At 47.3% G+C, this 124,891-nt stretch overlaps 7 protein-coding genes and 1 non-coding gene across 12 annotated transcripts; 6 read left to right on the forward strand and 2 right to left on the reverse strand.

Annotated features, from left to right (window-relative positions):
* Positions 1-8,942: 8,942 nt before the first annotated feature.
* On the forward strand, positions 8,943-10,109 carry LOC107034756 (olfactory receptor 4D1). The gene has a single exon (XM_072939984.1). It carries the CDS (start codon positions 8,943-8,945, stop codon positions 9,876-9,878), a length of 936 nt encoding a protein of 311 aa, XP_072796085.1. The 3' UTR covers positions 9,879-10,109.
* A 5,347-nt stretch (positions 10,110-15,456) lies between these two features.
* Positions 15,457-16,392, forward strand: LOC102545871 (olfactory receptor 4D2). The gene has a single exon (XM_031685114.1). The coding sequence runs from the start codon at positions 15,457-15,459 to the stop codon at positions 16,390-16,392; it is 936 nt and encodes a 311-aa protein (XP_031540974.1).
* Positions 16,393-27,007: 10,615 nt separating this feature from the next.
* On the forward strand, positions 27,008-27,943 carry LOC107034755 (olfactory receptor 4D1-like). The gene has a single exon (XM_072939985.1). It carries the CDS (start codon positions 27,008-27,010, stop codon positions 27,941-27,943), a length of 936 nt encoding a protein of 311 aa, XP_072796086.1.
* A 9,121-nt stretch (positions 27,944-37,064) lies between these two features.
* Positions 37,065-37,169, forward strand: LOC116283599 (U6 spliceosomal RNA). Its single transcript, XR_004193226.2, has one exon. It is a non-coding gene; the product is annotated as a U6 spliceosomal RNA (small nuclear RNA).
* A 3,484-nt stretch (positions 37,170-40,653) lies between these two features.
* EPX (eosinophil peroxidase) lies at positions 40,654-50,728 on the forward strand. Its single transcript, XM_072940182.1, has 12 exons — positions 40,654-40,729; positions 40,837-40,930; positions 41,201-41,376; positions 41,565-41,682; positions 41,774-41,903; positions 42,765-42,971; positions 44,116-44,434; positions 45,984-46,144; positions 46,496-46,751; positions 47,174-47,344; positions 49,561-49,798; positions 50,447-50,728. Exons 1-12 carry the CDS (start codon positions 40,654-40,656, stop codon positions 50,646-50,648), a joined length of 2,148 nt encoding a protein of 715 aa, XP_072796283.1. The 3' UTR covers positions 50,649-50,728.
* A 904-nt stretch (positions 50,729-51,632) lies between these two features.
* Positions 51,633-63,608, reverse strand: MKS1 (MKS transition zone complex subunit 1). 5 transcript variants are annotated; one of them, XM_072940177.1, is made up of 18 exons: positions 63,477-63,591; positions 62,969-63,078; positions 61,635-61,705; positions 61,018-61,173; positions 59,480-59,577; positions 59,167-59,295; positions 58,802-58,906; positions 58,260-58,368; positions 57,663-57,719; positions 56,545-56,587; positions 56,226-56,291; positions 54,663-54,733; positions 54,244-54,313; positions 54,038-54,145; positions 53,213-53,346; positions 52,612-52,694; positions 52,429-52,526; positions 51,633-52,333 (listed from the first exon to the last, which is right to left on the reverse strand). In XM_072940177.1, exons 1-18 carry the CDS (start codon positions 63,554-63,556, stop codon positions 52,242-52,244), a joined length of 1,680 nt encoding a protein of 559 aa, XP_072796278.1. In that variant the 5' UTR covers positions 63,557-63,591; the 3' UTR covers positions 51,633-52,241. The 5 variants fall into 5 exon arrangements, 4 of the variants coding, with proteins under 4 accessions (XP_072796278.1, XP_072796282.1, XP_072796281.1 ...); XR_012060149.1 differs by having other exon boundaries at positions 52,317-52,333; positions 52,612-52,795; XM_072940181.1 differs by lacking the exon at positions 62,969-63,078 and having other exon boundaries at positions 63,477-63,608.
* Positions 63,609-63,994: 386 nt separating this feature from the next.
* LPO (lactoperoxidase) lies at positions 63,995-102,043 on the forward strand. Its single transcript, XM_072940183.1, has 15 exons — positions 63,995-64,594; positions 64,975-65,066; positions 67,731-67,820; positions 80,286-80,363; positions 81,585-81,669; positions 85,463-85,623; positions 86,646-86,763; positions 87,214-87,343; positions 88,073-88,279; positions 89,488-89,812; positions 91,348-91,508; positions 99,419-99,671; positions 100,532-100,705; positions 101,369-101,606; positions 101,793-102,043. Exons 4-15 carry the CDS (start codon positions 80,288-80,290, stop codon positions 101,995-101,997), a joined length of 2,133 nt encoding a protein of 710 aa, XP_072796284.1. The 5' UTR covers positions 63,995-64,594; positions 64,975-65,066; positions 67,731-67,820; positions 80,286-80,287; the 3' UTR covers positions 101,998-102,043.
* Positions 102,044-104,685: 2,642 nt separating this feature from the next.
* On the reverse strand, positions 104,686-114,038 carry MPO (myeloperoxidase). The gene is made up of 12 exons (XM_072939986.1): positions 113,945-114,038; positions 113,719-113,812; positions 113,216-113,391; positions 112,868-112,991; positions 112,645-112,774; positions 112,351-112,557; positions 111,189-111,507; positions 109,155-109,315; positions 107,267-107,522; positions 106,638-106,808; positions 105,625-105,862; positions 104,686-104,893 (listed from the first exon to the last, which is right to left on the reverse strand). The coding sequence occupies exons 1-12, from the start codon at positions 114,018-114,020 to the stop codon at positions 104,686-104,688; spliced, it is 2,160 nt and encodes a 719-aa protein (XP_072796087.1). The 5' UTR covers positions 114,021-114,038.
* Between the last annotated feature and the right edge of the window lie 10,853 nt (positions 114,039-124,891).

Consider the following 124,891-nt stretch of genomic DNA (forward strand, 5'->3'; position numbering starts at 1 on the left):
GGTAATATGTATAAAGTGCTGAAAGAAAAAACCCTGTCCACCGAGAATCTCACTTTTCACAACTGAAGAAATAATTAAGACATTATCAGGTCAACAGAAGTGGAGGGAGTTCATTGCTAGTGGACCTGCCCTAAAAGAAATGCTAAAGGGAGCTGAAACAGAAGGTCCCAAGGTAACTTAAAGCCATATGAAGAAAGAAAGAGCGATGGTAAAGGTAACTACACAAGTAAATATGAAAGTTAGTATTATATTTTGGTATGTAAATTCTCTTTTTGTTTCCTATATGGTTTAGAAGACAAATGCATAAAATGATAAATATGAATCTATGTTAACAGGCACACATGCATAAAGAAGTAAGTGGCGAAACTAGCAACATAAAGGCGGTGGGGGAAGGAGTGGGGTAGGAGCAGTGTCAGTGTGTGCTGTTCACGCTAAGCTGGTCATTAAACTAGATTCAAGCTAGATTGTTATAAATATAGGATGTTAACTATAATCCTCATGGTGACCATTACGAAGATAAATATACACGGAAAAGGAAATAAAGAAGGAATAAAAATGATACACTTGAAGGAAAAACATCCGACCAAACACAGAAGAAAGCAGTATTGGAAAAACTGAGGAACAAAACCAATGTAAGACGTGGAGAAAACAAATAGCACAAGGGCAGAAATAAGTATTTCATTATCAATAACCCCTTTAAACATAAAAGGATTGAACTCACCTATTGAAAGTCCCTATTACAAACAGAGATTAAAAGAATGGATAAAACAACATGATCCAACTATAGGCTATGTCTTAGTCTGTTTGGGCTGCTATAGCCAAATACCATAAACTGAGTAGCTTAATGGCAACAAACATTTATTTCTGGAGGCTGGGAAGTTCACGATCAAGATGCTGGCAGATTAGGTGTCTGGTCCCACCTCCTGGTTTGTAGGGGATAAATTAGGAGTTTGGGATGAGCGGATGCAAACACTGTATAGCACAGGGAACTATATTCAGTATCTTGTCATAACCTATAATGATAAAGAATATGAAAAAGAATATATATGTGTGTAACTGAATCACTTTGCTGTACACCAGAAACTAAGACAACATTGTAAATCAACTATGCTTCAATAAAAAAAAATTCTTTTTGAGAATGCATGGTTTAGTTTCCACCTGTTCGCAAAACTTCTAGTTTTTCCTGTTATTTATTTCTAGCCTCATTCCCTTGAGGGCAGAGAAGATCAATCTTTTTACATTTATTGGGAATTGTTCTGTGGCCTAACATATGAATTCTCCATGTGCACTTGAGAAAAATGTGTATTTTGCTCTTCTTAGGTATTCTGTATGTCTTTTAAGTTTAGCTGGCTTATAATATTGTCTTCTATTTCCTTATTGATCACACCCTAGCTCTCTTTTGGTTACTATTTGCATAGAATATCTTTTTCCATCCTTTCACTTTCAACCTATATTTTGTCTTTGGATCTAAAATGGGACTATTGTAAGCAACATGCTATGGTTTGTGTCATTCCTCCATTCATATGTTGAAACCTAACCCCTATGGTGATAGTATTAGGATGTGAGGCCTTTGAGAGGTGATTGAGTAGTGTGTGTGTATATACATACTTACATACACACACACATACATGCATACATACATACATACATACAGTATTCATATATATATAGTATTCATATATATATTCATATGTATAATAATAAACACATTTTCTTTATCTATTCATCTACTGATGGACATTTAGGTTGCTTCCATGTCTTGGTTATTGTAAATGGTGCTGCTGTGAACCCTGGGGTACATGTATCTTTTCAAATCAGAGTTTTCTTTGGATAAATGCCCAGGAGTGGGATTGCTTAAACCACAAACTCTTAACAAATGAATCGAAGAAGAAATCACTTGGGGAATTAGAAAATACTATGAGAAAGCCAAAACACAACAACCAAAACTTACAGGATGCAGTGAAAGCAGTACTTAGAGGTAAGTTTATAGTTACCAGTGTCTACATTAAAAAAGAAGGCAGCAATCTCAAGTCAACAATCTGACTTTGCACTGCAAGGAGCTAGACAAGAAGGGCAAACTAAATCCAAAGCCAGCAGAAAAAGGAAATAATAAAGATAAACGTAGAAATAAATGAAATAGAGAAAAGAAAAACAATGGAAAGAATCAATGAAAACAAAAAAGTTGATCCTTTAAAAAGATGAACAAAATTTACAAACCTTTAGCTAAACTAAGAAAAAAGAGAGAACACACAAACAAAATCAGGAATGAAAGTGGGAAAGTTACTACCAACCTTATAGAAATGAAAAGGGTTATAATGGACCACTATAAGCAATTAAATACCAACAAATTGGATAATCTAGATTAAATGGGCAAATTTCTAGAAACACACGAATTATCAAAGACGTTACTCAAGAAGTAATAGAAAATCTCAACAGACTACAGAAATTGTATTTAAAAACCTCCCAACAAGGGAAGATCCAGGACTTGGTGGCTTCACTGGTGAATTCTACCAAACATTTAAAGAAGTAACACCAATACTACTCAAGCGCTCCCAAGAATTAGAAGCAAAGGGAACACTTCCTAACACAAGCCCAGCATTACCCCAATACCAAAGTCAAAGATACCATAAAGAAAGAAAACTGCAGACCAATATTCCTTATAAATATAGAAGCAAAAATTAATAAAATACTAGCAAACAGACACTATAGATGCAGAAGAAGCGTTTGAAAAAACTCAACACTCTTTCATGATAAAAACACTCAGCAAATCTGGAACAGAAGGGGGACATTTATGAAGAACCCACAGCTAACATCATACTCAATGGTGAAACACTGAAAGCTTTCTCCACTAAGATCTAGAACAAGAAAAAGATGACCACTCTTGCTAATCCTACTCAATATTATATTGGAAGTTCTGGCCATAGCATTTGGGCAAGAAAAAGAAATAAAAGGCATCTATATTAGAAAGGGTGAAGTAAAACTATCTTCAGTTGACATGATTCTATATATATAGAAAATCCTGTAGAATCCACAAAAACCTATTAGAGCTAATAAACAATGCCAGCAAAGCAGGGTCTGAGATCAACATACAAATATCAGTTGTCCTACAAACTGATGAACAACAACAACAAAAAAGTTAAGAAATGAATTCCATTTATAATAGCACCAAAAGAATAAAATGCCTAGGAAAAATTTAACCAAAAAAGTGAAAGACTTGTAAACTGAAAACTACAAAACATTGCTGAAAAAAATTAATGAAGACCTAAATAAATGAAAGACATCCTGTGTTCGCAGGTTGGAAGGCTTAATGCTGTTAAGATGGCAATACCCCCCAAAGTGATTTACAGGTTCAGTGCAACCCCTATCAAAGTTCCAATGGCCTTTTTTGCAAAAATGGAATATCTAATCCTCAAATTCATATGCAATTACAAAGGGCCCCTAAAAGTCAAAACAACTTTGAAAAAGAAAAACAAAGTAGGTGGACTCACACTTCCTAATTTCAAAACTTACTATAAAGCTACAGTTATTCAAAACAATGTGGTACCAGAATAATGATAAACTTATAGACCAATGGAATTGAACTGTTGTCCAAAGTAGACCAGAACATCTATAGTTAATTGATTTGTTTTACCATGGTAACAAGGCCATTCAATGGAGAAATAATCATCTCTTCAAGAAACGATTGGGACAACTGGGTAACCACATGTGAAACAATAAAGTCGGGCCCTACTTTACTCTCTCTATAAAAATTAACTCAACATGAATCAACTGCCTAAGTATAAGAGCTAAAACACTGTAAAAACTCTTAGAAGAAGTAAATTTTCATGATCTCAAATTTGGCAACAGATTTTAAAATTTGATACCAAAAACATGAGCAAAAAATGAAAAAATAAATAGATTAGACTTCATAGAAGTAAAAAAACTTCTGTGCATCGAAGTATATTGTCAAGAATGTGAAAAGATAACCTACAGAATGGGAGAATATTTGTAAATCACACAACATATGAGTTTAATACCTAGAATATGAAAAGAATCCTTAAAACTCAACAACAAAACGACAACTCAAGTTAAAAATGGACAAAGGTCTTGAACAGACATTTCTCCCAAGGAGATGTGCAAGTGGCCAAAAAGCACATGAAAAGATACCACTGATCGTTAAGGAAATGCAAAGCAAAACCGCCATCATGCAAAGTGAGCTACCATTTTACTCCCACTAAGGCGGTTGTAATTAAAAAAGAGAGATAATAAGTGTTGGCAATGATGTTGAGATATTATCACTGCTCATATGCTGCTGGTAGAAATATAAAATGGTGCAGCCACCGGAAAACAGACTGGCAGGTCTTTAAAAGGTTAAACCTAGAATTACCATTTGATCTGGTACTTCCACACCTAGGTATATACCCAAGATAAGTGAAAAAATAAGTCCACACAAAAACTTGTGTACAAACGTTATGGCAGCATTATTCATAATAGTCAAAAAGGAGAAACAACTCAAAAGTCCAAGAACTGATTAATGGCTAAACAAAAGTGGTATATATCCATACAATAGAATATTATCTGTTCATAGAAAGGAGTGAAGTACTGATACATGCTACAATATGGATGAACCTTGGAGACATTATGCTTACTGAAAGAAGCAAGACGTAGAAGACAGCGTATCATGTGATTTCATTTATATGGAATATCCAGGATAGGTAAATCCATAGGAACAAAAATTAGATTAGTGGTTGCCTGGGACTGAAGAGAGAACAGAATGTACAGTGACTGCTGAAGCATAGGAGATTTCTTTTTGGAGTGATGAAAATGTCCTGGAGTTAGATAGTGGGGATGGTTACTCAAGTTTGTGAATAAGCTAAAACCCACTGAACTGTGCACTTTAAAATGGTGAATTTTATGGTATGTGAGGTCTATCTTGAGAGTAAATTTAGTCGATTTATATTGAGAAGTTCACTCTGGATGAAAGGACAGCAGATCACAGGCTGGGGTGACAGATCCCTACACAGTTGTACATTGAAAAAGGCTTTGGAGTTTACTCTATAAAGGGCGTGACCTGGACCATGTCCTAGGACATAGCTCACTTGTTCAATGATGGTGTTGGTAGGAGAGGGTAGAGGACTTGCGCTGCCCATGGTGCTGACCTCAAGAGATTTGGTTCTTATAAAACTCCCTGGGAATTTATTTCCTTTAAGCGCCCTTAACCTTCTTCATCGTGGTCCTATGATCAGTGCCTCTGAAGTGTTTTGCCCCAGACAGTTTCCCAATGCTCATGTGCATCTGATGCAATAGCTCACATACTTTTTAATAACTCCCATTGCTCTTGCTCTCAGCAGCCTGAACCCAGCTTCATTTCATGAATTGAGCCTAAGTTTTATTCCCCGAGGAATGTCCCTCCCCTTAAGGCCAATCCTATATGTGTTCCTGGTCTGAGAAGGCCAGGAGAGGAATGGAGCTGCAGGAGCAGGGTGGCCTGGATGATGGGGAGCTCTAAGTCCCATTGGCCTCTTTGGGCTAGAGGTAGGTGATGCCCCAGTGTCCTTCCCATGAACAAGTCAGCACTGAGAGAGAAGGCTCCTGCCAAAGCCTATTGTAAGACAAGCATGGGGTGGAGGGACGGTATGGGGAAGTCTTTGGGCAAGAATGCTGGGGAATGGGATTTGGGAGACCATTGACTTTATCTGTATCTAAGATTTTTGTCAGTGCTGGCTTATGTGTTCGGTGGAATTTAGGTCAGAGTGGCAGGGAGAGCAGTATATAGATGCAAATGGTTTTCCCCCCACCTCCCACACACGCATTACGGCTTCTTCCCACAACTAAGAGAAAAAAAACCAGGCCCCTCTCTCTCCCTTCCTACCTTCCAATGTTCCCCTTTTAATCCTCTTTTCTTCCTCCTCCTCCTGCTTGCTGCCTCTCCCCCTCATTTCAGGATTTTATTTCTTCTCTATTGTTGCACCGCCATTCTTCCTTCCTCTTAAATCTTGTGTTTAATAAAAACTCTTAATGTTTGCAAGATGACCACAGGTTAGAATCACCCCCATTCTTGGAACTACTTATTTCTCCTCCCCTCCTCTCTCTTAGTCCTGTGTGGACTAATGTCTTAAGAGCAAGACAGATGGGAGACAAGATTGAGTAACAATGGAAAAGCATCCGGAATCCTTCCCTTACCCGACACGCGCCTATGCCCTGCCCGTATGTCTCTTGATTGTCTTTCCCATCTAGAATCCCTCTAAATCTATTCTCTATGCATGCAGGTAGGAGAATCACTTCCAAAGATTGCTTATGAGTTTGTAGGAAGAATTCTGGCCATGCTAAGATGATGCTTCTAGGTTTGTAAGCCTGGTAATTCTGGGAATTAGGATTCTTGGATTCCCTTCAAGGTCCCTTAAACTAAACTCCTTTGTTCAGTGGCTACTCTGTCTCTTCTCACCTCTCACAGAGGTCTCCCAGTCCAGGCACTCCATCCACTGATAGCATGCTTTTGGGGACCATCTATGAGAAAGGTTTTATGTACCTAAGATCTTACTGTGTAACACTCAACATTTCAAACTCACACTGAAATCACATGTGAAGTGACGGAACTGTCCTTTTGGAAAAATACCAATACATGGCAACGAATGGAAAAGCAAACTCCTGTTTGGAATTGAAGGATGGCTAAAATTCAGAGGGCTGGACAGGATGGGAAGGCAATCCAGGTCATCAGGCATTACTAGCCTGATGAAAGGCACTGAGACCCGAGGAACCGAGGAGGAGATCAGTTTCCCTGAAGCCCAGGATTCTTAGAGGGGAGCAAGCCAGAAAAGGGTAAAAGTTCAGAGTGCAAATTCTGGGGCTAATCAGACCCAGTTCAGAGTCCCAGCTCTGCCACTTATTCTCTGTGACCTGGGGCAAGGTATTTAACCTCTTTAAGGCTCACTTATCTGTAACCTGGGGATAATTAATAGTACTTACTATACTTTATAAGCATGAGAATAATATATGAGAATTAAACAGGATAACACTTGTAAAATGCTTAGCATAGTGCCTAGGGCATAGAAAACATGCAGTAAGTGTTTACTATTATGACAACAATCATTACCACTACAGTCACTTTGAACGTTTGCAACTTCCACTACTGCTAAGTGGCAGGTGAGTCTGAAAAGAAAGGAGGAGGCAGTTTGTACGGAAGCCCCTGAAACCTCATCTGAAAACCCTGAATTTTTTCCTGTAGACAAAGTTTTTTTAAAAAAAAATTTTTGAGGAGAGGGAAAATGTCTTTTAGGAATCAACTTACTTACAACGTTGTATAGGGCACATCTCTGACTGATAAAAGCATACAAAAGTGTATGACAGTTGTCAGCTAAATGGGGATAAAGACAAAAATAGAGATAATAAGGCTATGCTGTTGGCATTTTAGAAACCAGTGATCAGGTGGGAGGGTTGAAGGTGAAGGGTTAGGGGTCAAGGGCTTTCTCAGAGGAGCCAAACTTTGCCATTTAAGCTGCTGCCCCCCCCCCAAGTCTAACCTTGACTCCACATGATGGAGGAAGGAAATAAAGCCAGCCTGAAATCTATTGCCCTTTGTTGGGGTTGCTCTGGCAATGCCCCAGGAAGTGCTGTTCGGCTCTGGCCTGTCTCAGGGCTTCCTGCCTTGCTGTGCTGGGTTACGCCCATTTTAACCCTGTTTCCTCCCATCACGTCCCACCAAACAGCTTGCAAGGGTCTCAGTGGCTCATGGGGATGCTTTACCAATGGTCCTATCCTGAGAGCTGGTGAAGCTGCAGAATAAAGAGAGTGCATCTTCCTGGAACAGCATTTTTACACAAATATTTGAGAATAAATCATGAGTTTTAGAAGAGATAAACCTGGCAATATTTTGAGCATTGTACTACCTCACAGATAATTTCAGAGACAATTCTGTTGTATGTTTGTCTACAGAAGTTGATGGAAATCTTCCTACATGTACTCATCCAATTCGCTCGTGAACAGAACATCGTGCGTTGCTGCTGCCCCTCCCATGTGTCAGGTGGGGACCAGGGGCAGAGATCGTTCTATGCTCTGTTATCTCCACACGGTGGGGCCTCAGGGCAGAATTTTCTGAATGATTAGAGAAGACAATTCTGGAAAAGTATGATCCAAGGGAATGGATATTAACACCAAAGGACTCAATTTACTTTTCAAGTGGATGTCTTCTGGAACTTTCAGTTCTGAACTAAAGAAAGATGTTTCTTCCCTTTTCTATATTTTCTAGAGCACCTTGGTCTTTTGAAAGATTATTTATTTATCTTTAATTTTTCTGAGGAGGGAGATAGTTCGATTTACCATCTGTTTGTTTTTAGAGGAGGTGCTGGGGATTGAACCCAGGACCTTGTGTCTGCTAAGCATGTGCTGTATCATTTGCGCTATATCCTTCCATCTTAGAGCAACTTGGTCTTAAAACGTTTTACAAGCCACAATACTTAAGTGTTAAGCCTTCTAAAGATTGTCTAGAGATATGATCAATAGAAAATTTACATAGATATTAAAATAAAAAACATGAGAGTTCGAGGAGTTTTGCATTTGTCCTGGGCTGCTTGGAGTTACCCCTGCAGATGGCCCCATGGCAACAAATGCCACTAGAAAGTATTTAGGTGGAAAAGCTTGAGAAGCTCTAAGCATCCCACCTTCACTACAGCCAAAATCATCTCCTTGTTTTTCTTCACATTTGCGTCTGAATTTGTATATGACAATTTCTTCTAATACACATCTCTCTTCCTTCAGCAAGGAGTTATACCTCCACCAGGAAGAAGCATCTATCTGATTAACTGAAATCATGTGAAAATGTATTTATCTCCGTGGGACGCTCCATTTTGGAATGGTACTCAATAAGGATTTTGATCAACTCCATCCTGATTCTCCAAAGGAGAATGATTGAGTTATTATGATTTTTGTTTCATATGGTTTCTCTCTAGTCATGTGGAGAAGGTTCCATGGAACCACAGAACATCACAAAAGTGTCAGAGTTTGTCCTCTTGGGGTTCTCACAGAACCAGGAGTTTGAGAAATTCCTGTTCACACTATTCCTATTTGTCTATGTCACCACCATTGTGGGAAACCTCCTTATCATGGTCACAGTGACTTTTGACTCTCAGCTCGACACACCCATGTATTTTCTGCTCCGAAATCTGGCTGTCATAGACCTCAGCTACTCTACAGTCACTTCCCCAAAGATGCTGGTGGACTTCTTCCAAGAGACTAAGACCATCTCCTACCAGGGCTGCATGGCCCAGATCTTCTTCTTCCACCTCTTGGGAGGTGCAACTGTCTTCTTCCTCTCCGTGATGGCCTATGACCGGTACATAGCCATCTCCCGGCCTCTCCACTATGTCACCATCATGAACACTCGAGTGTGTGTGGGTCTGGTGGTGGCTACCTGGGTAGGAGGCTTTGTCCACTCCATCGTCCAGCTGGTTCTGATGCTCCCATTGCCTTTTTGTGGTCCCAACATCCTGGATAACTTCTTTTGTGACGTTCCTCAAGTGCTCAGACTTGCCTGCACTGACACCTCCCTCCTGGAGTTCCTTATGATCTCCAACAGTGGGATGCTGGTCCTCATCTGGTTCCTCCTCCTTCTGGTCTCTTACACTGCCATCCTGATGATGCTCAGGTCCCACTCAGGCCAGGCGAGGAGGAAGGCAGCTTCCACCTGCACCACCCACATCATCGTCGTGTCTATGATCTTCGTTCCCTGTATCTATGTCTACTCCCGGCCCTTCACTCCCTTCCCCATGGACAAGGCTGTGTCCATCAGCTACACGGTCTTGACCCCCATGCTCAACCCCATGATCTACACCCTGAGGAACCAGGAGGTGCAGGCAGCCATGAAGAGATTAAGCAAGCGCCTAGTGATTTGCAGCAGGGAGTGAACTTAAAATGGATTGACTTTCCATGACAAATCTCTCTGAACTTCTGTTTTCCCACGTGAGAGTTAGAAGAAAGCCTTAATGGAGTGTGGCAATTGAGATTAAGGTAGTATTTCTATGGACCTAGTCCTGTGTCAGGTATTGTGTTAGACACTTTCACACATCTATTTCATTCTTAAGAAGATGACAGTGTGTATGTTATTATTACATTAAACAGTTTTACAAATAAGAAAACTCAGAGAGAAGTGACTTGCTCAGTGATGAACAGCGAGTGGCAGAGCGTGGCCAAGAGCTTGGTTCCTCCGTCTCCGAGTGAAGGCAGGAGAAATGGGTGGGTTTTGAAGTTCAGGGTCTCCCACAACCACTAGGGAAAACTTGAGAGAGTTCCTCATCTGTGGATGAGTATCTGTGATGAATGGTCAACACTTTCATCTTCACTCTGGAGCAATCACATTCTTTTCTGCTCCCTGCCCCTCTGCCTCGTTCCCCATTATGATATTCTGGAAGTGGCCTCACTTTTAACATTGTCTAAATATTTCTGATTTTCTAAGTATTTGCCCTTTGGATTTCTTTCTTTTCTACCAAAACTCCTTAGATAATCTGAAAGACATTCTACTTTCTTAACACAATCTTTGCATCACTTGGATGGTATGGCTGAGAGGTGGATGCTGTAGAATGGCCAGGGGACCGAGGCCAGAGAGGGCAGGGCCACATCTATTAATGTTCACATTTGAGGTATGGATTTGGTTCAAGGCTGCCACTTCCTGGGTTTTGTCTTTCTCTTTGGCTTCCTGCACTGGAATGAGGGCTCCTTGAGGGCAGGGGCCTTGCTCTGTTCATCTTCAGATCCTCTCAGCACCTTGAACAGTTTCTTATACAGAGAGGCATTGCTACTTTCTCTTGCACTCTGCTCTTTCTCTGTCAATTTCAGAATGCACTTTTTATTTCTCTCTCTGTACCGTATATTCATTTCCTCATCTCCTTTGACGTATGCCTCACTTTGTAAAAGTCTTGGGCAATGTCTAATATTGACCCAAAGTTAAGAAGATATTGCAGAAGCTTTTTGTTCCATCGTCCCTCCCAGCAACCATCCCATCCAAGAAATAAAAGTTATAGGCTCTCTAAGCCATCATGGCAGCTCTGAGTTCATCCTTTCTCCCCTTCCACCTGCCTACTCCCATTTCACACATGTCTCCCTATTCACAGTGGGGCTTCCACAATGAGGGGAGAGAAAATGGACTTAGTGTCATGTCTGATCTGAGTGGTCCCTCAGAAGAGTGTCAACTCCTTTCACACTAAAGTCCTATAAATATCTGATGATACTTTTCTTACCTGCTAATTTGTCTTTTCTCCAGATGCAGCATCCACCTTCCTCCAATTGTTCCCATTGTGACAAGTTTCCTGATTCTGCCATCCTGGCCATCTCTCCTGTCTTTACTCTCATATGACAACATCCGTCTTAAAATGGGATGCTCACCATCTGACACACAGCTGCCCTGGGGTGTGAGCTCTTTCGAAAACAATGATGATCCTCTTTCAAATATATATATCAATAAGGATGCTTTTGGCTGCAAGTAGCAGCACCACCGAATCACAGTGGCTTAAATAATGAGGAAATTATATCACTTACAAAGACTAGGTGATAGGAAATTCCAGAGTTGGTTGATTCAGCAGCTCCAACATTTTAGGACTCTGGATTGGCTGCTCCAAAATTCCTTATAATGAATGCTAAGTGGAATGAGCCAGACAGAGGAAGACAAATACTGTATGATACTGCTTGTATGCGGAATCTAAAAATACAACAAACTAGTGAATGTAACAAAAAAGAAGCAGACTCACAGAAATAGAGAATAAACTGGTGGTTACTGGGGCGGGGAAGGGGAATATAGTGGTGGGGGTGTGGGAGGTACAAACTATTGGGTGAAAAGTAAGTTCAAGGGTGTATGGTACAACACAAGGAATGTAGCCAATATTTTATAACAAGTATATATGGAGTTTAACCTTTAAAAGTTGTGAATCACTATAATATAAACCTGTAAATTATATAACATTGTACAGCAACTATATTTAGAAAAATAACTGTTTTTTTAAATCCAGTCTCTTGTATGTGGAAGATCTTCACATTTTATTCTTACCTGCCAGAGACAGACAAGTTATTTTACCAAGAATAAACCTTTACAGTAAAAAAAAATTAGACCTACCTAAAATCCTATGCAGATCAGAGAGCTCTGTCTAGTCTTGACAGGACATTAAGGTTACAATGTCAGTTAATTCCAGTGTTGATCAATTCCTCTTAATTAGAAATATATAGGGTTGCTGTACCAGTCCTTCTGTTAGAGGTAGTAATAATTTACATGTGAAAAAGGCTAGCATTTTATAGATGATGTGATAGACTTGGGTATGAATGGTGAATCAGTATGGGAAGTTCTGGCAAAATGAAGTGCAAGAATTACAAGACAATGTTTCCTTTACAGTCTACAAATATTTTCCCACCTGTGACTTTTCCCTAAGTAAAGATCAATTAAGCTTAAAAGGGGAAGGAAAAGGACAAAGAGAAGAAGGAGGAGAAGAAGAAGGAAAGAAATGAAACCAGTCGCCTCAAAGATTTGCAGAAGAAAGAGAACAGTCCTTTGGGCTGATGAGCAAGTCTGTGGTTCTTAGAGGGTGCTCCCTGGAACAGGAGAGCCAGCATCATTTGAAAACTTGCCACAAATGCAAATTCTTGGCCTCACCATGGACCAACTGATTGGCAAAGTCTGAGGCTGGGCCACAATAATCTGTCTTTCAACAAGCTCTCCAGGTGATTGTCTCAAGGGCAAGAATCACTAGTCTAGGAAACGGGTTCTTCTAAAACTCTGAGAGAGCCTGTTTCCTTTGAAGAGGCCCTTGTCCTTCTGAATCTTGGCCTGACAATCCTACATTCCAAAGGTCTATAAAATTGTATTGTCCTTGGTCCTTTTGGCCCCTAAGGAATAGCTCTAAAAGAATATGTGTTTTTGATACAATTCAAAACTTTTTAACAACTCCCATTGCTCCCCAGACCGAGAGGTAATCAGCACAGCCCTGCTTCCTGAGCCCAGTCCAGTCATTTTTCCCCAAGGATGTTCCCTCTTCCCCTAGGGTCACACTCATTACTGTAGATGTGATGTAACAGCAGTGACTGGGAAACTGATGCTGCAGGGAAAGGATCTCCAAGAAGATGTAAGACCTGAAGTCTGTCTCCCATTCTAGACTGAAGGAGGGTGGGCTAGCAGACTTTACTCACCTGGAGATAGAGTAGCTGTAAGAAGGATTGAGAAGCACTTGCTGGAGGGTGGTGAGATTGAGTAAGTGACACAGACTTGATGGTAGTAAGTCTAAAGTGTGAGCAGAGCATCAGAAAGGAATTGCAGGGGAAACGTGGTGTGGGAAACAGATTCCTGGAGTTGCATGTGCAAAACCAGGCTTTCAACAACCAAGTGAAAAATCGGCCCTGAGATTTAGTGGGAGAATGCTGAGAGCAAAAGATAAGGAATTGCACCCTCAAATTCTCCACATGTTGACATTGAACAAGACCCTGTAATTAGAACTAATATACAATGTTAGCAAACTTTTCTTGAACAACTGCTAAATCAGAGTTGCTATTGTAGGTCCGGGGGCTACTAGTTATTGAATTTATAATCTAGTTAAGAGAGACCACAGAATAACATGAAAAGTCCTGTTGTGGAGGTGTTTATAAAACATTATTGGATCTCAGAGAAATGAGGGACTAGTTTCACATGGCAGAAATGGAGGAGTGATATAGAAGGGGATGTGTGAGGACTTCGGGTTGAGAAGGTCGTAGAAGGTATTTCAGGAAACAGGTTTCATTTCCAAACCTACAGTAATAACCAAGCATATGGCAAATGTGAGAGACTACGAATTCCTTGAACAGCAATCAGTTCCTGGGTAACACGGGTACTGATTAACTGGCAGATGGAGGCTATATTTGATAGTTTGCTGTTTGACATTCTGAGAGGGAGCTGCACACACACGTGTAAGTATGTTTTTCAACCCTGAATTAGTCAACAAAGCATGTGAGGGAGCTTCTGAGGATTTGAGTTTTAAGCCGTGGGCACTAGATGGTCATTAAAAGATTGTAGTGAGGGAGGAAGAGGATCAGATATGAGTTTAGAAACATCTCCCTGACAGTGACGTTGAAGATGGACTGGTTGGGAAAGTAGAGCTCAGTAGTAGAGCATGTGCTTAGCATCCACAAGGTGCTGGGTTCAATTCCCAGTACCTTCATCTAAGTAAATAAATAAATAAAAAATAAGTAAATACCTTATTATCTCCCCCACACACAAGAAAAAAAAAAAAGAAGAAAGAAGAAGATGGACTGAAGTGGAAGGTGGAAGCAAATGGAAGCAGAAGTATGAGACTAAAATGACCTTCCATAGACCACAGATTGCAGGAGGCAGGTGAGGGGGTGAGAAAAGGCTGGGCGAGTGTGGGGGTCACATAACCTTCACTCGTCCCCTCTGTCTCTCACACTCCATGTCCTTCTTCACCTTTGTTCCCATCCTCTCTCGCGCGCCCCACACCTTTCCATTCCCCTTCCTCCCTCTCTCTTACTCTTAATTAGCCCTCTTTTTTCCCTTGTCTATTCTGTGTGTCTTATTTCACACTCTTCCTTTGTCTTCTGTCTTTATACTCAATAACATCTTTTAAATCCTTGTTCCTTCAGAAGCGCTCTTCCAGTCCCCTTCATACAATACCCACCACCCATTTCTTAACTCAGAAAATCTCTCTTCCCCTTCTCTTGTCTCAGCACACATAACATATACATCCTGTTATGTCACCCAGTACGGGGCCCGTACATCAGTGAGGGGAGGCACTCTTACAGCCGTTCACCCACCCAGCAGTCAACACACGTGCTTTTACTATCAGCAAGGATGGGCACTGCAGGGCACGAATAAATGAAAAGATCCATATTTATACTGATGGAGCTTGGAGCTAAATGGTGAAGGGAAACACAGACACACGGAAAGTTCATTAACATTATTATGACATGTTAGATGGTCCCTGAAAAATGCCTGGTACAAAGCTGTATGAGAGACTGGAAGAAGGGAGGATGTCTTTAGAGTAGGGGATACACAGAGGAGAGTGATTACCATTGGTTATTCCAGGCACTCTTCTAGAAACCTTAAGTGTTATTTTATTGAATCCCCTAGACAACTTCTATAAAGAAAACATTTTCTTTTAGATGTGACAACTGAGACTCAGAGAGATGAAGTCACTTGTTCAGGGTCAAATCTTAAGGAAATAGAAGCTCTGAAATTTGACTCTGGTTGTTGGATTCTGTGTCTTCCCAACATTAGATCACACTGAATCTTTGAGAAGCAGTTGTGCGCGTCTCTGGACAGCTGTAAGATATCTCATGAATGTCTATTCCAGCACCAACTAATGAACTCTCCAGAGACAAGGCCATTGAATCAGCACCTGGCATTAGAACTGCACATGAATGTCCATCGCCTAGACCTGGATAACTCAGTAGGAGTCCCTGAGCACTAATGCATGCCTGTCTGTGGTTTGTTTTCTTTAGGTGTGTGGAGAAGACACGATGGAACCAGGCAACCTCACATGGGTATCAGAATTTGTCCTCCTGGGGCTCTCACAGACTCGGGAGCTCCAGCTTTTCTTGTTTCTGGTGTTCCTGTTTATCTACACCACCACTGTCATGGGAAATCTCCTCATCATGGTCACGGTGACCTCTGATTCCCGGCTCCACACACCCATGTATTTTCTTCTCCGAAACCTAGCTATCTTAGACCTCTGTTTCTCCTCTGTCACTGCCCCGAAGATGCTGGTGGACTTCTTCTCTGAGAAGAAGACCATCTCCTACCAGGGCTGCATGGCCCAGGTCTTCTTCTTCCACTTTCTGGGAGGTGCCATGGTCTTCTTCCTCTCGGTGATGGCTTATGACCGCCTTGTTGCCATCTCCCGGCCCCTCCACTATGTCACCATCATGAACACTCAGCTCTGCGTGGGGCTGGTGGTGACAGCCTGGATGGGGGGTTTCGTTCACTCCATTTCCCAAGTGGCTCTGATGCTCCCTCTGCCTTTCTGCGGCCCCAATGTCCTAGACAACTTCTACTGTGACGTTCCTCAAGTGCTGAGACTTGCCTGCACAGACACTTTGGTTTTAGAGTTCCTCATGATCTGCAACAGTGGGATGCTGGACGTCATCTGGTTCCTCCTTCTCCTGATCTCCTACTCCATCATCCTGGTGATGCTGAGGTCCCACTCAGGGCAGGCGAGGAGGAAGGCAGCTTCCACCTGCACCACCCACATCATCGTCGTGTCTATGGTCTTCATGCCAAGCATTTACCTCTATGCTCGGCCCTTCACCTCCTTCTCCATGGACAAGGCTGTGTCCGTCAGCCACACGGTCATGACCCCCATGCTCAACCCCATGATCTACACGCTGAGGAACCATGAGGTACAGGCAGCAGTGAAGAGATTAGGGAGACGCTGGCTGGTTTGTAAAGGGAAGTGACAGGGGCATGTCACTTCTCTTTGTCTGTTTTCCATCTGTAAAGTGGAGAGGGGGCTGCTGTATCTGCCCACTTTATAGCTTGTGGATGTGTCATTGCAGAAGTGAATGCACACTGAAACTGAGCAAATGACTCTGATTTTTAGGGAAATAAGTAATATCTTTATTTTTGTTCGTAATGGTTGATTTGAACACTCTTATGACAATAGGATAGGTTCTCATGGAAACATTTGGAAAGCCACCCCCTCCTTTCTGCCTCCCAGGGGACAGGTTCCTCCTAGGATGACAGGATTTCCCCAGGAGAGCAGTACTGTATTCTGTATTTTGACTTCTTTTCCCAGTACCCCATTTTGCTGTGATTCTAGATTGCTGGAAACTGCCTAGGATTCAGTGTCTTAAGCCTTACATTAGAGGCTCTAACTGATCTCTTACCAGACTGATGACCATGGCTGAGCCACCTGGCCCTTCTGACACAGACCTCCAGGTTTATTATAAGAATCAAATCCAAAAAATTGTGAGGCCCAGAGATATAGAGGACAAACTAGTGGTTACCGGTGGGGAGAGGGAATAGGACAGGTGCAAGAAAGGGGCAGGGGATTAAGAGGTACAAACGGCCATGTATAAAAGAAGTAAACTATAAGGATATATTGTGCAGCACAAGAAATATTTTTCTAAAAGTCCAAAAAACTGTGAGAAAACACTGAGTGAACCATGTAAGTATATTTATTTTGTTTTCAAGTTTGAAATTATCATGACAATTCAGATTTGTTGGCTATGTAGTTTAACATGGTATAATACTTATTACAAGCAAAAGATTATGTGTAAAATGCATGGAAGTTATACAGCACTATATTATCTTCCATGAACACTCATGGACACCCTACTCAGTTCAAGAACCAGAAGTTACCAAAAACTTAAAGCTTCCTACAGGTTTTCTCCATCACGTCACGTCTCAGATGAAACCACTTTCTTGAATGTTGTGTTTGTCATTCCATTGCTTATCAAAATAGTTCCACCACATCTTAACGTAATCAGTATATTGCTTTGTTTTGCTTTTTTTGAGCTTCATGCAAATCTCAGATTGTACATAACACTCTGGGGTTTGCTATTTTCTCGCTCAACATTATGTTACTCAACTCCACACGTTGTTCTGTTTGGCTGTAGCTCACTCATTTGCACGATTCCATTGTGAGAATAAGCTTATTGGGGTTGTTCCGAAGCTGACTGGGGATGTTCCCAGTTTTTGCTATTGCAAGCAGTGCTCCTTGGCATGTTCTCTGACTTGTCTCCAGTTGTCCAGCTGAGGAGCTCTGGGGTATAGTGCTTGGGTGGAATTGCTGAGTCACGAGATCCTCAGAGGTTTACCTTTCCCCAATAGTGCCAGATTCTTCTGCAAAATTGTTGAACCAAATTATATATTAACCAGCAGCGCTTACGTGTTCCCATCAATTCACATCCTCCTAACAGTTGATATTGTCAGACTTAATTTTTGCCAATTAAGTTGATTAAAAAAGTAGTATTCCATTATCATCTTGATTTCAATTTCCCTAACATTTCTTTCCATATTGTTATTGCATTCAGGTTTCCCATGAATGCCTTTGGTTCTCTTTTCTATTGACTTTTTCTAGTTAATGTAGGGTTCATATATAAGTTGGTCACTGACCTTTGTTAGCTCTATTTATTACAATATCTTCTTCGAATTTGTGGTTTATCTTCTTTTGGTGTTAGTTTTTGGTGTTAGTTTTAATGTAGTCAGGCATATTGTTGTTTGATTTTAATATTAAATCTTATTGAGTTCTAATAACAAAAATTTTTTCTTACCCAAAGGACAGAAAAATACATAGTTCTTTTATTTTAACCTTTAAAAATTTTTAATATTTAAACTATTTTAGAAATCTCAAAACTTACAGAAAATTTGCATGTATAGTAGTACAAAGGTCTTTTTCACTCCTGAAGTTTGAAGGTAAGTTGCCAACCTGATGACTGTTTGTGTGCCTTTTCTACAAAGTCATTTTCCTCCAATACTGTCATGCAGACATTAAAATGGATACAGTTACAATTGCCTGAATCTGATCTTTCTCCTCTACTCAAGATTTGCCAAGTGTCCCAACAAAGTCTCATACAAGGAGAATCTGGTTCAAAATCATGAGCTAAATCTACTTGTCATGTCTCTTTAGACTCCTTTGATCTGCAAGATTTTCTCTGTGATTTTTGTTATCCTGGAACTTTCAAACATTATAGGCCAATTAGTTTGTAGAATATCCTTCAGTTTAGATTTGTCTGATGCTTCATGATGATTAGACTCAGGTGATGCACCTTTGTCACTTTGCCAGGAATATCCCGGGAGTCACACTGTGTTCGTATTGCAGCCTGTGAGGTGGGATTTTGCTTTGTCCCATTACCTGTGTCCCGTCAGTTTGATCACTTGACCAAGGACGTGTTTGTTCGGCTTCTCACCTACGCTACTCATTTCCTTTTGGAAATTAGCAAATATTTTGTGGGCAGGTACTTTGAGACTATGTCAATATCTGGTTTCTTATCAAACTTCCCGTTACTCATTTATTTATTTCTATCTGTGTGAACTTGTATTTTCCTTTTTTCATTCATTGAATTATAACCCATTGATATGATTACTTATTTTGATGCTCAGTTTGCCCCCAGATTAGGCCAAAGTCTCTTCAGGCTGGCTTCTGTGATCTTTTTGTTCTTTCAGCACCTCCTGCATTCCTGGCCCGGAGAAATGGCCCAGGCTTACCCTGTACTGTCTCTGCTCCAGCTCTGGAATCAACTATTTCAGTTAACAGGCCTGCTTCTTTCGAGTGGAGACAGTCCAGATATAGAAGTCAATATCTGGGTGCTAGTTCTGCTTTTATATATAACACATTCACATTCAATCTATATCCATCCGTCTGTCTGTCTGTCTCTGTCATCTTTCTAATGAAAATCATATGTTTGCACAGCTATTTCCATTCCCAAGGGAATATCACAGAATTAGTTCTGTTTTTCCCTTTCCGCAGTATGACTGCTTTCTCTGGTGGGGATCCTGGCTCTTATAACCATGTATTTATAATCATACCCATACACAAATATGAAAACCACATGGCACAAGATTAATATACCTAATAGAAAGTTTCACATATATATATGAAATTCACATGGCATAAAATTAACCACATTCAAGTGGACAATTCAGTGGCGTGTAGAACTTTCACAGTGTGGTGCAGCCACCACCTCTATCTTGTGCCTAAATAATATCATCACTGAGAAGGGAAACACATACCCACCACGCATTCACTCCGCCTTCCCTCCCCTCTCCTTAGCCCTTGGAAACCACTCATCTGTTTACTGTGTATATGGACTTACCTATTCCGGACATTTCATATAAGTAGAATGGTAAAATATTTTGTGTCTGACTTCCATCACTTAGCATAATGTTTAATAGGGTTAAGCCACATTGTGGTATGTATTAGTGCCCCATTCTTTTTATGGCTGAATCATATTCCACTGTCAGGATAGAGCACATTTTGTTTATCCCTTCATCTGTTGAAAGACAGTGTGGTTGTTGCCATCTCTACCTTTTGTGCGCAGTGCTGCTGGAAGCATTTGTGTACAAGTATTTGTTTGAGTACCTGTTTTCAGCACTTTTGAATACACACCTATGTGTAGACTTTCTGGGTCATGTCATTGATTCTATGTGTAACTTGTTGACGAACTGCCACAGTGTTTTCCACAGCACCACCATTTTTTATTCCCACCAGCAATTCTGAAGCTGCTGATTTCTTCACATCCTCACTAACACTTGTTATTTAGTAGTAGTAGAATTGTTATTACCATCCTATTATGACGTGGTATCTCGTGGCTTGATTTTCATTTCCCTAAGTATGAATGATACTGAGCACCTTTTCATGTTGAGCATCTTTTCTTTTTGAGCATTGGCATGTCTTCTTTTAAGAAATGTATATTCAAGTCCATTGCCTCTTTTAAAAATCATGTTGTTTGTCTTTTTCTTCCTGAGTTGTACAAGTTCGTTCTATATTCTGGATACTAGACCCTTGACAAATTTTGATTTGCAAATACTTTTTCCTATTCTTAGGGGAAATCTTTTTACTTTCTTCATACTGTCTTTTGATGCACAAAAGTTTTTAATTAGGATGAAGTCCAATTTATCATTTTGTCGTTGTTGCTCGTATCTTGGTATCATCACTAAGTATGCACTGCCAAGTCCAAGTTCATGAAGATTTATTTCTATGTTTTCTTCTAAGTGTTTTACTGGTTTGGCTCTTACATTTAGGTCTTGGATCCATTTTGAGGTAATTTATGTATATGGTATGAGATAGTGATCTGTCTTTACTCTTTTGTATGTGGATATCCGATTGTCTCAGCACAATTACCGAAGAGACTTTTCTTTACCTGTTGAATATTCTTGACACCTTGTTGAAAATCCATTAAACATAATGTATGATTTATTTCTGGACAGTCAATTCTATTACTTTGTTTTGTATATTGCTTTATTAAATCCCATAGATCAGTAAATCACTCTATTAAAGTATTCATTTCTGTCAACATATTTTAATTTCCAAAAACCCTTTTTTGTTCTGTGATTTTTTTCATACCATCTTGTTCTTATTTATGGATATTAAATATCTTGCTTCTCTCAAAGGATATTAATTGTATAAACTTCTCTTTCCTATTAATTTCTGTTTGCTTCTCATTCACTTTTCTATTTCTTTTGTTTTTCCCTTTTGTGTTAGTGGACCTTGTTAAACTCCTGGTGATCCTCGGGTGTCTACACTTAAGAGCAAGGCAATAAAATAGTAATTGGTACCTCTATGTATTGAAGCTTTTAGACTTTACCTTAGGAGTTCTGGTGGAAATCAGCTATTTACTGGAGGACCCCCACGTTCCAACACATGGAGGGTTTTTCTGGAGTTGTTTCTGCAAAGAAAACACTTGATTTCCTGTATTTGGTTTAGATGCTCAAATTTTGTGCTGGGATGAGGAGAGTGATGAGCCTCCTTACCTCTTTAGTTAGAGAAACTCTTACCTGACATTTTTTCTCATTTGAGTCTGTGACCTCCGAAGTTATAAGACTTTTCCCGTGTAGGCAGACTTGCATCACTGTCAACATTCTCTTGCCTCTGGTCCATCATGTTTATTCCTGTTTCCCTGGGCTTTATAAGCAGATAGCCTTGTTCTTGGGTGTTTACCCAAAGCCATTACCAACCACTTCTCCCTTGCTTGTCCTCTGGCGCAAGTGTTCATTTTTCCAGAACACTTGGAAGTTGGCATACTCATGTGTGCATGGCATCCAGGAATGAAAATTACCACAAAACATGTGTTAAGCAGGGAACTTCTGGAAAAGATTTCTCCTCCATGAGTAGAGGCAAGAGATGCAGGAGGAGAAAGAAATTCTCCACTCCTGGGCCAGATTGCTCAGCTCCAGCCTTTGAATGAGACTGTGTGAGGACATACACCATAATGAAGCATGGAAGCCATCTGGGCTCATGAGGGAGAGACCACAGCATCACTGACTCACTGAACCAGTGTCTTGAGATTATTGGGACATGGATGACTTTTGGCTCATTGGCTTTGTTTCCCTGATTTCTCTTCATTACCTATTTCTCCTCCTCCTCCTTTTCTCAGCTCTCATCTCCTTTTCTCTTTCTCCTGTCTTCTGTTCACCCTCCTCACGTCTTTGATGATTGTGAAGCTGGGTGGACTGAGTCATGGACACAGGAAAAGCCTGAGCTGCCCTCATCAAGTCTCCTCTGAGACAAGATGGGATATGAGAAACAAAGGAGCTGCACCCACTATGTCCATCCTCTCAACTCCCCTGTCTCCTCCTCCTCACTGCCATAGAGACCTCCATCTGCAGGTCACTCTTCAGCATGACATCCTGCATGGAGATCTCTCCTCCCTCAAGGTAAAATCGAATTGTATTAGCCTGGTAATTAGCCTGTTAAAACCTCCTAACACTAGTCAGAGTGATCCCTGCCTCCTCTCCACCCTGATGCCCCGCCGCTTCCCCTGCGCTGCAGCCGTGCTGAGGCATCCAGGGTTCATGAGGGTATGCTGTGCCGTGTCCCCTCGGGACCTTGTTCTTCCTGCCAGAAACACACTTTCCCTCCTTTGTTTGCCAAACACACTTGAACTTCACCTTTGTTTAAGCGTCATCTTCTCTGGGAAGTCTTCCTCTCCCATTCATGGTTATTTGCTCAGCCTTTTAACCTTTGAGCATTCCCCTACGTAGAGCACCTGTCTGAAGTGCATTGATGTGTTTCTGGGTCTGTTTCCCTATCAACCTGTGAGTTCCTGAGAGGAGAATGTATGTCTTATTTTTGTAACCTCAGCATTGAGCATTGAGATGTACCCAGACCTGCCTCTCACTGCTCTGCCCGTCTTACAAAACAATAACTTTCCCTTGTGCTAACAAATGTTGACCTAAAAGAAATGTTGACTGCCAAATATTTCTCTAGGGGAGATAGATTTTTTTCAGGTTCAGCAGAGAATTGCAGTTCAGGGTCTGCACCCATGGTGAGCCATTTGCAAGTCCTTCAGTGAATGACAAGAAGAACACTTTTACAGAAAAGAAAGGCAGGGTGGGAAGGTTACTGTAAACAAATAGTCCAGGGCTTTTCATTGGGTGAGTTCTTGCCAGGAAAGAAGAGGAGTCTTTCTTCTACCTTTGGGCTCTGCTCTCTTCACAGGATGTGACAGCTCCTCCTTCTGGTCTCCCAACTCCACTTAATAGAAATTTCTGGTGTTTTTTTACACAAACATTTCTTGAACTTTCACAATGTACCAAGTACAATAACTCCAAAACAACAAGCCACATTGGAATCTTTTCATAAAAGAGATAAATCATCAACAATCGTGCTCTTGAGGAGTCAACTTTAGGGTTGAGATATGGTTTAGTAGACACCTTACAGTCACTTTTGTGCCTTGAGAGGAGAAATATATAAACTAGAAGTTACAAGGGCTTTCTTGTTAGGGACTAAAACAGAATCTTAAGGAATTTACCCATGTAAGTTAATTAGTTACTGTTAATAATGTTACACTCAGTGATATCTGACGGTCAAGGAGATGGATAAGACCTACTGACTCCTCTAACATCAACCCAGGCTATTTTAACAAGAGGCTGGGTTTTAAAATGAACTGAAGCTCTAAATATAGGGGAAAATGAATGTGTTTAGAATTTTTTGTATGTAGGAAAAAGCAGAGCTTCACAAAGATTTTTTAAAATAAATGAGATGGATATTTTATTTAGCTAAATATAAGTATCTGGTTACAAAAGAATTCAGACCAGCCTGGAAATTTCATGTAAAACAGAAAATTCTATCTAGGAAATTATATCTTTTATGGTACATCAAGATTATAAAGCCAGTTAATTCCAGTTCTGGCCAGTTCATCATACTAAGATAATATATGCATTTCCTGTACTAGTCCTTGTATGGAAGGAAGGATCTTATTGAGGAATAAATCACATATAAGGAATAGTAGAATTTTATAGATGGTGCAATAGAATTGAATATAAATGGAAAATCAACCTGGGGATCTGGTTGACAAAGGAAAAGACAGAATTTACAGGATTTGCTTTCAGTGTGGTATACAAACATTTTCCCACTTATAACATTGTCCAAGTTAAGACCAATTAATTATTTTTTTAAGTAAGTTATCAAACCAGTTGTCTACATGATGCTGGGAGAAAGACCTGTCCGTTGTCCTGAGAGAGAACAGTCAAACTCAAAGTCAGTGGTTCTTAACCTGTGGCCTCAGATAAGCATCACGGGAAAAATTGCTAGAAATGTGACTTCTCTGACACAACATTTTATATTGACTATACTTCTATATATATTAAATATATATATATATATAAAAGAAATGTCACTTCTCAGGCTCCACCAAAGACCTACTAAGTCAAAAATTCTGTGTGGAGGTTTCTAAGTTTTAACCTCACCTCCAGATGATTCTAATGGATGCTCAAGTGTGTGAACCACTGGTCTATGAATTGGGTCTTTCCAAAACCCCAGTAATTTTGAAGGAATCTGTCCTTTCTGATATTGGTATCCTGATCCCACATGGATGAATCTCTACAATTTTTGTCCTTGGTGGGTATTTGTTTTGTTTTATTTTGTTTTGTTGTGGGGTTTTTTTTTTGATTTTTGTTTTGTCTGTTTGATTTTTGCTCTCAAGGTGACCTTTCAAATAGTGTTTTTGAGAGACTTAGAAACTTTTTAACAACTCCCATTGTTGTTTTGCCCCAGCGGGGACCATTCCAACTCTTCCTCCTGAGCCCAGTCCAATTTTCCCTGAGGATATCCCCTCTTCCCCAGGGTCATCCCATGAGTTGTGTGTGTGAGGTATGAGCAAAGACCAGAAACCTGTGAAGCTACATGGAGAGGATGCCCCAGAAAGATGTAACACCTGAACTCTCTTCTCCAATTCGGGTCTGAAGGAAGGTGAGAGACTAGGGTTTCCATGCTGGCTGTTAAGTCAATGGTAATCGGATTCTTGAAAACCCCTGTTGGAGGGTGGGGAGACTAAACAAGGGATATAGACTTGATTGTAGTGAGTCTAATGTTAGAGGAGAGCCTTGGGAAGTAATTTGAGGGGGATATGCTATTAAAATAGTTGCTTCATGTTGCATATAAAACCCATCAACCAAGCATAGAACTGGTCTTATGAGATAGGGAACAGAGGAAAAGTAAAATCACTTTTAAAATCTCCATATAATCAGTTACCTACTTAATACATGAATTTGACAGCATTTACTGAACATGTGCTACAACAGTGTTGCTGTTCCAAGTTCTGGGGTTACCACGATATTGACATTGCAATGGAGTTGGTTGAGGGGAGATTCTGGAAATAAAAGAATGATGATAAACCTGTAAGTGAGGTATGTATTAAATATTTAAAGAACCCTGAGAAATGGGAAATTTGTTCTGCTTGGAAGAAATGGTGGCAGGAGAGGCAGGGAGGGTGACATTTGAGGTTGAGAAAGTAGGGAACAAAATTCCAGGAAAGAAACATGGAAATAAATAAATATGTGGCATATTTAAGACTATGACCATTAAAGATCCAGAGGTTCATTAAAGGAAGAGATACTGATGAGAAAGGCAGATGGAGTTTACATTCTACAGCCCTGTATGACTGCTGAGTTGCATGCATATGGGTAAACAGGTATTTCTACCCTGACTTGATCCACAAAGTATTTGATGTGGCTCCTAAGGGGCTCTAGTGAGAATCACTGCAAGAATAGAAGTGACAGAGGAACGTGTTCAGATCAGCGTTTAGAAAGGTCGCTTGGATAGCTGTGTAGAAGGTAGACTGGAGTGAAAGCAAATTGAATAATAAGAAGGGTTTGATCTCTGATAGATAATGGGGACCCGTAGGTCAGGTGAGGGGGTGGGAGGTGAGACAAGGTAGGGAGAGTGGGGAGGCCACTTAACGCTCACCTCTCACCCTCTATCTCTCACCAGCCATGCCTTCTTCACCTTTGGTTCCATCCCTCCACTGCCCCACCTCGTTTCCTTTTCCCTTCCTTCACTCACTCTAACCCTCCATTTCCTTCCTATAATTTCCTTCCTCTCTTTAATTCTTCATCTATTTCCATTTCTTCTTCAACATTTTTGTTTCTCTTCTACCCATGGATTCAATATCATCCTCTGATATTGCTGTCCTTTCAGAAGAGCTCTGTCTCCTTCAAACAAGATGTTCATCATCTATTTCTTCATACATGGAACAGTTACACCTCTGCCACTTGTCTCCACATGTGACCTGGGGTGCTTCACCCAGAAAGGTATCACCTACACTTGGTAAAGGGAGAAATGAAATGTCCCAGCTGTCCAGCTGTGTCCAGAGGCTCCCCTACATGGACGTGCACACCCAATAGCTTTTCACTGACCCAACAGTTCACAGCATGTTCTTACAAGCACTGACTATGGGCAAGGATGCCCACCTCAGGGCACAAATATATTGTGAAATGAAGACCTATGTCTCTAGCACATTGTGGCTGAATTGTGGAAGGAAAACACAGACATATGAAAAGTTCATTAACATTATGATGTGGTGACTGTTGCAGGGAAAATGATTGGTACAAATGTATTAGAGACTGGAAGAAGGGTGTTGTCTTTAGAGTCGGGGATCCACAGAGAAGGTGATTACCATTTATTAGTCCAGGCATTACTCTTGGAAGTTTATGTGTTATTTTTTTTATCCCTTAGGCAATTTCTATAAAGAACACACTGTTTTCTTACAGATGTGGAAACTGATTAAGTAACTTGCTCAAAGTCAAATCCCAAGGAAATAAAAGTTCTGAAATTTGACTCTGGTTCTGTTGGATTCCAACTATCTTCCCACCACTACATCACAGTGAAGCTTTGAAAGTCAGGTTGCATGTGTGTCTGGATGGCTTTAAGATATCTCATGAATTTGTGTTCCAGCACCAACTAGTGAACCCTCCAGAGACAAGGCTGTGTAGCCAGCTGTTTGTATAATGATCTGTACATAAGAATGTCCATCATCTCGATGTAGACAACTGAACTGAGCCCTTGAGGACTAAGAGCTTCATGCATGTCTGTCTGTGGTTTGTTTTCTTTAGGTGTGTGGAGAAGACACGATGGAACCAGGCAACCTCACGTGGGTATCAGAATTTGTCCTCCTGGGGCTCTCACAGACTCGGGAGCTCCAGCTTTTCTTGTTTCTGGTGTTCCTGTTTGTCTACACCACCACTGTCATGGGAAATCTCCTTATCATGGTCACGGTGACCTCTGATTCCCGGCTCCACACACCCATGTATTTTCTTCTCCGAAATCTGGCTGCCATAGACCTGTGTTTCTCTTCAGTCACTGCCCCAAAGATGCTGGTGGACTTCTTCCAAGAGACTAAGACCATCTCCTACCAGGGCTGCATGGCCCAGATCTTCTTCTTCCACCTCTTGGGAGGTGCAACTGTCTTCTTCCTCTCCGTGATGGCCTATGACCGGTACATAGCCATCTCCCGGCCTCTCCACTATGTCACCATCATGAACACTCGAGTGTGTGTGGGTCTGGTGGTGGCTACCTGGGTAGGAGGCTTTGTCCACTCCATCGTCCAGCTGGTTCTGATGCTCCCATTGCCTTTTTGTGGTCCCAACATCCTGGATAACTTCTTTTGTGACGTTCCTCAAGTGCTCAGACTTGCCTGCACTGACACCTCCCTCCTGGAGTTCCTTATGATCTCCAACAGTGGGATGCTGGTCCTCATCTGGTTCCTCCTCCTTCTGGTCTCTTACACTGTCATCCTGATGATGCTCAGGTCCCACTCAGGCCAGGCGAGGAGGAAGGCAGCTTCCACCTGCACCACCCACATCATCGTCGTGTCTATGATCTTCGTTCCCTGTATCTATGTCTACTCCCGGCCCTTCACTCCCTTCCCCATGGACAAGGCTGTGTCCATCAGCTACACGGTCTTGACCCCCATGCTCAACCCCATGATCTACACCCTGAGGAACCAGGAGGTGCAGGCAGCCATGAAGAGATTAAGCAAGCGCCTAGTGATTTGCAGCAGGAAGTGAACTTAAAATAGTTTGACTTTCCATGACAAATCTCTCTGAACTTCTGTTTTCCCACCTGACAGTTGGAGGAAAGCCTTAATGGGGTGTGGCAATTGAGATTAAGGTAGCATTTCTATGGACCTAGTCCTGTGTCGGGTATTGTGCTAAGCACTTTCACACTTTTATCTCATTCTTACAAAACTGACAGTTATATTATTACATTAAACAGTTTTACAAATGAGAAAACTGAGAGAGAAGTGACTTGCTCAATGATGAACAGCAAGTGAGTAGCAGAGCGTGGCCAGGAGCTTGGTTCCTCTGACTCCAAGTCAAGGCAGGAGAAATGGAAGGGATTTGAAACTCAGCGTCTCCCACAACCACAAGGGAAAACTTAGAGCGTCCCCCAACTATGGATGAATATCTGTGATGAATGGTCAACACTATAATCTTAACTCTGGAACAATCACATTCTTCTCTGCTCCCTGCCTCTCTGTCTGTTTCCTCACAGTGTATCTTGGAAGAGGTCTCCCTTTTAACATTGTCAAATATTTTCAGTAAAAGTCCTTGCCCTTTGGATTTTTTCTTTTTCCACCAAATACTCCTTGGTCGTCCGCAAATATTCTGCTTTCCTAACCAGGTTTTTACATCTGAAGAGGATACTGTAATATGTTTGGGGAACCAAGGCCAGAAGACAGGGACCCTAGTCCCAGTGGCAATCAGCCCAGCCCTGCTTCCTGAGCCCAGTCCAGTCATTTTTCCCCAAGGATATTCCCTCTACCCCTAGGGTTACATTTGATGTATAGACCTTCTTATAGACATGACATACGAGCAGTGACTGGGAAACTGATGCTGCAGGGAAAGGATCTCCAAGAAGATGTAAGACCTGAAGTCTCTCTCCCATTCTGGGCTGAAGGAAGGTGGGCGAGCGGACTTTACTCACCTGGAGATAGAGTAGCTGTAAGAAGGATTGAGAAGCACTTGCTGGAGGGTGGTGAGATTGAGTAAGTGACACAGACTTGATGGTAGTAAGCCTAAAGTGTGAGCAGAGCGTCAGAAAGGAATTGCAGGGGAAATGTGTTGGAAACAGACTCCTGGAGTTGCATGTGCAAAACCAGGCTTTCAACAACCAAGTGAAAAATTGGCCCTGAGATTTAGAGGGAAAATGCTGAGAGCAAAGGATAAGGAATTGCACCCCCAAATTCTCCACATGGTCACATTGAACAAGACCATGTAATTAGTACTAATGTACTGTTAGCAAACTTTTCTTGAACAACTGCTAAATCAGAGTTGCTATTGTAGGTCCTGAGGCTACTAGTTATTGAATTTACAATCTAGTTAAGAGAGACAACAGAAAAACATGATAAATGTATAAAGGAGGTATTTATAAAATGTTATTGGAACCCAGAGAAATGAGGATGAGGGATTAATTCTCCATGGGAGAAATGGACAAGAATTCACAGAGGTGATATTTCAGGACTTCTGGGTTGAGAAGGTCATGGACAGCATTTCAGGAAACAGGTTTCATTTCCAAAGCTCCAGTAGCAGCCAAGCACACGGCCCATGTGAGAGACTGTGAATTCCTTGAACAGCACTCAGTTCCTGGGCACGAGGGATACTGATTAGATGGGCAGGTGGAGGCTACGTTTGATAGCTTGGTATGACATTCTGAGAGGGAGCTGCACGCACACGTGTAAGTATGTTTTTCAACCCTGAATTAGTCCAAGAAGCATGTGAGGGAGCTTCTGAGGATTTGAGTTTTAAGCCGTGGGCACTAGATGGTCATTGAAAGGTTGTAGTGAGGGAGGAAGAGGATCAGATATGAGTTTAGAAACGTCTCCCTGACAGTGACGTTGAAGATGGACTGGAGTGAAAGGAAAGCAGAACGATGATATTAAAATGACCTCCAACAGACCAGCGGTCAGGCAGGTCAGGCAGGTGAGACAAGGCTGGACGCGGAGGGTGGCCACTTAACCCTTACTTGTCACGTCTATCTCTCACCCTCCGCGTCCTTCTTCACCTTGGTCCCTGTTCCTGGCCCCCTACCTTTGCATTCCCCTTCCTTTCCCTCTCTTACTCTTAATTACCCCTATTTTCCCCCTTGTCTATTCTATTTCTCTTTTTTCACACTCTTCCTTTGTCTTCTATACTTATAGTCAGTAACTTCTTCTAAAATCCTTGTTCCCTTCGTAAGAGCTCTTTCAGTCCCCTTCATACAATACCCATCACCCATTTCTTAACCCAGAGAATCTCTCTCCCCCTTTTCTTGTCTCAGCACACACACCATATACGTCCTGTTACGTCACCCAGTACGGGACCCCTACATCGGTGAGGGGAGGCACTCTTACAGCCGTTCATCCACCCAGCAGTCAACACACGTGCTTTTACTGACTATCAGCGAGGATGGGCCCTGCAGAGCACGAATAAGTGAAAAGATCCATATTTATACTGATGGAGCTTAGAGCTGAATGATGAAGGGAAAACACAGACACATGTAAAGTTCATTAACATTATGATGTGTTAGCTGTTGCCTGAAAAATGCCTGGTACAAAGCTGTATTAGAGACTGGAAGAAGGGAGGATGTCTTTAGAGTAGGGGATACACAGAGGAGAGCGATTACCATTGGTTATTGAAGGCACTGTTCTAGAAACCTTATGTGTTACCTTATTGAGTCCCCTACACAATTTCTATTAGGAAAACACCTTTATTCCCACCTTACAGTTGTGGAAAGTGAGATAGAGAGATTAAATAATTTACTCTGGGTCAAATCTCAAGGAAACAGAAGCCCTGAAATTTGACTGTTGCTCTATTGAATTCTAAGTGTCTTCCCAACATTAGATCACACTGAATCTTTGAAAGGCAGGTTGTACGTGTCTCTGGACAGCTGTAAGATATCTCATGAATGTATATTCCAGCACCAACTAGTGAACTCTCCAGAGACAAGGCCATTGAATCATCACCTGGCATTATGACCTGCAGATGAACGTCCATCGCCTAGACCTGGGTAACTCAAGTTGAGCCCCTGAGCACTAAGCATCTCTATCTATAATTTTGACCTCCTTCTATTTTGACATCCTTTCCCAATAACTCTTTTGTTCTTTGTCCAGAGGGATAGAGAAGGCAGAACCTTGAGACTTAGCCTTAAATTGGGAGTATGTTATCAAGGGTAAAACCAAGACTGGAAATTGACAGAAATTCAGGGCCACATCTTCAAGACTCTAATCATTTACTGCTATCCCTCCTACCCACCGCCATTTGTAGGCTCAATACTTCTTGCAAATGGTAACGGGAAGACCCACTCATTTGCTCATTCATTCATTCATATTTGCAAATATGCATTTGGGTTCTAACATCCATAGAAAGTGCTCTGTAATGGTTTGTTAACTATGTACGTCTGTCTATACCTCTGTTCCCATTTCTCTTTCCCTCTCTCCCTCCCTACATTAATTTCTGCTAGTTTAGTCTTCCTCACAGCCATCTGGGCCTTTTCCCCCCAATTCACTGCGGCGCCTTGCTTCCTCTCTGCCAGGACCTCCATGCCACACACCCATCGTATCTTTCCTCCACTATCAAACTGGGGCTTTGGGGTCAGGTTGTTAGGTAGAGTTGGAAAGAAGAAATAGGTTATGGTTAGAGTTGTAAGGGTTGTGAACCCCACACGTTTCAATAAAAAGACGGTGTTTATTTTTAGGAAGTAAAGCTCTCCCTGAAATGAGGTGAAGTTGAATATTATGGAAATAAGAAACTGTTAGGACGACACAGCTGGTCCCTCCTCCTCCCTCCCTCCATTCATCATTTCCTGCTTATGAAGTCACTATGTACATGGCCCTAATGGGAGCCTTAGCCCCAAGACCAACCTGACCTTTTCATTCTGCCTTCCATAGCCAGCTTGCTCAGTCTCTCAGGATTCCAATCCCAAAACCTATGAGAATAATCTGACTGGCTGAGGTTGGACCCCAAATCCCACATGGCTGAGGGATGTGCAGGTCCTGGGCCATAAGTGTGGCCATCCAGGTCCACTCCTTTAACAAGGACTGTGGGTGAGGATTGTCCCCAGAGAATATACATGTAGGTGAACAGACTCTCCACACCCCAAACATATCTGCTGTGAAAGGAGCAAGCAATGCACCTCTTAAATGGCACCATCCAAGAAACTTGTCATGAATTATGTCTAGATATTCATGGTTTTATTCATTCATTAAATAAGTATTTCTTGAGTGTCTACAATTCATCCTTCTGTTCTCCTTTGCTCTCTTTACCCCGAGGTTCTTGGGGAAAGTTCCTGACTTCATTTTGGCTGAACCAAGGAAAGAAAGGACAGGAGGGCATTCCTAGGAGACACACGTGGCTGCAGCAGTGGTTGACCCAATAGGAGCCATCAGCAATTTCTGAAGGATCTGGATGGAGAGAGAGCTGAAAACAGGAAAGGAGGCAGCCTGGGCACCCAAGGACAATGATGCCTGCTTGCATCTTTACCTACAGCCCTGTCTCCTGCACCTCATGGGCACAGGGGCAGACCCAGGACAGGGCAGAGGGTGCCTATACAGGCCATGAGGGTTTCCTTGTCTAAACTCTGTAGAATTTAAAAACAACAACAAAACTGACTGCTCCTTGCCACAACCATCTCAGAATATGCACTGGGCGGTAGGACAGGACGAGTGGAGAGAGAGCAGCCCTCACTTAGCGCAAAGGGCCCGGGCTAGTGGATTTTCTGCCCCTGACACTGGATGCTGGCTCCAGCCACCTTCAGCGCTGCCCAGGGGCTGGGACCACTGACCCCCACACTCATCACCGAAAAACTTACACAGTCTTTCAAGTCATCATTTGCAGTTATGAATCTTCTATGTTGTCAGGGCCCCAGGCAAGAGGCTATTGCATTAATGGGGTATCTAAATTCTTAGAGGCCTCGGGCATTTGTTCTTTCTAGAAGTACTGGGAAGCCAGGAGGCAAAAATGGATGCGGGCCCTTTCTGGTGAGAGACTGTGTGGGCTGAGGGGGCTGAGGGAGGGTGCAGCCGTCCCTCTCAGGCTCTGGGACCCCGCCCCTGCCCTCTTCTGTGCTCCTTCTGCACCCCCTGCTCCAGACTGGCTGCCACTCTGGGGGTTTGGGGGGACAATCAGAGCAGCCGAGGTGGCCCATCAGCCTCTCCTCCAGGTCCATCCATGGGGTGGCTTTCTAAGGCCTGAGGCACCTTCCCAGCCTGTGTGAGGAGGCATCTGTCTGTCCAGGTCACACCCATGCCCTTGGGAGCCTGGGGGATAAGGAAGCAGATTTCAGAGTCAGGCCCAGGTTGAGATCCCTTCCTGGCTGAGCCGCATTATGGACCCTGAACCTCAGCAACACAACTGAGGTTCCAGGCGGCAGGACCTGCCTCATGGGGTTTTGCAAGGACTCAGGCAAGTCTAGTAAAGCACAGAGTGTGGCGGCAAATGCTAGGGTGGTGATCCTGCCCCCCGCTCCCTCTACAGCCAGCACAACCCTCCTACTGGAACCTCCAGGCCTCCATTACCTGACAAGTGGGGCAGGACGGAGGGGAAGGATGGGTTGCTGGCCTTCAGGCTGGAACCGCACACCTCTCAAGTGCCTCCAGAACATTCCTGCCCTTTGCTGATTTTACTAGCCAATCAGATGAGAGAGGTCAAGCAGCCACGGAGGCGCTGGGCTTCCAGGCCAGCTCGCCAAGGGCCCACTGTGAGTTCTTCCTGGATTGGCTAAAAGCAGAACACTCAGAGCTGCCTCTCTCAAGAGAGTCCTCAGCCCTGGAGCACACACGTACACACACTCACACACACGTACCCACACCCACACACATGTGCACACACTCCTGGCCTGCCCCGGCCTCTGGCACAGGGTGCAGCCCCTGCACCTTGAGCCAAGCTCCGTCCCCTTATAGACCTCAGTTATGAGATTAGAGCCAAGTACGCAATTTCTAGGAACTCCTGGGAACAGGAGTAGCCCACCCCCGCTTCCCCAGGCCCTGAGCCCTGCTCCACCGCTGCTATCTCCACGGGGGCCGTTGTAGCTGGGCAGATAAAGAGATCCAATCAGGTCTGTGGCCAGCAGCTCCACCATGGCTGGTGGACGGTTCTTATGAAAGTGGTTGCAGAATCTTGAGGTTGCAAGATGGCCAGGGGAGGGCAGGAAGGAAGGTTCTTGGGTATGATAGTTGAAAGATGCCAGGGTCTGGGCCTCAGCCTGGCAGGGCCAGGCCTGCAACAGCATCCCCTAACCCAGGGCTGGCCTGGCCCGGGGACAGCAACACCCTTGACTGGAGGGGCCAGTTCCTAATAGATACACAGACACAAGTCCACCCTCTGACCTGGTAGCTGTGACTGGCAAGGTCACAGATGCTCCTGTTCCGCAAATAAGTATGAAGGCCCTGCCAGGTGGTGGGTTAGGCGCTGGGGCTCCAGTGAGCAACAGAACAGGCACCTGTCTTCTCTATGTGGCTCTCACAGGCCCGCGAGGTGCTGGAGCCTAATCAGACTCAACCACAGAAGTACACGGATAATTACAATGACGCGAAGCTCTGTGGAAAGAGCCATATGAGTGAGGAACAGGAAGACCTGGCCACCCAAGTCATGACCAGTGGGGCTGGGGCAGGAAAGGCTCCCTGTGGATGAGGCCCGGAGGGTCAGCAGAAGTCACCAGGCACAAAGAAAGAAGGGCCTTTGTGGTTGAGACCCGCAGCAGGTGGCAGGAGGCCTGTCTCAGGAGCCAAAAGCCAGTGGGCTTAGAGGGCAGAGGAATAGAGAGAGGAGGCAGGGCTCTGGAGAGAGGAGGTGGCAGGAGCCAGGGACTCCTGTCCTTAGGAGAAGCTGCAGGGAGGGCCAAGATGAGTCCTGGAGGGGACGGCATGCTGTGGGGCCAGTGGGGCCAAGCCCCCCAGGGCCTCATACTCCCATGGTCACCAGGGAGGGACGGAGGGGGAGCAGATGAGGAGCTGACTGGTCAGGGCCCCAATCCCCAAGGATGTTCCCAGCCCTTCCTCTGGCCCCTCTCCCCGGACTCCGGAGTGTCCAAGTGGCCTCACCTCCTGTCACATTTTTAAAAAAATTTATTATTTTTTAAATTGAAGTATAGTCAGTTTACAATGCTGTGTCAATTTCTGGTGTACAGCATTACATCATTACACTGGTTTTCAGTCTTACAAATACATATATATATCTCATGTATTTCATATTCTTTGTCGTTATAGGTTACTGTAAAATATTGAATATAGTTCCCTGTGCTAAACAGGAGAAACTTATTGTTTATCTATTTTATAAACAATAGTACCTGCAAATTTCTAACTCCCAATTTATCCCTTCCCACCCTCTTCCCCCACCTGGTATCCTGGCACTTTTGATGAGTCCTGTGTGGCATCCACCTTGGACCCTTATTTCCCCTACTTCCCTTTCAGAGGAAGTGCTTCCCTGCAGGACTCCCCAGCCTCTGAGGTCCAGCCAGGCCCCCAGCCTGGAGGGAGCCTGGCTCATCCGCAGCAGTGGGTTCTGGACTCCACATCCACAGGGAACAGCTCACACGGGCCTCGCAGGGAGTCGAGCTTCCCAGGCACCTGGGCCATCCCACTCTGACGTCCCAGCCCCTGGCTGCCACGCTCAGAGGGCTGTCGATTCTCACATCCCTCGACCAGCACCCACTCTAACTGAGACAGGAGGGAAGGGAAGGGGGCAGGGTACAGCCACTAAAATAAAGACACAGCAGTTAGCACCAAGATGGTGAACGATTCAACTCCCAATAAAACTTGAGCTTCAATATATGCTCATTGAAACACAATTGCGTGCCAAATGGTACTGTCACAGGTGCCAGGACAGTTTTAAGGCTGACCATAAAAGGTCAAAGGGTGGGCAGTGGCCCAATTCCTGGGAATCCCACCCCCTTCCCCAAAGTAGTTGGAATAATCCACTTGTTAGCAAATGAAGTCACTGAGCCTATAAAATCTAGCAACAGCGTACATCGCTGCCTCTGGCTCCCTCGCCTTCTGACATGGCCCGCACTCTGTCTGTGGATTATGCATCTCTCAGAATAAATCTACTTTCTTTTTAAATTTTTTTATTTATTTTTAATCTTGGAGGGGGAGGTAATTAGACTTATTTACTTATTTTCTTAATAGAGGGACTGGGAATTGAACCCAGGACCCAGTGCATGCTAGGCATGTGCTCTGCCACTGAGGTCTACCCTCTTCCCAGAATAAATCCACTTGCACTCAACTGTGGCTCGCTCTTGAAATCTTTCCTGCATGAAGCTAAGGACCCACACTTGGTGGGGTACGTCCCAGGGACTCAACTGAGACCTGGGACATGGCCATCCTCTCGCCCCACATTCTTTTGCCTGTATCACTCGCAGCTCCGGCTCCGGCCCTCGGCCTGGCACCAGGAGAGTCACGGGTCCCACCTAGTGCCCACACGAAGGCTCCAGGTCACCATCATGGGGGCTCCCAATCCGTGCCCCACTTCACCTGTGTGGACTTTCTGGGTCAAGACCCTGGGAGCTCCAAATTGTCACCTGGAGAAAGAAGAGGAAATCTCATGTGGTGGGGGAAAGGACAGTTCTCCTGTCCAGGATGAAAGAGGGTGTGTGGATTCATGGAGTTAAGCCAGAACACGGTGCAGTTCATTCATGTTCCACAAACGTTCCCGAGCACCGGCCAGGCCCACAGTGCTGGGTCCACAGCTGCAAACAAGATCGGGCCTGGGGCCCCCAAAGGGCTCTGTGGCCAGTCCAGGAGGTGGACTGAGTGGCAGCGTGCCTTCAGCACAGACCAGTGTGTGCGGAGAGAAGTGTCAGCACAGGGTGCTCTGCGGACAGAACACAAATCAGGTTGAGAGGTGAACAGGAAAGGAATGAAGGAAGGCTTCCTGGAGGAAGTGAGGTCTCAGCTGGGTTGTGAAGATGAGTAAAGTTAGTCAGGCAAAGGGAACATGTACAAGGACCCAGAGGCGTTCCACCACTGAGCTACACCCCAGCCCCCCTGGAATTATACTTTGTGTTCAAGGTTTAAAACAGTGAAACGGTGCAAATGGTGAAATGCACTATTTTTAAAGTGCAAAATTTAATTACTATATAAATATTTTAGTGAATTCGAGTATCTTTAACACTGAGATTTAGTCTTCCGAATGTTTGTTAACTTTAACACTAAAAAAATGAATCAAATGCTTGCTTATTAAATTGGGAGCAATACAGAGAAGATTAGCATGGCCCATGGTCAAGGAAGACACGCCAATTCATGAAGTGTTCCCATTAAAAACAAGCAAACAGGGGAGGGGATAGCTCAGGTGGTAGAGCACATGCTTAGCACGCATGAGGTCCTGGGTTCAATTCCCAGTACTTCCTCTAAGAATAAATAAGTAAATCTAATGATCTCCCCCCACCAAAAAAAAAAAGTAGTAACAAAATCAAACAAAGAGAAAGAATCAAGAAACAGAAACTGTACTGATATTATATTAAAACTCACCAATATGTGGGTTTTTCCTTTTATTTAAAACACATTCATGTAGTTAAGAAGGATTCATCCACTACTCCCCTACTCTTTTCCTTTTCATGTTGTGGTATTTTATTGTTATTTCTTTACTGGCATGATTGAGTCCAAATTTAATAAAAGAGAACTTCCGCGCATTTCCTTCCTAGCCATTATTATTACTTGTACCATTTAATGAGCATTCCTGGAAATAATTTTGTTCTGTAGAGGATCAGGTATCAGAAACGAATCTGCTCCTATATCAAACACTCCAGGTCACTGCTGGGCAACGCTTAGGACAGTCTCTCCAGCGAGGTCTCAGTGGGTGTGATGCAAAAGCCCTTGCCCGCACCCCTCTTCTGGTCTCTGGGTGTGGTTGACCCCGAGCACAGAGAAAAAGCAGCTGTCAACTGCTCACCTCACCCAGTGAGGGCCACATGTATCCAGTCCTGTCCCCCAGTGATGGTCACAGCCGGAGATGGGGCAGGTGCCCAAACTGGAGGGTCCCAAGAGGGTTTCTCTTTCCATCACTGTCGCCCCGCTCAGTTTCCGACAGCCTCGGCACAGGCAAAGGCATGTCCACTCCGCCTTGACAGCGCTCGGAGACCAGGGTCTAAACGACCCTGACCCTGGAGGCCTCCCTTCCTGTCTTCCTGCCCTCCTTCCTCCCAGGCACCTGAGGCTGGATGGTCTGCAAAGCTGACCATCAACCTGATGGTGATTGCTGGAGTCAGCTCAGTAAAGGAGCAACAATCAAAGCTTGTCACACAAACACCGTCCAGTGCCTGCTGTGTGTGCCAGGCCCTGGTAGCGTTTCACATTTATTCCCATAAACGCTCTGTGAAGTAAACAGAGCAAGGACCTCCATTCAATGGTGAGGAGGCAGGCTCCGAGGCTGAGAAGCTTGCCCAGACGGATGACGGCACTGGGCCTGGGACGCAGGCCAGCTCTCAGTCACCCTTGTAGACTGCTCTCAACAAGCTCCTGGGTGCTGAGTGCTGTGGCTCCCGAGGGAGCCTTCCTGCATCATCAGCAGAGGCCTTGGAGCAGACAAGGGGGAGGACACGTTGTCCGTGGAGGGTCGAGGTGGTTAGGGCGTAGGGGCAGGGTCCCGCGGGCAGGCAGGAGAGCCAGGCGGCAGACCCAGCTTCTCCCTTGCCTGATCCTTGCCTGATCCTTGCCTGTCCGCCCAGCCCTGCTGCCCTGGGAACCTGCCCTCCATAGACTGGTTGTGCAGGGCCCCATAGCGGCCACTTCCTTTCTGCTTTCCTCTCATCACCACCTTGAGCAGTCAATGAACCAACCTCCGCTTCCTTAAGAGATCAGTCAACTTGGCAGGGCTGGGTCTAGAGCCCAGGTTCTATCTCAAGATTGTCCCACAGCTGTGGCAAAACCCTGGCACACCTCACTACTGCCGAAGAACTGGGGGGAGAGCCGGGCTCAGTCTAAGTCCTCTCTGGGGGGACCCTGGAAGGAGAGTGACCTGGGTTACATACACCCCACCCTGGCTTACCCCACCGTCCAACGTTTGGGGGCATCTGGCTTCCCGAGGGCAGGGGAGGCCAGCACATTTGAGGAGCGCCCTACAACTGTTACAACCTCTCTCCTCATGAGGCCACTGTCCCCATCTCACTGGTCTGGAAACAGATCCAGGGAGTGGTGTGATCTCCCCAGGCCATGCAGGGGGTCAGCAGCAAGGAACTCAGTGGGCTTTCAGCGACTGCACGGTGACTGTCCATCCCCATCCGGGCACAGGAGAGGGGCGCCTGCTGGAGATAGGGAGATAAGATCGGCAGGCCCTCAGCTGGAGCTTGTGAAAGGGATTGCTGAAGGGGCTGTTACAAGAGCAACCGCCGGGCGGTGGTGGAGGTGTGGGAGGAGGCTGTGGAGGGCGTTGGGACTGGGTTTGGTCGGGCACGGGGGACAGAGGGTGGGAGACAAAGACACTCAGCAAGTACGGGGTCTGCACTGGGGAAGGGATGGGCACATCCACCTGAAGAAGGGGTGAGGACCACAGGGCGCAGCGGGGCGACTCTGGGGCCGAGTGCAGAGACATGAGTGAGTGTCCTCCAAGCAGAGCAGGATGGGGTTGGGGCAAAGGACGAGCAGGGCTCACCCAGGGGAGGAGACCAGGAGGAAAGGCCAGGGGTGTGAAGGCCTGGGCCCCGGGGGGAGGACCGGCTGGGGGCGTGCTACCCTTCAGATGTGGAAACAGAGATGAGCCAAGGCAGTGCAGGCGGGGGCAGAGCCAAGTCCAAGCCCAGGTGGGCTGAGCCCACTGCCGCAGCCTCTCCTGCTGACCAAGGGAGCTACTGGTGACCAAGCCCAGAGCACGTCAGAATTTACGCCCACCACTCGTGTTGCGCTACTGACACGCACTGAAGAATCACATGGAGAAGCACTAAGCCCGAGACAGGCCCTCGGTTTGGATGGAGGCCTGCTGCCACCCCTCTGCTGGGTGCTCCCCCGTGACATCTCACTGTACCCCCCAAATGGCCTATGAGATACCCCCTTGATTTTCACTGCCAGGCCCTCCCTCTGCCATCACCTCTCCTTCGCCTGCATCTTGGAGAGAGCCAAGAGGACAGAGAGAAAGGAAGAGAGACCCAATCAATCATTGATCCTACATCATTCATTCCCTTAACCAATTTATTGAGCACCTGCTGAGTCCCAGGCCTTATTCTGGGGGTATGGGAGGTACAACAAGAAGGCAGCCCCAGCTTCCTGTTGGGGAGGAGAGGAGCCTTGCCAATCATCTAGCCCAAGCCCCATTTTAGGGATGTGAAAGCTGAGGCCTGGAGAGGGGAAGTGACTTGCCCAAGACCATATACAACTAGTTAGTGACAGGACCAGGCACAGTCTTCAGAGGCTCACATGACTCCTCAATCATCCAGCTAAGATTCATTGAATGACCCTCTGTTCCAGGTGCTGCTCTGCGCCCTGGGACAAATACATCAGTGAACCTGACAGCAAAGAGGAGTGAGCAGGTGAGGGGAAAGAACATCCCCACGCTGGTGGAGGGGGTATGTGTTTCAGTCCCATGACTCCCCCCAGAATGAGAGGGAAGTCCCAGAGCCCCACCTCAAGAGGCTGGGCTTCTGACGCCCAGGGCTCCTCTCCCTCCCTCAGAACAGGCTATAAAAGTCCCCTCCCAGCTCCTTCCAGAGAAGAGCAGGAGGAGGTGAGAGGTCAGCTCAGAGGCCACGGGAAGGGAGCAGGGGACCCCCACCAGGTGATCGCTTACCCCACTGCGGCTGGGGTCTCACTGCAGAGATGAAGCTGCTCCCGGCCCTGGCGGGGGTCCTAGCCACACTCATCCTGGCCCAGCCCTGTGAGGGCACAGCCCCAGGTAGTAGCCCCTCGGACGGCCAAGGAGAGGGGCAATGGAGCGGGGAGGACTTGGGTCTGAGGGGCCTGTGGCTGCCCTGGAGCCTGAGTCCCCTTCCCCCTGAACAGCCTTCCCTGGGGCGGTGGACACCTCAGTCCTTCAGAGCTGCATAACAAAGGCCAAGCTGCTGGTGGATTCTGCCTACAATCAGACTGAGAGGAGGTGGGCCTGGGCCTGGGTCTGGGGCCTGCGTGGGTCTGGGGCCTGCGTGGGCCTGGGAGGGTCACTGATGGGGGGTGGACTCCAGCCCAGGGCCTCTCACCCATCAGCTGCCCCTGGGCACCTTGGGGCAGTGCCATGTCAGCGCAGAGCCTCCCTTCCGTCCAGCCTTCTGTCTATTTCCCCTGTGCTGACTGCCCACTGCCCACGGTGGGGGCCCTGCTGGGTGGGTCTGCTTCTTCTCCTGGCCCTCACTCCTCCTCTTCTGGGCAGCATCAAGCAGCGCCTTCGCAGTGGCTTGGCCAGCCCCATGGACCTCCTGTCCTACTTCAAACAGCCAGTAGCGGCCACCAGGATAGCTGTGAGGGCTGCTGATTATATGCACGTGGCCTTGGGGCTGCTGGAGGAGAAGCTGCAATTCCAGGAGTCCAGATCCTTCAATGTCACTGGTACTGTGCACCCCACTGAGCTCCCCCCCCCAGGCCTGCCCCAGCCTGGGAGTGGAAGGGAGACAGGCGGGAGTGCAGGGCATGTGGCCTTGGGGCATTGGGAGGAGAGAGGAGAAAGGGGTGGGAGGTACAGAACAGACTAGGTCAAGAAGGAGCTAGAACCCTGCCCGCTGCCCCTCCCCCTCCAGACGTGCTAACGAAACCCCAGCTGCGGCTGCTGTCCCAGGCCAGTGGCTGCGCTGTCCAGGATGAGGCTGAGCAGTGCAGTGACAAGTACCGCACCATCACTGGGAGATGCAACAACAGGTGGGTGCCTGGGGCGGCACCTGGCCTGGGGTTGCCCCGTTCCCTCCCCTCCTTCCCAGCCCTGCTGACCCCAGCCCACCCACCGCCGCAGGAGGAGACCCTTGCTGGGGGCCGCCAACCAGGCCCTGGCTCGCTGGCTGCCAGCCCAGTATGAGGACGGGGTGTCGCTCCCCTTCGGCTGGACCCCCGGCAAGAGGCGCAACGGCTTCCTCCTCCCTCTTGTGAGTCAGGGCTGAGGGTCTAGAGGATGCCCCATCTCTTCTAAACGCAGGGAGTCAAAGCACAGCCCACAGTCAGCCTGCCAGGGCTCCCATCTGGGCTGTATGGCTGGCAGGCTGGGTGACTCCAGCTGAGTCTCAGTTTCCTCAGCTGTAAAATGGCAGTAAAACCTACTTCCTATTGCTGTCGTGACTATTTAATAAAGTCCTTGGTATAAACATCCATATAAGATGTGATAAAGTAACGCCAGCCATTACAGTATCGTTTTTTTCCGGAAAAATTAGTATCAAAGTACCTTGCTAAACTAAAGAGCAATGCACCTTAATGTAGCTCTAGCTATTGACCTAAACTGTTTCACATTTAACAATTTATCCATTTTTTATTCATATGGTAACAGAACGATCTATCATCAACCCATCTATCAACAACTATCTACTATTTTTTCTTCCATTGATCTTTCCATCTATCCAATTCTCTCCATATTTATTACCCATCACCTAGCAACCAGTCCTTGCATCTGTCGATCAATTCTACCATCTAATTATCCACGAGTCTATAACTTGTTCTATCAATTTGATCTATCTGCCACTCTGGAGGAGCAGGTGGGGTCTGAGCCAGCCAACCTGGCCCCTCCCCCTCCTTTTACTCCTGGAATCATCAGGAGCCAGGCCAGAGATCATTCTTGTAGGAATGACAGCAACACAGGAGGTAGGGCTGAGCAGGATAGGAGAGAAGAGGGCTGGAGAGGACACAAAAATACGCTAACTCCAGCAGGGGTGACCTGCCATCCCGAGTCCTGGGTTGGCTCTGACACCCCAAGGGGTCAGGAGCCTACGCCCCACACTGACTTACCTCCCCGCCAGGTCCGGGCCGTCTCCAACCAGATCGTGCGCTTCCCCAGCGAGAGGCTGACCTCCGACCGGGGCCGGTCCCTCATGTTCATGCAGTGGGGCCAGTTCATTGACCACGACTTGGACTTCACCCCCGAGTCCCCAGCCAGGGTGGCCTTCACTGCAGGCGTTGACTGTGAGAGGACCTGTGCCCAGCTGCCTCCCTGCTTCCCCATCAAGGTACCCTCCCCTAATCTCCCGGGCCCCTGGTGTGGCCTCCACCCCCAGGTGATGGTGTCATAGGCTTAAGGTTTAAGTTTAAGTTTAAGAGCTGGGACTGGGGATCTGGAGCATTAAGGAACTGCCTGTGATGCTGGGATATCACACAGAGACAAGAAGACTCCTGGTTCTGTGTGTGTTTGAGGGGTGGGGGTGGCGCAACCTGCCAGGAGGTTCAGTGCAGGCTTCACAGAAGGGAAGCAGTTGAGACTGGCCTTGACCCATGGGTCTGCTTCCAGCAGGGGAAGCCTCTGGGCTGCTGCCTTTTTTTTGAAGCCTTTAGAGTCTCTTAGCTCTTGCCCTTCTCTCCCTCCTGGGGCGGCCCGAGGTCCTGCAGTTCTTGCCAGTTCCTGGGATCTGGTTGTGAGCACCGTGCATGCTGAGAGGCAATGATAGTGTGGAGCACTGGGGAAGAGAGATGGACTCCTGGGAGCAGAGCCTCTGTTGGGGATGGAGGGGAGGTCCGTGCACACACTCACACACTCACTCGCCCTTATTAGTGTGGGATGCGATGTGTGGGGGCCCTGGCTGGCTCCTTCCTCTAGGTCCTCAGGGGAGCCTTCCCCAGCATCCTATTACACCTTTAGCTTTTGACTTAGACCAAGCACAGCAAATGCTGCCTCAATTCACAGTTACATTACTCTACGTGGGTGTCTGTTTTGACTGAATTACCAGCTTCCCGCAACCTGTCCTGAGTTTTGGTGGCTTTCCCAGTCTCCGAAGCACCCAGCACAGAACGGTGCTTAGGAAACACCTGTCGAACTAAATGGAATGAACGGAGCACAGGCTCATGTGCTGGGAGAACTAGTTCTCACCCCTCCTCTCCTGCTGACAAGTTGTGACTTCCCCTCTCTGAGCCTCAGTTTCCCCATCCTTAAGATGAGGCTCTAAGGCCTCATGCATTTCTAACCTTTCATGACTCTATGACACAAAGTGCTAAGGATGCTCAGATGGCCTGGTGAGCACCGTGAGTCTGGGTGAGTCAAGGAGGGCTTCCTGAAAGAAGGGAGTTTTGAGCAAGGTTTTGAAGCAGGTGGGGGATGACCAGGAGGAGGGAGCTTGCTCGTGAGAAGCCCCAGTGTCACAGATTCCTCTTCCACCTCAGATCCCGCCCAACGACCCCCGCATCAGCAACCAGCGTGACTGCATTCCCTTCTTCCGCTCGGCACCCGCCTGCCCCCGAAACAGGAACAAAGTCCGAAACCAGATCAACGCGCTCACCTCCTTCGTGGACGCCAGCATGGTGTACGGCAGCGAGGTCTCCCTTGCCCTGCGGCTGCGCAACCGGACCAACTATCTGGGGCTGCTGGCCGTCAACCAGCGCTTCCAGGACAACGGGCGGGCCCTGCTGCCCTTCGACAACCTGCACGATGACCCCTGCCTCCTCACCAACCGCTCTGCGCGCATCCCCTGCTTCCTGGCAGGTCTGACACAGTGGGCGGGGGGTCACCCCAGGAAGCAGCCAGTCCCTGGGTTCCAGGTTGGGAAGCCACAGTGGGATAGGATAGGATATATGGCTCCATAACTCAGTGTTCGGCACACCACAGCGCAGATCTGTGCACAGTAATCACAGAATCAGTACGCTGGAAGGAGTCCCTTTGCAAGTGACCCAAGTGTGGCCAGAGATCACGGCTTGACTCTCTCCAGTGATAACGGGCTCACCCACTAGAAGTCTATCTGGAGCAGTGCTGTCGGAAAGGTCCCCCTCATTTTGATCTGCTGTCTATCTGCTGCTCTTCATCATGCTTCTGGGACCTCAGAGAAAACGCTCTCTCTCTCTTTCACACAGCAGTAGCCTCTTTAATTCCCTGAAAGTAGTTTTTACTTTCACCTGGTTTTTTTTTCCTTCTTGGGGCTAACTTCCCTTACGCTCTTTAGTTTCCCTTCCACTGCTGCTAGTCACTGTCACCTGCCGCCTTCTTCTGGATGCATAATTTGAACTCTTCTGAGGGTTTTCCCCCACACCGTCCTGGTCATAATAATGATGGTCATCGCTTCTGGTTGTTTCAGATATTTAAATGTGCCATCTCTAATCCTGACAGCAGTCCTGAAAGGAGGGCACTATTATCACCCTCGTTTTGCAGATGAGAAACTCAGGGACGGTAACTGATGTGCTCCAGAGCAGAGGGTCAGGTGGCAGAGCCCACGGTGGGAATCAAGTCAGTGCAGTGGCCAGGTCTGGGCTCTTTCCACTCTGCTCCACCACTTCCCTCGCAGGGAGTCATCTCGAGCCCCTTTTTTAAGGATCATATGTTTCTTTGTTGCTGGCAAGAGCAGCGTGCACCTTTGTGAGATGTCTACTGAAACTGAGTAGTTTGAATAGGACCACGTGCAAAAGAGCTTAGTTCAAGGCCAGCAAGTGACTGTGTGTAAGGCCACCTTTGGGAACGTACTTTCCTTCCCGGCCAATGGAAGGAAGTCTGCTGACAGGAACAGGCTCTGCCCAGCCCTCCTCCTTTCTCCCTCCCTGGGGCTCCTTGGGGAGAGCAGCATGACACCAAGCCCAAAGCTGGGGAAAGGTCTAGCCCCTGGGACAGACCGTGCAGAGGGATGCAACCCGTGGGGCAGGGGGACCCACAGTCCCAAAGGCAAGGCCCCTTAGTCACTGTGTCCCTTCACTGGCTGCAGATCTGGTCATCTTGCAGAGCAGAATCATTAGGCAAAGGTTTTCCCGCCCAAGCCCAGCAGCTGCCCTGTGCTTCCCCCCCCCCCCCGCCCCAAACCCGTTCCAGGGACTTCGGGACCCAGGACTCCACAGTCCTCCCCGTCCTGGCCCGCTGTGTTGGGAAGGAGGGTGGTCATTGGTGGAGCCCCACCACACAGCTGAGGAGATGGAGGTCCAGTGAGGCCAAGAATTTGGCCCAGGTCACAAAGTCCCACCACCTCTTTCTAGTCCCCAGAGCTCTGTCTGCCTTAGCAGAAAGACATTTCTGTGGGAAGAGCTCTATTCACTCTGATCTTGGGATTTTCAAGGTGATACCCGGTCAACGGAAACCCCCAAACTGGCAGCCATGCACACCCTCTTTGTGCGAGAGCACAACCGGCTGGCTACTGAGCTGAGACGCCTGAACCCCCGGTGGACTGGAGACAAGCTGTACCAGGAGGCCCGCAAGATCTTGGGGGCCATGGTCCAGGTAGGGAGCCTGGGTCCCAGCATCCCCTAGAAGGCAATCTGGCCAGAGAAGCCATCTGAGGGAGTGACTCCCACCTTCCTCAACACATCCTCAGGGATGTGCCCCAAGTCAGCCAGGTCTGATTGGGGATGTTCCTGAGATCCGACCTGTAACCCTGACCATGTCACGCACCCTCTCTGGGCTTCAGTATCTCCATCAGACAATGGGAAATCAACATGGCCACATTTGACACCATGCCAATAAAGAATTAGTATGTCTGAGCAGGCTTCGAAAAGCAAAAGGTTTGCCCTAAGGCAAGCACGTGGGGTGGGGGCCACTAAGGTAATGATCTTCTGACATCTTTTCTTCCAGATCATCACCTACCGGGACTTTCTGCCTCTGGTTCTGGGCCGGGCCAGGGCCAGCAGAACCTTGGGCCCCTACCGGGGGTACTGCTCCAATGTAGACCCCCGGGTGGCCAACGTCTTCACCCTGGCCTTCCGCTTCGGCCACACCATGCTCCAGCCGTTCATGTTCCGCCTGGACAGCCAGTACCGGGCCTCGGCGCCCAGCTCACAGGTCCCACTCAGCTCTGCCTTCTTCGCCAGCTGGCGAATCGTGCACGAAGGTGCCTGGGTTTTCCAGAGGCAGCCAGGAGTCAGGGTGGGGCCCAGCTTAGTGCAAGGAGGTTAGGCTGCTGCTCAGGTCACGGGCAGTGAAAACAGGGCGGGTGTCACCAAGACCCTTCGTCACGTGCCCCCATCCCCTCCAGGATTAGAGGATTTCTAAAAGAGGAGGAGACTGATGTCAGACTGGTGGCTGTGGTCCTGAAAGAAAGGAGCTTCCTTCCACTCCTTCTAGAAGAAGTGAGGGTGCTTTTCCCTGCCAGCTCCAGCTCCCTTCCTGTCCACCTGGGTCACTGCTTCCTGATACAAACATCATAGAATTTAAGTGACTGGCTTGTCCAGCTCTGAGCTAGTTTAGCATCATGTGATTCAGGGGCTTCCAAGAGGCTGGTCCAATCTGTGCTGCTCATATTCCCACCACCAGGTGGCATTGACCCCATCCTCCGAGGCCTCATGGCCACCCCTGCCAAGCTGAACCGTCAAGATTCCATGTTAGTGGATGAGCTCCGGGACCGGCTTTTTCGGCAAGTCAGAAGGATTGGGCTGGACCTGGCGGCCCTCAACATGCAACGCAGCCGCGACCACGGCCTCCCAGGTGAGGGGGCTGCCTCCCCTCCTCTCAGGCTTTGCCTGACCAGGGTTCCTTTCTGACTGGGACTGTCACCGGGATGTGCTGTGGTTCAGAGGCACACAAGCCTAAGGCTGAGGACCTCCTTTTCAGTATCTTCTTCATCCACCGTGGGGTTTCTAGCTTTAGGGTCGCCACAGGACCAGGACTTGGACAGAGGAGCTGAATGAAGGAGATTAGGACTTTCCAAGTAGAAAAAAACAGTAGGTTTCAAAGGCAGGGGAGAGCTACCCCATTCCCCAGTACCCTGGCAAGTTCCAAGGAGGAAGTTGCAAGGATATAGAAGCTGGCTCCTGGCTCTGAGAGGCAGGGAACAGGTGGAGTAAAATTAAAACTGTCTTGGCTGTTCTACCCCAGGAAAGAAGAAAAATTAGGCATTTTGCTAGGAACTTTGATAGATTTCTTTTAGTCCTCCCGATGACCTTGAGAAGTAGCTGTTATAGCCATTTTTATAGCTGAGGAAATAAATCTAGTAATTTGGCCCAAGGCCACAGAACTAAGAAGTAGTGAAATTCCAGTCAAGTTAAAAATTCCTCCTTTCTTTCCCCTGTTCAATCCACGATGTTACGGAAAGACTGGCCCCCGCTTTGCTGGTCTCTCCCCCTCCCCATCGCCTACTTCTCTGTCTCGGTACAACCTGAGGCCCCATCTGTCTCGGCTTCTCTGTGGCCGATGATAATGAAGTGCGGGCAATTCCTCCTGCACCTAACACAGCAGCTGGCGGGCACATAGCCGGCACTCAAGAACTTGAGTTTCCTTCCTTCCCTACGCCTGGGTGCCCGGGACGGCTAAAGCGCTGTGGGCGCCCCCTGCTGGAGATGTGAGATTGCTAGCCAGCCAAATTGGCACACTGTTTTTGATCCCGCCAAGCTGTCCCAGAAATATTTTCTTGATCCTAGCTCTTGCAGTCTCCTCCAATCCTGTCCCAATTCCAACACCAAATTTGGAATTGGAAACTGTGATCTGAACTCCACTGCAAAGAGGGGGTGACCTTGGAAAAGTCACAGCTGCTCAAGCTCAGCAAATATCCACTGGTAACACGGAGATTACAAAGTACCTCACAGAAGCGGGAGGGTCCTGAGAGAGATTCACACAGCAGGGCTTAGTAATGGTGGAACATCATACGGTTTTCCTTTGTTCAGCCGGGGGATGGTATTTGTGAGCTGTAGTTCGGTGGACGACTTTGGACTCCTGTTTCTTTAGGCTATGAAGAAGTTATCGCCTATCTTGACGGTCCCCACCATATTATGACTTGGTCTTGGTGTGGGATCCTGATAGCTGACAAATCAGTATGGCTGGTCTTTGTAAGTTTCTGAGTAGGTGGGAAAAAATTTTTAACAGCTTATTGAGAGAGAATTAACAAATCATAAAATTCACCCATATAAGGTATATAATTCAGTGGTTTTTGTGTATTTAGAGTTGTGCCTCATATTTAATATCAGAACATTTCCATCACTCACAAAAGAAACCTGGTCATAACAGGCACTCCCCTGATGGAAATGTTAGCTACCTTGATTGTGGTGGTGGTTTCATTGGTGTGTACATCTATCAAAAGTCATCAAACTGTACATCTGAAATATGTGTAATTTACTATACAGGAATCATACTACAATAAAATGTTTAAAAAAAAACCAAAAAAACAGGCACTTCCCATCCTCACTCCAGCCCCTGAAAATTACTAATCTTCTTTCTCTACGTATTTGCCTATTCTGGACCTTTTATATAAATGGATTCATTTATATAAAAAGAAGACCATGTGGTCCTCTTCTGAGCAGATACATTGTATCTATGCTGTTCATTTCTCTGTTTGTTCACTTATGTATTCATTTATTCATTCATTCTACAAATCTGAGAGTCTTTCATGTTCTGGATACTGTCTTCTTTGTGTCTAATTAATGCCATGAGCCCAATAATAATATCATTGTGGTTGTGAATGCTGGTTACAACAGTGTTTTACGTTAGTATACACCTCTGTTTGATAGAAAGCGTGGTTGTCTGCTCACATTGAAAATTAGAGGGGAGTGATTTGGTCTTTGAAAAGCTCAAGGCCTCTTCTGCCAGCAGGGATTTTGTTCTGCCCAATACTGCCTGACCACAGAGCTCTCTTGGGAGGAATCGTGGAGAGAAGCTAATGGGAACCAGCAGAGGGAAGACTAAACGGCTTCTGCCCCCTCTCCCTACAGGGTACAACGCGTGGAGGCGCTTCTGCAGACTCTCCCAGCCCCGGAATCTGGCGCAGCTTAGCCAGGTGCTGAATAACCGGGATCTGGCACGGAAGTTCCTGAGTCTGTACGGGACACCTGACAACATTGACATCTGGATTGGGGCCATCGCCGAGCCTCTTCTGCCAGGGGCCCGAGTGGGGCCTCTTCTGGCCTGTCTTTTTGAGAACCAGTTTACAAGAGCCCGAAATGGAGACAGGTAAGTGACCCTACCCTAAAGGGACCAGCCCCAGATGCAGGGCAGAAAGCACTAGAATTCCAAGACTCAACAATGAAACAAAGTTTATATATATATATATCTGAATCACTAAGCTGTACACCAGAAACTAACAGAACACTGTAGATCAACTATGCTTCAACTTTTTGAAAAACAGTGAAAGTACTCTTTTTAGGTTCATCTCTTCCAAGATCTGAGACCAGGAGGCTCCTCCCTGGAGAGCTTGGTCAGAGGGAGAGAGACTACTTGCCTGAGGTACAGGCACCTTTAACCCAGGAGACAGACTTCTCAGCTTCACTGTTCCAGGCTGGTTGATCCCAAAAACACGCAGAAAGGGCTAAATCTGGTTTTCCTCCAATAAGCTTGAGGTTTAAGACCTGACTCCTTATTTGGATTTGGCATTTACCTGGGTTCAAATCCAGCCCTGGCCACGTATATTACTGTGCATTTAATCCTGGGCAATTTACTTGACCGCTGAACCTGAGTCTTCCTCTATGAGAATCACACCTCTCCTGCAGGGATTTTGGACAGGCAAATGAAATCATGTATGTAAAGTACCCAGCACACAGCGGGTGCGCCTTCCTATTCATTCCCCCCGAACTTCATCCACCTCTCTCCCCCGTCTTGTAGGTTCTGGTGGCAGAAACGGGGTGTTTTCACCAAGCGCCAGCGCCAGGCCCTTCGCCAGATTTCCTTGTCTCGAATTGTGTGTGACAATACCGGTATCACCACTGTTCCAAGGGACATCTTCAAGGCCAACACCTACCCCCTGGGCTTTGTGAACTGTAACTCCATCCCCAGACTGAACCTGTCAGCCTGGAGAGGCACATGAGGCTTGTGCAGGTAAAGGGAGGGCCCCCTCCAACAGCCCTGTGCTAGGTCAGGCCCGCACATCCTTCCTTGGACAGGATGGCTGAGTCCTCTCAGGCCTCTAAGCAGAACAACAGATCTTGTCTCTAGAGATTTTTTCCCGGTGGACACTAGCTTCTGGGCTGACAAGTTAATTCCAGGGCCCTGGGACTTTGGGGAGCAATCAGGAAGGATCCAACACCCTAAAAGCAGCTCCATGTCTGGATATCCAGCAAGTTCCTTACCTGCCCACCTGTGCCACTTCCGCAGGAGTCCATCAGAGCCTCTGGCCTTGGAGACGGGGGAACCTGGGGAAGACCACAAGGCTACCTTCTCCCCCGGGGCCACCGTTTCCTGCTGATGCTTTTGCTGGCTATCGCTCAGAGCTGGTTCTTTGGGAGTGACAGCCGGGCTCCCAGCAGCACTGAACCCTCCTCCTAACGGAGCCTCTTACCTATTAGGTTGCACATCGGCTCCAGGTGCAAGGCCTTGCGAACCAAACAAGGGGCCTTCAGGACCTGGCAAGAAGAGTCATCTGGAAGGTTTCCAGCCACTTTCTTCTATTTCCCAGCCTGTCCCTGACCCCTGCCTATGACGGGGGCCACAGAGTCCCAGCCTCTAGCCACTCCACCCATGGTCTTTCCCTGGAGCCTGCAGGTGGGCAGCACACTCTGCTTCTACCAATAAAGCATCGCTGAGGGCAGAAGCTGGTTTCTGCGTTGGGCTGGGGAGGGCATGACCTCAGTCCCATGCTTTGCTCCAGATGTTTAAAAGGAGTGCTGCCAAGACACAGTTGGCACTAGCCTCTGAGCCTCTCCCGGGGGCTGAGTTTAGCGAATCAAAAGAAACACTCCGGAATACAAAAAGGCAGGGACTGGGAAAGGCAGCAGCATGGGGGCCTCGGCATTAAGGAGGAGAATACCTCAGCCACGCCAGCGACCTGAACAGAAAATCAGGGGACAGAATATCAGTCAGTATAAAAAGTCTTTATGTAAAAAAAAACACAATAAAAGATACCAGCCAGCTAGCAGAAAGGACTGGGCACTGCCTTCAGCCTTCATTTACTCCAGAAATAAGTTCTATCGCAAATGTAGCTAGCTCCCGGTAGTAGGGGAGGCTACCCTGGGAAGAGGAGCTGGACTCGGGCCGGGACTGTGAGATCTCTCTCGCCTGCCTTCCTTCTCGAGCCTCCGTTCATAAAGCAGGTGTGGAGCGGAAGGCACTGCAGCTCTGCCACTGAGGCTGTGAGACAGGCCGGGAGGAGGCTGAGGCGAGGACAGAATTAACTCTGGGCCCACCCCCAAACTGCCCTCAAACCAAAAAGCCTGCCTTGTGATGCCCACTTGCAGTGTCTGACATATGGAGAAGGGGACCACATGAGGGCCACAGGGTCTTCAGCTTTGAAGATGAGGCAGCTGGAGACGAGGCAGGGGGGGCCGGCCTGGGATTCTCTCAGTGATGCCAGCTTTCAGCAGGGCATTGTGATCTCTAATCAGAAAGATGAAGAGGCGGGAGGGCATGGCCTTGGCTACCAGTCGTCTTGTTGTTCTATGTGGAAGGCCAGGGCTGCAGCGAGCTAGCGGACCATGGCTCCCGAGGGGCTCACTAGGTCCTGGGGAAGGCTTTCTCGGGCCTCCTGCATGCGGCGCCGGGCTCGACGGAAGGCCTCTGTGAGGGAAGCAGACACAGGAGTCAGCTGCCATGGTGGCGGGAAATGGGCCCATGTGGATGCTGGGTGGCTGGCTGGGGGAGGGGGAGCCTACCCAGCACATTGTGAATGGAACTCTGCTGGCTGAAACCCTCCAGACGGTCCAACACACTCCGCATCCTCTTCCGCAGGGAACTTGACTCCATGAAGGCCCTGCAGGGGAGCCCGCCACATGGCCACGGCTGCTCTCCAGCCCTTGGGATGAAGAGCCCCAAGGCAGAGGGCCAGGGCCACTCACCTGGACTGCTGCAGACAGTGTAGGCGGAAGGTGACACTGCCCGTGGTCTCCGTGCGGAGTCCAAAGCGGCTCAGACGCTCCCCCTGCGGCATCCAGTTAGCGTCAGGTTTCTGTTGGCTTCTAGACCCCAGGCACCATGCTGGCCTCACTCCCATTCTTATTCCCATTCTTGGGGAGAACAGTTCTGTTGGGGAAACTTCACTCCAACACCCAGACTCCATCACCTCAAGGCTAACATTGGGCTCCCAACTGTAAATCAGGGCACATTCCAACCTCCGTTGAGTACCAGCAGTCTTGTAAGCTGCCTGCCAACCCTTTGATTCTGGAAGCCTCAAGGATGGGCTGGAAGGAGGCGCTGGTTATTCTGACAGGGACCAGGGGAGATCTCTAAGTGCACTGTTTTCCACAGCTCTCCTAGGACAGCGTGTGGATGTCTGTACCTAGTTTAAGATACGGTCAAGACTTCCAGCTGAAGACACAGGAAGGAAGGGACCAAGCAATAATGAAGCAATGGGCAAGAGGCCTTAACCCCGGTTCCACCTTTTCCAGAAGAAACAGGGACAAGTTCCCAGCATGAAGTCTCCCCAGAGACAAAAGTCACCTTGAAGGTTCCTGGTATCCGCACGTAGGAAAGGTCCTCCAGCTCCAGAGAGCCGCCAATGAAAAACCTCCTCAGCTCAGCCACGGTGCCGAGCTCCAGGGGCCTCCACGTGGAGACTCTCAGGGTGTGTGCGCCTGTGCGGGAAGAGGAGAATGGGGCCGCGGCGGGGACGGGCACGTGGCCCCTTGCTGACTCCCCAGCAACGACACGGGCCTCGCCACCAGTAAAACATCTGGCCTGGTGACGACCTGGCCTCTGGTGAAGGTCATCATGGTGGTTTAGGCTCCCCATTTGGAAATCAATCAGAATTCCAGTTTCTGCTCTGCCAGCTATTGCCTGTGCACCAGGACAAGTTTCTCGACCTCTCTGAACCCGTCTCCTCATCTAGCAAAATGGAAATAATAGCAACACCGACGCCTCACCAAGTGGTGGGGAGAATGAAACGAGAAGCACTTAGCACAGTGCCTGGCGCACAACAGATGGCAGGGCTGTTACTTCAGAAAGGCTTCCGATCTACTCAATACACACCCACCAGTAGCCCACTTCCCATGCAGTGCCCCCCTCAAGGCCAGGAGTCAAATCAAGAGTTGCTGGGAGCGGAGACCAGAGCTGCTCAACTTCTCAGGTAGCTGTCCCTTCAGCCGGCTGTCTCTAATGGAGAAGGGGAATCTGCCCCAAAGGAGCAAGGAGTTGTGCAAGTTAAGTGCTTCCAATTCCCAATCATCCCCACTTCTCACGAGAAGCGGCCAAATCTTCTGAAGTGCTAGTCTTGTCTCTGGGAGCGAGAGCACATAGGCCACATGGAGGGCAGGGACAAGAGGTCACCTGGGGTGGCAGGCAGCACCACAGCCCCGTAGCCTTCCACGCGATACCTCTGCCAGAAGTCGAGTGAGCGGACCTCACAGTAGAGCACAGGCCACTCCGGGAGGGCACCTGCATGAGTAGGAGCAGCAGCCAGGTCACAGGAGGCCTCCCCGGGAGACGGCCTGGCCTGCGGAGACCCACGGCCAGGGACCTGCCAGGCCACTCACCAGCAGATTCATCCTCGTGGAGGAAGGAGGCCTCAAATGTGAATGGGTAGGAGAAGTAAGCCACCTTATCCTAAAAGAGAGGAGCACTATTTCATACTCAGTGTCGTGGGGTGCACAGGCCCTCACTGGGAATTTGTTTCCCCTGTGGCCAATGACAAGGTCACCCCCACAAGGGGAAAAGATAAACTATCACCCCAGGTAGGAAGCAAGAGGCTGAGAAGTGAAAGGACACCCAAATCCAAGCTGTGACCATTTTCAAAAAGGTAGAGAGGACCCTGGACGAGGCAGCCCTGCAGAGCCCACAGCGAAGGGCCAGACCCAACAGTGGAACCTTCCCCAGGCTGTCAGCCTGATGCTCGTCACATGCCATCCCAGGAGTCCTGCTCCTCCCAGGCACCCCCCCCCCCCCGTTGCCATACCATTCCCAGGGACTTGGTGGCACAGGTCTGTGTGATTCCTGAGAGCTGCTGGAACGCTGGGCTCGACCAATCTGAAAGCAAAAGACCACACGTAGTAAGTTTACCTGGGAGGAGAGCAAGGAGTTGAGAAAAAGACAAAGTTCCGCTATCCATTCATTCACGCAACAAATCCTCCATTTAGCACGTACTGCGTGTCTGCAATGTGCTATGACCAGTCACCGGGGACATCTTGGTGAGCAGAAAGAAAAGCTTCCTATCTCTCATGATGCTAACGTTCTAGTTGGGGGTGGAGGAGAGGTGGTGCAGACAACAAACCAACCAATAAGAGACTATTAGGTGGTAATAAATGCTGAACTAAAAATAAAACAGGGTGAAGGAGTGACCGAGTGACTTGGATGCTCATTTAGACCACGTAGGGAGGGAACACCACTCAGAGAGGACACTTAGGCTGAGGCCTAAACTCAAGCAGAACCAGTCATGCAAAGATATGACACAAAAGGTTTCAGACAAAGGAAATGGTTCTGAAAAGGCCACAGACGGGCGTTCAAGAATAGAAAGAAAGCATGACCAGAATGTTGTAAGGGAGAGAGAGGCAGGGGCCAGCTCCTTCAGGGAATGGAGTTTGGATTTCGCTTTAAGTGAGAAGGGAAGCTGTTGGGGTTTTAAGTTCAAGAGAGACAACTGGTTTGCATTTTTAAAGGCTCAATGTGGCAATGATATATGCGGCAAGTGAACTGTTCCTCTCGGGAGCAAGACCGGAAGCAAGAGGGTAAGTTAGAAACTAAATGCTTTGGCCTAAGCAAGAGATGCTTGGTGGCTTGGTCCAGGATGCTCGAGAAGACAGATGATTCAGGACATCTTCTGGAGACAGAACTGACAGGAACTGGAGGTAGAGTGATCGGATGCAGGCAGCCAGAGAAAGTGAGGAATCAAGGATGCTTCCTAGGTTTCTGGCGTCAGCTACTACGCAGATGACAACGCCATTCTGCTAAGTGGGGGAAGACAATGAGGGCGGGTTTGAGGCAAGAGGAGGAATTAAGAGTTCTCTTGGTCATGTTAAGCAGAAATGACAAAGAAGTAATTGCACAGGAGTCTAGAGTTCAGGGGAGAGGCTAAGGCTACAGAGAATCCGGGTGTCTGAGACATGCAAGCAGTATTGAAGCCATGGGATGGATGAAGCCATCTAGAAAGACCTAGAAAGACTGTAGAGAGAGAGAGAGTAATAGAAGGCCAGGCCCGGCCTTGGATACGCTAATAATTCTAGATCAACAGAAGATGAGGAAACAGCCAAGGAGGCCTCTGAGCCACCAATGAAAGGAGGAGCATGGAGCCAGAGGCCAAGAGGAGGGTTCCAGCGAGGAAAGTGGGCTGTGGCAAATGCTTCTGAGAGACAAGCAGGGTGAAAGCAGACGTCACCACAGGATTCATATCTTGGAAGTGATCTATGACCCTGAAAAGAACAGCGACAATTTTAGTGGAGGAGTGGGGAAGGGAGCCTGACTGAATGCCTCTGGAAAACTGTCAGAATGCGTACCAAAAGAGAGACTTAGGAACATTACTTACTAGTAGTTGGCAGTTCCACAAAGAAGTGCACATAGAGATTGTCATACTCATAGCCTTGGGCTGAAACTAAGAAAACAGGAAACGGTTTCAGCTTATTTTCCTATCACCCTTAGCACCCGACCCAGTCCTGAAGGGCCCACACACTTGGAAAAATAAGTTCCTCGAGAGCCAGGAACTCTGTCTCCAGGAAGGACTCACACCTGAGCCTCCCAAGTGCTGCGGACAACCCAAGGCGTCCACTGGGGCGGGGCGGCTCACTCCACAGCTCCATCCCGCCCCGGCCGAGCATCAAGGGATCTCCGTCTGGTAAGACACTTACCTACCTCTCCATTTACAAAAAGCCGCAGAGCACCGGGGACAGTCTGAGGCAGAGAGAAGTGGGAACAGGTCAGGAGGTCTGAGGGCGCCGGCACCCCTCCTCCAGCCCGCGGGCAAACCCCCGGGAGACCTGACGCTGGACGTCAGACCCACGTGTATGACTGTCACACCTCCGCCCTACCAGCCACTTCTCCACAGATCTGTTCCCTCCATTTCTAAAACATGTAACACAGTGGGGAAAGGACCTAATTTAAATGGTGGGGAGGGCAACAAAGTATGAATATTTTCGAGAAGAGCCAAGAGAAGCATCCACAGCTGCCTTTTGCCGTATAGTGAGAACTAGAGAGCCCTGCTCCCTGTAAAGGGCTGCGGTCCAGGAACTAGGCAGTTTCCTTTTCTCATCACTTGTGTTTCTATCTTATCCAGCTTTTTAACACCGCACATCTGATGTTAATGCAATGTAAAAAATAATGAAAGTTCATCTGTTAGAGAGAGAGAGGGAGACCACTGGGTAATTTCATCCTTGTTTCCAGATCTAGAAATGGAACTCTTGCAGTAAGACACAGAGTAGGACCACAGAATAACTAACTCACACTATTCTGTTTTGTTTTTTAAGAGCCAAACTATTTGACAAACAAAAATGACAGCCCATCTCTCCGGGGCACTTAGGAAGAATGGCGACATGAAGAGTAAGGAAGACATTTTTCCTTCCTATATTTATAAAATTAATTATAAAGCAATAAATAAATACACTGCCACTGATAAGAACTCAAAAGTATCTAAGTTTAGAGACTAAAAAGTAAACATTCCTAATTTAACCCTCTCACCACACAACAGCCACCTGCCATCTTCCAACCCGCCCACTCCCCAGAGAAAGTCGCCCATAGTGTGTGTCCCCTTTGGGACCTTCTTCTACAGGTTAACAGTTCTAGATCAACATGCAATGTTGTTAAAACGTAACAAGGATTACACTCCACATGCTAATTTTCACTTCCTTTTTACACTGAGGAGTATGTCTTGGGGGCCTTGAGGAGAAGGCGACACTCAGGGATGGTCAGAACCCTCCAGCTGAACACACCCGCCGGCGGGGCTGGGGCTACAGGACGCCGGGCTCCTCACCGCCTCAAAGTCGGTGCCCACGAGGCTGCTGAGGTACTCCCTGTGGCGGCCACACAGCTGAGGAGACAAACCAAACCAGAACTTGAGAGGTGACCGCAGCCAGGCCGGGGTCCAGTTCCAAACGGGAGGGAGACAAGCAGCAGGAGTGGGAACTGCCACCAAGAGCCGGAGGCCGGAGCATCCCAGCCGCTGCCAGCTTCGTCCCAGTGAGACCCAGAGGGTGCAGAGTCCGCGGGTCTGGGACCAGCCTGGCTCTCGCGCTTACGTGACCTCGGGCAGAACGCTTAGCTGCTTCTCAGTCTCCATTTCCTCACTTATAAAATGGTAACAATAAAAGTATTCACCGCAGAGGGCTGTGGTACAGTCTAAATAACCTAAAGCATGTGAAGGGCCTTGCGTGGAGCATGGTACATGCTCAAGTAAATGGTCGTTATTATGACGATCTTACAACAGGATCAAAAGCGTGTATGTGAGATGTCAGCGGCGACTCCTAAGCCAGGAGGGGCCGTTAAGAGCGAGACCTCGCAGCTGCAGACCTCAGCCTTGGACGTGGCCTCACTCCCCGCTCTCCGGTACTTGGGACGAACCAGCTCTTACGTCCTTGAACACACGCTGCTCCCGCTCCTCCTCCTCAGGCTGTGCGAGGGACGACACGTTGTCAATCGTATACTTCCACAGCTCCGGCTTCTCCCCCTCTGTCTCAATTCTGTAAAGTCGAAGCCACAAAAGGGCTAACTCTGATGACAGGAGATGGGGCCCTGCAGACCCAGCCCGGGGATGAGCTGAGTTGCGGTTCTGTTACTCTAAGACAGAAGAGGTCAGCCCAGAGGAAAAGCCCTGGCCAAGCCCATTGCGCCCCGTCTGGGTCAGTCCCTGTGTGCAGCAGCGCAGAGAATTATTTTCACTGAACTACACTGCTGAAGTCATCACTTTCAAATCAGTGTAGCCGCACATTTTCTGAGAACAGGATGCCCAGTGTCCTAAGGGTCTATGGTCTGGAAGAGAATATGAACCCCCGGTCGGGAATTTAAGAGTTAGAACAGACGAAGGGCTTTCTGAGACTCTCCTCAACCAGGGGCAAGAAGGGAAGACAAGGAAAGGAGTGCCGGTGTCCAATGTCCCCTTCCTCCTCTCCTCACCTGTAGGGTCCTTTGAGGCCAGTGAAGTCAGGTTTTACTGTGATCACACCATTGCTGTCCACCTTCAGAGTACAGAGGACGTGTTCATACTTCTTATAGCCAAGCCTAGAAACCAGGGAATCCACACCAGGGTTCAAGGTCACTGGTCCCACCTCCAGGGAAAGAGGAAGAGGTATGCAGCCCACGTCAGAGAGGACAGAGGCTGTAGTGAGAACTGTCATGGCAAAATACTTTCTTCCAAAGAGAAAAAAGAAGAAAACAGTCCCTCCCTCCCACATACCTGGGATGACTACAACGGGGGGGTGGCGGGTAGGGAAAGGAGGAAGGATGAGGGTCTGAGCCGGGCCACGAGGGGCTGCACTCACTTTCCATAGGGCCCCAGGTCTGCCATGATGTACATCGTCTGAAGAGGGGTGTTGATGACATGACTGTTCCTCACAAACTCTTCTGAGGGCTCCCAGGTGACGATTCGTGACTTAAGGATGCCACCCTCCCTGGGAGACACCACAGGAAGGGTCACTCCCCTGGCCCCCCAAGAAGAGCCTGAAGGAGGAACATAGGGGAGCACACCAGGGTGGGGGCCTCCGCAGAATGGGACACTTGAGTCAGCAGGCGGACAGAACACTGGCCTGGAAGGCCCACAAAGGCCCCCCAGCCGCCATCCACACTGGTACTCACATCCCTCGCCTGTCTTGCCGGCGCCGCCTGACATTTGCCATTCGCTCGACCAGGAAGGATGGCATCTCACTGGCTGCGGTGGTCATTTTCTGACAGTGCTGGGAAAGCAGGGCAGCCCTGTGTAAGCCATCTGGTCAGGGCCACATGGGACCAAGCACCTGGAGGGAAGTCCTCCTTCTGAAACCTCACCCGAGACCTGACCCTAAGAGGCACAGCCACCTCACAGTTACACATGTTAATGGAGGGGACAACCCAAAGGAGAGTCCAACCAAGCCTTGGTTTGCCCTAAGATTTCAGCAGCATCCTACCCTTCAGAAATGAATTTATTTGTGCTAATATTAAAATGAGCCTGCAGTCTCTAAGCACATACCACCAAAAAGTTGGTGAGTCTGCCTGCTAGACGTTGACATTCACTAGGTAGCTGGAAGATGCCACATGTAATACAAGTGTTCTGTAGAGAATCCGCACATGGGTAATGAACACTTCACTGTAATTTTCTTTACCAAAACAGACAACCCAAACTTTGTATCTACCAACCCACAGCTTTCCTAATAAAAGCATCAATCTTTCAAAAACGTTCACCTAACACCTGCTCCTTGCAGAAATCTACAAGGTCACAGACAAAAATCAGAAAATACACGCTCGACTCTCCCTCAAGGAGTTTGAAATCTCACTAAAAAGAATACATCATGCAGTGACTGAAGAAAAGGTAAAACTGAAGTCCCCGAGGGCATGTTGTCACAGGCAAAATGAGGACATAAGCCATTCCCTGTGTTGTACTGAATTCCTCTTAAAACTCATATATATTCAGTTTTGGCTGAATCCATGTTGAATTTGATCTATATGGTTCTAGACTCCACCCACCTGTCTGATCTCACGATGCATGGAGGAAAAGCCCAATGGCTGTTTCTCCCAATTTACAGTCTGCAAGTCTAGCATTAGAGATACTGCCACATTTCTATGGACACTTTAAATGATCTCCAGGACCCTTTTGGGCAAGTGGCTTGACAGGGAAGTCCCCACTGCAAGCTCATCTCACCACGATGCCATGTACCTCCGGCAGGCAGCCATACACAAAAGGCTGAGTTTGGCAGGAGACCTGCCACCATCTCCCTGCCAAATGGTCTCTCGTGACTCAGAGTCTCAAACTTGCCTTAAACAGAGGGGAAAAGTCCCTTTCTGAGATGAGTTTCTTGGCCCAACTGTGCTTTGTACAAACACAATCTTTGTCTGTTTCGGTCTTGTGGGTTTTGAGAAGCAGCTGCTGAATTGTGGCGAAAAATTAAAAATAAAATAAAATAAAAATAGAGACACTGCTGGCTTCCCCAGTCCCTCCAGCAGGTGGAGCAGGGAGCTGCAGCCACAGCACCTGTGGACTGTGCCCACCTACTCTGGCCTGGCTGCCAGCGGCACACTGTGGTTCCTAGACAGGCTCTCCATCTCCCCTGAACAGGCTTCTGTCTTAACAGACAGTGGGGCCAGAAAGCTAGGGAAGGCAAAGGTGAAGGGAGCTATGGGACTTGGGAAAAGAACAATACCTCCTCCAAGTTGGTGAATCTGTCAGAGTCAGTGTAAGTAAAGATTCGTCGGTTCTTCCTGCCATCCGAATCCTCCAGCTTCAGAATCTCTTGACGGTACTGATGATCCAAAGGACTCTGGCAGGCTGCTTCATTTTGATACAGATCTACTTCAAACTGAGTTCACAAGGAAACAGAGATCTACTAAGAATAGGTCAAATTTTTTTCCTGTAACTGGTCAAATCAGCTCTATAGAGATGATGCAATCCAACACGTTTTCACAACCAACTCTCATTTGTCTAAACTAACGGAGGACAGGGGATCCAAAGGAGATTAGAGCTAAAAGGAACCAGAGTGATAGTCTAATTCAACTCTACTGTTACAGAATTGACATAGCAAAACAGTAATTCTTTCTGTGGCCCAGAGGTGGAAAGTGCCTTAGCCAGGATCACAAAACTGGGTAGTGGCAGGCATGATGTTACACTGACCCCGTGAATACAGCAGTGGGAAGTATAAAACTGCTACAACCTTCTGGAAATCAGTTTGGCGATATGGATCAAGAATCTTTCCCAGCTACCAGCCAGGTGGGAGGTGGACCAGGTGGAGGTAGACTGAGCAGACAAGTGGCACTGGCTCACCTGGCTAAAGAGCTTCTCTTGCCACCCAATCACAGCCTCCTCCTCTTCATCTTCATCTGGGCGGTGTCCACCTCCAAAGACAACAGAGAGTCAATTGTTTGAGCCAAACCAGCACCACTTCTTGCTCTGTAGTTGGTTATAACCAAAGTCCCTGCTCTTACATTTGCCACAAAACCTGTTGGAACTCACTGGTTTATTAAGCACTCACCCTAGACTCACTCTAGAGATGCTGTGGATATGTGTAGAAGCCAAGATTAGGACCTAAGAAGTCTTAATCACTAATCTGGGTAAATGGAAGTCATGCCTTCCAGGAATTATTTATTCTAACTCAGTGTGAGGCACTGAAATTTAGAAATAGGCTGAATGGCTCTTCCTCAATCCCAGCTGTCAATATTTGCTAGAAAAAAAACTGTGGTGTTTTTATCTTTACTATTCCTGAAACCATATATCTAGAATCAAACACTGTAACCTTAAGAGACTAAGCATTAGTAAAGAAAAGGAAAGTCGAATAACTTTTATTTTAAATCTTGTCTGCAGTTAGTATTTATTCTTTTCAGATTGTACATTCATATCCTTCGCCCATTTTCTTTTCTTTTTTTTTTTTAATGGAGGTACTGGGAGTCAAACCCAGGATCTCATACATGCTAAGCATGGGCTCTACCCTCCCTGCAAAGAACAGATTTTTTTTAAAGAACCAAATCTAATACATATACTCCTGGCTGGGTATGCCTTTTTCAAAGATACATGCTTCACAACCCACCAGCTCACACTCTTGCTCAGAAATATTTTTGAACAGACAACAAAAGCAGAGAGAGCAGTGACCTAACACAAACACAATGTCCTCTCTTGCTCACTTTTCTGGCTTCCCAGATAAGGAAAACTGCAAGAGTAAAAATGATGTTCATATATACATTTCCCAAGCAGACCCCTATTTGTAAATTGTTTTGAAAAGGGTTTGTAAGTATATTTCAAGCCTGGAGCATTCTTTCTTAGAAAAAAAAATGCCACAAATGGTATTTAGGTTGACAGGCAAATTTATAACATATCTAAAGTATGGTATTTGCTATTTCACTACATTTGACCACAATTCAGATCAGTATCTTGATGGCAGGAATTACGCTTATTCAATTTTTACGCAACATAATGTAGTTTAAACTGCCTGGGATCAAATCCTGGCTTCAACACTTACCAGCCATGTGACCTTGGACAAGAAACTCAACCTCTTTATGCCTTTCCTCAGACTACAGACCTGGGTCTACTTTGTCTTAAGAGGTAACCTCACCCTAGGCCCTTCCCCAGATCCCCAAGGGGCCACATCACCACCATACACCCACTGGCGGTTGGGTGAGGCCTAAAAGTGGCCAAGTCTATGAGGTCCTTTCCGGGCTGGGCAGCAGGCTGGTAATGGAGGTAGTTGCTTGATGTGATTCTTTGCAGGTGGACTCTGCCAGGGAAAGAGAAGCCCAAAATACCCGTTACAAGACACACAACCAGGAGATAAACACAGAGCAAAAACGGGGGAAACAAAACACAGTAGAGGGGAGGGCTAAGGCAACAGAGAGGGAGGTGAGTGGGGCACGGGGTCCTAAGGAGAAGAGTAAGGATGAGGAAGTACACTGGGGACACAGGGCTCCGAGGAATGTGGGAAAGGAAAGGTCCTGGAAGGGTGGGTCTGGAAGCTGTGAGTTGAAGAGGGTTCCGGGTGGTGAGGGAGACGCGGGGAGACCGGGCAGAGGTCAGGACTGCAAACGGAAGTAGGGGCCCTGAACAACCGAGAACTGTAGTTCAGGTTCCAATTATCTGAGAGCATAAAAGCACGGAGCTCTGAGGCAACGCGACTACCGGAGGCGGAGGTTGCGCACGGGGTCCCGGGAGCGATACACGGCCTCTCCGGTGTCTGTGCTCCAGGCGGCCTCCGCCATGACAGCCGCGCCGCGCCGCGCCGCGCCGGGGCCGGAAAGCGCGTCGCCCCAGTCCCCCTGGCAACGGGGGCGGGGGTTCGGGAGGCGGCGGAGGCGCTGCGCGCGCAACTCGCGGTTCCCCACGCGCCGCCGCAGCCGCCTGCCCAGCGCGGGCGCCACCCGGGCGGAGCCCCGTTGTGCGCTCAAGCCGGGGTCCTTTTGGGGGTCACCGCTTAGAACGTGTGCGAACGAAGCGCGCTTATACCCAAGGCCAGGCTTGATGCACTTTCCAAACGAGGAAACTAAAGCAGAACCATCGGCCCCTTTTACAGAGATTCAGACAGAAATGGTGATGGAGACCAAACCCAAGTGTCCTGAGTTCTCAGCTACTAGTTTGTCTGCCACACGACTCGGCCTTCCACTGAATGCTGGGAAACTTTGGCCTGTAAATCAGTGGACGTGACTCACAGAATGTACCCTTTCTTCCCCCCTCACCAGGGGAGGTGATGACAATTACTCAGACATGAAGATACATTCTTGGAAGAAAACGAAAATGTCAGGAGATTTAATAATCCTTGTGTTGGCATTCACTGAATCAGAGAAAGAAAAAACAAGGAAGCTAACAGTAAGGAAGGAAAATGTGTTATTATTGCACTGGTTTTTCCCCTGCGTGTGTTATTTCCGGATTTTTAAGCCACCTTAGATGGCCACCTAAGCCACCTCAGGAATAGCCAACAAAATGCCATTCCGAAGACGTGCTTCATTGGCCTGTCAAAGGCAGGACACACTGTAACCTCGAGTCTGGCTCTCTGGCACCTTGGGGATGTCAACAGTTACCAGCCTTTGACATTTACTGCTCCTCCAACAGAGTAAGCAATTGTCCCCTGAACTCAAGAATATAATGTCAGTTTGATTATATGGCGTTGGGAGCCCTAAGCAACAATGCTACTGTTGTTTAACACCAAGGACTCACCATAACAATAACCCTATTTATTTAAGATCTTCTACAGCCTGGGCACTCTGTTTCCATTGTCCCCAGTCCTCCTAGAAACCCTTTAAGTAAGTATTGTGTTCTTTTGGTTTGGTTTGGTTTGGGTTTGGTTTTTTTTTTTAAGATTTTATCTTTTTTTATAGTCAGTTTACAATGTATCAATTTCTGATGTACAGCATAATATTTCAGTCATACATATACTTACATGTATTCATTTTCATTATAGGTTACTGCAAGATACTGAATATAGTTTCCTATGCTATACAGAAGAAACTTGTTTATCTATTTTATATATAGTAGTTAGTATTTGTAAATCTCAAACTCCCAATTTATCTCTTCTCACCCCCTTTCCCCCTTGCTAACCATAAGTTTATTTATTATGTCTGTGAGTCTGTTTCTGTTTTGTAGATAAGTTCATTTGTGTCTTCTTTTTTTCTTTTCTTTCTAGATTCCACATAGAGTGGTATCATATGGTATTTTTCTTTCTCTTTCTGGCTTACTTCACTTAGAATGACAATCTCCAGGTCCATCCATGTTGCGGCAAGTGACATTATTTTATTCTTTTTTATGGCTGAGTAGAATTCCATTGTATAAATATACCATGACTTCTTTATCCAGTCATCTGTTAATGGACATTTAGTTTATTTCCATATCTTGGCTATTGTATTCAGTGCTACTATGAACACTGGGGTGCACGTATCTTTTCAAATTAGACTTCTTTCTGGATATATGCCCAGGAGTGGGATTGCTGGGTCATATGGTAAATCTATTTTTAGTTTTTGGAGGAATCTCCATACTGTTTTCCATAATAGTTGCACCAAACTACATTCCCACCAGCAGTGTAGGAGGGTTCCCTTTTCTCCACAGCCTCTCCAGCATTTATTGTTTGTGGACTTTTGAATGATGGCCATTCTGACTGGTGTGAGGTGATATCTCATTGTAGTTTTGATTTGCACTTCTTTGATAATTAGTGATATTGAGCATTTTTTCATGTGTCTGTTGTCCGTTTGTATGTCTTCACTCGAGAATTGCTTGTTTAGGTCTTCTGCCCATTTTTGAACTGGGTTGTTTGTTTTTTTGTTATTGAGTTATATGAGTTGTTTGTATATTCTGGAAATTAGGCCCTTGTCAGTCATATCATTTGCACATATTTTCTCCCATTCTGTAGGTTGTCTTTTTGTTTTGCTTATGATTTCCTTTGCTGTGCAAAAGCTTATGTTTAATTAAGTCCATTTGTTTATTTTTGCTTTTATTTCTATTGCCTGGGTAGACTGCCCTAGAAGAACATTGCTGAGATTTATGTCAGAAAATATTTTGCCTGTGTTTTCTTCTAGGAAGTTTATAGTGTCTTGTCTTATGTTTAAGTCTTTAAGCCATTTTGAGTTTATTTTTGTGTATGGTATGAGGGATCCACCAGGTTTTTTTGTGGAATTGACAAGCTGATTCTAAAGTTTACATAGAAATGGAAAAGACTTAGATAGCCAAAAAAAAAAAAAAGTGACAAAGAAAAACAAAGTTGAGGACTTATATTTAATTTCTAGACAATACAAAAATATAATAATCACTAAATTGTTCTATTGGCATAAAAATAGACATATAGATCAATGAGACAGAGAGTCCAAAATATATACAATCGATCTTTGACAGAATTCTAAAAATAATTCAATGGAGAAAGGATAATATTCTCAACAAATATGGTAGAACTGTATATCCATTTGTAAAATACAAAAACAAAAAAATTTAATTCTTTACCTTACACAATTTAGTAAGTTAAATCAAAATGGATCATAGAGCTAAAAGTAAGAAATACAGCTACAAAACTACCAGACAAAAATACAAGAGAAAATATTTGCTCTGAGTTAGGTAAATATTTTTTTAGATAGGACTCAAAATATACAAAATATCAAAGAAAAAATTAATAAATTACTCTTCATCAAAATGAAAAACTCTTATTCTTAGAGAACACTTGTTAAGAAAAAGACAAGAAACAGCCTGGAAAAAAACTTTACAAAACGTATATCTGATAAAGGACTTATATCCAGGAAAAAAAAAAAGTACCTTTACAACTTGGTAATCATCAAACAAACAATCTTACTTTTAAATGGTCAAAAGATTTGAACAGGCACTTCACCAAAGGTACATGATTGGCAGTAAGTCTGTGAAAAGATGTTCAACATCATTAGTTATCAATGAAATGCATATTAAAACCATAATAAGATACCACTACACACCTATTATACCTCTTAGAATGCTAAAATTTAATGGTAGACAATACCAGATGCTGGTGAAGATGTGAAGCAACTCGGACTCGTGAAATTGCTGGTCAGAATACAAAATAGTACAGCTGCTTTGGAAAAATGGACATTTCTTAGAAAGTGAAACATTTACCTACCTTAAGATCTAGCACTCCCACTCTTAATTATTTACTCAAGAGCAGTAACGACACATGTCCATACAAAGACCCAGATGTAAATATGCATAGCAATTTATTCATACTAGTAAAGATGGGAAGGAGTGCAAACGTCCACCAACATGTAAATATTTAAATAAATTGTATGATATCGACAATTGTATAATATCTATACAATGGGATACTACTCCACAATAAAAACGAGGTAAATACTGCTACAGAAAACCACTAGGATGAATCTCAAAAATCATTATGCTAAGCGGAAGAAAGCAGCTGGACACAGAAGGCTACATACCATGTGGTTTCTTTTATATGACGTTCTAGAAAAAAGGAAAACTATAAAGATGGAACACAGATCAGTGGTCACTTGGGGTTGGATCTGGGAATAGGGTTTGACTATAAAGAGGCAGAATAAGAGAATTTAGGAGGTAAGGGAGCTATCCTGTATGGAACTAGGCATTTATTAAAAATCTACAGAATTGTGGGTCACAATGAGTGGATGTCACTGTATGTAACATTTAAACTATTAACCAAGTTATGAGAAGGACTCAAATTGGAATGCAGGCTATGACAACGGAATCCAACTGTAACTGTGTTACAAAATACTTACATAACCACACTGAAGGGAGTGAGAAAGAAAGGAGCCAACCGAAATAACTCTGGAAAGCAGTGTTTTAATGGAAACTGAAGGCTAAAGACAAAAAACTGTCCACAAACGCCCTACTCAAGTTGGCAAATTTCTTTCTCAAAGGGGTATGAGTTTCAATTCTGAAACCATTTTCTATGTATACTAGGGTTGAACAAATAATAAACTACTGGACATAACAAGAGCCATGTTTCTGACTGTCTGAGAAAGAAATTACAAGCAAGGAAAGGAGGTAAAGGTAAGAATGAACCCTGTGGTGCCTAATCAGAGTTAGCAATAAAACCCCTGGGTATTTTAAAAGATATGTATAAAGACAGAGTCAGACATGAAATACGAATTTTAAGTATGTATGAGTACTACCCATCCACACGGTACCTAGCTCTGCCCACTGACAGAGTCCAGAAGCAGTTACTCTCCAGCAGAAATGAGCATTCCCAGTACCCAGACTTGGTTTCTAAATATCATTCTCCATCAGAAGGAATCAGGGCTCCTTGGAGAAATGATTGAGTTCCTGGAAGAAATGGAATGGAACCTCATGGGAACTCATGCTGTTGGGCTAGATAGCTTCCATCAGCCAAGGGCAGTCTGGGATGAGCTGTTATGCTCAGCATCTGGTCAAGGGAACCTGGGCAGGGCACCAACAATATCTGCTACAAGTATGCTTTGGAGAGGTTAATCCCAGAAAACTCTGGTGTGGGAGTGTTACTTACGGGCCAGCTTATTCAGGGCACCAAGAGAGTGCGCATCCTCACCTTTCCCCAGCCCCTTCCAGGCAGTGTGTCAACAGGCAGAACAGGTGGGACTGTGCAGGTATTATTACCACATGGACATTACCCGAATCAGAGGAGAATAAAATAGGTCAGCAGGATCCAGAAACTCAGCCTCTGAAACAGTTCATTTGTAAGTCCTAGCCAGATCTCAAATGCCTTTTCTTAAGAAACATGCTCAGCTTTTGACAATTAATTGCTTTATCGTGGGCAGCCCCATTTTCTCTACAGTGCGTCCCAACAAGTTAGCGCAGGTCTTCAGTGGCATGTCAAGACGTGGAGCAACAGGAGTGTTCTAAATGGCAGAACTCTGAGAACGCTGGTTCCTATGGCCTCTCCCCCTTTAAGAAGAGGTTTCAGTTTTTGGAAACACAGGGACTTAAAAATTTACCTTCCATGTTTCTCCTCTTGGTATTCTCCTGGAAATATAAAGAAATTAATCTCTTCAATACATTCTAATAAATGGCAGAACTTTCTGCCAACTCTAAGATTATTTCAAGTTTAATCTCATTAAAATCCATTGACTTTTCCCAAATTAGCGATGATCTTTTATAAGTCTATATTCAAAGACAAACTTATGGTTATCAGAGGGGGAAAGGAGGTGGGGAGGGATAAATTGGGAATTTGGGATTTGTAGATACTACCATTTTTATATTTCAGATGATCAAAAATGTGGAACAGAGATTGACTGCACAACAATGTGAATATACTTAGTACTGAACTTAAAATTGTTAAGATGGCAAATTTTATGTTTTGTGTATTTTACCACAATTTTTTACAAAAGAAAAATAACAAAAATGACAACAAAAATATGGAAACATAGGATAATGACCACCCATTATCGTATCCCGCATCCACCTTGAACATTTCCCTAGTAGCTAAGCCAATTTGAGTTGAGTTTTTGGTGACTTGGACCCAGCAAATGCATGCTAAGTGTTGCAGCATTTGGTGCCAGTAAGTAGGAATGCTATAAGGAACAGATCTGAAACTTGATGGAATGGGCCGACCTGGAGAGACAGGGCTTGATCCTGGCTTGGAAGGTTAGCAATCCTCTTTAGGTGGTCTGAAATAATTGGCTTGTCTGCCTCTTGAAGTTTAATATGCAAAAAATCACCTGGGGATCTTGTTCAAATGAGGATTCCGATCAGTAGGTCTAGGGAGGGAACTGAGTCTGCACTTCTGACAGGCTCCCAGGTGATGCGAACACTGCTGATCCATGGACCACACTCTGTATAGCAAGGAGTTAAACTGATGTGCCCTGAAAGAGGGTTCATGTACAACGCATGCTGTTGCAATAGGAGGATGGGGAAATTTCAGGGTGTAGGATTGTCAGCAACTTCTTTTAGCCCATCAGCCCATGGTGATACAGCTTAATTGTATTAAGAAGAGGAACTTCTACATTAGATTTCTTGGAGCATTTTAAAAGACAAAAATAGCAAAGGAAATCCAGGGTTATGTGAACACTGAAAATATCCCACAAAGGGGAATGATCAGAGCTACACTTGTTGGAGCCATGATCTCTTGCTCCAGATGCAGCGATGAGCCAAAAATTCGCAGATCCCTAATCTGAGACTGTAGGCTTCTATTTTATTTTTGTAGATTTTATAAGTTCCAGGAAGGCTGAATCAAAGACAGGTTACACTCTCACACTTTGCAGTCATACAATTAAAAATGTTATTTAAAAAAATTATTGTCAACTCTAAGCTCCACAGAGGCAGAAGTCAGATCTATCTTGAGTCCCAAGACATCTCAGAACATCAGTGCCTGGCACGTACATGATAGACACTTGCTCAATAAGTGAACAATTACCTTTTTCTATATTTTTCTGCCCCACTGATCAGTGAGCTTATTAAGAGGAAGAACCAGGCTCGATTTATCTTTGTGTCTTCGGGGCACCCAAACGATTGCTCAATGCAGAATTATTTGAATTGTCCTGGACTGAATTAAATTATCAGGAGTAGCAGTGCCCCAGGCACTGGGCTGGGATTCAGGGGGGAAATTCTAGGCTTTGGCCAGGGGAAGCTAAGAGTGAGGTCATTGACTCAGGGGGCCCAGGTACTTGGATTAAGGTGAGCCTCCTAGAGTTTGCAACCAGAAGGGAAAAGAGAAAACGTGAGTAACTGTCAGCACTGCAGGCTGGTTTTAGGATGTGAGGCTAGGAAACCCTGCTAGGCTATGTTCCGGGAGACAGGCATCACCCCTGGGCAGTAGCCAGGCCCACGGGGACTTCTGAGAAGTGGCAGCATCTAGCCTGAGTGGCCGAGTTCAAGAGAAGAAATCCTGTGTGGGCAGCTGCTTCCTTAGGCTGGAGACAGTGTTTTGCACATCCACACCACCCCCAGATGGAAAAACGAGAGCTGCCTAGCTTTGCTGGGGAGATAGGGTAGAGCCTACAGTCCCTATGAACTCTTTCTTTCTCCTCATCAGAAGCAGCCCATGGTGGGAGGGACCCGCATCGTCACCAGGACCAACCGGAAGTCCAGCAGCAGAAGCCAAAAAAGAAAAGAAAAGAAAGGAAACTTTCCATTCCTCCCCCCTACCCCCGAGCCTGTGAAATGCAACCCAGCAGAGAGGACGTGGGTCTTAGGTTTAGCTTCTGGCCTCCTCAGTAACTGGGGATTCAGATGAGGCAGCGAACAGACAGCATGCCTCAAGAACAAGTTTATGCTGAAGTAGCTGCTCACTATTATTATTATTTAAATTGTCCTGGACTGAATTAAATTATCAGGAGTAGCAGTGCCCCAGGCACTGGGCTGGGATTCAGGGGGGAAATTCATGACTAAGAACTCATCTCCATATTCATCGCTTACCCATGAATCATGCTTTCCGTGTCTGCATCCATGGTGGCAGTTGGCTGTCACAGCGCCTCGTGATACAGGCTGGCACTATTGTTCCCAGTGGCCAGAGGAGGAAGGCGAGGTTCAGAGACGGAGTGACTGCCTGGGGTCACACATCTACTGAGTAGAGTTGTCGGGACCCAGGGAGATAGATCTTCTGACCTCACTCCAGGCTCACTCTCCACAGCACATGCTACCTAAGCTGGCTGGACGCCTCCCCGGGATAGCCGGAGTAACTCAGAGAACCCAGAGCACAGGCTAAGCACGGCTCATGGTCCCTGGGGGTGTCCATTTTAGCTTGATGTTAAGTAAATTTAAATTTTTACATCGTAAAACAGACACAGATGAGTTCTGGAGGAGCACACAGAAGTGTGACTTTCCTAAGTTAAAATGTGAGATGTCGAATCTGAGCTGATAATAACGTAACAATATCGGTTCATTAATTGTGACGAATGTACCACGGTGATGTAGAAGGTTAACAACAGTGGAAACTGAGACTGGGTATATGGGAACTCTCTGTACTACTTTTGCAATAATACTGTAAATCTAAAACTGTTCTTAAATAAAAATTTTATTTTAAAAGGTATGAGCTATCAAAGAAGCTGCAGAGTCTGTTTCCTCCTGGAGTACCTGGTCATACTCCTCTTTTGTTAAAGGCCTATCAGAAGCCATAGTTAAAAAGCGTTACCCATGCCCTATTGTTTGCAGAGTAGAGGGACATTCTATAGAGTCTTGAAAGCCCTGTATTTCCAAAGGGAAGAACAAGAAAGCAGGACAGTAAAGCCTCTTTCTCTCCCCTCCCCTGGCCTCTGCCCCCTTCTTAGCGCTGTGAGAAGAGTGAGAGGCAAATAACCGCTTTGCCCTCCCCGGGCTCCCAGTAGAGCAGAAGGGCTTCTGTTACAGCACCTCACCCCATCCAGCCTCCATCACGGTCTCCCAGAGCTGCACCCCCGCCCCAGATCATCTGGGTGGAGCCCCGGGAAGAAGCAGTGAGATCTGCCATTTGGGGTAAGTCCCAGAGGGTGCTCCCTGGCACCCAGTGGGCACCGCCTACTCGTGCTGGGCTAGCCAGCAGTGGAGCGGGGTGTCTTCTCAGCGACGTCCATGCAGAACTCCAGCCTGCTTCTGGCAAACAGACCTAAGGATGGAACCTTACAAGACTAGGGTGCGTGGGTTCTGTTGCTTCCGAAAGCTTCTTCCGCCATCTGGGAAACAGGCGTTGAAGTTCCCCCTTCAGGCTGGAAAACAGACTTGAGCTGCTGTTTTCACCCAACTGTGAAAGGACCAAGATCCAGATGCTCCTCACCATGTCCTGGCCTGTCTGTTTTTGTACAGCTCAGGATGGACAGTGGGGCTGTACCTTGGGGAAGATGAAAGAGAGAAGAGAAAAATTCAGAAACTATACCCTCTAGCTACACTTTGAACAGCCACAGTATTTTAGTCAAGTCAGAAATGGTTTCCAGAAACAAGTTTTAGAGCTGACGGTCAAGAACTTAGGCTTGAATGATGAAGTTAAGCCAAGGTCACGTTTGCACCAATGTCATCATCTTTATCATCAAAATAAATATTACTGATTGCCCAGTATAATTTAGAGCTCTTGAGGAGTTTAGGAGCTAATCTGGGCAACAGGAAAGAGGCATAAAGAGATAATAAATAGGAAAAGCAAAGGAGAGAGAAAGAGAAGCAATATACGATGCTCCCTGGGGCTCGGCAGATAGGGGAGGCTTCATGAAGAAGATAGGGCTTGAGCTAGATATTGGGCTCGGACAAGAAGGGAGAGAGCAAGCCAGGAATGGAGGATGGCAGAGAAAAAGAGGCAGAGCAGGAATGTGCGGGGCATGTTGGGGAAAAATGTTAATGGGTTAGTTTGGGTGGAACGAAGAGCTTGGGCAGAGGAGTGATGTGTGATGGACTGGGAGAGATAGAGGGGTAGGCAAGATAGAACCATGGCTAAAGCTTGAGATTTTGTCCTGCGGGTAGCAGAGAGCCCTGGAGCAAAGGAAGGGGTGGAGAGGATTGGTGGCAGGGAGGCCACTGAGAAGGATGTGGTCTTGAAGCAAAACTGTGGTGAGTCAGAGCAGAACCAGAATGTAGGGAAGGCTAGAAGATGACAGATGCAAAAGACTTATGAAGGACAAATGGACAGGAATTGGTGACTGAGATGGGAGATGGGAGGATGGAAGAGGAAGAGAAAAAAGAAGAGTAGAAGCACTTGGGATAACTCGCTGGTTTCCAACCTCATCATCTGTATGTTAATTGAGAAGGAGGAAGATTGGGAATAAGGAGAGGAAAAAGACCAGAAGCACATAATATCAGGTGCTCAATGAATACCTATGAGGGAGAAATGAAAGGACAGGGAGACAGAATACCAATGGGAAATAGGAGAATGGCCTTGACCAAAAAGAGGATTTTTGATTAATGGAGAAAAGGAAGGAACAGCATTCTGCCCACTCCAGCAGAGAAGTTCTTGGGAACCCCCTCTGCCAACTCTACTAGAGTTGGGTCCAACATTCTGTGGCTAATTGGAGAAACTCATTGATACTGAGTTTGCCACTCAGAACCCTTGTGTTACGGCAATTTCAGAAGCCACCAAGCATCTAATGAATCCTCCCACTAAAAAATAGTTAGAGAAGACAGTGGGGCCTCTTTCTGTCTGCTGAGGGAGATACACAAACCATCCCAGACATTTTTCTCTTCCATAAATCCCTCTTCACTCTGAAAGGGGCTGCCTGGCAGTGTTCCCATCCTTTCCAAGGGCCTCTGGCTGCCAGGGTCACCATTCAGAGAACCTTTGCCATCTCCACGCCTCTCCTAAGGCCAGGATGGCTTACACCAGAGCACCTGGGTTCCTCCCTTTCCTGGGGTGAAAAGTGGGTGAGTCTCAGAGAGGGTAACCATTGGGGGACAAGAAGTCCATTAGTTTGGTGTTCTGAGAACCAACAAGAGGAAATGCATTTTAGCCAGGAAAGAAAAAAATAAGCTGTCCAGCTGTGATTGACAGCCAAGCCAGCAGAAGATGGGTGAAAACAGACAGCTGAGGAAGGGACCAGCTGGGTTTCCAAGGAAGGTATCATCCAAAATGGTGGAGATGGCGAGAAGGCCAGTGTAAGAACTTAAGTCACCTCATACAGAGAGATCACTTTGTCACTGACCATGGATGTCCCTTTAATCAGCATGCAGTGTATGTACAGCACGCAGAATTCTACCTCTTAAAGTAGAAGAGGAGAACCAACCATGTCCAAGGTCAGCCTCATCTATAAACCGAATTCCTGGAAAATGTGTGTGTGTGTGCGCACACGACCATGTGCCCGTGATCTTCACTGGGTATTTCCTGCCACTTCTGCTGCTGTTACTAAAATCTCTTGGAATCTCTGCCCCCATACCTGAGAAGCTGTTGGCCTTCTTAGCCTTCTACTGGACTTCCTGTCTTCCAATCTCCATTTCTTATGGGCCAATTTGCCATTTTCTAATGGGGAGACATCTAACTATGCTAAACAGAGTTGACTAGATTGAGTAAGTCCAGGAACACATCATTACATGTCAGCAAAGCTCTGAAAATACAGATTAGCCACAGGACAGTTACACATCCACTGTGACTGCCTCCAGGTATGCCTCATGCCCAGAACAAAGGAAGGACCACCCTCGTCTGGAGCTGACACTGCCCCACCCCTGCCCATTCCAAAAAGATCGAACCTAAGACATCATATCATCTCATAACACGATCAAGACCCAGGGACAGTCAGATCTGCATTTTGCTCTTACCTTGACTCCAGTAGCTCACTATATATTGCACACAGGAAGACAGCGTTATCCTATATGCTCTTCCAGAAGGAAGTTTCATTTTGAAATCATTCAGAACCAACTAGGTCAAAATCCATCTAAAGACACACCTTCATTAAATCATAAGTCTCGAAACCCAGAGGCGAGAGCCTTGAGACACGTGCTTCAAAGTTCAGGGAAGGATCAGACAAAGAAAAACTTGGCTGAGAAGCAGAAATGTCTTTCAAAGAAAACAAGAAGAGCCTGAAGTCTCTCACTACCTTTCCTGGACAGCTGCCTTCTTTCGAGATGCCCAGCTCATTTGCCTGGATTCACCACAAGAGAAGCAGCTTCTAACTCCATTCCATCAGCCAGAGCAAAGGAATATCACTTTTTGGAAGGTAAATTCAGGGGGTTGGTTTTTGGATGATGAGTTTCTGATAGTCCTCCAGAGTATCTTCACCCCAAAGTATAATTTCATAAAAAGGCTAATGTGTTGTCAGTCTGTAAAATACACTTTTATGAAATTTCATTTTCGTTGAACCTTCCTGTTTCCTTCCTGTATGGATTTAATGAACTTGATGGTATGTAACATTATACTTGGGCTTTAAATTATTAAATTCCCAGATATTGGTGTTTTGTAATGATTGCCCCATAGAAGGTATGAAGTCATAGCACGTTAGTAATCATCTAAACCAGCCATCAATTTTGCAACTAAAGTGTATCAGGCACCAGAAGGTGAATGACTTGTCCACAGCCACACAGGGACAGAGGTGGGGACAAGTCCAGGGCTCTTCTCACTTCTCTGGTGGCCAAGAAAGGGCAGTATTTTAAAACTTGGGCCAGAAAAAGTCAACATTTAAAAATCATTTTAGGGGGCAGGGTAATAGCACAGCGATAGAGTGTGTGCTTGGCATGCGCGAGGTCCTGGGTCCAACACTCAGTACGTCCATTTAAATAAATAAACATATAAACTTAATTACCTCGCTCAAAACATAAAAATTAAAAAATAGAAATCATTTTAAATCTCTGTTGGCTTCCACAATGGATTGGGTGAAAGGTAAGGGAGGAATCAAAGGATAGTGAAAAATGAATGGAGAAGAGAGCCGTTTATTTAATTGTTCCTAATTTTGAGAGCTATTCAGATCCCATTAAGGGCATAAAAGGGACAAGCCTGCTCAGAGATTGGAGGTTTGCCTTCCATGACTGCAGCAGGACTCCGTATTTGACCTGGAACATGGGAAGAAGAGGATTTTGCTTCACCCAGAGTCAGTGATACTGTATCAACCAGTCCCTGCCATTCTGCAGTTTCCTCATGCGTCTGCCTTAGAGTCACAGGGTGTTTCCCGCTGAACCTAAGCGTCTCCTCCAAGCCACATCAGCCCCTCAAAATCTTTCCTTCTGGGCCTCTCCCAGAAATAAATTATGATAGACGGTATAAAAACCAACTCCTTCAAGCAGAGAAACACACCTGGCTGCCACAGGAGGCCAAGGCCCTTGGCAGGTAAGAGTCATTAATTTTAATCTTTCCTGGTTTCTGTGCAGTTGATGATGAAATTTCCTAAAGACTTCTCAGAAAGCTTGGTACTGGATTTGGACTTGTCTTCATCAGGCATTTTCTGTTGCCAGCTCTGGCTGCCACCCTGGCAGGTCATCCCCATTTTGTGTAAGGGAGAATGTGATTGAATCCCTTTGTTGGATAAGGAGGCATTTCTGAGTCTGAAAACTGAGTCATAGAATCATAAACTCTTAGGGCTAGAAGGTACCATAGATCTCTCATCCATCCTGTTGGGAACTGAGGCTTCAGAGAGATCACGGGTCCAGGTCACACAGAAAGTTGGGGGAAATTAGTCACAGAATGACACATGGTGTTCTTGAGACTGGTGTGATATGATGCGACCACCAAACTATAGGGAAAAGTCTGCAGTGTTTTAAAGGGTTCCCTGACCCAGGGCTCTCGGATCTTCATCTTGTTTCCAGCAGCTCATGCTTCCGACAGCAGCCCTGAACATCTAGTTAGCCCTGAATGTCTAGTCTCAGGTGTCTTTAGTGCTGTATGGACACTTGGTTCTCAATCAGATTTATGAATGCAGCGATATTTAGATGGGCTTTGTCTTGGGAGAATGGAGTGGTTGAATCAGTTTTTTTTATTTTTAAATGTAATTAGGTGTCCCAAACCCTATGGCTCAGGTGGATTTTGTTCTGCAGTAGAGAGTGTGATAAGAACTCTCTCTTCTCCATTCTTCTCTTGATACTGGAACTGCTCAAAAGATCAAACAGAGCATTCGGGGGGTGATGGGGTGTTTGTTGATTTTCCTACTGGCCCTTCCCACCACCCTCAACAGACCTCTCACCATTCACGGAAAAGAATCCTTCTGATGCCTTCCCTTCTCAGTCCTTCCTGTAGCCCCCATGGTGACTTCTGAGCAAGTCTGAGAGCCAGACTCTTGGAGGTCGTGACATTCAGTGTGGTCGGCAGAGCAGCAGCATCGGCATCACCTGGGAGCTTGTTGGAAGTACAGGCTCTCAGGCCCCTTCTAGGACCTTCTGAGTTAGAATCTGCGTTTAACAAGTTCCCTAGGTGATGAGTAGGCACATTAAGGTGGGAGGACCCTGCTAAGGGACCATCACCACCCTCTGCCTCTGCACCCTCCAGATGTTGGATTTCTCTGCCCTAGGGGTTTCATTCATTCAGCAAGTACTCAGAACCTATTTTGTACCAACACTAGGCTTGGGCACTGGAAGAAACAAAAGCCAGTAAGATACAGCTCTTGAGGAGCTCATGATCTCCATAGGGGAAACAGTAACATGAGATATGAGTAAAGCACTGTGGGAGGACAGAAAAAGAAATGGCCTAACTTGGCCTGGAGAAATCTGGTACACTTCATAGAAAAGGTGGCACTTGGCCTGGGTTTTGAAGAATGAATAGGAGTTTATTGGGCAGAGAAGGCATGGCATAGGAAAGAGCTCTGTCTCCAGATAGTGCTTCATGTCCCAGGGAAGACTCCAAGCTTTGATGCAAACCAAAGGGCTTGGGAAATGGTCTCTGCACTGAGTATGATGATAAGAATGTGGGTAAATATTCAAACATCCCAGAAGCCTCTTGGCTCTGGAGTGTGCCTCCAGGATCTTTCTGCACACCCCCTGCCGCCAGTGGCATGAACTTTGCTTGGCTCGGCTTTCTGTCCCATATGCTTTGTTCACGCCCACCAGGAAAGACGGTCAAGACATGGAAAATAATTTAGCTTTGGCCTTGAGGTTCCCACCTACCACTTTTCAGTGAGGGAAGTATGAAGGGGGTTCCAAGGAAAGGAGAGGATAAATGAGTATCTAAGGACCTTTTCCTGTTCAGATTTCTCAACTTTTATTTCTTTGGCTACGATATTTTTCTTCCTTGGTCTCTCTCAGATGATACATCTTTTCATAGACTAACCTTTTAATTTTTGTTTTTGATTTATTATAAAATACATTAGCCATTGAAAGAATAATATAATGAATACTTGTGTACCCATCAGTTCTCTTAAAAAAAAACCAATGATAAGGGGCTGGGAGGAGAGGAGGGGGGAAATGAGAGTTGGCATTTAGTGGGTGGAGTTTCTGTTTTGCAAGATGAAATAGTTCTAGAGATCTCTTGTACATCAGTGTGAATATACTTGTCACTGTTGTACTGTATGGCTAAAAATGGTGAAGACAGCAAATTTTATGCTATGTGTTTTTACCACAATATAAAATAATATTGGGGAGGGTATAGCTCAGTGGTAGAGTGCATGCCTAGCATGTGTGAGGTCCTAGGTTCAATCCCCAGTACCTCCATTGAATGCATGAATGAAGAAGAAATAAACAAATAAATAAATAAACCTAATTACCCCCCCAAATTTTTTAATAATAAAATAATATCAATGATGCTTTTTATTTTCCAAAACCATCATCTTTGTTTTCTTGAAAGGCTAGATTTCTGCTGGCTCAGTGATCTCCTCAAATCACAAAAAGGAGGACAATGTTTCCACTCGTAGAGGTGTAAGGACAGGAGCCCACTGAGGCGTCAATCTCAACTGTCTGAGATTTCCTCTTGGGAAAAAAAAAAAGTGCTGGAGAGAATCTTGACCAGATAGGCATTTATTCATACTTTGTCTTTTTTTTTTCTCAAGTAAGCTTACAAAAAGTACATTCAACAAGATAAAAATTATTTAGGGAGATCATCAAAGGTCAGAGGGAAAGACTGAGGAGGTGTGGGGGTGTCAGGGGGGCCTGAAATTATCTGGTCCAGATACACAGGTCTCCTTTTCTGGAGATTATCCAGAGAATGTCTGGAAGACCACCTGGATGGTTTCTCAGGCAAAACTCCAGACCCACGATTCCTCTTAGGGAGCTTCAAGTAGATCTGGAGAGGGCAGCCAATCTGAGGACCTTCTCCAGGGTGCGTTTCTGCAGTTCAGTCAGTGAAGGCACACTATGGGGCCCTCTTGTGAACACAGTCTAGATACACCATCATTCCATCTGCATTCCATGGCCACCTCCAAGGCTGGAGCTAGTATCTCCTTGAAAGATATTTTGGGTCTATTCCACCAAATCTAATGAACACCCTAAGCCCCAAAGCAAACAAAGCTGCATGCTTTTAATCTGACAATCTAGGGTCAGAGTTTAAAGCTCACGATGCAGGGGTTAATCGAAGAGCTGGAATCTCTCCAGGCAACCTGGCACACAGCTGTAAGCTCCGGGGCACCTTGAGCTTTGTCACAACTTTCATTCATGTGTTCCCATCAAGATGGCTCTCTGACAGGGGGTAAAGCCCCTGCCGGCTTCTGAAGGTAGAAACTGAGCATCTGTGTCTCCGGCACATTCTCTTGTGCTGGGCCAGAGGAGGATGGCTTTCATCCTGAGGGGAAAGGGGAAGGGGAACTCCTAAGATGTGTACCAGATTTGGTAACAGCATTTGTCACCGGTGACAAGACAGGTACAGAACCTTGAGTCACAGGCTGTCAGAGCAGAATCAGACATCCTGGGTCACTTGGTCCAACCCCCTCACATGGCAGGCCAAGGACCCAGAAATGTTACGTAACCTGCCCGATGTCACAGAGCTAGTTAGAGCACGTGGAGAACTACAACGTAGGACCTCCTGACCCCGAAGCCTGAGCTCCTTCCTTTCCATCTCTCAGTACCTACCGTGGACCTGCACACACGGGAGATGCTTAGTTACTGTGGTTTCCCCTCCTCTGCCCCAATGTCAGGGTGTCTGGCATTCTCTGGGCTTTTTTTGCTTTATCATCCCCTTTCTGTGATTCAGCTCCCCACCATGGGGACTCTCCAAGGCTCACGCCATGATCCTGGGTCTCGTTTCAGTGATGCGGGTCCTTCTCCATCTCCCAGTCCTTTTGGCTTCCCTGACCTTGTTCCAGGCTGCAGCATCTGACACCAATGGTAAGGGCCACTCTGTGTTGATTTCCCGGGGTTGCTGTAACTAAGGACCACAAACTGGGTGGCTTAAGACAACAGAAATTTATTCTCCCACAGTTCAGGAGGCTGGAAGTCCAAAATCAAAGTGTTGGCAGGGTCATGTTCCTCTGAAGACTCTAGGGAAGAATCCTTCCTTGCCTCTTCCAGTTTCTGATGGCTCCCAGCAATCCTTGGCTTATAACTGCGTCACTCCAAGCTCTGCCTCCATCTGCACATGATCTTCTTCTCTGTGTGTGTCCTCTTCTCTTTTTATAAGACTACCAGTCACTGGATTTAGAACCCATTCTAATCCTGTACCTATATGATTTCATCTTAATTAGGTAAATCTGCCAAGACCCTATTTCCAAATAAAGTTCCAGTTGGCATATATTTTGGAGGGGCATTATTTAAGCCACTATACCCTCCTTGTTTAGAGACTATATCCTGCCCCCCTAATCTCCAGACCCCAGTACGAGTGAAAACAAGGAATCTCACTTTTACTCTATTCCATCCCCTTCCCTACTTCAGGGTCCTGGTGATCAGCCAAGCCCTTTGATGGACTAGCTTACGGGTCCGCCTCACCAAGAACCAAAAAAATCCGCACCAGTAGCCAGAGCCAACCTGAGTGGTCACAGACTTTCTGAATCCCATCACTGGGTCCAATTAGCTCTCAGTATCTGCAGGTTCTGCATCAGCAGATTCAACCAACAGTGGATGAAAAGTAATCAGAAAAAAAAATTCCAGAAAGCTCCCCCCCAAAAAATACCCACTCTTGCAATTATTTACATAGCATTTACATTGGATTTACAACTATTTACATGGCATTTACATTGCGTTGGGTATTATAAGTAATCTAGAGATGATTGAAAGAATATGGGAAGATGTGCATAGGTTATATGCAAATACTATACCATTTTATACGAGGGATTTGAGCATCCTGGGAGGTCCTGGAACCAAATCCCTGTGGATACGGAGGGATGACTATATTGTAGTGGACCCCTGAGAACAACACTGACAGCTTACTGAGAATCAGAGAGTATTCTTACCATTCGAGGTGTTTTCTCCTGGTGAATGTTTTCAGTCTTGGTCTTCTGCCTGCTCAGATCTGAGGGGGGGGCTAATGGCTGAGAAAGAGGGGAAACAGAAGCAAGGGCTCTTCCAAAGAGTGGAGTCTGACACCCTGCTCCTTGCTCCGCCCCATCCAAGCGCAGACCGCCGCTGCCGCCATGTCTGACGCCGTGCGCCAGGTCAAGGCTCACGTCAACAAGGCTTTCCTGGATTCCCGGACCAGGTAGGTGAGACGCACACACCGCATGTGTCCCCCTTCCTGGGCTTCCCGTTCACGATGAGCACACCTGGGCCCGCCCTGACAAGCCAGGGAGCCAACGCGGTTATACAACCTGCCCTTCCACCCTCACCTGCGGGCGTGTGTGGCAAGTAGGAGTAACAGCCCACAATTCCTAAATCCTCAGCCTCTAAGTTACCGTGAAGGGGATGTCTAACCTGACCCTACAAGCACTTTCTTCCACGTGGCTGAGTGATTCCTTGGGTCACGCATACCAGAGTCTCAGAAAGCCTGAGGGGCCACCTTACTCTTGCCTCCTGGGGCTTCCTTCCTCCTTGGCCCTTGAGTAAACTCTCAAGCGGTCCCATAACCTTTGGGCTGACTTTTAGAGGACAAGATGTGCTCTGGTCACTTCTAGTCCCAAGAACAGTGTCCTTTCAGGAATTCAAGTGTCAGCGTCAGAAGATGAAGCCCAGAGCGTCTCACTTTCCTCAGCTCAGCGCTGCTTCCTGCTCTCACAGTGAGAGAAGGGCGCCTGGTCCAGTTTGTCCCCCTCCCCCAGCCCAGGTTTCTGACTCTCAGGGGTAGAGCTGGGGGAGGTAGGAGGGGGGCAGGATGGCAAAGTCTAAGTCACCGGGACAACTTAATGCCTGAGGGTGAGGGTGGAAGGGGGGTGGGTCAGAAGCGCCTTCCCTCCTTGGGCACTTTTCGGCTCTCAGAGATTTGCTGCCAACTCTCTGACCCAGAGAAGTTTCCGGCCAGCAGCTCACAGCTCCAACCCTCAGCCCAGGAGCCTGGGGCTCACTCCCTCTCCCCTCGCCACACCTTCTCGAGTCAGGTCCTTTTTAAAGAGGCTCCAGGAGACTTTCCCCTGCTGCTGGAGGATGTGCGGATTTGGGGCCCAGCGCCGCCCTGTCTGGCTTACTCTGCTCTTACCAGCCGCCTCTTCTTTTCTTGTTTTCTTTAGGCCTTTTGGGCAGGTGTCAATCACCAGCCACAAACACACAGTGGAGCTGCCTGTTAAGTCCCTTGTCACTAGAATTAGTCCAAAGAGGAAGCCCCATGGTGGCAGCAGGGAAACCATCTCCGAATGAAAATTCTCTCTCCCTCCCTAATGTCAATCCTGTCAGAGCCCGAAGGCGGGGCAGAATAAAAGCCACAAAATCAGTGTTCAGCACCTCCCTTGGGAGTTGCGCGGCACAGGACCACCAGCCTTGCTTTCAAACTTGCCCCCACTGGTTAGTTCTTGGACTTGGGGCCTCGTGGAGATGTCAAGAATCTACGTTTAAACATCTTGTTCACAAGCACCCAAACAAACAATCCAGCAACTCACGATCTGTGAGAAGGACAAGAAAGGAAATAAACAGAGCAGTGGCTGCGGCTCCAGGTGCAGGGATCCGGGAAGCCAGATGGAGGGCGAGAAAGAGCCAGCCATGTAGAGAGCTGGGGGGATGGCATTCCAGGGTCTGGGAACAGCAGAAGCAAAGGTCCTGAGGCAGGCAAGAGCTTAGGGTGCTCAGGAAACAGAAAAGAGGCTGGTGCTGGTGGCAGTGGTAGGAAAGGAGGAGCACGCAGGCAGAGCCTGAGGACCCAAGAGTCAGAGGCAGATTCGTGGGTACCAGGGAGGAGGAGGGAGGGATGGGACGTGACTGTTCATGGGCGTAGGGTCTCCTTGGCAGGTGATGAAAATGTTTGGGAACTAGATAGAGGCATTGACTGCACAAGGTCACGAGCATGGATGCAGTAAGCATGTGGATTCACACACATCGTCGGGGAGCCAAGGAAGTGCTTCAGTCAGAGAGCAGCCTGGCCTGCTTTTCATTCCAAAAAGCTCCCTCCGGCAGTGGGGTGGAGCTGGACGGGAGAAGGACAGGAGAGGAGCCAGGAACCCAGTTAGGAGTCTGCTGCGGCCATCCAGGTGGGGGAGGATGCTGGCTAGGTCGAGGGTGGAGGCCTAGAGATGGAAAGAGTTCCTCCAAGGCCCTGCCTCCCCCCAGGGAGCCCCACCCTGAGGCAAAGCAGGAGGTACCTCCCGGGTGAGTCAGGTTCAGGCAGGAGGCTGCACGGAGCCCTGGCCCAGGAGGAAGGAAGGCGCACATAGGACCTTGCATGGGAACTTTCGGTGAAACCCTGGGAGGCCCAGCAACCCCACTTTCTTGTTCGTGGGTGGGGGACCCTTTGGGACCTGGCTGATGAAGATGGTGGCCTGGTGCTAAGGCACGTGGCTTTATTCTGTGCCAGAGTCCGCTCTTGGCCTTTCTCATTCCTTCCTCCCTCAAATCCTATGCAGTGCTTAACCCAACTATAGGATTTAGCTGTTTTTGAGGCCAAATGATCAAATTGCATGGTTACCACCATTATCCACATTTTGTGGATAAGGAAACTGGGTACAGAGAGGTTGAGTAACTTGCCCAAAGGCCACCAGTAAGTAGCAGCAGGAGTCAAACCCAGACAGCATGTTGCAAAGGCCACGGGCGCTGGTGTCAGCGACACTGATTCCCAGTTCACAGAGGAGGCACAGCTCACTGGGAGGTCACATCCATACGCCCATCCTGGTGGAACCAGGGTTCAAACGTGACCTCTAGGCCCAAACTCTAGGTCAGTGCTGTCCGATACAGGAACCACTGACTACATGCGGCTACTGAGCACTTGAAATGTGACCAGAGCACCGAGGAACTGAATTTTTAATTGTATTTCATTTTAATGAATTTCCATTTAAATAGCCAAATGTGGCTAGTGGTTACCATACTGGACCTGCAGGAGTCTGGGTCCCTGGGCCACGAGGTCTCCTGCAACAAAAGGCAGCAGGCTTATCTCCTTGGGTTCTTTTTCACCAAGGTGGAGGGGAGGTTAGAAGCACGTAGGTCTGGTGATTAGCCACGTAGCCCCTCAGGCTGAGACACCAGGCCCCCTCACACCTGAAATAGAGTTAATAACCTGGTCTACAGGGACAGGCCAGGTGTTACAGCCTGTGCAGTTCACTCCCAAAGCAGGGATGTCTTTGTGAGAATTTGAGCCACTTCCAATATTTGAGTCTTAGAGCCTTGAGTCTAGAGGGGGTTCGTGGAGAGTCTTACACATCGTCTCCTGGAGTCCCCTCATCTCACACATGAGGAAGCGGAGCACCAGAGGGGCTGGAGGTTCTCATAGAGGGACTTTCTGACATCTTGCCCTTAATCTCCAATTTCTTAGTAGTAGAAGGGTTTTTGGCTTCTCATTTTATACATGGGAAATTAAGAATAAAAAGGCTGAACATCCGGCCAAATAAATGGGCAGCAAGAGGCTGGATGCTCCAGCCACGTCTAAACAAACCCCAGTCTCACTCTAGGGCCAGGTGGAATAAAGGATGCTTTCGTGGGCAGAACTGGAGGCCCAGAGGCATGGTGTTTCTAGAATTCTCAGTCCATGAGGCTCGATGAGAGGCCAGCTCCACGGTCAGGGGTTTCTTAGCCTAAATCCGTACATCCTGGGGCTAAGGTGAGTTTGAGGTTCCCCAACAGATCTGGAAGCAGCCAGCACAGCTGCCACCTGCCAATTCTAATTCAGGAAGGGCTCACCTTCCTCTGCCTGCCTTCCCTCAGAAGCAGACGTCACAAAGCTTAAAGACATGCTGTAGCTTCCTCCTCCCAGAAGAGATTTTCCAGAGGCATCAGAAGAGAACACAGAAGTGGGGGGAGGTCTCCGGCGTGCTGTCCACCCCCCACCCAGCTCCTCCCTACACACACGGCGCCTCACACCCCTTCTACAGGGTCGAAGCCCGGGGGCCAGGTCGTGACTCCCCCACTGCTCTCAATTGTAGGCTGAAGGCTGCCATGAGCTCTGAGGTGCCCACCACTCGACAGCTCTCAGAGTACCTCAAGCATGCCAAGGGCCGGACGCGCACAGCCATCCGCAACGGGCAGGTGTGGGAGGAGTCCTTAAAGAGACTGTGGCAGAAAGTGACCCAGACCAACGTCACAGGTACAGAAAGCTCACCAGCCCTCTGATGGCAAGAAGGGGTCATCTCGCCACAGGGGAGAGCAGAAGCCAGCAAAAGCTGCATTTCCTCTTGGGAGCCATCGCCTCTCTCTCTCCTAGACCTGCAGAGCAAGGAGAGGCTGAGTTCAGCGACGCCCATGCTCTTTCCTGCAGAGAGAGGAACTCAGGCCCAGCAAGGTCCCACTGCCAGCTCGCAATGAGGGGACATTCATGCTCTTTGTTATAACGCCATCTGTTAGGTCTCTGTTCCGAGGAAGGACTAATGTCAATAAACACCAGTTCCTTGTCCCAAACCACAGTGTCACCACTTCCGCCTGTGAAAGGGCCAGTTTAAGCCTCCTGTGTCGAGGGGATTTACTGGGATTATGTCACAGGTGATGAGATTTCCCTCTTGTTCTGGGTGCTGTGGGGCTGAAACAATGAGCTGATGGACTGGTCATGACCTCCCCAACCCCTCCGCCCCACCCCCTACTGAATGGCACAGCTCACGGAGGGTCACGGAGGGAGGGGATTGGTCATGACTCGAGGAAGAGGCTACAAGTTCTCCCTGGGCAAACATCAAGTGGAGGAAGATCCCTGGCCTGGGTGTTTGGGCAAATTCCAAAGTTGCAAAAGAAGGAAACTGGGACAAGGTAGGGAGAAGCAGGGAGCAGTTTGGACTCCAAGATTCAAAATGTGCTGGGGCCTCTGCCAACTTTCACAAATGAGCCCCCCAAAGAAGCCCCCAGAGCCAACTCCCTTGCCTCCCTTTCACTGCGGGCACTGGGATGGAGCACAGCCTGCATTAGGAGGTTGGTGTCTCTCCATTCTGTGCCCACGTGGAAGCCTCTGATGCCTAAAGCTTCCCAATGTGTTATCCTCCCAAGACCACAGCGCCCCTCACTTAAATCCTGCCAGGGACAGGACCACCACAGAAACTGGAGAGAGTCCAGCCCAACTGGTGTCCACAGAAACACGGAAAGCGGAGGAAGAATCCAGCCCACTTGGCATCCCTTCTCTTTCAGACCCCAGCCTGGACTTGACTGCACTCTCTTGGGAGGTGGGCTGTGACGTCCCAGTTTCCGTGGTGAAATGTGACGAGAACAGCCCTTACCGCACCATCACAGGAGACTGTAATAACGGGTGAGTGGCCATGGGTGGGTATAGAAGGCAGGTGCCTCCCATCCCCACACACAGCCCACTAGGCTCAGCCCACCTGCCCAGGCCACCTGCCCTGCCCAACCCAGCCAGGACTTTGCCACTTGGACATTACAGGCAGAACTCCCACTGCCTTACCCTCCTGGACTAGCGTCCCGCTGGAATCTGTGCTGTTGGAACCCCCCTAACTTCCCCACCTTCTAGAGACCACTGCAACCCACTGGAAGCAGCACCTTTCCCCGGTGCAGAGGAGCCCCGCGCCTTCGGAGGTGAGAGTGGCCCAGACACCCCACAGTTGAGAAGCACCTCCTCCGGGCCCCCTATCCCTTGTTCAGAGGCTCCAGGTCCTTCCCCAGGGGATTCCCAGTGGGGTTTTCAGACAAGCAGACCCCGGGGCCGACCGGCCGAAGCTGAGGACGGGTCTTGCTGTTTCAGGAGGCACCCCGCCCTGGGAGCCGCCAACCAGGCGTTGGCGCGCTGGCTGCCGGCGGAGTACGAGGACGGGCTCTCCCTGCCCTTCGGCTGGACGCGGGGGAAGAGGCGGAACGGCTTCCCTCTCCCGCTGGTGAGCGCAGGCCCGGGGTCGGGGAGAGCCCCGGGCAGGCAGGTGAAGGATGGGAGTCAGAAGAGAAGGGATGCGCTCCCCAAACACTCAAGGAAAGGAAGAAGAAATAGGTGGGAGGACAAAGGGTGCGCGGTGGAGCCGCAGGCGGAGAGATGCAGATTTGGAATTGCTCCCTGGAAGTGTTCCCCAAAGTGCCACTAGAGGGCAGCAGAGCCCGGGTCCCGGAGCCCGGTTATGTGATGGTCACTTCCCAGCTGCCAACAAGACCAAGTGCCCTGGGGTTTCCCAGGCAGATGGCCTCCCTGCTGCATCCCGCTGGCGCCTGCCCTGTCCCACCCCCTGGAGTGCACCAGCCGTTGTTTGCCTAGAGGTCCTCTCTGTTGGCCTCATCTGACTTGGCAGGCCCTCTTCCCAGAGCCCCTCCCCCTAATCCCAGACACCGGGCATCTCCATGGCACTGGCTTCAGAAAACAGCCTGTCTTTCTTTTTCCCTCTCCGAGTGGAAAGGGCACTGGCCTTGCAAGCCATCCAGTCATACAGACCTGGCCCTTTGTGGCTGTAGGACCTTGGTCAATTGACTTCACCTCTCTAGGACTCAGTCTCCACCTGCCTCACAAGCTTGTCATAAGGATGAAACACACCTATCATATCATAGGTACTCAATAAACTGCAGTTGAAGCTAAATCCTTGAGCATCTTCTCCTCCCTCTCCTTCTCTCTCCATCCGTAGGCCCGTGAGGTATCCAACAAGATTGTCGGCTACCTGAATGAAGAGGGTGTTCTGGACCAGAACAGGTCCCTGCTCTTCATGCAGTGGGGTCAGATTGTGGACCACGACCTGGACTTTTCCCCGGACACGGAGCTGGGGAGCAGCGAGTACTCCAAAGCGCAGTGTGATGAGCACTGTATCCAGGGAGACAACTGCTTCCCCATCATGGTAGGCCACTGCAACTGCTCATCCCTGACAAACCCCCTGCCTCCCTAAGGTAGCAGACGTTCCCCGCCAGGCAGTCAGCCAGGACCTCTTGGTAGATCTTGAATGCTGATTTGACAGCTTCCCAAGCCTCACACATCTATTCATTCACTCACTCGTTTACTTAGTAAATAGACATTAATCATCTACTCCGTGCCTGGCAAATGAGACACTGTCCCTTCCCTCAAGGACGAAGGGTCTGTGTAGGAAATGGATGAGTAACCACTAATGGCAAAATTGGGAAGCGCTGGGGAGGGCCATCTGAGTCCCCGGCCCAGCAGCATTTGGTGTCACCTGGGGTCTTGTTAGAAGTACAAGATATTGTTGTCCAAGACATTGGGAAACAGAATCCACATTTTATCAGGATTCCCAGGAGATTCATTTCATACACAGTAAAATTTGTGGAATGTTGCTCTAAGTCACCATGGGGTCCAGGACGGCTCCTTCCAGAAAAAGCTGAAACCTGATGGATGAGTCAGAACGAGCAGCCGGTATTTATGGGAATTTCCAGCAGGAAGGACAAGGAACTTGCCCTGATGCACCTTTTCTTCAGGGATTTCACAGTTAGAGAGTGATTTCTTTACTGAAATAAATCAAGGCTGTGAGCTGTGTTATAAAGAACGTGAGCTATGGAGTGAAGTCACTCTAGCTCTGAATCCCACATCTTTCCTTTGCAGTTTGTAAGTTCTTGGGCACATGGCTCAACCTTCCTGAGCCTCGGTTTTCTCCTGGGTAAAATGGGACCAAATTACCTACCTTACAGGGTTTTATGAGGACCAGAGTGAGATAAAGTATACATAATGCCTAGCACATGGAAGGGCCAAAATAAACAAATGGTAGCTGTTGTTAGCAGTTATTATTAATAAACCCTTTCCTGTCTCGTGTTCTGCTTCCCTGTGCCGGGGTCGGAGGACTCCCTCCCCACCAAAAATTTGGAACCTTTGCTATAAAAGATTGGATGAATCCCTTCAGCCCTTTTCCACAGCGGGACGTCATGAACTTCAAGGTATTGGGGGCCCAAGATGTATAGTGTCAGCAGGAGGCACCAGGAGCCAGCGTGTGGTCCCAGGGTCCCAGGAGGACACCATCAGCATTTTTGCCAGCTGCATCTGGACCTGCCCTGGGGTTACCAGCTGTACCACCTCTGCCCAGTCACCCTAATGTCTCTGCAGTTCCCGCGCAATGACCGCAAGGTGATGACTCAAGGGAAATGCATGCCTTTCTTCCGAGCTGGGTTTGTCTGCCCCAATCCACCTTACCAGTCTTTGGCCCGAGAGCAGATCAACGCCCTGACCTCCTTCCTGGACGCCAGCTTAGTGTACGGCTCTGAGCCCAGCCTGGCCAGCCGTCTCCGTGACCTCAGTAGTCCCCTGGGCCTCATGGCCGTCAACAAGGAGTTCTGGGACCACGGGCTGGCCTACCCACCCTTTGTCAACAAGAAGCCGAGCCCCTGTGAGGTCATCAACACCACTGCCCAAGTGCCTTGCTTCCTGGCGGGTGAGTTTAGGCTGGGAACAGAGGCGCCCAAGGACAAGGGGGTTATCCTGGGGACTGAGAGCAGAAGGAGGCCAGAAAAACTTCACGAGGCCCCTGGGCAGCCTCTGGGGAGGCTTTACCATTGTTCCTTCTCATCATCTTCTACAAAAACACACACCGAGCCACCACCGCCCCGGGCACTGTCCAGGACTGGCAGAAGGGCCCAGGTGAATACAGAATCTAAGAACGTATGTTCACTGTAAAAATAAATAAGAAAATTCACAAGATCCCACCACCCACAGATAATCATTCTTAGCATTTGAATGCCTATCTTCCCAGGTTTTTTTCTATCCCATCGCTCTACATTGTTTTATATCACTGAGGTTGCACTTGAAATAATGCTCTGTAACCTGATGACTTCCCTTCATGCATCACATCATGAAACCATCTTCTACAGTGGGCTCTTAAGTGGCTGCCTGGTATTCCGTGACATTTATTATCATAATTGATTTTTGTCAACCCGATTTGGAGACATTCAAGTCATTTCTGGTTTTCCTGTGATTTTTTTGTTGTTGTTTTTAAGTTAATGAGCATCCTTGTTGATGAATCTTGGTGCACATTTAAAAATTTTTTACTAAGATAATTTCCTAGAAGAGGAAGTTCTAGATGAAGAGGAAGATATAGCTTTAATGCTTTTTATAAACTTGGCACAAAGCCCCTACTCCATACAGCCCGTGCACAACCAAATTCTCATTCTGGGGGCTCCTGTCCTCCTGGTCCTCTCTGCCTTTGGCTTTCGGAGGCTTTCTCTCTTCTAAAGATCCACTCCCCCGGGGCAAGCCCCCTGCCGCCCAGACATGGCAGGAGGCCAGTCTGTAGGGCCAGATCTTTTCTTAGCTGTGTCCCTGCATCTCTCACATCAATCCAGACCAAGCCTTTGCCTGTTTCCCCCCCAAAAATTACCCAGTACGACTAAGCATTTGTGAATTTAACAGACTTTCCTGAAGATTGGAGGACACAAAGAGAAAGATCCGGTCTTGCACCATCTATCTGACCTCCCATCCTATTCCTCCGTCCCTCCCAATTGCCTCTATCTCATCCTGTATTACACAGAGGAATTGGACCCTACCCTCAAACTTGGATTCCTAAAACCTTCAAAGTTGTTCCACACAATGAAAAGCCCCTTGTTTATTTGTGGGTCCCATCTTGGAAGGCAGTTGGGATTTAATTACCAAATTTTAATTTTTTAATGTCACCTGTAGTCTTTCTGTCAGTCTTGAGGGTCGACCTTATTAGCCCCATTTTCCCAGATATGAAGACGGTGGCTTAGAAATGTGAAGTCTTAAGTCACACGGCTAAAAGTGTGTGTGTAGAGTTGAGATTCAAATCTATGAATCCCAACCCTGATCTCTTTCCACCTGACTTCCCTTAAATTAACTGGAAGGAGGGGCTTAGGAGAGGTTCTCTTTGGGACATTGTCACTGATTTCTTCGTGCAGGTCCCTGGGGTCTGGGGTTGCTCCGGGGAACCTACCTTCCTACCTTGCGGGCTTTCAGGAGATTCCCGAGCCTCAGAGCAGATCCTCCTGGCCGCTTCCCACACCCTGCTTCTCCGAGAGCACAACCGTCTGGCCAGAGAACTAAAGAGACTCAACCCTCGCTGGGATGGAGAGAAGCTCTACCAGGAAGCCCGGAAAATCCTGGGAGCCTTCATGCAGGTGGGCCCAGGAGCACTGCGCCACACGCCAGCCTCGCTCCCGCTCCTGACCCTGCTCTCTGCTGCTCCCCACACCTCCCGCTAGCCCCTCTGCGTTCCCCCTTGCTCTGCTGCTGCTGCTTTCCCATCATCTCATTCTTGTAAACCTCCCCTGTGCTTCTTCTGCCTCTCGGCCCCAAAATGAGTCCCTGGATTCCGAGTACTGGAGAGTCAGTCTTACGTGGTCACTCAGTGTGCCTGCCCAGGTGCCCTCATTGGGACCGTAGGCTCCATCACTCCTGGGACTGTGACAGCACACTTATTCCAGTTGTTTTGATCGGATTATCTTCTTTAAAAATTTTCTGCACTTAAGCCACATGTCACCGGCACAGTTAATTGCTATTGTTGATTGGCCAGTTGACTAGAAGGGATGTAGAAAGGGCGATATGTTGATTCTTATTTTTTAAACATTTTATTTTGAAATAATTGTAGATTCTCAAGAAGTTGTCCAAACATGTACATGCACCTCCCCCAGTGTTAACACTTTGCAGAACTATGTCACCAGATCACAATCAGGAGGTTAACACTGATAACAACTACAGAGTTTATTCAGATTTCATCATCTTCATGTGTGGTGCATGTGTGTGTGTGTGTAGCTCCAGGCAATAGTATCACATGTGTCGTTTCATGGAATCACCGCCACTATAAAGATACCTAACTTCCATCGCCACAAGATGCCCTTGGGCTACGTTTTTATAGCCACAGCCACCCTCCCTCTTCCCATTTTCCTAACCCCAGGCAACCACTAATCCATCCTCCATCTGTACACTTATGTTACTCCATGAATGTTATATAAATGAAATCATGCAGTATGTGTTCTTTTGAGACTGGCTTTTCACATTCAGCATAATTTCCTTGAGGTTCATCCAAGTCATTGCATATATCAATAGTTCATTCCTTTTTGTTGTTGAGAACCATCTCACGCTTTGTTTAATCGTTCACCTATTGAAAGACATTTGGATAGTTTCCAGTTTAGGGCTATTGTGAATAATGCTGCCATGAACATTCATATCTATGTTTCTGCAAGAAAATAAGTTTTTATTTGTCTGGAATTTAAGCCCAAGAGTGCAATTGCTGGGTCATATGGTAAGTCCATTTTTAGTTTTAAAAGGAACTGCAAAACTGTTTTCCAGAGTGGCTGTATCATTTTTACATTCCCATCAGCAATGTATGAATGACCCAAATTCTCTGCATCCTGGTCATTATTTGGTGTCATTACTAATTTTTTTTCACCCTTTCTGTTAGGTATGTAGTGATAGCTCATGGTGGTTTTAATTTGCATTTCTCTGATGGTTGATCATATTGAATATCTTTTCGTGTGTTTTTTCTAATCTGGATATCCTCTTCAGTAAATACCTGCTCATGTATTTTGCATATTTTCAAATTGGATTTTGTCTTTTAATGTTGAGTTTTGAGAATGATTTATATATTCTGGATACGAGTCCTTTGTCACATATGTGACTTTAAATATTTTCTTCCAGTCTGTACTTTGTCTTCTCATTCTCTTAACAGGATCTTTTGCAGAGAAAGAGTTTTTCATTTTGATGAGGTCAAATTTATCAGTTTTTTTCTTTCATGGATTGTGCTTTTGGTGTCAAGTCTTTACTCTTTCCCTGGTCCTAGATCCCAAAGATTTTTCTCCTGTTTTTTTTTCCTAGACTTTTTATAGTTCTATGTTTTACATTTAAGTCTGTGATCTATTTGGGGTTAATTTTTGTGTAAAACATAAGATTTAGGTCAAGGTTCATTGGTCGGGGGAGCTACGGATGTCTAACTGCTCCTGCACCATTTATGTAAAGACTGTCTTTCTTCTATTGAACTGCTTTTGTTCCTTTGTCAAAAGTTATTTGGGCATGTTTATGTGAATCTATTTCTGGATTGTCTGTTTCATTCCATCAACCTATGTGTCTATTCCTACACCATTACTACAGTGTATAATTAATAACTATTAGTAACCACGTAATAAGACTTAGCATTGGGAAGAATGACTCTTCCCACTTTCTTCTTCTTTTTCAAAATTATTTTGGCTACTGTAAGGTCTTTCCCTTTACATATATATTTTAAAACAGGCTAATCTATGTCTACAAAGAAATCTTAAGAGATTTGGATAGGAATTGTACTAAAATTATAGATCCATTTAGGGACAAATGACATCTTTACAATGTTGAATTTTCCAGTAGATAAACATCGTATGTCTCTCCAAGTATTTAGATTTTCTTTGATTTCTTTCTTCAGCACTTTGTAATTTTTATCATCAAGAGCCTACACATGTTTGTTACATGTATACCTGAGAATTTCATTTTCTTTGGAGGAATTATAAATATTACATCTCTTATTTCAGTTTCCACTTCTTATCAGTGTATAAATATATAACTGATTTTTTAATTGAAGTCACACAATACTAGTCAGTTTACAATGTTGTGTCAATTTCTGGTGTACAGGGAAAGGGTAAGTTGGGAGTTTGAAGCTTGCAGATAATTGACAATTTTTATCTGCTGATTCTGTATCTTACGACCTTGCTGAACTCAATTAGTTCCAGGAGTTCTGTAGATTCCTTGGGATTTTCTATATAGATAATCATGCCATATGCAAATAAAGGCAGTTATATTTCTTCATTTTAAATTTCTTTTTCTTCCCTTATTACAGTAGCTCTAACTTCCTGTACTATATTGAGCAAGAGTGGTGAGAGCAGACATTCTTATCTCCCAATAATAGAAGAAAAGCATTCAAGTTTTCATCATTAAGTATAATGCTGGTTATGAATTTTTTGTAGCTGCTCTAGATGACGTTGAGGAAGTCCTGCTCTATTGCCTAGTCTACTGAGAGTTTTTGCCATGAACAGATGTGGAACTTTGTCAAATGGTTTTTCTGCATTGATTTATATGATCATATGATTTTTCTTCTTTAGCCTGTTTTGCTTGCTTTGGGTTTATTTTGCTCTTCCTTCTAGTTTATTGAGGTAGGAACTTAGAGTATTAATTTGAGAGCTTTCCTCTTTTCTAACAGAAGTATAGTAAGTGATATAAATTTCCCTCTTAGCACTGAGTTAGCTGCAGCCTACAAATTTTGATATGTTCTGTTTTCATTTTCACTCAATATGTATTTTCTGCTGTTATCTTCTTTCAGACTTCCTCTTTGACCTGTGGCCTATTTAGAAGTACGTTATTTAATTTAGAAGTGTTTAAACATTTTCCTGCTGCCTGTCTGTTATTAATATCTAGTCTGATTCCATCATGGTCAGAGAATATATGATTTCATTTCTTTTAGATTTGTTAAGGTATATTTTATAGCCCTGGTATGGTTATCTTGTTGAATGTTCCATAGGTCCTTTGAAAATATTTTTATTCTGCTGTTGTTGGGTGGTGTGTTCTATAAACGTCACTTAGATCCCATTTATTGGTGGTTCTATTCAGTTCTGTCTCCTTGCTGATTTCTCTCTAGTGGTTCTATCAATTGCTCAGAGTAGGGTGTTGAAGTCCCCAACTATAATTGAGAATTTGTCTATTTCTTCTTTCAGTTCTATCGATTTTTGCTTCATGTATTTTTGAAGCTCCGTTGCTTGGTGAATAAACATTTAGGATTGCTTGATCTTCTTGATGGATAGATCCATTTTCAGCATGCAATGTCCCTTTTTGTCCCTTGTAATCTTCTTTGCTCTGAAGTTGATTTCACCTGATATTAATATAACCTCTCTTGCTTTTAAAAATTAATGTCTCCATGATGTATCTTATTCCACCAGTTTCAACCTACCCATGTCATTATGTTTGAAGTATGTGTCTTATTGACGACACATAATTTAAGTCACTTTTTTAAAAAATGTTTTTTAATGGAGGTGCTGGGGATTAAACCCAGAGCCATGGCCACTTTTTTTTTAATCTGCTCGACCAATCTCTGTCTTAAAATCGGTGCATTTAGATCATTTACATGTATAGTAATTATTGACGTGTTAAGGCTTAAATCTGCCATTTTATTATTTGTTTCCTGTTTGTTCCCTGTTTCTCATTCCTCTATTGTTATTGTTTTCCTTGCTTTCCTGTAGGTTATCTGAACACTTTTTAGAGGTCCCTTTTGATTTTAGTATATCACTTTGCATAGTTTTCTTAGTAATTGTTCTCAGTATTGTCATATGTGCATCATATCAAAACCTACAGGTGTCAGTGTTTTATCACTTTCAGTGAAGTGTAGAAAACTTAACTTCCATTAGGTCCCTACATTTAGCACATCAGATAGTGCTTTAGCCATAAACTATGATTAAAGAAACTCATAAGGTAGAAAGTAATTTAGTCTGTTTGCTTCTATTTTCCATTACACTGTTCTCATTTCCTTTCTGAAGTTCCCAGCCTTCTTCTGTTATCATTTTCTTTATGCTTAGAGAGTTTCCTTTAGCCAGTTTTTGAGGATACATCAGCTAGCAATAAATTCTCTTTCCTTCATCTGAGAATGTCTTTTTTTCGTCTTTATTCTTGAAGAATAGTTTTACCAGATACTAGATTCAGGGTTGACAGTTCTTTTCTTTCAGCACTTGAAAAATGTTGTACCACTTTTCTCTGTCCTCCGTGATTTCAGATCGGAAATTTACTGTTATTCAAATTGGTGTTCTTTTATAGGTAATGAGTCATTTCTCCTTGGCTATTTTTAACACTTTATATTTGTGTTCAGAAATTTAATTATGATGTGTCTTAGAGTAGCTTTCTTTGGATTTATTCTGTTTGAAATTCAGTTTCTGAAATCTGTAAAGATATGGGGAGGTTTTCAAACATTATTTCTTCAAGTACTTTTTCATCCCACTCCCTTTCTCCTCTATTTCTGGGACTCCATTAATATGAATATTAGATCTTTTATTATTGTCCCACAGAACCCTGAGGTTCTGGTTTGTTTGAGGGTTGGGGGCAGTTTGGGGAGTTTTTTCCTGTCTATTTCTCTCTGTTGCTCAGATTGACTGAATTCTATTGGTCTGTCTTCACTGTCACATCCACCGTACTACTGGGTCTAGCCAACAAGTTTTTCATTTCAGTTAGTGTATTTTCAGTTCTATAATTTCAATTTTTTAATAAAATTCTACTTCTTTGCTGAGATGTTGTTTTTTTCATTTGTTTCAAGATAACATAATGGATTGTTGGAGCATTTTTATGACAGCTGCTTTGAAATCTTTATCAGATGATTCCAACAGCTGATTCATGTCAGCATTGGCATTAGTTGATTGTCTTTCCTCACTCAAATTGTGGCTTTCCTGGTTCTTGGCATTATAAGTGATTTTCAGTTGTATCCTAGGCATTTCAGTTATTATGTTAGGAGACAAGATTCTTGATCCTGTTTAATTCTTCTGTTTAAGAATGCAGTTACTCTATTTAGGTTTGGCATGTAGGTTCTGGCATACTTTTGTGAGCTTTAGTTCCAAAGACAGTTTAGTTTCCTGAGCCCTTGCAATGGTATCCTCATCTGCTTCATTCTTCTGGTATGTCTGGGGTTTCAACTCAATCCCTGTTGACTCTGTCTGTAGGGCAGGAAGGTACTTTCCTGGCTCCCTTCTGTTGCTAGGAAATCTTCTAAAGGATCAGAAACCACTGCACCTGAGTCTCTATGCCGATGGATGAAGAACAGAGAGACGGGGCTTTACTGCTGCAGGCAGATCAGACCATTCACCAGCCTGGGTTGTGTATCAAGAGCAAAGATGGCTAATGGTTTGGATTGTGAGGTGGGTTTGGGGGCTCTTTGCTAGGTCCCTGCTGAATTTCCCCTGACCCAGTCCTCTGCAGAAAGAGAGAGAAGGCTTTTCATAGCTTCTTTTGTCTATTCCTATTGGAGCTTCCAGGGTGCCAGCTTCTCACGGACCCAGCCTGGGATGTGTAGGAGCTCATCTTATTGTCATTCCTCAAGTCCTGAGGTTCTTATCCAGTTCACCTTCTTTCCAGCTTTTAGAGTCTATTTATTGTTGTCTGTTGAATAATTTCCAAGGTTTTTAGTTCTATTTAGTGGGGAAGACTAAGGAAAAATGAGTCTACTCCATCTCATTCTGGAACCAGAAGCACATGCTCTTCACCATCGAAGATCTATTTCCATTTATTTCTTAGAAAAGTCTCCAGAATTCAACATTTATTATGAAAATTTTAGACTCAGAAATCTTGCTGCTAGAGATGTTTGTAGGAAATCATCCAAAGAATTAAAAATATCTACGTAAAGACTATCTGAGTTGAGGCTTATATTCGTTTGGTTGAGCTGTCATAACAAAATAATGCAGACTGGGTGGCTTACACAACAGAAATTTATTTTGTCTCACAGTTCTGGAGGCTGGAAGTCCAAGATTAAGCAGTTAGCGGGTCTAATTTCCCCTGAGGCTTTTCTCCTTGGCTTGGCCATGTTCCCTCTGTGTCCTCACATGGTCTTTCCTCCATGTATGCACTTCTCTCTTCTTGTAAGGACACTAGTCTTATTGGACTAGGGCCCCACCCTTATGACATCATTTAACCTTAATTACATCTTAACTGGCCTTATCTCCTAATACAGTCCCACTAGAGTGTTAGAGCTTCAGCATATGTATTTGAGGGAGACGCAGTCCCACCTGCAATGAGGCTTCTTGGACTACAGGAGGAAGAAGCCCACCCAGACTAGCGCAGGTGTTTTGTATTGGCTCACCCTAGACAAGTGGAAGCAGGTAAGGGTTCCTCCCGGAACCCCTGGGCAGGGACTGTAGCTGGGCCTCAGAAAGGGTTAAAGCCAGAGCCTGGAAACCATCTGGAATTAGGGCAGCTACTCCCGCTCTGCCTCTCCCTCCTCTCTGCTCCTCTCTTCACTTCTCCACTCTCCTTCTCTGCAGATGGGTTTTCCCTGCTTTTCTGCACATGGTGGGAAATGACAGCGCATATCACCCCATCTGTCCCTCAGATCAGGCGCCACCAGAAACAGTCTAGGATAGCTGCCTCTGAAATCTAAATTCCTGAGAGAGAGAATCTGACTCACCAGCCTCGTCTGGTGCCACAGCTGAGCCAGTCACTGTGGCCAGAGGCAGGGGTTTGTCCCCTGCTGACTCCCACAGCCTGAGGCGCAGACTGCCTGCTCCAAGGATGACATCCTTAGATCTAAGCTGCTGAAGAAATGGGCAGCAACCAAAGAGTAAAACAATAAAAGAAGGACCCACGAGTGCAAGAGAATATCATACACATTTAATTATATAATAGTTGGGAGCTAGGTAGAAATGTGAGAAACTTAAAGTGAAAAAGCAGAATGCAAAAGCATGCATTCTCCAGGGTTACAGTTATGTAAAACTAGGTATCCTGTAGACAAAGATTCGAAAGAAGAAACAATTATTATAATTATTGAGTTAAGTGGTGGCATGATTTTTCCAAATTTTCTCACTTTATGTTGGTTCATTGTTCTGAGCAAAACAAAATGAAAAACAGATCTCTCTGTAGTGCAGCATTTCTTTGAGAACTGGAGGTTGAATGAACTTTCCTTGGTTACCCTGTGAATCATTCCTGTGGTTCTTCATTCCTCTCACCCTGGCCTATGGGGAAAAGTTTAATAATATGACTTCATCATGTTAAAGTGATGCATAAGGACTGTCACTTTAGCTTCAAAGTCGTAAACTTATAGCAAAGATGGCAAAGAGAGTACATCTCAAGTGCCATATTAAAGTGACTGATTGGTAAAGCCTACATGGAGACAAATTATGAAAGAGCAGCAGAAAGTATGTCGTGATCAATTAGTAATGTCTGCCAGGGTCATAGGAAGGGGAATTGGACACATGTGCTATCCATTAGCCATCCTTGATATTTGACCAGTCATCCCTCTTGGCAGCGGCTTCTCTCCCACCTCGCTCTGCAGAGGTTTTACGTCTCCTCATGCCCTTTTCTCACAACTCATTTTTCCTTCCAGATTATCACCTTTAGGGACTATCTACCCATTGTGCTAGGTGATGAGATGCAGAAGTGGATCCCTCCATACCGAGGCTATAACAAATCTGTGGATCCCCGAATCTCCAATGTCTTCACCTTTGCCTTCCGCTTTGGCCACTTGGAGGTCCCCTCCACTATGTCCCGCCTGGATGAGAATTATCAGCCATGGGGTCCAGAACCAGAGCTTCCCCTGCACACCCTCTTCTTCAACACCTGGAGGATAGTCAAAGATGGTATGTCCTTTCAGGGCAGCACCTGGCTGTCTCACTCTGCAGCCTGCTTCTGGGGAAACCTGGCTTGGAAGTCAGACTCCATGCACTTCCTGTGTGACCCTGGGCAAGTGAATTCACCCCCCTTGAGCCTCAGTTTTCTTATTTGTGAAATGGGGACAATAATAATACCTATCTCACTAGGCTATATAAAAATTGAAATATATGGATAGAACTTAGTCTGCAGTGGTTCCTGACACACAGAATGTGGTCACTAAATTTAGCTATTATTCTTTACTTTCTCCTCTGACCTTTAAGTTGCTGAATTTTCTCTGCTTTCTTTCCATGTCTCGGGCTTCTCTGATTGCTGTAGAAAGAATGCATGGGTCTGGTAAATAAACTGCTCTTTCTGCCTTCTCTACGGCTTTCCACCTCCATTAAGTGCCAAAGGTTGGACACAGCTCCGCTTAGGATTCCTGGGCTGGGCTGTAATGAAATTGGCTTTCCTTAAGTCCTGACAAATCAGGGCATTTGATTTCTGCCATCTCTTCCCGTGCTGCACAGTTCCTTGCGGGAACATATGTCAGGAGAAGGAGCCAATTCTCTGAACTAGAGCTTGGGAAAAAGTCCCTGAGGCTGATGCTCATGCTGTCACCCCCGGAGTGCCCCCTTCCCTCCACCCCGAAGGCGTGCAGTCTGACCTGGACCCTGGCCCCCAGCCTACCCTGCAGGCCACAGCAGGCTCTTCCCTCCCCACTTCCAGCCCAAAAGGTTCAGTTAGCTCTTCTTTCACCTACGAGAAAATGTCTGGTGGAAGGGGCGGACAGCAGTGGATGATGTCCCCAGCCTACCCCCATCCCCATGAGGGCCTGGTCTCCCTGCAGGTGGAATTGACCCTCTGGTACGGGGTCTGCTGGCCAAGAAGTCCAAGTTGATGAGTCAGAAGAGAATGATGACGGGCGACCTGCGCAACAAGCTCTTCCAGCCCCCTTACACGATCCACGGCTTTGACCTAGCCGCCATCAACATACAGCGGTGCCGGGACCATGGGATGCCCGGTGAGTGGGCCAGGGGTCCAGCCATGCCTGGGGAACTTGTGGCTGCTTCCCAGGGTTCCTGCGGACTCTCTTCTATAGCCCTGAGGCTCTGATCAGTTTTAAAACAGAAGACCAAGATGCCCATTTTTAAAACTTACTTTGTTCCTCTGTGAAATGGAATCTTCCAGTCTCCCTAATGCAGAGACCAGAAAACACATCTGGTACTATCTTTGAGCTCCTCAGACGAAAAAGAAATCAACAACTGACTTCTAAAACCAGTTTTAAAGCCCCGAAAATATTAAGAAATGGATCGTAGAGGGAAAGCAATGATTATTGGGCCTTCTTAAATGTAGTACTTAAGAGCCACACTGCCTGGGTTCAGATCTCGGCTACACCTTGTCTAGTGGTGTGACCTTTGGCGAGTTACTTAACATCTCTGTTCCTCAGTTTACATATTTGTACAGTGCTTGGAATAGTGCCTGGACCCAGAGCAAGCCCCAAAGAACCTACTAGCCCTCTCTAGGCTTCAGTGCCACAGTATAAAACAATGGCTTCCTTCCTGCCTACCCTGTCCCAGAGGTTGCGAATCCAGACTTTCTGGGGCTGATGCAGTGGGCGTGTCCCCCAAAGAGACTGTGGGCAAGAAGTCCCTGGGATGAGACAGCTTCAGCCTCTCCGCCCTAGGGTACAACTCCTGGAGAGGCTTCTGTGACCTCTCACAGCCCCAGACGTTGAAGGAGCTGCATGCAGTGCTGAAGAACAAGAAGCTGGCTAAGAAGCTACTGGATCTGTACAGGACCCCCGACAACATCGACATCTGGCTAGGGGGCATCGCTGAGCCCCTGGTTAAAAGGGGCCGGGTGGGGCCTCTCCTGGCCTGCCTCCTGGGGAGGCAGTTCCGGCAGATCCGAGATGGAGACAGGCGAGTGACCCCACCGTGGGGAAGGCGGGGAGGGAGACGCTTCTCTGTGGGGGGCGTCCCGATGTCCTGCCTGAGGACTAACTCCAGACCTCGGCACGGCCCCAGTGACCTCGTTCCTACCCTTTGACAGAGTTGGGAGGGGCCCACAGCTGGGCTGATGGAGAAACTCTGCGTCTGTCTCTGCAGGTTCTGGTGGGAGAACCCTGGGGTCTTCACTAAGAAGCAGCAGAAGTCTCTACAGAAAATGTCCTTCTCACGCCTTGTCTGTGACAACACCCACATCACCAAGGTCCCGCTGCACCCCTTCCAGGCCAACAGCTACCCTCACGGCTTTGTGGATTGCTCAGCCATTGATAAGTTAGACCTCTCACCCTGGGCCTCAGAGAATTAGGGGCCTGGACTTCACACTGTGTAGTAAAGCACCCTTTGGTCCACGATGCCATTTCAAGCAAGTTCAATGACCTGGTCCCTTAGGGCACCACACCCTAGTCCCAGCCCTTCTTTCCAGCAGGGTCTCTCTACACGCCCCAGCCTCGCTCCAGCCCAAGGCCAGCCGCTCTGGCCTCTCCAGCGCTTCCTCTTGAATCCCACTGTTCCCATCCGCATTCCCCCTCCTCTCTGCCTGTGGAAATCCTCCTTTCTGTCAAGACTTGGACCACTTGAGATGCTTTCCAGATATCTCCCATCCTCTCTCCTAAACAAGTCTTGGCTGAGGCTGTGGCCTTTGCACGTGTATCTTTCCTCCTGTCCCCTTGAATTAGATTGTAAACGCCTTGATCCAGGGACCACAGCCTGCTTCTAAGTGTGTCCGGTAGCCCCCAGCATGGTGCTCGGCCCCCAGTAAGTGCTCAATAAACATCGCTGATTGACTACAGGCACTGGCAATGACCTTGTTCCCCTGGAAGACAGGCCTGGGAATCAATGCCAAATAAGTAACTAGATGTTTACAGTTCAGACGTGTCTCACCACTAAGAGGCCGTGTGCTTGAGTCTGTGCGGTGAGAGGGCACAGTTTGGTGGGATTTGCAAGTGCTCTTAAAGAAAAGGGGGAGGCAAGAGGCTCCTGGGAAAAGAAGCCAAAACCATGGATGGGCAAGAGAGGGCAGTGCCAAGGGGTCAACAGGGAGGAGATCCAAGCCTGGATCCCCCCAGGGCTAAAGTTACTTTCCCTTCCGGAGGCCCTTCAGGGAAATATCTCTTCTTCTAGGCTAGTCCTTGGAGCCTGTGCAGCCTCTGATGGGCGGTGGGCGGGCAGCTCCAGAACATCCCTAGTGCGGCTGCCTGATGCATATTCATGAATTCTTTAAAAGTGACCCTCCTGGGTCAGCCAGCTGGGGCCTTTGGATCCCCTGACTGGCAGGGCGTGGGTGGGAGGCACTTAGCCCAGGACCCTGAAGACCGGGGCTGCAGCCCTGGCTCTGGCACCTTTTCTTCGAGGCCTCACATGAGTCCCTTAACCTCCCTGAACGCCCCTGTCACCATCAGTGAACCGGAGATGAGCAGTCTGTATCCAGCTACATGGTGAGATGCTAATATAACTGCCTGGGGCGCCTCAGGGTACCTGAGCCCCAGCATCCTGCATAGTTTCAGGTGTGGGTGCCCCCCCTCAAATGTGGGAAGAAAGGAGGGAATGGGGAGGGGACCCATCAGTCATTTATAGGGATGAAGTTCTAGGCAAGATTAATAGGGACGTATCCTCCCTCCCCTCCCTCAGCGCAGCCATGTGCTGCTCCTGTCTGGGAACCTGGCCACGTGAAGGTGGGAGTGAGAAGGAGTCAACTGTCCTGAGGGTCTCTGAATCACTGTGCCAGCTGCAGGGAAGCAGGACCCAGTCATGCCCTGTCATCTGGGGAGGGAACTACCTTCCCATCACCCCCCAGCTCTTTCTCTCTCCCAGGAAAGCTGTGTCTCTATTTCCCAGCACTTGGCACCGGCCTGACGTGGAGTGAGCGGTTAGCAAATCTTTCCCGGAGCCATGCATGAACAAAAGGGCTTGGTGACCACAAGTCCTGTCCTCTGGGGTAGTGTGGGTGGAAGGTGACGGAAGAGGGTCTGCTAGGTCTGGCCTGGCACCTAGGTTTCTAAGAACTGACTGCCTTCCATATAGGAATTGGCCAGAAGAGGACTCCTGGATGCCCTGACCTCCAGTTCAGAAAATGAAGGGCCCTGAGGCACAGCCCACCCGTGTTCAAGTTCAGAGCCCAGAGCAAGCTTCACACTGAGGACCCAGCCCCACTGCAGACTCAGACAGAGCGAAGGTCCCTATCAGTGGCGCTTTATTAGAATAATCATCAGGTATAAACAAACGGTACCAAAGGGCCAATGGGCCCTAGTTCCTCTCCAGGCAGGCTCCTGTGAATAAGCAAGAGAACAGGGTAAGGAAGCCAAAGGGGAGCCATGGACTGAGCCTGACTCGCCTGGGCTCATAACTCAACCACCTCGCACTGCTAATGGCCGTTCCTCCGGGGGTCACTGGTTCACCTCTGCTGACCGGGGACACTGTCAAGCTGTAGGGTCCGCGAGGGCCAGACACGGTGTCTGACTTTTCCCAAGCCTAGCACAGTGACTGGCAGGGGGTAGGTGCTCAACAAAGTACTAGAGGATGCAAATGGACCCGCTAAGGAGCCACAACAGCTGTCATTTACAAAGAAGAAAATTCAGGCTTAGCGAGGTGGAGGAACTTGATCAAAGTCACGCAGCTGGTAAGCTGCAGAGGCAGGATCTGAACCCAAGCAGTGTGGCTCCAGAGCATGTGCTCCTCACCAATCTGCTCGGCTGCCTTCCATACACTTAACATAGACACAGCAAGCACACACTCCCGTAAATGACACGTATACACAGCACACAAAACACTACCTGTGTTCATAGGCAACACACACATGAAATGCACGCGCACCCATGCGCGTGCACGCGCGTGCACACACACACACACAAGTGAATGTCTAGTCATTCGCTTCCTCTGTCGGCTGGCACCAAGAACAGGGATGGGCTCACCCAGGGAAGGGAGATCTCTGTGTTTCCGACTGGCCAGCCCAGGTATGCCCGGCCTTCACCTCACACTGCACTCCCTTACCCAGCCTCTAGTCCCTGTTCCTCCAGGGAGCCAGGTCCAAGGCAGGGAGTGTACTGCAGTTGACAAAGTCCCGAGGGAATGTGTTGGACATGAAGATGTTGTTCTTGGACACGACAGTGATGCCTGTGTTGTCGCAGATGATGCGGGGCAAGGAGATCTTGGCCAGGGCCCGCTGCTGCTGCATGCTGAACACATCCTTGTTCTCCCACCAAAACCTGCACGGGAACACCCACGGTCACTGTGACCGAGGCTCTCCTGGGCTGGGAGGGCATCAACTGGCCAGAGCTGATCCTGGACGCAAGAGGACCATGCAGACAGCAGCCCTGCAGCACAGGAGAGCTCCGGGCTCTCAGAAAGCCCGGGAGCTTTCAAACAAGTAGAGCCCCACTCATGGCTGCCCAGTTGCCTACCTCCTGCCTCCAGGGCACCACTAATGATAGGCAGGGAGCCAGGCCCACACACGCTCACCAAGCCCTGTGCCCTGGCCCTGGGCTATATCCACAGGGTAGAAAGAAACTTGGGAGTGCTTTATAATTTGTCCACCTTTTTCCCGATTTTCCTAAAAGCACAATACAGGTGAGGTGAGAAGTGGCTATGAGAGATATATGACAGTGGAACGACAGTGGGAGAGGCGGTGGGGAAGCAACGACGGGACTGTTCAACAGGGACAGGCAGCGCCATGGCTGCGCCCTGAGACCCGGAGCAGTGACTGGCGTGGCAGCGAGGTCTCGCTTCCCTCCTTCACAGCCAGGCCCAAGTCCCTCCTTGCTACACCATCAACAGATTCAGAGCACATTAGGGGTGACCTGGAGGCTCCCCGGAACACAGTGGGAAATCACGGACTCCTCCTAGCCCTTCCTTTCTCAGGAGGAAGAGGGGCCCCCAGGGGGTCAGGAACAGGCCCGGAGCCGCACAGCCAGCCTGAGCCGCTCGGCTGCCTCCTCACCGATCGCCATCCCGCAGCTTCCTGAACTGGGTCCCGATGAGGCAGGCGAGGAGCGGGCCCACACGGCCTTTGCTCTTCAAGGGCTCAGCCACGCCGCCCATCCAGATGTCGATGTTGTCAGGTGTGCCATACTGGGCCATCAGCTTCCTCGCCAGGTTCAGGTTCTTCAGCACCGTGCCCAGCTCACCCACTGTGCTGGGCTGCGGGAGCCCGCAGAAGCGCCTCCAGGCATTGTATCCTGTATGCGGGGAGGGGAGAGGTGGCTGTGGGTGGGTCCCAGTTAGCCCACCTTCCCAACACACCGAGGCCACATACAGAGGTACACGTGAGAGAGGAGGATATGGAGGGGCTGCCACCCCACTGTAAACCCCCAGGGAACCCCCGGCCTCTCTGGGAGCCTGAGGACAGCTGGGTCTCTCCAGGAGCCTCTCTGTCTTCCCTGTGCCCTCCTACCCTGAGGTAAATCCTTAACTGCATAACTCCTGCTAGATCCAAGAATAGGAGCATCTCCTTGCCCCTCTGGAAATCTCAGACCGCGAGGGGCACAGTTTGCCTCAAAGGATCAGCCACACCAGCTCTCCCGTATCATTGGGGTTAGGCTGATCTGGGTTCAAATTCCAGCTCTGTCACTGATGAGGCTGGAGACCCTGGGCAGGTTCTGAATCTCTCCAAGCCTCTTTCCTCACGGGTAGACTTGAAGTGACAATAATCTCTTCCTCTCAGAGTTCATGTAAGATGAAACAAAACGAAATGTAGTAGAAACAGATTTTCAGACTGGGGGTGGGAGGGCTTGTTGTTGTTGCTATGGTGATGCTCCAATTTGGAGGGTTACAGCAACACAAAAGGGGTGAGAGGAGCTGGAAATGGACCAGGGAGAGGTAAGGGCCTGAGCTGGGATGGCTTCCTAAGAGCAAGGCTGGTGGGCGCAGGGCTGGGCAGCTGGGGACACTGGAGACAGCAGGGCCCTGGGTGGGAAGCGGGGGAGGGTCAGGGGGACTCCTGCAGCCCCTCACCTGGGAGGCCATGGTCCCGGCTGCGCTGCATATTCAGAGCAGGCAGGTCCAGCCCGATCCTCATGACCTGCTCGAACAGCCGCTCCCGGATCTCATCCACCACGATTTGGTTCTGGCGGTTCAGCTTGGCAGGGGTGGCCATGAGGCCCCGGAGGATGGGGTCGATGCCACCTGGGGCAAAAGGAGCCAGGGTGGGGGAAGGATTTGGCTCAGTTTCAGAGCTGAAATGGAGTAAGGTAGAACCAGGGGGATTGCAGAAGAGGGCTGGGCACTTGTGGCTCCTGGCGCCACGGTGTCCCCAGGGGGCAGGTCCTCGCTGGGGCACTGAGGTCTTAGGGAATCATGCCATTCAGACTGGCAAGGTTGCCATGCTCCCAGACGCTGGCTTCCTGCGTCACTGAGAGTCACAACCCACAGGAAGGAGCCAGCTCCCTAAAAGCCATCTCCACCCCACCCTTTATTATTAGATGGGCAAGCGGAATCAGGTGAACTGAGGCTGGAAAGTCAGATCAGGTCCCTAAAATAAGAGGGAAAGAGGGTTTATTCCGCCCGAGCTCACTGTGATCAAGCCTGCCCCCACCCCAACCTCGGCTGCCGGCTCACTCCCTCCTGGCCTAGGCCCTGCTCACCTTCCAGCACTACCCTCCAGCTGGCAAAAAAGACCCTGCTGAGCGGAACACGGGGGTTGGGCTGCATAGGCCGGTACCGATGGTCCAGGCGGAACATGAAGGGTTGGATGAGGGTGTGGCCATAGCGGAAGGCGTTGGTGAAGACATTGGAGATGCGAGGGTCCACCGAGTCATTGTAGGATCTGTACTTGGGCAGGTACTTCCTCATGGCCTCTGGCCCCAGCACCAGGGGCAGGTAGTCCCGGTAAGTGATGATCTAAACAAAAATCACCCCTCCCTGCAGATTCTCCGCCTGCTCCTGGCTCAGGGATCCCTTCCTCCCCTGTAGCCAGGGATTTGCCTCCCACAGCACTGGATCTGGGTCTCACAGAGTGGCACCAAGAGGCAAAGACAGGGCTCTACTGCCTGCCTGCTGTGTGACTCTGGGCCAATTATTAACCACTCTGAGCCCCAGTTCCTCAAATGTAAATTAAGGGTAATTAAGCTGCCCTCTGCCTTAGAGGATTAAATGACAAAAGGCTTCGTTAGTCCCTGCAATAGCTCCCTTGCCCTGGAGTTACTAATGTCTCATTTCTCCTACTAACTTATAGCTCATTGAGGACAAGGGTTGTCTCTCATTTCTCTTGAAATTACTCAGTGCCCAGCAAGTGCCTGGCTCACAGTGGGGTTCAATAAATTGTCTGTAGAAGGAGGAAAGGCAAGAAGGAAGAGTCTCCCTAGGTGACTTCTCCCAGTGAAAAGGGCCATGTCCTGGATGACTTCTCCCAGAAGAGATGAAACAGTCTCACTCTAGATTCTAGACTCTGGAATGTCCTCTGAGGCTTAAACAAATCTCACTCAAGTTCTTAATGCAAATCAAAAATGCACCAACGGCCCTTGCAACTCTCTCCCCCACAGAATCTAGGAATAGTAACAAGGTGGGGGCCGGGGCGGTGTGTGTGTGTTTGTGTTTATGGCTTCAGGAGAGGATGGGCGTGCTGAAGCAGCACAAATTGGAGGAGGGACCCAGGAACACTGCCCAGGGACAAGCAAGGATAAGCGTCGTGGTCCACAGTGGGACAGTCCGTGACGGGCCGGTGACACGGGTTGGTAAAAGAGTTTACCAGATATGAGGGAGGAAATGGGAAAGGAGTTTATTAGGGGTACACTGCCAGAGACAACAGCAGGCCACAGAGATGAGAGGTGCCAATGTGAGCGCCGAGGGCCAATTGTTGGAGTCTTTTATAAGGTCAGGTCACAAGGTGACTGATCGGCTTGTGCACAAGTCTCTGATTGGCTGTAGGTGAAGTAAGAAGTTTAGGGTCCGTGAAGGGACACCGGGGATTTATGAGTCTGATAAGGTGGGCTGAAACAAGCCAGCCTGAGCTGTTGTGAGATTAGGCACTACCCAGGGCTATTAGTTTGTTAGGGGAAACATGCCCAGTGAAGAATGTGCTTTATCTGTTAAGGGATCACAGGCAGACATCTGAGAGCCCAGGAATGGGGGTCATTGGGCTTTGAAGGATGTCAGTTGGCCCCAAAAGAAGGAGAGTGGGGAGCTGTGATAGAGCCGTAAAGAAAGGGGGTGTGTGTGCGTAAAGAAGCCAAGAGCGACAATGAAACAAAGGAAAGGAGAAGCATTTACTGAACAGCTACTGTGCCAGGCACTTTAGTCCCACCTGTTTAAACGTCCCAGTACCATTCCTGGCGGACAGGAAAGAAGAAGGGAGAGAAAGCAAGTGACACTTGTCAGGCACTTAGGATCTGCCAGGTATTTAATCCTCACAGTATCATAGGTGAAGAAACTGAGGCTCATGAAAGTTAATTTGCACAGCTAGGATGTGGCAGAGGAGCGTTTGGATCCCAAGTCTGCCGAGCCCCAGCATCACCGATGCGCAGGACTGCCTACCTGGACCATGGCTCCCACGATCTTCCGGGCTTCCTGGTAGAGCCTCTCTCCATCCCAGCGGGGGTTCAGGCGCTTGAGCTTTGTGGCCAGCCGGTTGTGCTCCCGCAGTAATAGTGTGTGCATGGAGGTGAGCTCAGGCATCTCACTCGAGCGGGAGTCCCCTTGGGGATGCAAAAGCTACTGTCAAGCTTAAGACCTCCCTCCCAGAAAGTACTTGCTCCACTGAAGCTCCCTCCCAAGCCAAGGCTTGAAATGCCCCCTACCCAGCCCTCCTCTCCACCCATCTTTCCACGCCATGCTCAGTTTTCATCTCCTCTAGAAGGTATCCCCTGATGCCCTGGTCCACCACGAGAGCTTTGCCCCTCTTTAGTGGCACTGCTGGTTGGAAATGTTCATTCAGTAGGCATCAGATCTAACATATGATTTGCCACTTTCCCATATGTGAGACTGGGAGAGCCTTGAGGACAAGGACCATGGCTTGTGCCATTTTGTGTCTGACCCTCCTATCCAACATACACCTAATGCCTGGTACAAAGTAGGAGATCCATGAACACTGTCTGGCTGACTTATTCTCTTGACTCAGGAAAGTCCACAAAGTAGCATGCATGTTGGCTCCCCCTATTTTTCTGCCCATGCCAGATGCAGCATATGATCACATCCCTCTCTCCTGCTAAAATTGAATGCAGCCTCAAAATCCTTCTCAACATAGGACTCTGGAAAGCCGTTACCCATTCTATGTACTGATGTGTAGCTTGATCGGGGGAGGGGGCCAAGGCTAAGGATGTTTGAAGTCCACACCTGAGACTGTCCAAAAGCATCAAGTCAGACCCTCTGATCCCTCCAGTCCTCCCCTAAACCTCCTCTGGAAGGACCAGAGGGTTAGGGCCAGGCCCATTCCTGCAGGACACTGGGTTCAGTCCTCCCCAGGTTCTAAAGGTTGGTGGAAGGAGATTCTCTGAGAGCAGATTTTCCATCCCACAACCTGCCAACATGACAATCCAGGCTGAGGACATGTGGCTCAACACCACATGGAGGCTGAGGAGAGCTTCTCTTCCACCACTCACCCCAGAAAGTCCACCCTGGTGTGTCTTTGGGGGGGGGATGTGGGGAGGTAATTAGGTTTATTTATTTATTTACTTTTTTTTTTAGAGGAAGTACTGGGGAATTGAACCCAGGACCTCATACATGCAAAGCACATGCTCTACCATGTTGAGCTATACCTTCCCCCCTCATCCTGGTGTGACCTTGATCTCCTCTCTACAGTCACTGACTTTGATCCTCTTCCCTAAGGCCCAGCCACTGGAAGCCACCAAGAGGAGAAATTGGGAGGCCAGAGAGAAGGGCCTCAGACCCACTACTGGTCTACATTAAAAATCATTAGAAAATTTCTGGGCATGGCCACCATCACTGCCCCAGCCATATCCCTAGGACTGCCAGTTGTTCACATCGAAAATCCCACCCTCTCTTATTATAGGGAATCAAGGTGGTTAGGAGGTGATATTCTGGAGCAGCTCTGTCCAATATAGCTTTTTGCATTGATGAAAATGTTCTGCATGTGAGCAGTCCTACATGGAAGCCACTAGCTATAAGGCTATTGAGCACTTGAAACGTGACTAGTGCAGTGCAGGAACTAAGTTTTTAATTTAGGTTGACTTAAATTAACTTAAATGTAAATGAAAATGGCCCTGTGTGGCTAGTGGCTACCATACTGGATACTGTGGTCCCTTTAGTTCCCTGTCCCTGGAGGGCTCAACTCTCCTCGCTCCCAGAGCCCAAAGGGAAAGAGAGGGACAGATGGACAGAAGATCCTTAGCCATCGCTGAGTCTCCTTCTTAGGTCTGGGTTTTTGGTTTTTGTTGGTTTTGGTTTTGCCTTTCTGGCTCATCCACCTTGTTACCAAGGCAACTGGATTAATCTGAAATTGGTGAGGAGAGTCTCTCTAAATTCAAATCTACAAGCGGCTTGCAAACAGGCCCGCTGTGGCTCCAGCAGGGGGCACCCCTGTATCAGCCCAGGTCCCCGCCCAGGACTGACCTGCCAGGAAGCAGGGGATTTGTGCGGAGCGGTTGGTGAGGAGGCAGGGGTCATCGTGCAGGTTGTCGAAGGGGAGCAGGGCCCGCCCGTTGTCTTGGAAGCGGGTGTTGACGGCCAGCAGCCCCAGCTGGTTGGTCCGGTTGCGCAGCCTCATGGCCAAGGGGTCCTCGCTGCCGTACACCATGCTGGCGTCCACGAAGGAGGTGAGCGCGTTGATCTGGTTGCGAATGGTGATGTTGCTCCCCGTGCAGGCCGGGCAGGAGCGGAAGAAGGGGATGCAGTCACGTTGGTTCTTGATGCGGGGGTCATTGGGGGGGATCTGCAGCATGGAGAGAGGCCCAGCGGGCTCGCCGAGGGCAGGGACAGAGGTCAGGAGTGGCTCTCCCCCGTCCACCCTCCTGAAGGCCTTGATCTCATCTTGGGGAGGGGGTATGGCCTGGAGCCCAGGACCAGAAGGGGAGACCCAGATATCAAAAAGGAGTTCTTCGGAACTTCTGGCCCCCTCAGCCTGCAAGGAGACCCCTCAAGGCCCACAAAGATTGGTGGGCCTGCGGTTCCACCAGCAGAGCTCCTCTGATCTGGGGGGTGATGACTAGGACGTTGACCTGGGGGATGTGGGGCCCCCTGGAGGTGGGCGGGCCAGTCCTCTGACCCCTTCTCCCCAAACCTCCTTTCTGTCCTCTTTTCTGTGTCTGCTCCTCCCTACTCCGTCTTCTGAATCTGGTCTTCACCCTGCCGGCCTCCTCTTCCTTTTCCGTTCCTCTCGTAACTGTCTCTCTACCCTGCCCCTTTCCTGTCTTGCATTCTGGCCCTGTCTTTCTCTACCTCTCTCTCAGATTCTACTTCCTTTCTCTCCTCCACTCTACTCTGCATGTGCCTCAGCACACCAGTCCGCTCTCGGCCGGCTCTAAGACCACAACCCAGGATCTGTGTGCTGTGGACTGTGGGGAGGGAGCCCTGTGTGGGGAAGAAAGAGGACTGAGCCTGGGGCACCTGCAAACAGAGGTTGGAGGGACAGTGGGAAGTGGGCAGGGCCAGCCCTACTGGGGAGCTGGGGAAGGAAAGCTGGGCACCGAGGGAGGTGGCCCCTTCCAGACCGATGCCCCCTCATCCACCCCGACCCCTGACCCAGCAGGCTGGGGGTGGGGCAAGGAGGGAGCACCTTGAGTGGGAAGCAGGGCGGCTGCTGCAGGCAGCTGGTCTCGCAGTTGAGGCCAGTGAGGAAGGAGACGCGGGCGGCCGGCTCCGGGGTGAAGTCGAGGTCATGGTCCAGCAGCTGGCCCCACTGCATGAACATGAGCGAGCGCTCCTGGTCCGGGGTCAGCTGATCCGTGGGGAAGCGCACGATGTCGTTGGAGACAGCGCGAGTCTGCGGGACACGGGGAGTCAGGGGGCTTGGACTCCACGAGGTCTCGGCCTCAGTGGGGTCTCGCCCCCTCCACGGGCCAGCGCTCACCAGGGGCACCTGGAAGCCATTGCGCTTGACCCCTGGCGTCCAGCCAAAAGGCAGGGAGAAGCCATCCTCGTACTCCGCCGGCAGCCAGCGCACAAAGGCCCGGTTGGAGGCCCCCAGTGTGGGGCTGCGCCTGCAGGGAGGTGGTGAGAGAGGACAGGGCGCTGGGACCAGGTGGCCCCGGGCTGCTGGGACCCCACCCTGAGTCGTTGCGCAGAGGCTGCACCTGTTGTTGCACTGGCCGGTGATGGTTCGGTACTTGTCCTTCTCGGGGCACCTCACCGCCAGGTCCTGGTAGGCGCAGCCACTAGTCTTGGACAGCAGATTAAGCTGGACAGGCGTCAGCACATCTGTGGGCCAGGAAAGTAGGGCGTGGGTGGTTGCCGAGCCCCACCATTTTCTATCCTAGGCTGAAAAGCCTTGGTTGAGGGTGTAGTCTGAGGACATGGAGGAGATGCCAGGAGGCCCCTGAGACTCCCTGGAAGGGGGTGTTGGGGGAACTGCTGGGAGATGGCTGGAGGCACCAGGCGGGGTCACGAGTCGAGTGAGGGGCTGGGTTGTCGGGGGGTGGTACCTGTGACGTTGAAGGGGCCTGGCCACAGGGACCGCAGCTTCCTCTCCAGCAGGCCTAGGGCCACGTGCAGGTAGTCAGCAGCCCTCACCGCTGTCCTGGTGCCTGCCACTGGCTGCTTGAAGTAGGACAGCAGTTCCATGGGGCTGGCTGAGCCACTGCGAAGGCGCTGCTTGATGCTGCTTGGAGGAGGGAGGAGTGAGAGCCAGAGAAACCAGGCAGAGACACGCAACAGAGCCCTAGCCCAGGCGAGGGACACGAAGGACAGTGTAGGCAGACCCACTGTCAGGAAGCAGGTTTCTCATAATAAACAGGGTATGGACCTGGGTATCCAGAGACTAGGCCACGGAAGGCGTGGTTTTAAAGATATTCTCACACCCAGAGACATAAAGACTGGCAGACAGACAGAGGGACCCATCCCCACCCACAAATTCCCCGCTGCCTGTTTCTTCCCTGAGAGGTCCGGGGTAGCCTTGTCCAGAGCCCAGCAGTGCCCGGCACCCCACCTTTCCCGCCGCTCCTTGTAGGCCTTGTCCACTAGCCGCTTGGCCTCCTCCATGCAGGTCAGCACCACCGAGGTCTCCACTTCCCTCGGGACCACTGCTCAGAACAGGGATCCCGAGGTCAGGAATGGGCCCAAAGTCCCCATCAGGTCCCGGAGCCCATGTGGAATCCCTGAAACTCAGAACCTCCCCCAACCCACCACGTTTTCCCTTCTTTCTGAGCTGTTACCTGGAGTGGCACCCCCAGAGGGCTGGAGCATGGCCAGACTGGCCAGGAGCCCTGCTAGGGCCAGGGGCAGCTTCATCTCTGCAACAAGACCCCAAGCCCAGTAAGTGTCCAAAGGCCACAGTGCATTTGGGAGAAGAGAGCCCCACATCTCTCCCTTCCCAGGCCCCTCACTCCCACCTTCATACCCCAGCACCCCCTCGGCAGGTTCTGCCTACAGACGGAGTCCGGGACCCCACCTCCAAAGTCCCAGTGCTCCCCCTGGCATTGGCATCCCCTCTTAGCTGAATCTGGGCTTTTATGTCCTCCACGCTGGGGGAGGGGCAGGGCAGAGGAGGCCCGCCCCTGGAGACTGAACTCGCCTCCCCCACCAGAGCTGGGGTGCACAAAAGAGCTCCCTGAGATCAGAGAGATGGGCAGGAGAAGAGGGACCAGAACTGTCTCCAGTCTTTGAACTTAGCATCACCACCCCAGAGTTTCTCAGCTCCCCATTGTGTGCCTAGACTGGTGCTGTCCCCAGGGAGTACAGACAGTGAAGCCTCCTTCAAAATCCTGATAAAACTGAGCATCCAGGTTTCCTTTGAAAGGGACGAAAGTTAGGAACCAACAACCTAGGGAATTATGGGAAGCAGAAGATGAAGGGGCGACCTGGAGTGATGATGGCCAGATCAGCCTCTGGGCACCATCCCCGACCCCCAAGTGTAACCTGGCCCCTGGGGCCGACCCTGGTGGGCAGCCCCCTATCCTTGGCGAGGGCTATAGCGACAGGAAATCTGGCTGGGGACCGTTGGGCTTCACAGGAAAGAAGACTCTGGGGTCTATGGGCTGAGGACCAAAGTAACTTCCTCTCTACGACTGCTCACCCCCTTTCTTCTTGGCTTTTGGTAGGGGGCTGTCTCCAACACCTCCACCATCTGCTCCCAGATTTCAGGAACCAGGAGAGGGCAGGGCTGGTTGTGGTTAGTGGTCAGTTAGGTGACACAGCCCAGGGCCTCTCAAGGACGAGAACAGTGTAATTAGAAGGATTTTCGCTGAACTTTTGAAACGGAAGAGGGAGACGCCTTGAGGACAACTGGCAAAGGGCCTGCCATTCTCAGGCAGCAGGAGTGCCCTATCACTAGTGACTGTGTTTGTCCACCTCCCTGGGCCCTCATCAGGCTGGGCACGTGTCAACTGTGTCTCCCATGTCCTGTTTGGTCTAACCACACCTCCTACCTCTAGCCACCTTCTGGCCACTCACTCCTGCCTTCTATGCCCAGACCACATCTTGGCCAAGGAACAAGGGGCAGTGACATCTTCCCAGCGTGCCCAGGGATCCTGGCACCTGCCAGGAAACAGAGCCTAGGGGCCCACGAGAGAGGAGGCCTTTCTTCCAGCCTTGCTCTGCCAGTGACTTGCTCTGTGTGAACTTGGACAAGTGGCTTTTTGTGAATCAGGTTCTAGCATTTTATAAGATTTTGAAGATACTTCTTTTTTAGTCCTGTAAGGAGTATATTTCCACTCATGAATGTTAGAGAATAAGTAAATAAAATATTTACAATCAAGTGACCTTATGGGTAATTTTTTTCTTTCCAGGTTTGTCGCTGTCTTTCACGTAAATAAGAAGCAAGAAGGAAGATAATTTCCCATAATCCCACCACTCACCAATAATCTCATTTCATAATTTGATATTCTGTATGTAGATATAATATGTATTTTAATCAGTGATAAGAACATACTTTAAATATTGTTTTACAATCCACTTTGAACACTTAATTTAGCCTGGACATCTACGTCAATAAATATAGAATTATTTCATTTTTATGTCTGCATAACATTTTGTATGAAGTACTATGATTTAATCACTAATCCTCCCTTGTTCAATCCTGGGGTCATTTCCTATTTTCACTATTATAAGCAATACTAGGATCGTTATCCATGCAGTTAAATCTCTAGTTGCATCTTCAATTATTTCCTTAGGCAAAAAGTCCTAGAAGTAAAATTGCCACATGTTTGGGCATCCAAATTTTTAGGGCTTTTTTAAAGAAATTGTCAAATGGCCTCATGAAGATTTCACCTCATCCTCCCATCAATCATGCGTGGGAGCACCTGTTCCCCATCACCCTCATCGACGCTGACAATTAGGGTCCTTTTACTCTATTAAAGGAATTGTCAGAGCTCAAGATGAAAGAGACATTTAACACAAGCCCCTCATAGCACAGATGAGAAAGACGGAGGCCAGGGAAGGAAGTGGCTTTGCCTAGGGCAGCGGTGTGGCGCAGTTCAGAATAATATAGCCATCAGGTCTTGACTTAAAAACCAGTGCTTTTTACCCAGTGGCCTGTATGCACTGATTCCTGACCTTTAGCTTGGGTTTTTATTCAACTAGTGTGTACTCACCTCTTGCACATGTGCTGGCCCTTGGGTGCACTTCACTGAGCAAAGGTCTTGTCTTCAGTGAGCACAGGAGCACGCAGACCAATGGCACCCCCAAGGACCTTGTGCAGGATTCCTTGTGAGCATTAGAGAAGGCTTTTTTGAGGAATCAGTGCTCGAGACTGTCTTGAAAAATGTTTAGAAGTTGACCAAGTAGACATACAGAGGAAGAGCATTCTGGGCCCAGAGAATGACACAGCAAAAGCCTTGACACAGGTAGGCTTCATGCAGATGCTTCCAACGTGGAGGAGAGGGTAGGGCAGGATGAGGCTGAGAAGACAGGCAGAGGCCCAGGATGTAACACTCTTGCTGACCCACTGAGAAATTCTTGTCCTGAAGGCTCTGGGGAGCCATGAAGTCTTTGAAGCCCATGATCAGGGTTCCATTTTAGAATGCTCACTTTAGGGGAAAGTATAGCTCAGTGGTAGAGCACATGCTTAGCATGCAGGAGGTCCTGAGTTCAATTCCCAGTACCTCCACTAATAATAATAATAATAATAATAATAATAATAATAATAATAATAATAATAATAATAATAAAGAAAATAGTAGGAAAGCTAACTTGGGCAGCCGAATGGAAGGTGCACCGAGGGGACAGGCCCCAGAGGCCAAGTGCCAGGCAGGAAGCATTGCAGGGATTCATGAACGTCAGGAGACATGCCCTGATTTTTCATGGGCGGTGATGAGGCAGTTTGAAAAAGCTTTTTCAAAGAATGATGTTAAAACGCCTTTCACTATCCATGTGGAGCAGAGAGAATTCTCAAGATGTGTAATCCCCAAACCACCTGCCTTTTGCTGGGCTGTGGGCCCGCATTTGTGTGCAAAGGTTTCAGATGCTCCGTGATTTTACCCTGTTTCCGACCAACTAAGAATGGCCCAAATGAGGTCACTCCAAGGCCGCCTGGTCTGTACCTCTGCTGATTTCTCATCTAAGCCTTATTGGTCTGGCACAGGTGTATTTGAGGCTCAAAGGGCTTCTCAGCATGCAGAGTAACCAGAAGGAGACTATGTCTCCCTGAGGAGGTATTTCAGACAAGCCTTGTCCCGCAGATAACCCGCTAGCTCCCCATCCTGGGGGTGGCCTCTGGAGGGCACTGCTGGAACTGCCACATCTAAGACTACAGTCCTTTGAGGGAGTCTCCCCACCCACACCCCTACCTTCCTTTCCCCCACTGACCTTCCCAAACATCCCCACCCCCAGGGTGAAGTCCAACTGTCTGTGGGATAACGGGCTCTCTCTGCTACTGCTTGCAAAACAGTTCATTCTTTCTTAACACTGTTTCAGTTGGAATTGCAGCCAGACTTCCTGTGTGTGTGTGGTTGGAGTGAAGGAGGCTTTGGAAGCTGGGGAGGGGACAGAGGCAATGACACCTCTGACACACCAATTGCACCCAGCCCAAAGACCTTGTTTTCTCTCTCTTTAAAATTTTAAAAATTAATTTTGAATTATGCAGGTAACTAACATCTGGATATGTTTCAAATGAAATTAAAATAGCACAGATCACTTTGTTTGTTTGTCCGTTTATTTATTTTTATTAAAGTATAGTCAGTTACAATGTGAAATATCACAGATCACTTTAAAGATCCCTCTAGATCAGGTTATTACACCATTTCCAATGACTACATTCCCCTCCCCCAACTGCTGAGCCATAAACACTGTTGCCATTTCCGTGTTTGTCCTTCCAAATCTTTTCACTTTACATTCATTCATAGATATAGATCTGTGGGAAATATCCTTCCCCCTTTACTTTTCCCATAAATGATGTCACAGTATACATACTGTTGACAGGCATACCTCTCTCACCCAAACATACCTCTTGTAGATCTATCATGTACTACTTACAGAACTATCTCACTTTTTTAACTGTTACCTAGTATCCTTTAGTTGAGTAATCTACACCTCCCATTATGCGACCATTCTTCTATTGATGGAAGTTGACTTTTCCCATTTTTCACTATTAAAAATGTTGTAGCAAGAGCCTCTTTGTGCACACACACAAGTGTTCTCCAGGGTAAAGATTGAGAGGTGGGCCACAGGTTTTGTGCATTTAAAATTTTTAATAGTGGGAAGGGTACAGCTCAAGTGGTAGAGTACATGCTTAGCATGCACAGGGTCCTGGGTTCAATCCCCAGTACCTCCTCCAAAAAATAAATACATAAGTAGAACTAATTACCTCTGCCACAAAAAATTAATTAAATAAATAAAAATTAAAAAAAATTTAATAGATATTACCAAACTGTCCTCCAAACTAAAATTCTCATAGGCAAAGATTGGAATCACATTATTGTGATTCTTTTTTTTTTATTTCCTCAATTAATAGTGAGATTAAGCATCTTTGTATTTGTATTACCTTTTCTGTAAATTTCCTGTGTTTAGTTTTGTCTATTTTCCTATTGATAATCACTCTTTTTGTTGATGTGCAAAATTGTTATGTATTCTGGATAAACAGTAATCTGTCAGCTGTCATGTATGTTGCTAATATTTTTTCCAGGTTGTCATTTTTCACTTATGTTTTTCATAGGGTCCTAATTTTGAGGTGGTTAAATTTATCAATCTTTTCCTCTGTAGATTTTCCTTTTCAGACTTGTTTAAGAGGATTTCTTCCTTTTTCAAAATCATAAACATATTCTCCCGTATATTCTTCTAATACCTTATTACTTTGATTTTTCACATTCAGATTGCTAAAATGTCTGAATTTTGTGTGTGTGAATAGTGTAAGGTAGAGGACTACTTTCATTTTTTTCCAAATGGATAACCAGTTGTCCTAATGTCTTTAATTGAATAATCTGTCATGTCTCCACTGAATTGAGACACTACTTTTATCACTGACCGTAAATGTGTATCTATTTCTAAACTATCCTATTCTACTGACCTACTGTTTATCGAGTCCTATGTCAATATCTCATCATTACAATTACCATGACTTTCTAATGTTTTGATTTCTTACAAGATAAATTCTCCTTCCTATTCTTCTTTTCCAAAAAGAATCTTCAACATTCTAACATATTTGCTTTCTCTTGTGAATTTTTTAATGTCTAGTTCCATCAGAAATCCAAATGAGATTTTTATTGATATTGTATTCATTGTATACATAAATTTGGTGACAATTGGCATCTTTATGACATGAAATCTTCTCATCCATGTGCATTCATTCATTTAATATGTATTTACTGAGCAGCTCTGTGCCAGCACTGTTCTGGGCACTGAGAATAAAGCAATTAACAAATTACTCGCTCTCATGGAGTTTACATTCTTGAATAATAAAGTACATCATTTTATTTTTCTATCTTTATATTCTTCATTGAAATGTTACTGTTTTACCTTCCTGTTAGGTTTGTTCCTAAATACTTTCTTTTTGAAGAATGTATCCAGATTTGGTCTTTAAGTTTCTCTGCAGAACTTATAAACATTCTCTTTCCCTTAAAAGCTTTCAAGGTAAGTATTTTTAAAGAAAAAAAAATTTTAGTACGCTTCTTTTTATTCTTTTTAGAAGGTAGATTCATAGATCTGAAATCATTGGACATTTTTAACCTTCTGAAAGGTCACACTCTTTATTTAATGAATAAGATTTTTAAAAATTTAAGTGAATATTCAAACTTACGTTAGTTTCAAAGCATGGTTCCCAAATTTGTTTAGGGTGTATGGTAAAGGTAAATACAAGTTAAATTACATGATCATGCAAATGTCTAATGGTTATTCAGTAAACTCCATTTATACTTGTGGTTATTGGGGGTGGGGGTGGGGGATGGGTGGTAAGCTTCCATGAGACAAAGTTCTACAAAGTAGCACTAAAAATGAGAAGCACTAAACTCAAAAGTAAAAGAATTCAACAGCATCTTTACCAATCAGACTGGTTAAAATTTAAAAGGACTAATAATGCCGATGTAAGTAACCATGTGAAAAAATAAGTGTAGATTGGTTCCATGCTATGGGACAGCAATTTGGCAATGGCAGTCAAAATCCAAAATGTAGACTTGTTCTGACTCAGCAATTCTACTTCTAGGAAGGAATTTTTCCTTCAGATGCATTCTTAGGAAAACAGAAAGATATCTGCACAAGGGTGTTCACTTCAGTCTCATTTGCAACAACCAAAAGACTAGAAACAAGTCAAAGAGCCATCAAAAAATGTTGCCATATTGTGGTACATCCACCTAATGGTAATGTTTTATGCATCTTTTAAAACAAATGAGGGAGGTCTATATGTAGCAATACAAAAAGATGTATTACTGAAGGAACAGAGCTAGTTAGAAAAGACTGTATGCAGCATGATGAAATTCATACAAAACACACAGACACACATACACACCACTCACACACACGCCCACACCCATATCTTAAAATGCACAGATGGTTTGATCCCAGGATCAGCATCCCCCAAAATAAATAAATAAATATAAAAATGCATAGGAAATTCTAGAAGCAGGCACAAAAGCCTATTACCAGTGAGGAATGGAACTGAAAGGGCTGAGGAGGAGGAGGCTTTTACTTAAAATCAATGCCCCTCTGTTTGATAGTTTTACCAGGAAAATATAACAATTTTATCTGAGAAGAACTAATAGTCTCTCCCTCCACCTTAACCAAAAGTAGCAAACTTTGATTTGTTTTACATAATCTGCAGTTTTAGATTATGTTTGCTTTGGTTTCTTAATATGAGACCAAACATTACCAAAGATCAAAATGGTAACCTTGGCAAACGTGGCACTGGGGATTAAGTGCTTCTTCTGTGGGAGGCTTTGGTTATGTGGCTGATAATTTGACTAAGTATAGACTTCAAGTTCAAATTTCTTGCTCTTTGGCACTTGGAAAATACTGCTCCATTATCTTTATGCATCTAGTATTGCAGTTAAGTTCTCCATTACCAGAAGACTTCTTGTTCCTGAAATACAGGTGTTAGCCCTGATTTCAGGCAAAGCAGAACGAACATGGGCTGCAGGATCCATCAGCCAAACTTGACCATGGAGATACCACAGAAGTGAGACATAGAAGTGAAGTTGTTGGACAGCAGAAAATAACAAGAGCTGTGGGAAATCCCCAGGGAGACAGAAAGAGCCTGGGACGTGGTGAGGGGAAGACAGACTGAGAAGGGAGGAGGGAGGGGCAGAGGGTGGGGCTAAGGAGAGCTTCCCAGTTGTGCCCTCCTCTCTGCAGGGTGTTGCCCTCATCAGATCAGTGCCTGTCCTGCAGGGATTGCAAGGCAGGGAAACAGCTCTTCGAGGCCAGAAGAAGTTTGCATGGGGGGATGCTACCTTGGAGGTTTGGGAGTAGAAATAACAGGTCCTTTCCTCTGCCCTGAGAACTGGAGTATCACGACCCAAGGGGAAGTTCTTGTCTTGACAGAGATACATGGAGATTTCCCAATGGATGAGGACCCACTGTTGGGAGCAGGTGGGAAACAAAGAATGGATGAGCCCAGATTGTAACCGCAGAGTCTCTCTACTCCAGCGTATGAGTCTCCCACCATCCTCACCATGACCCCCTTACCTTTGCCCTGTACACACGTCTCCACTCAATAAAAGGGGCACATCCTGGGGAATAGGCGTTCATCCTCCTCCCAAGTCATGAGCAAATGGAATTTATCCCAGAAAAGTAAGGGTTGGCTGAACACTTGAAAATCAGTCAATGAAATTTGCCATAACTAGGAAAGAAAAACAGAAAAAACAGTATGATTTCTCATTAGATGCAGAAAGGTCATTTGAAAAAAATCAAAATCTGTTACTGATTTTTTTTTTTTTAGAACCTCTCTGCAAACCAGGAATAGAACTTCCTCAAACCTGACGAAGGGCATCTACAAAAAAAAAAAAAAAACCCAAAAACCTATCACTGATATCATACTGGTGAAAGACTGAGTACTTTTTCCCTAAGGCCAGGAACAAAGCAAGTGAGTCTACTCCTGTGATTTCTATTAAACATTGTACCAAAGTTCTATCAGTGCAGTGAGTCAAGAATAAGAAATTAAAATATCAAAATTTGAAAGGAAGAAGTAAAGCTACTTTTTTATATACAACCTGATCACATAAGTAGACACTCAAAGAATCTACAAAAAAGCTATGAGAATAAGTGAGTTTAGTAAGGTTGCAATACACAAAGCCAAAATACAAAGAATCAGAAATTGAAATTTAAGGTAACAATACTATGTATAATATAATATAAATTTATATTTATGATAGTATCAAAAATACTAAATAATTAGGGGTAAATCTGACAAAAGATGTGCAAGATCTGTATTGAAAACTACAAAACATGGCTAAGAGAAATTAAAGACATAAATAAATGGAGAGATGTATTTGTTCGTGGATCAACATTTGTTCAAATGTCAATTCTTCCCAAATTGACCTGTTTGTTTCATCTTGTCTCTTTGCCTTAGTAGTTGAGAATCTTTGCAGAACAGTTGGGTGGGTACTGCTGCTGGCTTGGAGGGTTTCAGTGAGAGAGGGAAGAGGCGACCACGTGCGGCATTTTGATAGCTCCTCACCTGAGCAGTGTTTTTTCGTTTCTGCCCAGTGTTGCCAGCCACCTAAAGTGCTGTCTGGTCTCTGATCCACGCTGCCATCCCCACTGTTCTCATCTAAAGGCAGTCATCCTCACCTTTGCCCCTTGGCCCATGGAGAGAAGGAGGATGTGCGCCATCCACCTGGGGCTCCTCATGTAGAACCTCAACTAATCACGCTGTCAGCAGCCCCTGTGGTCCTTCTGCCGTTGGTGCCACCTCTCAGCGCGGAGCTCCACGCAGAACTCTCCCTCACGCGCCCTGTTTCGAGGTTTCTAAGTGCGATCTCCCATCTGCTCTGTCTGCTGGAATCCTGCCATTTCTAGTCTTCCTCGAATGGAACTATGCGTGGTGTTTGTGTGTTTGGTTGGTTTTTATTACATCTACTAGAATTTGGTTCAGGAGACTCAAGATTGCAGTATGTGTTCAGTCCCCTACCTTGAAACTGGTGCCTGCTCTCTTCCTGCTTCCCCGCCCCCTTCCCAGGCCTCTTTTGCCCCAGGACCCTGACCTGGCTCTGCGACCAGGAGCCCAGGAAGCTGCCAGACCTTCTTTGAGGAAAAGAATTCCAGAGCTGCTTGGTCTTCTTGGTGTTCATTAGTTTTGCCCCAGTCACACTCAGCTGTTAACTTCTGGGTTCTAAAGTCAAGGTCAAAGCCCACCATGACCCAGCCCCTCCAGGAGTCCCTCATCCCAGGTAGAGTCCAGCATGGGTGTTGTGAAAATAGACTTTATTATAATAAAATGTCTGTTTAAACAAATGCCCTCACCACTCCACACCCCTGGAGACCAAGGTGGGGGTGGGGGTTCAGTCAAACAATCTCCCACCACAGCGAAGGAAACATGCAGAGAGACACTCACCCAGCCAGAGGGTGGGGTGGGGTGGCTAGGGTGAGGGGCGAGAGCCCCCCGCCCCGTTCTGAACAGGGAATGTATGAAAATAGCTGCATAAATCTGTCCCTTTCCCCAGCCCTCGGACTCCGACAGGCGCCAGAGGAAAATGATGCAAAAGAGAAGTTGAATCCAATGAGCAAAATAAGGCAAACCCAATTCCTGCTTTCAGCCTGCTGGCACCGGGTCTTGGGTCTCGGGCCAGGAGGGTGGCTGGCAGAGGGGGAGTGAAACGGGGCGGGTTCAGGCCTCTTGGGCAAGGGCCTTCCCCCCTCCCGGCGCCGTGCAGTGGAGGCGAGATGGAGGGAGCTGGACTGAGGCACTGAGTATGTACATATATACACACGGCCCGCCTGCCTGCCGGAGAATCCAGTGCAAACTTTCCTTCAGGGGAGGAAGACATGATGAGGGTGGCCAGCGCCACCAGAGGAACAGGCCCCTCTCGCACAGGGTCCCCATCCCAGGCATGTGGAGGCCAAGGCAGGTCTAGCACAGCACGGTGGACACTAGGCGGAGGTGGGCGAACCAGGAGTCCCAAGTCCACGGCCAGGCCCTGACTGAGGCGCTCAGGCTCAGCCACCGTGGCCGATTGGCTTCCCCACGCTGGGGCTCAGGTCCCCCTCCTGGAGGAGGAAGACACCCAGCCAGAAGACTTGTCGAGCTCTGACCTTCAACGAGTCTGCCTCCCACCCAAGTGCCACAAGGGGAACTCGGGAGGAAGAGGGCCCCCCTGCAGCCAGGAGAGTGCACTGGGGCCTGAGCCACTCCTGCTGCCGGGATGGCCACGGCGTCCTCACTCCTTCTTCCCAGAGCCCAGTTTCCTGAGGAGCTGCTTCCCTTTGGAGAGGAGATCCCACACCTTCTTGCTTGGGCCCAGTGGCACCCCCAGCTCAATCCTGGGGAAGCGGTCAGGGCCAGGAGCACAGGGCCTGGAGGCACTGAGGGCCCTTGTGTTGAGTCCGCGCAGTCCTGGAATGTGAGAGACAGGGGGCAAGGTCAGGGCCCGACTCCCCACCCCAATTTGCCTCCTTTACCCCACAACTTCAGGAGCTGCAGCGCCCCCAAGTCACAGACTCGTGGGAGAACCAGAGCCCCCAACCCTGCCACTGCCCCACACAGAGCACAGAGAGGTGAATGGGTGCAATGATGCTGAGGG

Source organism: Vicugna pacos, chromosome 16, assembly GCF_048564905.1.
Source record: "Vicugna pacos chromosome 16, VicPac4, whole genome shotgun sequence".
Lineage (NCBI taxonomy): Eukaryota > Metazoa > Chordata > Mammalia > Artiodactyla > Camelidae > Vicugna > Vicugna pacos.

Excerpts from the sequence above, each read along its gene's own strand:
- MKS1 (XM_072940177.1), bottom strand. The coding sequence starts at position 63,556 with ATGGCGGAGGCCGCCTGGAGCACAGACACCGGAGAGGCCGTGTATCGC. Across the intron at positions 53,347-54,037 it reads GGTGCTGCCTGCCACCCCAG|GCGCACACACCCTGAGAGTC; the intron begins GTGACCTCTTGT and ends CTTCCCGCACAG. Across the intron at positions 52,695-53,212 it reads GGATACCAGGAACCTTCAAG|GGGGAGCGTCTGAGCCGCTT; the intron begins GTGACTTTTGTC and ends TGGATGCCGCAG.
- EPX (XM_072940182.1), top strand. The coding sequence starts at position 40,654 with ATGAAGCTGCTCCCGGCCCTGGCGGGGGTCCTAGCCACACTCATCCTG. Across the intron at positions 41,377-41,564 it reads CAGATCCTTCAATGTCACTG|ACGTGCTAACGAAACCCCAG; the intron begins GTACTGTGCACC and ends CTCCCCCTCCAG. Across the intron at positions 47,345-49,560 it reads CCGCGACCACGGCCTCCCAG|GGTACAACGCGTGGAGGCGC; the intron begins GTGAGGGGGCTG and ends CTCTCCCTACAG.
- LOC102545871 (XM_031685114.1), top strand. The coding sequence starts at position 15,457 with ATGGAACCAGGCAACCTCACATGGGTATCAGAATTTGTCCTCCTGGGG.
- MPO (XM_072939986.1), bottom strand. The coding sequence starts at position 114,020 with ATGAAGCTGCCCCTGGCCCTAGCAGGGCTCCTGGCCAGTCTGGCCATG. Across the intron at positions 113,392-113,718 it reads TACAAGGAGCGGCGGGAAAG|CATCAAGCAGCGCCTTCGCA; the intron begins GTGGGGTGCCGG and ends TCCTCCAAGCAG. Across the intron at positions 106,809-107,266 it reads CTGGAGGGTAGTGCTGGAAG|GTGGCATCGACCCCATCCTC; the intron begins GTGAGCAGGGCC and ends CTTTTGCCCCAG.
- LPO (XM_072940183.1), top strand. The coding sequence starts at position 80,288 with ATGCGGGTCCTTCTCCATCTCCCAGTCCTTTTGGCTTCCCTGACCTTG. Across the intron at positions 85,624-86,645 it reads GACCCAGACCAACGTCACAG|ACCCCAGCCTGGACTTGACT; the intron begins GTACAGAAAGCT and ends CTTCTCTTTCAG. Across the intron at positions 99,672-100,531 it reads CTGGAGGATAGTCAAAGATG|GTGGAATTGACCCTCTGGTA; the intron begins GTATGTCCTTTC and ends GTCTCCCTGCAG.
- LOC107034756 (XM_072939984.1), top strand. The coding sequence starts at position 8,943 with ATGGAACCACAGAACATCACAAAAGTGTCAGAGTTTGTCCTCTTGGGG.
- LOC107034755 (XM_072939985.1), top strand. The coding sequence starts at position 27,008 with ATGGAACCAGGCAACCTCACGTGGGTATCAGAATTTGTCCTCCTGGGG.